Source organism: Mytilus californianus, unplaced genomic scaffold (genome assembly GCF_021869535.1).
Source record: "Mytilus californianus isolate M0D057914Y unplaced genomic scaffold, xbMytCali1.0.p SCAF_8, whole genome shotgun sequence".
In the NCBI taxonomy this organism is placed as follows: Eukaryota; Metazoa; Mollusca; class Bivalvia; order Mytilida; family Mytilidae; genus Mytilus; species Mytilus californianus.
This window is the reverse complement of record NW_026262734.1, coordinates 87,381,103-87,525,281: the sequence shown is the minus strand read 5'-3', so window position 1 is coordinate 87,525,281 and position 144,179 is coordinate 87,381,103. Positions and strand designations below refer to the sequence as shown.

At 32.6% G+C, this 144,179-nt stretch overlaps 7 protein-coding genes and 1 long non-coding RNA gene across 9 annotated transcripts; 5 read left to right on the top strand and 3 right to left on the bottom strand.

Annotated features, from left to right (window-relative positions):
* The first annotated feature begins 5,428 nt into the window (after nucleotides 1-5,428).
* LOC127711288 (glycine-rich protein 3-like) lies at nucleotides 5,429-13,884 on the top strand. Its single transcript, XM_052217283.1, has 6 exons — nucleotides 5,429-5,438; nucleotides 9,322-9,385; nucleotides 11,456-11,481; nucleotides 12,513-12,765; nucleotides 12,856-13,086; nucleotides 13,825-13,884. Exons 2-6 carry the CDS (start codon nucleotides 9,328-9,330, stop codon nucleotides 13,827-13,829), a joined length of 573 nt encoding a protein of 190 aa, XP_052073243.1. The 5' UTR covers nucleotides 5,429-5,438; nucleotides 9,322-9,327; the 3' UTR covers nucleotides 13,830-13,884.
* Nucleotides 13,885-21,776: 7,892 nt separating this feature from the next.
* LOC127711291 (uncharacterized) lies at nucleotides 21,777-22,972 on the bottom strand. Its single transcript, XR_007986634.1, has 3 exons — nucleotides 22,945-22,972; nucleotides 22,243-22,480; nucleotides 21,777-21,826 (listed from the first exon to the last, which is right to left on the bottom strand). It is a non-coding gene; the product is annotated as an uncharacterized LOC127711291 (long non-coding RNA).
* A 6,472-nt stretch (nucleotides 22,973-29,444) lies between these two features.
* On the top strand, nucleotides 29,445-30,958 carry LOC127712884 (uncharacterized). Its single transcript, XM_052219486.1, has 2 exons — nucleotides 29,445-29,712; nucleotides 30,924-30,958. Exons 1-2 carry the CDS (start codon nucleotides 29,445-29,447, stop codon nucleotides 30,956-30,958), a joined length of 303 nt encoding a protein of 100 aa, XP_052075446.1.
* A 17,437-nt stretch (nucleotides 30,959-48,395) lies between these two features.
* Nucleotides 48,396-51,273, bottom strand: LOC127711290 (uncharacterized). Its single transcript, XM_052217285.1, has 4 exons — nucleotides 51,214-51,273; nucleotides 49,577-49,602; nucleotides 48,924-49,140; nucleotides 48,396-48,444 (listed from the first exon to the last, which is right to left on the bottom strand). Exons 1-4 carry the CDS (start codon nucleotides 51,269-51,271, stop codon nucleotides 48,440-48,442), a joined length of 306 nt encoding a protein of 101 aa, XP_052073245.1. The 5' UTR covers nucleotides 51,272-51,273; the 3' UTR covers nucleotides 48,396-48,439.
* A 3,390-nt stretch (nucleotides 51,274-54,663) lies between these two features.
* Nucleotides 54,664-58,639, top strand: LOC127712883 (acanthoscurrin-2-like). Its single transcript, XM_052219485.1, has 4 exons — nucleotides 54,664-54,721; nucleotides 55,921-55,946; nucleotides 56,962-57,394; nucleotides 58,635-58,639. Exons 1-4 carry the CDS (start codon nucleotides 54,664-54,666, stop codon nucleotides 58,637-58,639), a joined length of 522 nt encoding a protein of 173 aa, XP_052075445.1.
* Nucleotides 58,640-61,663: 3,024 nt separating this feature from the next.
* LOC127710513 (arylacetamide deacetylase-like) lies at nucleotides 61,664-77,900 on the bottom strand. Of its 2 annotated transcripts, XM_052216440.1 has the most exons (7): nucleotides 77,831-77,900; nucleotides 75,277-75,364; nucleotides 72,463-72,627; nucleotides 67,986-68,114; nucleotides 65,366-65,486; nucleotides 63,405-63,468; nucleotides 61,664-62,537 (listed from the first exon to the last, which is right to left on the bottom strand). In XM_052216440.1, the coding sequence occupies exons 2-7, from the start codon at nucleotides 75,355-75,357 to the stop codon at nucleotides 61,757-61,759; spliced, it is 1,341 nt and encodes a 446-aa protein (XP_052072400.1). In that variant the 5' UTR covers nucleotides 75,358-75,364; nucleotides 77,831-77,900; the 3' UTR covers nucleotides 61,664-61,756. The 2 variants fall into 2 exon arrangements, with proteins under 2 accessions (XP_052072400.1, XP_052072399.1); XM_052216439.1 differs by lacking the exon at nucleotides 77,831-77,900 and having other exon boundaries at nucleotides 75,277-75,461.
* Nucleotides 77,901-82,151: 4,251 nt separating this feature from the next.
* On the top strand, nucleotides 82,152-104,221 carry LOC127710520 (uncharacterized). Its single transcript, XM_052216447.1, has 2 exons — nucleotides 82,152-82,563; nucleotides 97,197-104,221. The coding sequence occupies exons 1-2, from the start codon at nucleotides 82,280-82,282 to the stop codon at nucleotides 97,480-97,482; spliced, it is 570 nt and encodes a 189-aa protein (XP_052072407.1). The 5' UTR covers nucleotides 82,152-82,279; the 3' UTR covers nucleotides 97,483-104,221.
* Nucleotides 104,222-124,547: 20,326 nt separating this feature from the next.
* Nucleotides 124,548-131,988, top strand: LOC127710516 (retinol dehydrogenase 12-like). Its single transcript, XM_052216442.1, has 6 exons — nucleotides 124,548-124,703; nucleotides 126,551-126,667; nucleotides 127,377-127,502; nucleotides 128,674-128,976; nucleotides 130,413-130,530; nucleotides 131,650-131,988. The coding sequence occupies exons 1-6, from the start codon at nucleotides 124,577-124,579 to the stop codon at nucleotides 131,837-131,839; spliced, it is 981 nt and encodes a 326-aa protein (XP_052072402.1). The 5' UTR covers nucleotides 124,548-124,576; the 3' UTR covers nucleotides 131,840-131,988.
* Nucleotides 131,989-144,179: the final 12,191 nt, after the last annotated feature.

The window sequence follows — 144,179 nt, the reverse complement described above, 5'->3', positions numbered from 1 at the left end:
TAAAAGGCAAAAACAGGTACCTGTCAGTTTTGGCAAAAGAAATGAAGTCACGAAACTTAAATGTCAAACCTATTCAACTGAATTTAATGGATGACTAATGCATGGTTCCATGTTTATCCCTAAAACTCCGACTCTTTAATAGCTTAGTTCCATTTATCTTTCTAGATAGAATATCAATAGCGTTAAACATGTAATAACTTCTGTAATGCATTAAATAAGAATAAATAACAAACCTGAAATCAAAATATTTGAAATATTGGTTAATACTTTTTTCAACATGCTAAAAAGTGGAACTTGAGAATGTAAAATGAAAGGGAAGAGAATGTAAAATGAAAGGGAAAAGGTTTTAATTAAGAATATCAATTGCATGTTCTGTGATAAAAACACATGATATGGTGTTAGTTTTGAATGTTTTGAAACTATTAGCAGAGTATAAACGACCATGAATTTTTTTGGTAAACAAGCGCACTTTGATGAGTTTTTTTTTTTTGACATTGAATATCTATATGGAGCTATTTACTTTCAGTACGACAGGTCTTGTTTTTTGCTTTTTTTTTGAAGAATCAAACCGGACGATACCAAGTTATAATAATATGTGCTTCAAGGAATAAAAACAAATGACCTGTGTGAGGTCATTATTCTCCCTGATTAAAATGCAAATTTTACTAAAACATTTAATTCATTTGATAGTTACCGTGCGTTGCTGCCAAGTGGGTTTTTTTTTTTTTTTTTTTTTTTTTTTTTTTTTTTACATTTTTCATCTGTAATAAGTTTTAGCAGAAAAACTTCTATCCTCCGTTTATTAGACTGAAATACAAAAATACCAGAAAACGACCAATGCATATCGGTTTTTCGTGTTACATGTACATTACAATGTTGGTCCAGTTCTTAATTGTTTTAATCTATACATAACTTTTATTGTATCAAATGACCAAACATTCTCCTTTTCCACAGGGGAACAGCCACATACTGAATAATAGAGAAAAGAGGTGTTCTAATATTTCATACCGATTCTCAAGTATTAAAGAAAAAAATTGTACTGCCAGATAAAAGAGAAACCCCGTTTTTTTTAATGGTTCGTTAAAATATTTTGAAAAAATAATCTGATTTTACGCCGAAAAAATGTCATGTCACAAGATGGAGAAAAATATAACATCTCCTTTATATAGTAAATATAATAAATTACTTACAACATGCACAAAGTGATTTGTATTTTTCATACACCGTAACAATTCATTTGCCTCTTGCTTCATGGAATTACAAATATATTTTCATTGTAACTGGACAGTGAATTTGAACGTTTATATCTAGATTAATTGGTGAGTTTTATTTCACATTAAAAATATTAATGAGCCGTAGGGCGTATTAAAACCTAAACGCATAAGAAAAGAACTTCCCATTCTAACATGTCTAATGTGATCGGTAAAAAAGGAGACAACTCCTGCATATCTTTGCAGAAAATTATGATTTGTTTGACAGTATATAAGTGAGATAATGCATATTTTAAAGTTTTTCTTGTCGTATATCTCGTGGTGTCAGGGTTGACCACAGAAAGACTTCCCTATGGTCGGTATTTTATTTAATCAATCCTGACACTCGGTGTGTTGTTATACGACAAGAAAAATCTTAAAATATGCATTATCTATAACTTAACTATTGCAAAGACTTTACTTACAGCACAATCCAAAACTAGACCGTACAGCTTACAGTTTGCAGTCATACATGTGGATGACGAACTGATAAATTGAGTTGTCTGAAATAATTCTTTGTTATACTGTTTAGTTCATATACATGCATATACATCAGTTATCAGCTGATTTACATAACATAATAGTCTAGTTTGCTTATCTAACAGAAATGTACTCACGAAACATGTTGTGTGACGCAATCATGTATTTATTAAGGCAATTATTCAAACCTGCACACGTAACAATAATCAACCTTATATTATATCATTTACTATTATAATGCAAGCTTCGTGGTAGAGTACAAAGGAAGGAAAAGGCAAACAATCAAAAACATTAAATGACTATTTCGTAAACTGAATTTCCATTACTGTAAACCAACTAACTTTCGCGAGCGATTTATTTTCGCGAATTTCGCGAGTAGAAAAATAACGCGAATATGAATCATCGCGAATAAGTAAAACTTTGATTTCTCCTAATTCAACTACATCAAATAAATTTGAAAATCGCGAAATTAAATCGTCGCGTAGTGGGCTAGAAAAGGCAAAATACGAAATAAAGTATCCATGGAAATAAGTTGGTTTACAGTAATTTAAATGAGGTATAGGTAAGACAGTTATCTCATAAGCAATAATTTACATTCCCACATTATTTTCTAAGTACAACTCTAACAGAAAATTTAACCCGATTTAAAACAATTGATCCGAAAACAAACTATAGATATGATTCTGTCGGTCTTTTTTTTAAATATAAAAGAAACTTTATAACTGTCGTGCGTCCGAACCTCTTTTCTATATTTACATTTGTGAAGGGTGTCTTCAAAACACAAATTCCCTAAAGTTTAAAACATTTCGGATAGAAGTTCCCCAGGTAACGTTTTCTACACCCAACAAACCAGATTTGTGGTTATATGAGTATGAACCCGTCCGTCCGTCCGTCTGGCTGTCTATCTGTCTGTCTGTCTGAAGATATCTATCTATGTGTCCTGTAAGAGAATCACATCGTAATGCTGATATGTTACAGTTGCAGAACGCACATTAAGGATGGATATAGAGGAAAATAATTTCGGTTCTACATATTAAAGGAGGATACTAATTATTACTTACTTGAATATTGCGATTTGTGTAAATAGTCTCTTATCAGCAAAATTCCTTCTATACGACCTTGTGGATATTTATTAAAACTTTAAACTACCTGATGATGTGTACCATGGAGAATTGTCATAGAACTACATGTTAAAGAGGGATAATCAATACACAGTTCTTCTTTAAAACACGCCAATCAGAATCAAGGATTTATCTGGCGGCCATATATGTCATTAAACCACATAAATAGAAGTTCTTTAAAACATCAGTTAGTTTTGTAAATCTGGTTTGGATTCAATATTAAGTAGTTTAGATCAACAAATGAGGGTATAGTTCACAAGGATCAGAGGGTCGTATATTCTTCCTATTGTCGTAAGTGTCTCCTGCTATGAATGCATTACTCGATCTTCCAATCAAAGTTCAATCTGAATCACGATATGGAATACATGTGAGACACAATTGTTTAGAAAATTTAACACATAACGGTTGAAAATAATTATTAAATACAAATCAATCTGGCTTTGCATACCGTTGAGATTTGCTAAACAATATGAATAAAAGGCAACAAAAGTAAACCGTTGTTCGAAATTAGTAAAGGCAATACAAATAAACCGTTTTTCGAAATTAGTGAAGACAACACAAGTAAACCGTTGTTCGAAATAAGTGAAGGCAACAAAAATAAACCCTTGTTCGAAATTGGTGAATGCAACAAAAGTAAACCGTTGTTCGAAATTAGTAAAGGCAACAAAGTAAACCCTTGTACGAAATTAGTGAAGGCAACAAAAATAAACCATTGTTCGAAATTAGTGAATCCATTTGTTAATACTGATAACAATAACAAAATCAAAGGGAGCCGTATTAACTCTAAACGGAAGGAATCCGGGTTCGTTTACAAGGTTAGCATTTCCATCGATCTATACATGTATCACCAGTCATGTTTATCCAAATTCAAAACTTTGGTGATGATAGAGAATAGAAAACAATGAATACATTTGCAATATTTTAAGACCGAATATAAAACAAAATGAAGATGTGGTATGATTTCCAATAAGACACGAATCCAACAGAGAACACATGATATAAATGTAGTCAAATAATGGTCACCATACGGTCTTCAGCAAATTAACAAAACCTATATCGTATAGTAAGTTCAAAAGGGCCTCACGAAAGCATTATCATCTTGAATTTTGAAACAAAGACATCGTTTCTGTCAACCAGTTGATGATGACCGTACAACGTATGTTGTGTCGATTTAGTAGTATATCTAATTACTTCAGTTGGAAATGTTTGATTTTTATGAACATGCACGTGCGTCACTTATCAACTGAGATATTAAACTAACGATGTGAGAGAGGATATGTTAAATGATTTTAGATCCTTAATTGAAGTCGTTCATCTCTGTCATTTGAAACAAAATCGTAAACATTAAGTAGACCGTTTAGTTTCGCAAATATCCTTAATGTTAATTTTACTGTAATAAGTTAGTTCAAGCGCTCGCTGGATAAGTAAGAAGATACGAGACGGGGAATACAAAACATTTGTCCCACAAAACATCTGAAAAAAAAAACGACGGACAGACGAACAAAATAATTAAACTTTACATTGATTATTGAGCAACACGTAATGAGTACCACATAAGGGGAAAATTTAATTATATCTGCTAGGGATTAGAATTTGTATAAGGATTAAGAACTCTTTTTGTATTTATATCTTTCCTGACTTATGTAACCAAATTTGTATAAGGATTAGTAACCCTTTCTGTGGTATCTTCCCTCAGTTATAAAACCAGAACTTGATTAAATTAAGGAACTCTTTTGTGGTATCTTCTTTGACTGAGATTATCAGAAATTGAAAGGGATTAAGAACCATTTCGTTTTGCTATCCTTCTGATTAAAATAATAAGAACTTCTATGGCGATTAGCAACCCGCTTATTATGGCATATTTTCTGATTAATATAACGTGAGTTGTATAGGGGTTAATTTCCCTTTTGTTTTGGTTTCTTTTCTAATTAATTTAACCAGAACTTGTATGTGGATTAGAAAACCCTTATGTTTTGGTATTTTTTCTAATTAGTATACCAGATCTTGTATGAGATGAGAAACCCTTTTTTTAATATCTTTTCTTACTAATATTACATATCTTTTCTGACTAATATTTCAAGAACTTATGTGGGGATTACAAATCCGTTTGTTTTGTGTTTTTTCTTTAACCAATATATAACCATTACTTGCATGTGGTTTAGACACCATTTTGTCTTAGTATCTTTTCTGACCGATGTAACCGCAACTTTTATGTTTGGTTTTATTATGAATGGGATGATCGTTTCCACTTCAAGGAAATTATGACAAGACATTGATTATTGATTGATCTCTTTAAGGAGTGTACTTCGTTTTTGTTTGTTAGATTAGTAATTTTGTTGTTTACTTTTGACAAGCTGCTGTGTTTTTGTTCCTTACATGTTTAATGATGATAGTGATAATGAGTTAACCACACAACTTTTTTTTCAATACACGTTAGTGTTTGGTTGTAACAAGACATAAACAATTTTAAATGCATAACATATGAGATTGAAAACAACACCGATACACTTTTTTTTAAACTTCTTGCAGTACTATAAATACAAAGTCCAAGTTTTCATATGAACATTCCCTAACCAAGGTTCTAAAGGTAAGAAACAATAAATTAAAATTATATAGAATAATATATTCAAAACGTAATATTTTTTTTAACACAAATTCTAAAAACATTTAAATATGCTCATTTAATAAAAAAATAACGAAGCTTATCAATTAATTAAGGATGTTCACTCCTCTGTTTATGAATAATAAGCTTTTCAAAAGACTTTTATAAATTTATAGTATATAAATAAAGGAACCTAAAATGCATAGAACAATGAAAGGTCCGTGTCCTTGTTTTTGAGATAAAATAAATTGAAAATTTGTTTTTTTTTCAAAACCTATAAAAAAAAAATAACAAGGATTTCATAAGATTTTCATAAATGATTTAATAAACTTTACGTAACGGGTTAGCGGGAAAAATTTTTATTGGCACTACATGGAGAAAAAGTAAAATAATAAAAATACCAAACTTCAAGGAAAATTCAAAACGCAGAGTACCTTATCAAATGGCAAAAACATAAGCTCAAACACATGAAACGAATGGATAATAACTTTCATATTCCTGACTTAAAACTAGAGGATTCCGAATTTTGGACAAAAAAGTCAAAAAAAAGAGTTAGATGAAACATATCGCCCACTTTGAGCTCCTTGTAATAACAAGAGTGACTGTATAATTACTTCGATATTATCCAACTTGATTTTTGCGAAGTATATGAATACGGGTTTGAAAAGTTTCTATGAAAAGATCCAATTGAAATATCATGTGTGTAGACACATATAATACATTGCTATCTTCTCTTCAACTTGACAACAGCAAGAACAAACATTACCTTTAACCTTTTTGTGAATTTTAAATGCAGAATTAGTTATTACGTCCGACTTTACAGGAACAGGAACTGACAATTGTCTCATTCATAAACAAATAAGATAGATTAGTCCAGTGTCCGTTTTAACGGTTAAAAAAACCTATAAAAACTGTATTTAATTTCAACTGGTTGAGATATCAGGTTTTGCATTTGTTTGGATGGGATACATTAATATCAATGCAACAAACAGTACAGATAATACCATTTATTATGTTAAAAATAATGCATATAGGGGGTCTTTCTTTGGGCACTCCTAAGTGTGTTAAACGACAAGAAAGTATTATCTGACTGACATACCGTCCAAAAACTATTATTTTTTGCAAAGTTTTGCTAGAAATTGTTTCAAATTTAAGTGGAATATTCTTTTCTATTGCGATTAGTTATAACCATGCCATTGGCTCAATTATAAGGTTAAATAGAGCTAACTAATCTGGATCTGGCACGGAGAAAGTACAAAATCGTAATTACATGTAACACGAAAAACGGATAGGTCGTAGTGCGATTTCAAATACGGTACTAATCATCAAGATTGTATTCTTCTGTTTTATTTATAAATCCTACACATGTAAAGTTAAAATATAAGCTTTATTGTTTGTTTTGGCTGTTGCACAGGGTTTCCCCTGGGTCATATCAATTATTTTTTTGGCTACTTTCAATTTTTTTTTTCGCCAACTTACACAAACATATTTTTCGTCTAAATTTTTTTTACTTACTAACAAAAAAAAACATTTTGCAGCATTATTGTCTAATATATGATAATTATACCTATCTATTTTTTAATCTTCAATGTATTTTTTAATAAATAAACACTCATTATAAACATTTACTTTAAAATAGATACTTTAAAATTGCAATGTAAATCATGAAATCATCATATTTGAATTTTGAAAACACAGGATTAATCTTCAATAAGAATAACGGATACTTCCCGTCTAATTGAATAATAAAGGCTACAGTTGGAGATTTTCTTACGTTTGAGTATTTTTCTTCATAACAACAGTTTTCTTTTCTGCATCATTGTTAAAAAAAGTTTGAGACGTAAAACTATGCTCCGAACGCGTGCGTTGTTTAAACAATTATTTCTATTAAAGAGGTAAAATATTCTTTAGGTGACATGTGAAGCCATTTAACCACTCAATTTCATACTTATATAAAATTGTATTTCGTTATGAAATTTAACATTCATTACAGCACTCATGCTTCTCATGACAACAGCATAGCAATGCATTAGACATCAAACAAAAACGTTGCTATAACTCGTCATTTCATTTTGTATAGCATGAAATACAGCCCCAATAATATTACAGAATCATTCAAGTTTTCAAATAAAACTATAGAGAATAATTTCTTAAAACATTGCAAAACACCTCCGCAATATGTACAGTGGTATTGTGATAAAGTCTGCCTGACTTAACTGTGGTGTGGAAATATGGAAGTATATCACCAAAAAAATTGATACGTGTCATTGATATCTCACAGACATGATTCTCTAATAAGAGGTTTCCCGATTTGCTACGTATCAGTTACGGTTGGTACGTAACCCAACCATTAGTGGTGTTTTGGAGGTACCATTTAACATGTTTAAAGCACGAGCTTATTTATTCATTATGATAAAATTAAAGGAATCGAATTGCATATCAGCAAAATCTACCGTAACTTTTTAGTTGATAGCGATTTCACCGTTTCTAGTACACTTTCTTTTTGATTTTATATAAGATTATTTAGCTAGTGCAAAAGTACATGAATCAAACAGACCTTACACGAACTGAGTTAAGACGCCTTTAAATTCTAAATATAAATTTGAGTTTCTGTTTAATTGAAAAAAAGAATATTTCCTTATGTATAATAAACAGAATTTCGAATGATTAAAATTCTATTTATAAACGACTTTTTTAAACATGTGCTACTGATGTTGGTTATATACGTTAACGTTTAGAAAATAGGTTGATTCTTAATATAGCTCTTGCATGATTTTGAAATTAGTTATTATTATTTATGTAATACATTTCGATTATAACAGAATGTTTTTCCGGAAAAGATGAGAAAACTGGGGTTTATTTTTGAGTTAGAAAAGGTTACTCTTCTAATTTCTAGAAATGCATTCAAAAAGGATAACTGAAAAATATTGAAAAATAAATATTTACGACTTTATTTCCAATGAAGAAACCACCAAAGTCTAGCTATAATTATTGAAATAAAAAAAATGCATATAATCATAGTAAACTGTGGACTGTCACTCTTTTTGAAAAAGTTTACGAGCGTATCTTATCATTTGACCCTTTTTTCGTACTTTTATCATTGGTAAAATCTCTCATACAAGTGTAAGCCGATTTTTGTATACATGACGAACACTATAAGCATGGTGAAGATGATACGTATTTTTTCAATGTGAACATATGATCTGTAAAATTTGTTGACGATATGGTTTATGTCACTTTGACAATATATTGATCCTACCACAGCGGATTATGGTTTTAGTATTATTTCATTATCATTACACTATAATGAGGTAAGTTTTGTATGTTATATAAAATGGTTCTTATTTTTTCATATTTTCTAAAAGCCTGCACCAAAAGTTCCAACCAGTTAATTCTATATTGTGTTATTTCGTCCATTCTGCCATTTTTGCAATTTCAGGGGAAATAAATCTTAATTACAATCGTTCATGCAACGGTTACTTGCAACGTTTGCTTGAAAGCATAATCGAGTACACACAATATTGTTTAATACGAAAACTATCTACGTGAAATTACTACCAAGTTGTAGCTAAAAATCCTCCAAATAGCGTTAATTATGATTCATAAAACATACGTTGACATTAAGTGTATACATAAATTATTTTCAAAATTTCAATGAAGGCTCCCAGTTCGTACTACGGTTGGTACGGTAGAAATTCGGCAAACCTCTTTAATTCGAAAATAATATTAAACTAAAAATACGAAAATGATACTATACTAATAATACGAAAATAAGAAAAACGTATGTCATACACATATGCATGCAATAGTATGTTTATCAATTGAATCCATACTTCTAATCTTTATGATAATTTCTTTTTTTTTTCAGCTAACCATGCAGCCCATAACTTGTCTCTTCTTCGCAATTTTCCTTTTTGGAATAGCAATTCAAGGTAAGATTTCAACGGGAGCTGTACAAATTTTAAAGATGGCATTACATTTTATCGCACAGGTCAGAGTAAAATGAAAATGGTAGCAGCTAGTTTCATTAAGTTATGACGGGTGACTTTAGTATCCCAATTGTTTATGCCAACATATATTTAATGAAAGGTCGCGATAGTCTGTTTAAGCTTGATCGCTTGACGTTAGTGTTGTACTTGCGACTTTAATCGGTTCCGACAAAGTTGAACTATAGTCTTTAAATTCTGTATTGGATACTTCTCTGCTTACCCGTCTTTCAATAGAGGCCTCATATTAAAGCAACTGTAAACCACGTTTGTTGCTACACTTTTAGACTACGTACATTCGTTGAATAAACACACCTTAGTTTACTTTTTGTAAAACTAATATGTTGACTAACAAATTGTGTTGTTAGAATTGATATAAAGTCTATAGAATTAAATATGAAACTGCACGAATATGGATGCAAATCAAATTCCTTACAGAAAAGAGATAAATGGCAATGCTACTTTCCTAAGAAGTATTGTGTATATTGAATAAGTAATTAAATTAAAAAAAAGCGCTTAAATGATGTTCTTCATGATGACATTTATGTGTCTGTTTGTAAGGGGACGACTATTTGATTTTCTAAGGTAGTGGTGAGGAAGGGTCAGAATGGTTTTGATAGTAAATATGTATACCTCGTATGAACTGATAATGATTAATACTGCCTTAGACATGATATAATTGGATATTTTACTCCTAGAAACCTAGAAATGCAGGAAATAATACAATAGCATTATTCCTTTGCACGGATTTTTATTGTTCAAGTGCATGAGTAATGTATGCCATCAATCAATGCAGTATATCCTTTTTTCTTAAAATCTGTCTTTCTGAATCCTGCTATTGGGATTGTGCTAGTCATTATCAAGTAACGCTAAAATGTTGATAACTACAGACTAAAACCATTTGGAGTAGAAGAGTAGTGTCGTGAGTTTAGGCGATATAGCAATGTACAAAGGGCAAGTCTTATTCAATAGATATAAGAAGATGTGGTATGAGTGCCAATGAGACAACTATCCATCCAAGTCACAATTTGTAAAAGAAAACTATGCTCTTAAACTTTGTACTTGTTTGGCTTTATAACTATTTTTATCTGAGCGTCACTGATGAGTCTTATGTAGACGAAACGCGCGTCTGGCGTATTAAATTATAATCCTGGTACCTTTGATAACTATAGGTCAAAGTACGGCTTTCAACACGGAGCCTTGGCTCACACCGAACAGCAAGCTATAAAGGGCCAAGAAAATGACTAGCGTAAAACCTTTCAAACAGGAAAATCAACGGTCTAATCTTTATACAAAACGAGAAACGAGAAAAACTTATGAACCACATTAACAAACGACTACCACTGAACATCAGGTCCCTGATTTATGACAGGTGCACGTCACTTTTATCAGCATCCATGGAAAGGGGTGTTAGGATAGACTGAGTTTGTAGACTACCGGAGGGATTAGATAAAGGCAACAATAGTATACCGGTGTTCAAAAGTCATAAATCGATTGAGAGGAAACAAATCCGGGTTACAAACTAAAACCGAGGGAAACACATCAACTATAAGAGGGAAACAAAGGAACACTGAAGTGCAACAAAAACAAACGCCAACATACGTAGAAACGAACTATTTGATAACAACTGCCATATTTCTGACTTGGTACAGGACATTTTAAGAAAAAATTGTGGGTTGAACCTATTTTAATGGCTAGCCAAACCTCCGGCTTTATGACAATGTTAAAAAAATATCGCTAAAATAACAACACTATGTGACACATGTTTTGTACATTTGTCTAAGGACTTCGGACGCATGAAATTATATAACGTGTTGTTTTCCTTTTTGTCTAATATTGAAGACTGTAGGGCCTGTCTATTAATGTTTGTTTTTATGTCGTTCAATTAACGCATAACGTCTGTCAAACAAAAATATTTAGAGAGTGCTTAAATGCAATGTCTTAATTTTTTCATTTGTAAACAATCGTTTTTGCCGCTAACATTGTAAGAATTTAATTATTGAAGTTTTTTTTCAGGAACAACCGCTAGATGCTATTCATGGGTAAGATACAAACGAAACATGTTTATCTATTTACGATACATTTTGCCGTTTAAAATTACTTTTTTTTTTTTATTTCTTTTATAAATTTTAGTAGGATAAAAGACATTTCAGTATTTAAAAACATGAATTAGGAATAAATTATAAATTGTATAATAATAAAAATATAATTAATCAGATAAACCACGGGAGAAATCAGACAAAACATGCAAAAGTCGCCGAAAAACAACCAAAACCAAGGCAACGGGTTGGCACTTCCTGCTACAATAGTTCATCCGTCAACTCTCTTTATGATCTAAATATGATCGAGAAAAAAAATATAGAAAATGAAGGTGAATTGTATGAATGCCAATGAGACAACTATCTACAAACGAGGATGGGAATGACTGCATATCTTCGTACGGTCTTCAACAATAAGCAAAACCCATACCGTATCGTAAGCTAAAATAGATCCATCCGTTAGCAAGTTTAAAATGAGTGAATATAGAATACCAACGGCCTAACTTATGAAAGATAAAAACAATAACATAAACAGTTGTGGAAGATAGAAACCAACGAAAAGCACTGAGTTGCAGTTCCCTGATAGACATGTGAAGAATTTGGCTTGGTTAAACATGTTCGTGAGCGCTCAACACTTTACTTTTACCTGAGATACTGATGAAACAGAGCTACAAAGTAGTAGACTGTAAAAATCAGTTGGAAAGGGTTTGAATAATTAGATAGGTACTTGGCACATCCTCAAATAGCAACGAAAGACAAGATACACAACATATCGTTCAAAGACTACACATATACATTCCATTTAAGCCCTTCAGCAATGACCACATTATTCTTAATCCTAATTATAGAATATGGTTCATCAAATGTTTTAGCCTAGAGTTTGTCCCCCATGGAAGAAATGTATATCAATACGTTGGTACCCATATTATAGATGTGCTTCCTTAGTGGACTTTGGAAATATAGGTCCTTATAGAATAGGAAATAGTATATAACGTTTTGTTTTAATCTATATAAAATATGATTCATCATTTCAGCCTAGAGTATGTCCCCCATGGAAGCGATGCATATCAATTCCATGGTACCCATATTATAGATGTGTCCAGAGATATAGCATTGGGAAAATAGGTCCTTATAGAATGGGAAATTATGGTAGTTGGAGTAATTATGCAAGTGGAGGAGGGAGTTATGGCGGTAGCGGTATAGGTGCTTATGGAGGAAGCGGTATGGGTGGTTATGGCGGTAGCGGTATGGGTGGTTATGGAGGTAGTGGTATGGGTGGTTATGGAGGTATCGGTATGGGTGGTGGTAGCGGTATGGGTGGTTATGGAGGTAGCGGTATAGGTGGTTATGGAGGTAGCGGTATGGGTGGCTATGGAGGTAGTGGTATGGGCTACGGATATGGCAGTTCTGGTGGTTATGGTGGTTATGGAAATGATGGGTACGGGTCTGGTAGCTATGGTTACGGAGGTATCGGTGGTTATGGTAGTAGCGGAGGTTACAGAGGTATGGGTGGTTATGGCGGTATTGGTGGTTATGGTGGCTTTGGCAGAAGAAGTAGTTATGGCAGATATGGCAAACACGGTGGTCATGGAAGGAAGAAAAGCGTGTGTGAGTATCATACTAAACTGACTTGTTGTATACCTTATTTTTAATAGGTCGTGCATGGAACAAAAAGCAAGATGATTATTATTAGTAAAAAGTGCGCTTTGTATAATTAATTTTTGTATCGTTGCAGAAACAAACTGACAAATTGAAACCTCTTACTTTTATACTTTATGATTATGTTATTGCATTGATTAAAGAATAAATCAAACCTTTCATATCATTTAATCTATGATTTGTTGTATATTTTTTCAGGTAATTAGAACCAATGCCCTGATGCATTTACTTTCAAAATGAATGTTTTAATTTTAGTTCATTTATATGTTTCGGAGTTTAGTGTGACGTCCATTTTCACTGAACTAGTACACATTTTTGTTTACGGGGCAGCTGAAGCCCGCCTCCGGGTGCGGGATTTTCTCGCTGTATTGAAGACCCATTGGTGGCCTTGGGCTATTTTATTGTTTTTGGTCGGGTTGTTGTCTCGTTGACGCATTCCCCATTTCCATTCTCAAATTTATTAATTGTTTTTATAAAAAGTAGTGAATATTCTTCCCTTAGACATTAGGGTATAATTTTAACAAACTATCACGGAAAATGTTTAATTACGTTTTATATGTTTTCTTTTCATTCTTTTCACAAATGGAGTGATTTTTATTTTAAGTGCAATGATAATATTTTTTGTGAGATCCATAAGACTTTAATAGTACAGTATTTGATTTGCACCAAATGATTTATCTTTTACAGATTAAATGCAAAGGATTGGACAATACAGAAACAGACCTGTCAATTGATACATTTTTTAAATAAATTAATGTGCATCTTTTGTTTAGTTTTGGTATTTATTTAAATAGTTAATATTTCAACCCGTTAAGCAAATTATGCCTTCCACTGCATGTATCGAAAAAGATTCTCGTCACATTACATTAGGTTTTTGATTTTGTTTTTCGTGCCAAAGGTATCGATATTAAATTAAGATATCGTTATATTTAATGGAATTAACAATCTGCTAAAATTGGATTACAAGACGATGGAATCGAACTGTTTTATCCCAACTTACGATTACACATTAGGTAATAGTGCAATCATGGTTAAAGTACCACACGAGGGTCTAGCGTAAAAGGATTTTAATTTGCCATTTTATAATGATAAGTTATCCATTATCATACTATCATTAACATAATTTAGTTACTTAGAAGTGTCAGCGTTGCGATATCAATGTTGATATGAAAAGCTATGACGATGTTTCGTTATTATATTGACTCGATAGGTTTACTTAAAACTACTCGATGGAAAGTCGATATTACATGATGTTCACATGCAACTGTCAGATTTTATTCAGTGAGAAATCATGGTATATGATTGCAACCAATTTATAAACGAATCTAAATTTTCGAAATTCTAGTACAAATGTTGTATCTTTTTCCAGACTATCTGTAATTTTTGAAATGAGATTAACCAATTATACTTAAACGTTTTTTCTTTTTTTTTTAGGTTGAATTTTGTTATAAGAATGCATTTCTATCATTTCAATTATAATATCCCATCCGAGTAGTTCATAGTTTTATAATTAAGAACAAATAATTATTGAGTTATTATAAACAAATCTGAGCAAATCGTATGCATTTAAAAACTAGATAGACCGGGTTCGTCGACTGAATATCTTTTCTAATACTAGTATGCAACAATCAACAAAAAATTGATATGGAGCTTAAAATCTGGTTTCTCTAGCAGACTTGATGTCCAGTTCACTTGGATGTATGACATGAAATCAATCGATGGATTGTTAGGTATTGATATTGGCAAGGTGCAAACGCTTTTGTCAAGTCAGGAATATGACGTTCGTGTTCCTTTCGTTCCGTTGATTAATATAGTCCAGCATGTGAATTGTAAGGTTGTATGGACATCCTCCTTTTTAATTAGATTTGGATTTTCGTATTTTTGTTAATACTTTTCTTTGTCTCTATAGAGTCGAATTCGGTAGTATACAAAACCGATACACAGTTAGTATCCATTGAAATACCTATTATTTGTAAAACTTCGCTTATCAACGACGGTGAATATGGAAAAACAGAAAAAAGGGACGCGTTACCGCAGGTTTAAGAATTCAATCGTGTGTTTGATTCGCACTTTGTTCGTAGTGATCGTTTTTTTTTTTTTTCAGAAACCGGTGTACTCTCTCGAAATAAGATAAACGTATGTGCCAGATTTAATCGTATGTTTGTTAATAAAACAAGTTTTAGATAGTTTGTAATTGTGTTATAAAAATTTGAACATAAAACCCTTTCATGCATTAGACTGAATGAAAAGGGGGGGGGGGGGTATTAATAAGAGTATTTTTACTACATATAACATACATCAAAGTACGAATTACATTTGTTTCTTTCCAATGTATTTATGAACAGTTTCAAATACTTCACTTTAGTTAAGGTCTCAATGGTAAAATTGATTGAATACAATAGTTATACATTATGCACAGAAACAAAGATAAGTACACTTACGTTGCTTAGTAAAAAAGAAAGCGTTATTGCCAAGGGATATTGAGCGACAAAATAATATTTCTGTAACAAGAATAAAACAATAGGGACAGCAATACGCAAATAAACTTACAAAAAGAGCAACACGAACATTGCAGAAAAAAACACAAAAAGAGGTAGGTTATATTCATGTTACGCTCTTAGTTAACGGTAACCGTCTCTTGCAAGACAATCGCCGAGTTAAAGTCAATTTCAGTGAAAAAGGAAGGAAAGAGGGGACTTACGTCATACGGGAAAATTGTGAATAATTCATTTTTGTGTGTATAGTACATGTAGGTGAATAGGTCTGATCGATTTTTGTAATCTCCGGACATTTCATTGTTATGAATCTAAATATTATAACTATATTAATTTATTTTTACAAATATAAGATATAAGATTTGGATCAAAATTCATGGAAATGATATAAGATGGGGAACATGCGATGAACAACAAAATAATTTAAATTGATTGCACGCTTGTTATCTCTTCATGTGTGCTCATTCATTATATTTCATAGGGTTCAGTCTATGGAAAGTGCGAATCGAGAAAACCATTTCTGATGTGGAGTCGCGATATTTTCTAATATGAAATTGTAAATATGCAGATACTCCATGAGAAAAAAGATGTTTTTTGCAATTAAAAAAAAATATTATTAAATTATATAAAAACGTTCAATACGTTTTTGTCTCGCCCCTACGAAGTAATGGAGGGATGCTGTTTCCAGTGGCGTCGGTGGCGTCAACATTTTATTTTAACTTGTGAAAATAAAAGTTTTTAAACAGGGGAACTACTTACGAAAAGTCGATGGATATTTGGTATGCATTTGTATAAGCATTGACATATTGTTATGGAAATTATACGGTGTCGCTCCCCAAAAGATGGTTCATTGACTGCGAAATTATTAACAACATCATCATATCTCATTTCCAGGGTGATTATTTGGCCCTGCAACTTCAGTCATGTTTCATTGACTTTGAATGTTTAGCGTAATAAATGTATGATAAAGTGTCTTCTTTTTAATTTCAACAATTGCATTTAACTATTAAAGTTACATATAGACATGACAGATGATACATATATTTGTGTCAACACTTTATTATTCTAGAGTGACACTTCTCAGACATTTTTTCTGCGGAATTCAGAAGGTGGTTACATATAGACATGACAGATGATACATATATCTGTGTCAACAATTGATAATTTTAGAGTGACACTACCCAGACATTTGTTTTTTTCAGTGGAAGTTGGAAAGTGGTTAATACTGTGCAATATTGATTTGAAAAACCAAAATTGCTCGACGGGCAGGGGATATTGAACATCGTATCTACTTCTTTATAAGCGTATAATTGGTTTATTATGTACGTACATCATCTGTACGAAATTTCAGTGATACTTTGCCTGTACCATTGAACCTGTCATGAATAATTGTCAATGTTTTTACTTTGATTTTGGTATATTGTATCATATAATCGTATTTTTTCATATAAAAAATGTATCACATTTCTATTAGAAAATATCACTTTGGAAAAGTTTTTTATAATAAAAGCATATCTTTATTCTATACGAAAAATGTTGCACTCGTATAATAAAAAATAGCATTATTATCCTATAACAAGCGACGGCGTAGAACGCAATCAAATTGGTTCAATTGCCTTTCCACTGTCTTTGGTACATCATTGTCAAAGTATTTGGACACCTCAAATTATAGATCGTGAAAATAGGTTTATTTGATGCAAATGCATATTTACTCGTATAAATACAACATACATGTACTTGGGATAAACAATTCATGGCAAGTTGTATATACGATTGCCCTGTCAAATACTCTATGTTTTTAAAAAGAATAAACAAGTACTTTCCAAAGAATTTTCTTTCATTCCTTCTAATGTCAACAGTCGTCTGAGATTTTCCTACAGTGCATCTGATTTACTAAAGAAAATATCACTACTCCATGATTTCTCGATTCGCACTTTCCATAGACTGGGGTTGTATATGAAATGAAATCGACTGCGGCTCACTCGATATGGTTGAACCATTTTCTTCAACGTGAACCTGTCTTCAAGCAAGTGGTTTTCTTCTCTTTTTTTCTCATTCACCTTATAAGAAAAAAAAACACAGAAGGAATAATGAAGTAATAGGAGAGGACTACATTTTCAGATATATATAAAACTTGCCGTTATGAGCTGCTATAACTATATCCTCTTCGTTGTCCGCACTGAAATCGGATTTATCTGAATACACATTTGATTTTTAACAAAGTTTGAAACAACCCAATCATTATATACGACATCACCTTCTTTTCTATTTCTTTTTTTTTTTTTTTTTTTGCATTAAGAATATACTTTCATCTTATACGTCCATTTTGAGACAACAAGGTATTCACGGAAAATATATAATGTCAAACTTTCATAAATATTTGTAAAAACATTTATTTAATCACGGCAACAATCAGATATTGTTCAGGAAGCGTCCAAATTCAGCCGTTTCCAGCCAAATTTGTCCCGATTATCCCGTTCTCCATCCGATTCTAATCCGAATTGTATCTTTCGCATGGCAAAAAACGACCGAATCTGTCCGGATTGCATCCCGATTCTGCCAAATGCCATCCGACAAGACAGTGAACGTAGAAAACGTGATAGTCCCGTCCTTAAAAACACGGGATGATCAGGTACTGTCGGAACGCAATCCTATCGTAGTCTGCTGTACCGCATCGCAAACGGCGTTGTCTAGACTCAGTCGTATCGTGTTCTGTAATTGTCAGGACTCTGACATGGGTATTATTGCCGAATTTCGTATTTATAACGGGACTGTTCAGGAACGAAGACGGTTCGCATTCGGCAAGATCTGGATCAAATCTGGACTCAATCGGCAAAAAACCAGCAATGACAAATTATTCCACATCATGCCCGTTCCACAGGGCACCGTCAGGAAATCACAGAACATTGTTACGATTTTGATCCGATACAGCAGAATCTGTCGCGACATACTCACGATTGTAATCCGACTAGACAAAAACGGTTTCTCCGAATGTTACGAGACGCACCTTATTGTTGGGGGTGCTTGGCTGACCTCTTCGGACCATTCCGGATCTGTAGGAATCTGTTACGAACGTATACAACTGCGTTCAGACAATGATAGGACATTCCAGATCATTGAAGATAGTAATCTAATTTTTTTCACTTTTCGTGTCTAAGCGCTGTCTGATCTCAAACGGGAGCCATAATTGGCACTGTGTGAACGCCACAGTACCGAATAAACGATTTTTTTGTCTGTATGTCTGTTTGTATTTTTCTATTATTTTATTTAGTTGTGGTTTAGATCTATTGTTTGTTGACACAATTTTTTGGCTGCCTGTTTCCAATTCTTGTCGCTTTAATCAATTATATGCATATGTTTTGCCCAAAATTATTTAGTCAAAATAACGGAATGATTGTCAACTGTCAAACAAGTTTGAGCTTTAGCTACCTGCAAAACCAGGTTTAACTCACTATTTTATCAATAAAATGCCTGTTCCAAGTCAGCACTATGACAGTTGTTTTGCAGTCGTTCATTTGTTAGATATACTAGTAGTTCAAAGCTTTGTTAGTCATGTTTAATGAATTTCTTCCTTTTGACTTTAACTTTTTTTAGCTCGGTATTTTTGTTAAAAAAAATTTCAAAGAATACATAAAATAAATGATAATTTAATCTCCGGTAAGTATAGCGTTCATATGACAATGGTTTTTCTTCGATTATATAGTTTTCTATAAAGTTAATGCTCTCTTTTATTATTATTATTATTATTATGTATTTTTAGGGGTATGCGAGGGAAGCGCAGGCTATTATTGTCCAATCAGGAATGATCTAGGGGTATACATATAATACACAATTTCACCAACAATATTATAAAATTGACGACCTCTTTTCACCAGCGAACATCCTTTTATTTTGTTTCTCCTTCCAACTGTTTTGTTTCGAGCGCCAGCAATGAGACTTCTGTAGATGTAACACGTATTTGGTATACCAAATTAAAAGCCCGAAATTGTCTATAAGTTTTTATAGTCTATTACGTTTCTTAAGGATGTTCGCTACTCTGTTTCAAAATAACAAGCCTTTTAAAAGACTGTTATAAATTGATAGTATATAAATAACTGAACTTAAAAAGCAGAAAAAAATGATGGGTCAGTGTCCTTGTTTTTGAGATGTAAGCATTGAAAATTTGGCGGGAAATAATTCTTTCTAGATTTTTCATACATTTAACACTAGCACCATTTTTCTTTTAAAAACTATGAAAAAATAACAAGGATTTAATAAAATTTTCAAAAATGGCTTTTAAAACTAGTAATAAAATTATGAAAAAAACTAAGGGTTAGGGGAAAAATATGTAATGGCACCACATGACAAAACGTCAAAAACAACAGAAGCAAACATCCTTAATTGTTGACCTTAGCAAAAAATAAAAAAGTTGTTCTGCCCTGCTATGTGGGTCACTCTACGACGAATTTATTTTTGTTTCATTTACTTTTTGGGAGTCTCAAATTCTCATTTTCGTTTGAAAATATATTTTTATACATTCAACAGCCAGGAACAATTATTTGTATACACCTCTTAAACAAAGGATGTTATCGAATATAAAAATCCCCCTGTCCGTTCGTATTTCTGTATGTCTGTCTCTCTGTCGATTCATGTGCCCTGTAAGATCATCTGTATTTAATTATGTAAAAAGCAACTGTGACCTTAAAGATAATGTATGTTTTTATAAAACCGACAAGGTATGTACCTGACATAACCTTGATTTGTGAGATATGAGAAAAAATGTCAAACCTTGGATATGGTTTGTTTGGATAAAGCAGTCAATTCGCCGTTTCAGAATCTTATGCGTTCTGGGTAATATTTCCAAAAGCGTACACCAAAACATTGTGACGGTTTAAAACGTTCTTAACAATGGAAATTGAACCAAGTATGCAACGTTATTTTCATTTTGGTGTACGAACAATGAGATTACTCATAGTCCTTTAGATTCTGAAAAGGCGAATTAGTCAATACAAATTAAACATATAAATGACTGAGATGTGAACTATAATACAGCAAAAAGCGCTTTGTTAGTCATGTTTAATGAATTTCTTCCTTCACAACTGATTTTCTTTCTTAAAAATCTCGCATTTTGGTTACATATAGGCAGTAATATAATGATGTTTAAGAGAGACGAAGGATACAAAAGGGGTATTCAAACTCATAAGACGAAACTAAACTGATAACTCCATGGATAAATAAGAAAAAGACAAACAAACAAACAAACAATAGTACACAAAATACAACACAGAAAACCAAAGACTGAGCAACACGAACCCCACCAAAAACTGGGGTGATCTCAGATGCTCCGGAAGGGTAAGCAGATCCTGCTCCACATATGACGAATTTCAAAAAACCATTAACAAAACAAATCAAGGTAACAAATACAAACTGAGGCCTAGGGATTAACTCTAAATGAGACATATTGATATAAGCACGTGTTGCTTCTTTCTAAATCGTATTTGTGAATGTGAATTCAATTTGTAATTTGTATAATTCATAATGAAATAGTGTTTACATTAACTCTAAATGAAGCGAGACCGAGTTGGTCGACACGGTAAGTATCTCCTGATCATGCATCATTCGCAACAGGTTACAGAGAGATTGTTATATCTTTTCTAAACTTATGTGGCTGTTTCCATTGTTGAATGCATTGACGTTGCTTGTCAATATGAAGACAACCATTTTCACTTATTATTCTAATTCAATATAGTAGTTGCATGGCCAAAGGATGCATCCTATAACACATGACCTCTTTAAAAAAATGAAACAAAATGAAACAGGAAACACAATAGCTTTAACATCAGCAACTGATTTAGGCCGTGTCTTTTTTTTAATTTGTGTTGCGTTAAGTTACATTTTCATCCAGTATGACGAATAGGTAACAAAATTAAAACACATCAGTAGCAAACTAAATACAGTTATATTTGAACATTTAAATAATTATAGTTCAATAATTAAATCTAGTGATCTTCAATTCAGTACAAAATGTATCTATATTGAACTTAATGACGATTTAGGACATCCATGACTCAAATTCAAATGGTTCCTTGCGCAAAAAAAAAAATAAACACGGTGGCATTAATTAGAAAATTCATGTACTGTTCAATACAAATTTATTTCATAAAATCTCTCAGTTATCTGATCATTCTTCGCAGTTTTCATCATTTGTGATTAATCTGCAAAAGATAAACCATGAAGTTGAAATCAAATCCATACAATGAGTGTTTATGTATTATTTCACAAAATTGCCATTGATCATGCTGAAAAAAGGACGTTATGTTATACAACAGTTAATTCTTTTAAAGAAAGAAAGAAAAGAGAAAAAAATAATGTTTGATCCAGTTAAAAACTCTCGAAACTAATGTATTTCCGTCAGCGCAATATTATAATCTGAAGAAATCTGATTTTGAAACGTAGGAGATGCTCTTTGTGTCATTTTTTCACATTAAAAAACGTCTTGTGACACCGAAGACTATACGAAACTTTCAATTTACAATTAAAATGTAGTTATATTGATGGAAAAATTTATAATATATCTAACCAATTCTAAATTCAAAAAAATAAAAGTTATCTAACCATATTATATACTTACAACCACCTTTCTTCCTTCCGAATCCTCTATCATAATTGATACCTCGGTTACCCCATCCTCCACCTCGGTTACCCCATCCTCCACCTCGGTTACCCCAACCTCCGCTGTTGTATCTACCCCAGATACCATAGTTTCCGCCTTTCCAAGGACCTCCTGAATGTCCCCACCTTTGAGCACAATAGTAATAAGGGTACCATTGAGTTGGTATACATCGCTTCCATGGTGGACATACTCTAGGCTAAATAAGGAAATAAGACAGATCCGATGAATGAAATTCTTAATTATCTAAATGAAATCAGAAAGTGTTTATATTAAGTAACTTTTCAAACACATCCCAATAAACTTTTCAAGGGATACTTCTACTGTTGTATTTCGGAAAGGTTAATAGTGACAACAGATTTTTAAATCGTGGATTGCTTTATTGTATTTGATGATATGAAAAAGTTTAGAATATAACTATTGTCTTTTATTAACATAATTACATTCAATAATTACGAAATTATTTTTTTTATGTAATTCCTAAATTAAGAAGTATTGGTTTTGTTTTTATCATTCCTTTAAAAAGTTCCATAAATTAAAAGAAGCAAAGAAAAATAATAATACTAGAAGAATAAAACAAACAAAAATATGAAAATACAAAAACTTGAAATTAAAACCCAAACATAAAAGTACTTATTTAGAATTGTATAAGTTCTGCCTTACCCACGAATAGCATCTAGCAGTTGTTCCTAAAATAATAAGTAATTAAATGAATAGCAGCAATGTCACATATAAGACAATGGGTAACAAATAACAAGTTTCTGGCAATGACGATGTAAACATTATCGCAACATTAAAAAAAAAAGTGGTACACGTCAATGAGACAGCCACAAAACGTCACACATAATCAAACGAAATGACATGTACATCTCGTTTGGTCATATAGCTCCTCGGGTATTCAATAGAAAAACAAAGGATATGTGGTATCCATCCATGACACACAAAAAATTCATGCACAGCAAAAAAAAAAGAAAAAAAAAACATAAAAAGCAAAGGAACTGCGGCTTTTATTGCTGTTCTTCATCTCAAATTCACAGTGAGACCTTCAACTCGGAGCAAAAAAAACTCTCACCTCGCTGAAAGTCTAAGACGGCCCCTAGCACCGGCTTAAGCGGAATTTTTTGCAAAAATAATTTGGATAGACTTTGTAAGATGTAACACCACCTAATCGGGCCCGGTCAAAACAGAACACACTGGAAAGTAGTACATATCTAAAACAAAAAAAAAATATACACATTGGCATCCAGTCTTTTGGGCTTCAGCATTCCTGAGAAAGGGGAATTCAGAAAAGAGCTTCTTATGTACCAAAGTTATATAGTGTGGTTTTTTCTCTCTCTCATTTTCTGGCATATGGTCGATACTGCATCTAGTGGAGTGCTAGTCCCCGGAAGCCAATGTTTCGGTTATGATATGATTCATAACATATATATATCTTTAATTCTTCATTGATGAATTTGGAAGTTATAAAATGAATTCAGAAACTAAGGTTTGTACAAATTTGACCTTTATATGATTGAGCTATTCCTTTTATGTCTCCTTTTGGTCATATAGCTCCTCGTATACATGTATTCAAGATTTTATACGTCCTTAGCCTTGCAATACGTTGGTATGAGTGTTCCTGATGAAGGTAAAATCAGAAAAAGCGTGTTAGACGTACGGAATTTAGATATTAGATTAATTTTGTGTTTTTACATACCTGTTAGGTAATAAGTAATATGTCATAGGAGTGTTTATATGAAGAACAGCAGTAATTACAATGTGTCTTTAGTCAATGTTCCCTGTAAAACTATCCTTTTCATTTATTCATGTATTTGGTGAACGTACCAACAATATCGTATTGTACCTTTACTGTGAGTATCCTTTAAACTCAGAAAATGAAGAAAAACAAACAATATCAAATTCAAGTTTTTGATTCGACTTTTTCTACTAAAGGCGAATTCAAAAAGAAGATGTGTAATTAATTTGGGTGGTAAGCCTCTCCTGTCAGGAATAAATGAAAATGCTATCTATCATCTTCATTTTTCCATTATCAGATTTTTACGATAAAATTTTAGGATATCTTAACATTTTCTTAGACATGGTTGAAATACCTTGTATTGCTATTCCAAACAGGAAAATGGCGACGAGGAGACAAGTGATGGGTTTCATGGTTAGCTAAAACGAAAGATACAAATTATTTATATACATGTACTGATTATTTTTTTTTAAATATGACCGATATACATTTGAAACTATTTCCCTTAATTTTATTTGACCAGTGAATAGGAATATGGTACATGGTCATGTGAGATACCAAACATAATGAAATGAATGTGAAGCAATCATGAAAGTCTGGATGTGATTACAAATAGTAAGTAGTTGTCATAAAGGTATATCAAAGATAGCAATCTCATTTAGCGTTATACTATGCTATGCTAGTTCCTTGGAGTTATATGATAACTGTCTTCCAAGATCACGTCTGTAATCAGTTGTCCTATGAATGTTACTAATGATGCAAGATCTGCCTAACTTTCTAAAGCACTTTGACTCCGAAATTTAGTTGAATTTTAGAAACCTTGGTTATCTAGTTAGAATAATCATTTAACTTCGAATGAACATTTCAAGTTGAACTTCGAGTTGTTACTTCAAGTTGAATTTCGTAATAAAATCATAAAATAGTGTCAAATTTGGTATATTGGAAGATGTGAAGGCAGCAGTTCGAGATAAAATTATGTACATACAACACGCTTCTTAAAGTATCAATACAGTGACTTAATTTTTGGTCAATATACAAAAACTGTTGGTAAAACTGTTACATTATATTGATTAATAATGATTTGAACCATTGATGTAAAGAAATATACCTTAAGAATAGAAAGATGCATATGTTACTAGTCAATTGCGATTATGATATATAAAGTTGTCACATCAATCGACAAAATTACGAAGAGAACTTTATACAGGGAGTTAATCAGTGTTTTATGTTTGTCCTAGTAGTTTACACCTTTAGAATATTTTCTGACGTACTTTATTTGATTTTTTGGATTTTATAAATCACTGTTACTTCTCGTACAACTAACTTTTTGCAATCAATTCCAAGGAAAAATTAAAAGGATATTTCGGAACATCATTGAATAAGTGTTGCCTTAATTAATCTTAGTATTACATAGAGCTTAAAATTTGTAATAATTAAAAAGCCATGCTTTTATTACCTTTTCCTTCGTGCAGAGAATATATTTCTCTTTTTCTTGACCCTCTTATAAAATCTTTTGCTAAAATCGCTGGTTTACAACGATATAGTTTATATATTTTTAAACCTATTGTGTCTTACCTGTGTGGAAACCTTGATTATGGAATGTAGATATTGAATATTCAACTCGTATTTATAGTATTTCAACGACTTCTGAAGCGTAGCTGACCATTATAACCGCAATTTGTGAATGTGGTTTTGTCACTAAAATGATGAGCAGTTTGACATCCAGGAAAATATGGTTTTTATTTATTGATAGATCACTCTATGGTTTATAAGTCGATTTTTGTTTTAAACATTTGTAATTTTGTTGTTTATTACTGACAGGACGTAGAATTTTTGTACTTCACATATGTTTTGAATAATAGGAAAAATGATTTAACAACAAAGAATTCATTTTTCTCTACTTTATAGCATTGTATATTTAATGTACTTTGATTGTTGAACAAGACAAACACAAATAAAGTCAAAAAGTATGAAATTAAAAACAATTCTGATTCATGTTTCAAAACACGCTGCAGAATTATAAATACGGGTGCAAGATTTGATATTTACATTTCCGTATCAAGGTTGCATTAAAGGTAAGAAGTAAAAGTTTTTAGAAATAAATATAACGTTAAAGATAAAAACTACAAAAGGTTTGCACTAGCTTTTATTAGCGGGGTAGCAGAACATTTTGATTGGAAGAAACAGAAATAAAAGCATTGTTAAACGATAAGCAAGAATTATATGCTCTATATACATGAGCCAATAATTTCTTGAAAATACCGTTTATCTTTCTTGGAAAGTTATTATGAAACAGTTTCCATGTGAAGATAATTTAGTTCATACTAATGACTACGCATAAAACACTGATTGACTACCTCAATAAATTTCGCTTTGTAATTTGGATAATAGTGTCGATTAATGAGGGACTTGTATATCATATTTCCGTCGACAACATATACTGATTTAACATTAACATATGTCAATTTATTAATATCTCGCTGATGGAGAATAGTCTCATTGGCAATCATACCAAATCTTCTTATTTTTATATTGCATTTTATCTTAAACTTGAATTTTAACTTGTATTTTCAATTCGAAATTCAACTTGAAATTTTAAATTGACGTTTAGCTGTACTTTAAAGCACCAAGTTAATTTTAATCTGATTTACTTTTGAGGTCAAGCTCTAACTCGACTTAGAGCTGCTGTTGGACGTCTGGTTCCCGATGAAATCATTACCTCAGTGGTTAGTGAGTGTTTTGGTGCTGACATGACTAATAACAAACTTTTCTGAAATTCCACATTAATAAATTTCAAAATTATTAAAAATCCCGTATTCAATTATTTAAGGAATGACTGTGAAGAAATAACCTTGAAAATGTGGTGCTCAATGAATAAGTTTTAATAAGTATGCACCACATTTTTGAGGATATTTCAAATAGACAGAAAAAAACGTCATTAGTTATAATTTAATTCTAAATTCCATTTTTAAGGAGTAAATCATGAAAAACCGTTGATGACATCACGGTCACATGACATAATTATGAGCTGATAGACAAAAAAAACTTTCAGCCAATTAAAAGACATGTTAAATTCAAAATTAAATTGTATACATGGCTTTCATATGTTAGTGTTTGAGTCTTTTTGATAAAAATCCTTAATAAGCGTTTCTAATATAAAAAAAAAGAACAACAGACTATAACATTGCTAAAAACAAAGAAGGCGAAAAGATAAAGAACAGTCTACAAAACACAGGACACTTAAAACTGATAAACTGAGCAACACGAACCCCACTAAAACACTGAGGTTACTACTGATTGTTTTATATCATTTCAAAATAAGAAAAATATTTTCGTACGCACAGAGGTCATTATTTTATAAAGTTTACCCATTTTACCAATCAGCATATGAATAATTTAATTCTTTGTTTCAGATAACAATGAAGCCTATGATTTGCCTCTTCGTCTGCATTTTCTTGTTTGGAATAGCAATACAAGGTATGATTTCAACCATGTTTAAGCAAAGTATCAAATGCTTTTAAACTTATTGCACAATTCTGGCTGAGGTAAAAAATGATAGCATTATTGTCATGTATTTTTGACAGGAGGTGCTTAGTATCCAAATAGATCTTCATCTTCTTTACAGAATCGCTTCGAGTCACGGGTAAGGTCTAAGACAAAGTCGAACCCCATGATTTAAAACAAATGGTAATGGATGTTTCTCTTGTTTGCCCGATCTCATGAGTTTCAAAGATAATTACGTTTAAGCTACAAATAGAAAGTGTTGCCTATTAAACAAATTACATAAATACAGAAATGTGATAATTCTGACGAAAAAAAAAAGTTTCCTATAAGAAGTGGGTTTCATTGGGGTCTAAGCGTGACGCGGTTTTGGCCGATTTTTTGTAAGCGTGACACATGAAAGTCAAATTATTATGCGTGAAAACGGGAAACGAAGTCGGGGGACACGTGCAATTACAAGCGTTATTATTACAACGAAAAGCGGGATACGGAAATCGGACAAAACAATAAGCGGGATTTTACATATTTTTATATTGTAATATATCAGGTTCGACTTACAATAGGAAGGGTCTTGCCTAGCTAGCTGAGTCAGACAACGAATTTGCTATGTATATCGCTCTTATTAAAGCATGATATCATTTTGGAAGTTTGGAGAAAAAAACTGTCATTTTAGGAAAACTGTCCCATAAAATATAAACATGATACAAAAATTTGTATCTACTTTGTCCCTTCAAGTAGGCAATGAACTATTATTAAGGGGCTCAAATAAGCTCACAAATGAGCAAACACAATATTTCACATATGTTGTTTTTAATAATGAAACCCACCTTGCAAGAGAGCATATATTTCTGTGTTAGTAAAAGTCTTTCATTTGTTGAGACAGTAAGTGCAACATACAGTCTTCAACAGTAGACACTTATATAAAAACTATGTCAAGCTCTCGATAATTTCATTAACGTGTAACCAAGCATTTATTGATTCAACAATGTTTACAGCGTATACGTACTCCTAGTGTCAGACACTTGTAACTTAGTATGTTTTACCCATTGCCTTATATATGATATCACTTATTCTTAATATTTCAAAAACAACTGCTAGATGCTATTCATGGGTAAGATAGATGTTATACATGGTTATCTAAGGGAGCAAACATTTAACTTCAAGGGGGGTTATGGTTTTTTGTCTGAGTCAGAAATATTTTTTCTTCAAAATTTAACACTATATAGTATGGGGAAAATCTGGATTCGGAATATTTTTTTTTATCATCTGCTTGACCACAATATTTTTTTCTTCATCAAACTGGGGATCAGAATATTTTTTTAGGAAAAAACCATAACCCCTTTTCCTTGTTTTGTCAACATTTCTTTTTATGATCATGTTAATGTATAATATTAGTCTTATCTTTTTTATTTTTAATTGTTTTTGTTATAATGGGATGATAAAAACAAAAATCATTTATTCTTTGGTAACCTCATTTGGGACTTTTATCTCATACAACTAAACAAACGATGTTTTGAAAATTTGTTGTCATTCGGAACACTACACTATTCCCCATTTCCATTCTTAATTTTACTACTGGTCGTTCAGAATTAACACACACTTAGTATTCCTTGAAATTTAATTGGAATTTATTGGATTAAATAAATAAGCTTTCTCTAATTTCTTTAAGCTGATTAAGACTACGATTAATCAAACATTTATCATTTCTGTTTAGCCTAGAGTATGTCCACCTTGGAAGTAATGCATTCCTCTTCCATGGTACCCATATTACAAATGTGTTCAAAGATGGCGATATGGAAATTCAGGAAGTCCTTGGGAGATGGTAATCTATGGTAGTTGGAGTAGCTACGGCAGTGGAGGAGGGGGTTATGGGGGTGGCGGTATGGGTTATGGAGGCGGCGGTATGGGTGGTTATTGAGGCGGTGGTATGGGTGGCTATGGAGGTGGCGGTATGGGTGGTTATGGAGGCGGTATGGGTGGTTACGAAGGCAGTATTGGTGGTTACGGAGGCGGTATGGGTGGTTACGGAGGTGGTGGTATGGGAGGTTACGGAGGTGGCAGTATGGGTTGTTACGGAGGTGGCGGTAAGGGTGGTTACGGTTGTGGCGGTATGGGTGGTTATGGCGGATGTGGATCTGGCGGTTATGGATCTGGTGGTTATGGATCTGGCAGTTATGGCAGAAAGAAACGAGTTTGTAAGTATGAAATACGGCTCGATTATGAATATTTTTTTTAATTGCTTAATATATGTATAAATTACACAATTAGTATAAATAATAATGTTGTTAATGCTATTGCATTTTGATATATGTATTGGTGTCACTAAACTTTCACCATTATCATAAGAAAATGGAACATCGAGTGTCTCTCAATTGTATCAAACAGTTTTTATCTGATACTATACATTTTTTCCCGTGCTTGAGGGAGATATGAAGATTTGTTCACCCAAGAAGATTCATATCTCATGAGGGCTTTGCCCGAGGGAAATAAAAATGTTCGAGGGTGAACAAAACTTCATATCTCCCGAAGCCAAGGGAAATGAATGTTTTATTCCACTGCCTATAAGTTGTTTACGACCTGAACATAAAATATAAATATACATACATTTGTTATCTTATTCCCTTTTTTTATAACTGAACACGACAAAAACCTTGATAAACAGTACGGATCAAAAGTTAATTATTAGTCTTTTTGTTTTGACGTCTGGAATAAATTTGAACACGATAATGCCTATTTAAAAAAAAAAAAACAAAAAAAACACCAAAACGTTATGTATATTAACCGCGCGTAACGTCGCACGATGAAGTCCCGATCTTCAGAGGGATATATGATGCTCAGAGCGGAATATTAGGTTTTGTTCAATGACACGTGGGATAGTCTTAACCAATCAAATATTGATTAAGCTATCAATATATACAAACAGTGGAACACTACTACTTGTATTGCACTGACGGAAGAACGTTTTAAAATACTTTCATTTCACATTAATTTAATGATTTCATAATTTTAAAATTTTTTTTTATCATTTTCGAAGTGATTATAAGCAATGAATAGATATATACACATTTTTCAAATAAAACTGCAAATATACAGAAGAGTTATACTATCCCCTTGGTCAAAAGTTGTGTATAGATTAGAGAGATTACTACCTAAGGCTTTTCATCTTTCTAAGTTATATAAATGAAATTTAGCAAAATTATACACGAATGTGCACGGACTGAAAAAAATAACATGAGTTAAGAGACTTGAATCGCAAAAACATTTCATCTTCTGTTCCCTCTTTCTAAACGAATGAACAGTTCTATCACGTAAAGTCTTATTTCAAATATCTTACAAATACATAGTACACCAAATATCATTAAAATGTAAAGAACCGATTTCAACAGCATGTGTTTATTCCTTGCAGATGAGGGACAAAAAGATGGAAATTACAACGACTGACCAAATATTTGCATATGTTATTGAATAAATTTGTATATAGAGCAGAACATGTATTTTCTAACTTAAGCCATCGTTTTTCTCCGTTTGTGTGTTTGTTTGGGAGGGGGGCGGTGGGGTGTATATGATATATGATGTGATTGGCAGTGTAACAACTATCCACCATGAACCAAAGGACGAGGATTCTTGGTGATAAACCCCCCTTTTTAGTCCCTACCACTTCCAAAAGGAATCACAATTCCAAATACACTTAAAACATTGTTGTGACGTCATTCTATTGTTGTACCCGTTCTTTATTTCAGTGATTGGACTACAATTTACCTGTAAGAAACCATTATGTTACCTTTTACTGTCCAATATTTTTAAGAATAACCCTCTTCTTTCTTAAAAATATTGGACAGATGGAGGTAGCATAATCGATTCTTACAGATAAATGATAGTTCAAGGACTGAAAAAAATCATTCAATTCACACAATGTGTTTCTTCATATGAAAAAAAAAAATCACAACGAAAAAACAAATGACAATTACACAAAATCATTTTATTAAGTTCACCTTCCAATACAATAACTTCTTTAATTATCAAGACGGTTTCGTGAAAAAAAAAACTTTCAAATTGTTTTTTACACAGCCTGTGTAAATACTTGTTTCACGGCCATTTTTTCTCATTTTTGGAATTGTCTCCTTTGGCATCAATTTGGTTGATAATGTTCGTTGTAAGTACGTTTGTTTTGGTGCTTTTAGATATTTCTTTTTGATAAAGATTTATCCTCGTCCGTCTTGGATATAAAAACGACCTCTGGTGTTGCCCTCTTTCTTCCAAACATCAATTTCAGCTACAATTAAAATAAAAAATAAAATAATGCTTCTAACGCTTGATAGATCATGCCGCAATACAAGGACCACAAGTAAAATAATTTTATCATCATAATTAGGAGAAATTCAAAAATTTGATTTACAACCTAAAAAATCTTATATTATTGCATGTATAGGAATATAATGCAAAACTTCGCTTATCAACGACAGTGAATATGGGAAACAGAAAAACGGAACACGTTACCACAGGTTAAAGAAATCAGTCGTGTGTCCGATTCGCACTTTGTTCGTAGTGATTGATTTTTTTCAAAAACCGGTGTACTCTCTCGAAATTAGATAAACGGCGGTGCTAGATTTAATCGTATGTTTGTTAAATAAGTTTTAGACAGTTTGTAATTGTTTTATATAAATTTTAACATAAAACCCTTTCCTCCATTGGATTGATTGAAAAAGGGGGGGGGGGGGTATTAATAAAAGCATTTTAATCTATATAACATCAAAGTACGAATAACATTTGTTTCTTTCCAATGTATTTATGAACAGTTTCAAATACTTCACTTTAGATTAGGTCTCAATGGTAAATTGATTGAATGCAATATTTATATATTAAGCACAGAAACAAAGATATTTGCACTTACAAAGCTTTGTTTTGATAGAAAAAAAGAAAGCGTTATAATTGCCGAGGGAAATCGAGAGATACTATTATATTTCGGTAACAAGTTAAAAAAAATAGGAACAGCAATACGCAAATAAACCTAAAAAAAGAGAAACACGAACATTGCAAAAAAAAACACAAAAAAGGGGGAAGTATATTCAGATTACGCTTTTAGTTAACAGAAACCGTCTCTTGCAAAGGAACCGCCAAGTTGAGATCAATTTCAGTGAACGAGGAAGGAAAGATGAGGCCTACGTCATACGGGAAAATTGTGAATAATTCTTTTTTTTTTTGTGTATAGTAGGTGAATAGGTCCGATCTATTTCTTGATCTCCGGACATTTCATGGCTATGAATTTAGATATTATAACTATATTAATTTATTCTTACAAATAAAAGATATAAAATTTTCTTCAAAATTCATGAATATGATATAAGATAGGGAAAATCCGATGAACAATAAAAGAAATTAAATTGATTGCACGCTTGTTATCTTTTCATTTGTACTCATTCATTATATTTTATAGGGTTCAGTCTATGGAAAGTGCGAATCGAGAAAACCGTTTCTTATGTGGAGTCGCGATATTTTCTAATATGAAATTGTAAATATGCAGATACTCCATGAGGAAAAAGATGTTTTTTGCAATTAAAATAATTTTTAGTATTTAATTATATAAATACGTTTAGTCCGAAATTAGTTCACGCGAAACACAGAAGAGTTTTATGTATTACTATTAATCGATAGGGTGTGAAATCGATTATTATCAGTCTTTTAAGGTCGTTTTAAAGGAAAAAGGGAAAAATCGACCAGTTAAACGTGCAACAAGGTAACATTTATTTAAGGACAGATAAACTGTTAACCTATCATTTAAATATAAACGAAAATTAACTCTTGAAATATGATTAATATCAAAGTAATAGCAATAGTTAATGTTCTTGTAAAAATTGATATGTATTACCATTAATCGATAGGGTGTGAAATCGATTATTATCAGTCTTTTAACGTCGTTTTAAAGGAAAAAGGGAAAAATCGACCAGTTAAACGTGCAACAAGGTAACATTTATTTAAGGACAGATAAACTGTTAACCTATCATTTAAATATAAACGAAAATTAACGCTTGAAATATGATTAATATCAAAGTAATAGCAATAGTTAATGTTCTTGTAAAAATTGATATGTATTACCATTAATCGATAGGGTGTGAAATCGATTATTATCAGTCTTTTAACGTCGTTTTAAAGGAAAAAGGGAAAAATCGACCAGTTAAACGTGCAACAAGGTAACATTTATTTAAGGACAGATAAACTGTTAACCTATCATTTAAATATAAACGAAAATTAACGCTTGAAATATGATTAATATCAAAGTAATAGCAATAGTTAATGTTCTTGTAAAAATTGAACTGCTACGCTTTTCCTTTGTCAATAAATAATTAAGGTGGTACCAAACACCTTGACTAAAATTAATTTGGCTCGTTTAATTTTCACAAAATTTTGACAAAACATTTTCTTTGACACTTTGACAAAAATATGAAAATTTCAAAAAACTTAAACCACACACTTTATCGGAAAAATTTCATTGGATATATAGCAGTTTGACAATCACTAATTTTGATCATTGAGAAGTTTAATACTTCCTTAACAATAAAACGTGATTAAAACGTTCAGCTGATTTTTACAGAGTTATCTCCCTGTAGTGTTATGTACCACCTTAAATAATATTTATTTTATTATAGATGCGATATTTTTTTAATGTAGTTGTGGTATGTTTTTATTGTAATTATACGTTTTATGCTTTACGAGGTATCAGTTTTACCCCACTGCTTGATGTCAAAATTAATTTTTGCGACATCTTTAGAAATTCTCAATTATTCTTCAAACATATTTGTATTAGATTAAAGTTACATGACAGATGTTTTCCACTTGTTTTATTGATTGACAGCGTTTGATATTGTCAGTTTTTATGGACTAGCCCTTTTGGAATTTGCCTTGGAGTTCGGTTTTTTGTTACACTCATTAATATGTGAAGAATTGAATCAAGTCATGTTGTATAGACCTACACGAGTTTTCGTTCAAATTGGTGGCATCGACTTAACATCTATTAAATTTCTACACGTCCAAAAATTGCATTTTCGATATACTTACTACATGCAAACTGTATAAATGGTGTTTAAATCCTAAACACAATTGTAAATACATTGTACATTATTTGCACACTTTTTTTCAACATGTTTAAATTCTTAACATGTTTAGATTGAAGAAAGTGTTTAGGGTTGTGTTTAGGATCATGTTAGCTTAGAAATTAGTATAAAATTCATGTATAGACCACCCCGAATTTTCGTTCAAATTGGTGGCATCGACATAACATCTATAAAATTTATATATGAGTACGTCAAAAAATGCATTTCCGATATCCTTACTACATGTAAACTGAAGAAATTATTTATGATTGTGTTTAGGATCATGTTTAGATTAGAAATTAGTGTTTAAGTCCTAATATCTTTTAATTCTAAAACACATTAAAATTCAAGACATGTGTACATTTAATGTGTTTACTTAGAAATACATAATTCGATAAAATTGCAATAATATTACAACAAATATAGATTTTCCAGATATATGAGGGCGAACAAAGATTAGTATATAGATATTTTTTGTCTCGCCTCTACCAAGTAATGGAGGCGTGCTGTTTCCGGTGGCGTCGGCGGCGTCAACATTTTTTTTTTATATTTGTGAAAATGTAAGTTTTTGATGGGGACTACTAACGATAAGTCAATGGATATTTGGTACGCATTTGTATTAGCATTGGCATATTGTTATGGAGATTATACGGCCTCGCCTCCCGAACGATGGTTCATTGACTGCGAAAGTTTTAACAGCATTATCATATCTCATTTCCATGGGGAATATTTGGCCCTGCAACTTCAGTCATGTTTAATTGACTTTGAATGTTTAGCGTGATAAATGCATGATAAAGTGTCTTCATTTTAATTTCAACAATTGCATTTAACTATTAAAGTTACATACATACATGACAGATGATACATATTTCTATGTCAACACTTTATTATTCTAGAGTGACACTACCCAGACATTTTTTTTTCAGCGGAGTTTGGAAGGTGGTTACAAATAGACATGAAAGATGATACATATATCTGTGTTAACACTTTATTATTCTAGAAGTTGGAAGGTGGTTAATACTGCATGTGCAATATTAATTTCAAAATTGATCGACGGGCAAGGGATATTGAATATCGTGTCTACTTCTTTATAAGCGTATAATTGGTTTATTATGTACGTACATCATCTATACGAAATTTCAGTGATACTTTGCCTTTATCATCGAACCTGTGATGAATAATTGTCGATGTTTCTACTTTGTTTTGATGTATAGTGTCATTTTATCGTATGAAAAATGTATCGCATTTCTATTAGAAAATATCACATTGGAAAAGTTTTTCATAATAAAAGTATATCGCTATTCTATTAGGAAAACGTTGCACTAGTATAAGAAAAAATAGCATTATTATCCTTACAAGTGATTATGGCGTGGAATGCAATCAAATAAGTTCAATGCCCATTACATTGTCTTTGGTACATCATTATCAAAGTATTTGGACACCTCAAAATTATATATCGTGCAAATAGGTTTTATTTAATGCAAATGCATATTTACCCGTATAAATACAACATACTTCGGATAAAATGTTCAAAATACATGACAAGTTGTATATACGTTTGTCTTGTTAAAGACGTCTATGCTTTAAAAAGGATAAACAACTACTTTCCGATGAATTTTCTTGTATTCCTACAAATGTCAACAGTCGTCTGAGATTTCCCAACAATGCATCTCATTTACAAAACTAAATATCACTACTCCACATAAGAAATGGATTTTTCGATTCGCACTTTCCCTAGACTGGGGTTGTATTTGAAATAAAATCGACTGCGGTGCACTTGATATGATTGAACAACTTTCTACAACGTGAACCGGTCTTCAAGCTTCATGTGCTTTTTTTTTTTTTTTTCTCATGTACCTTATAAGAAATAAAACCACAGAAGGAATATTGAAGTAATAGGAGAGGACTACAGTTTGAGATATATAAACTTGCTATTATTAGCTGCTATAACTATATTCTTCTCGTTGTCCGCACTGAAATCGGATATATCTGAATGCACATTTGATTTTAATCTAACGTTGGAAACAACACAATCATCATATACGACATCACTTTCTTTTCTTTTTTAAGGTCTTTCCTTTTCCAAAAGGGAAAGACCTTACTGTATTTCTTCTGATTATGATTATTATTATTAAGGTCTTTCCTTTTTCAAAAGGGAAAGACCTTACTGTATTTCTTCTGTTTATTATTATTATAATTCTTTTTCCGCCAAACTTTGACGAAGTTAGCAGCCTTAACCGTAAGACGTGTCGCTTTCATGTTCACACTTTGTATCGGTGTCATGAATACTTATCCGGAACTCATCCTTTGAGTCAAAAAATTTTGTCGGTTCAGAGTAATCCCTCCGAAACCAAAAAACCTTGTTATCGTTCCAACACCGTAACCGTAATAGGTAGAAAAAAACCCAATGGTGAAATTTGTTCAGGACCAGACCCCTGTTCTTCGTTACATTTGGATCGAAAAGATTCAACGACTCATTGGTAGGGTTATGCCCCTATGAAAATTAACCGGTGTCGGTTGGCCACCAAAACTCAGAAACCGTAAGTCGTAGACACCTAGGATCTTCACCAATCATCATCAATTCATGTGACTTTGAAAAATTCCTCAAGGTCAAATGTGTATGTTGACCTTGACCTTTGACCTTACACCTTGTTATGGGATAATCTCAGAAACCTTAATACTTACAGTAGTGATGAATAGTGGAAAATGTTTGGGTCATGAATGCGCAATTTCGTTACATTTTGACCGAAGAGATTTGACCTTTCTGTAAGGGGCATAACCCCTGTTTTAGGTTTCTGAAAAGACAAAATCAGCTTTTACTATATAACCAAAGGTCCTAGACCCATGGGGTCTTCAGCAATGACATTGTTGACTAATGACCTTGACAAAGGTCACAAGGTCAAAGGTCAAGGTCATGTCCCAGATAGCGAATTATGTGTTTCTGAGATTATTTAAAGGATTTTGAACGTGTTTTAAAGGTTTTTAGGGTTGACCTTGACCTTTGACCTTTCAACTTTTTAGTCGATATCTCAAAAACGGTTAATCTTACAGAAATAGTAAACAGTGAAAAATGTTAAGGTGACTGAGGCACAACTTTTTTTATATTTTGACCGAAGAGATTTGACATATTTTTAAGGGGCATAACCCCCATTAACGGTTTCTGAAAAGGTAAAATTAGTTTTAATTCTTGAACCAAAGTTCCTAGACCCATGGGGTCTTTTACAATGACATTGTGGACCGATGACCTTCACAAAGGTCACAAGGTCAAAAGTCAAGGTCATCTCCTAAAAAGCGAATTTGTTGATTTTTATCATATTTTAACAGTTTTTTGTGTGTTTTAGAACTTTTCAATACATTCTACGTCTATTGGAACATGTATTTTACATTACAAAAGGAAAGACCTCTCAATTGTTCAAGAACAATTGACATTTTAAATATTAAGGTGTTTCCTTTTTCAAAAGGGAAAGACCTTACTGTATTTCTACTGTTTATTAAGGTCTTTCCTTTTTCAAAAGGGAAAGACCTTACTGTATTTCTTCTGTTTATTATTATTATAATTCTTTTTCCGCCAAACTTTGACGAAGTTAGCAGCCTTAACCGTAAGACGTGTCGCTTTCATGTTCACACTTTGTATCGGTGTCATGAATACCTATCCGGAACTCACCCTGTGAGTTGAAAAATTTTGTCGGTTCGGAGTAATCCCTCCGAAACCTAAAAACCTTGTTATCAATTAAACACCGTAACCGTAATAGGTAGAAAAAAACCGAAGGGTGAAATTTGTTCAGGACCAGACCCCGGTTCTTCGTTACATTTGGATTGAAAAGATTCAACGACTCATTGGTAGGGTTATGCCCCTTTGAAAATTAACCGCAGTCGGTTGGCCCCCAAAACTCAGAAACCATAAGTCGTAGACACCTAGGATCTTCACCAATCATCATCAATTGATGTGACTCTGAAAAATATCTCAAGGTCAAATTTGTATGTTGACCTTGACCTTTGACCTAACACCTTGTTATGGGATAATCTCAGAAACCATTATACTTACAGAAGTTTTGAATAGTGGGAAATGTGTGGGTCATTAAGTCGCAACTTCGTTACTTTTTGACCGAAAAGATTTGACCTTTCTATAAGGGGCATAATCCCTAGTTTATGTTTCAGAAAAGACAAAATCAGCTTTTACTGTTAAACCAAAGGTCCTAGACCCATGGGGTCTTCAACAATGACATTTGGGACAAATGACCTTGACAAAGGTCACAAGGTCAAAGGTCAAGATCATGTCCCAGATAGCGAATTATGTGTTTTTGACCTTATTTAAAGGATTTTTAGTGTGTTTTCAAGCTTTTTAAGGTTGACCTTGACCTTTGACCATACAACATTTTATTGGATATCTCAAAAACGATTATACTTACAGAAATAGTAAATAGTGAAAAATGTTTAGGTGACTAAGGCACAACTTTTTGTACATTATGACCGAATAGATTTGACATATAATTAAGGGGCATAACCCCCGTTAACGCTTTCTGAAAAGACAAAATTAGCTTTAACTATTGAACCAAAGGTCCTAGACCCCTAGGGTCTTCAGCAATGACATAAGATACCAATGACCTTGACAAAGGTCACAAGGTCAAAGTTCAAGGACATGTCCCAGATAGCGAATAAGTGTTTTTAACCTTATATAAAGGATTTTTAGTGTGTTTTCAAGCTTTTTAAGGTTGACCTTGACCTTTGACCTTACAACTTTATATTCGATATCTCAAAAACGATTATACTTACAAAAATAGTAAATAGTGAAAAATGTTTAGGTGACTAAGGCGCAACTTTTTTATATTTGGACCAAGAGATTCGACCTATCCGTAAGGGGCATAACCCCCGTTAACTGTTTCTGAAAAGACAAAATTAGCTTTAACTCTTGAACCAAAGGTCCTAGACCCATGGGGTCTTTTACAATGACATCGTGGACCAATGACCTTCACAAAGGTCACAAGGTCAAAAGTCAAGGTCATGTCCCAAATAGCCACTTTTGTCATATTTTAACGGCTTTATGTGTGTTTAAGAGCTTTTCAATGCATTCTACCCCTATTGGAACATGTATTTTACATTACGAAAAGGAAAGACCTCTCAATTGTTCAAGAATAATTGACATTTTAATTAAGGTCTTTCCTTTTCCAAAAGGGAAAGACCTTACTGTATTTCTTCTTCTGATTATTATTATTATTATTATTATTATTATTCTTTTTGTTCCGCCAAACTTTTACAAAATTTCCCTCCGTAACCGTAAGCCATGTCGCTTTCAGGTTCACACTTTGTATCGGTGTCACAAATACCTATCCGGAACTCACCCTGTGAGTCGTAAAATTTTGTCGGTCCGGAGATATCCCTCCGAAACCTAAAAACCTTGTTATCATTCGAACACCGTAACCGTAATAGTTAGAAAAAAAGCAAAGGGTGAAATTTGTTCAGGACCAGACCCCGGTTCTTCGTTACATTTGGATCGAAAAGATTCAACGACTCATTGGTAGGGTTATGCCCCTTTGAAAATTAACCGGTGTCGGTTGGCCATGAAAAATCAGAAACCGTAAGTCGTAGCCACCTAGGATCTTCACCAATGATCATCAATTCATGTGACTTTCAAAATACCTCAAGGTCAAATTTGTATGTTGACCTTGACCTTTGACCTTACACCTTGTTATGGGATAATCTCAGAAACCATTATACTTACAGAAGTTTTGAATAGTGGAAAATGTTTGGGTCATTAAGGCACAACTTTGTTACATTTTGACCGAAGAGATTTGACCTTTCTGTAAGGGGCATAACCCCTGTTTTAGGTTTCTGAAAAGACAAAATCAGCTTTTACTATATAACCAAAGGTCCTAGATCCATGGGGTCTTCAACAATGACATTTGGGACCAACGACCTTGACAAAGGTCACAAGGTCAAAGGTCAAGGTCATGTCCCAGATAGCGAATTATGTGTTTTTGACCTTATTTAAAGGTCTTAAAGTGTGTTTTAAAGGTTTTTAGGGTTGACCTTGTCCTTTGACCTTACAACTTTTTATTCGATATCTCAAAAACGATTATACTTACAGAAATAGTAAATAGTGAAAAATGTTTGGGACAATAAGGCGCAACTTTTTTACATAATGACCGAAGAGATTTGACCTATCTGTAAGGGGCATAACCCCCGTTAACTGTTTCTGAAAAGACAAAATCAGCTTTAACTATTGAACCAAAGGTTCTAGACCCCTAGGGTCTTCAGCAATGACATTAGAGACCAATGACCTTGACAAAGGTCACAAGGTCAAAGGTCAAGGTCATGTCCCAGATAGCGAATTAAGTGTTTTTGACCTTATCTAAAGGATTTTTAGTGTTTTTAAGCTTTTTGAGGTTGACCTTGACCTTTGACCTTAAAACTTATTTATTGGATATCTCAAAAACGATAATACTTAAAGAAACAGTAAATAGTGAAAAATAGTTGGGACATAAAGGCGCAACTTTTTTTACTTTTGACCGAAGAGATTTGACCTATCTGTAAGGGGCATAACCCCTGTTAGCTGTTTTAGAAAAGACAAAATAAGCTTTAACTCATGAACCAAAGGTCCTAGACCCATGGGGTCTTTTGTTATGACATCGTGGACCAATGACCTTGACAAAGGTCATAAGGTCAAAAGTCAAGGTCATGTCCCAAATTCCGAACTATGTGTTTTTGACCATATTTTAAGGGTTTTGTGTGTGTTTTAGAGCTTTTCAATGCATTCTACGCCTATTGAAACATATATTTTATATAACGAAAAGGAAAGACCTCTCAATTGTTCAAGAACAATTGACATTTTAATTTTTTTCTTTTTTTCTTTTTTGCATTAAGAATATACTCTCATCGTGTTTATCCATTTTGAGACTACAAACGCATGTGAAGGTATTCACGGAAAATATATAATGTAGTCTTAGCGCGCACAAAAAGCATGATGAAAACGTTCTGTGTCTTCATGCACATGTACCTATACATGTACATATGTTTAACTTCAACTGTACTTTTTTTGTCTATTGCGTAAGTTGAGCTACTGATTAAAGGGGCTAACATGTAGGATAATGTTAATAAAAGTATATCCACAAAACAATTTACACACTTGATGAAAATAAATCTAATGCCTAGGTCACACATTCACGGATTTGTTGCCGGATTAGCTACGGATACGATCCGGCATCATTCGTGGCGATCTGTATTTGTCCGTAGATTTCCGTATTGTAGCCGTAGTCATACGTAGTAGTACTTGTATATCCTTGACACTTTTTGAACATGCGCAAAATTTGACCACGGATCAAACAACCGTAGTAAACCTTACTAAACCGTATTAGAACGTACAAATCCGTATTAGTCCCTATCAAAACCGTATTAACACGTACTTAGTTGTAGGCCCGAATTATTTCTACGTTTAATTCCGGATAATTACGTACTAGTACGGTAGCACTACGTATATGTTAAGGATACAATACGATTTGTAACGAGTTTGTCACGGAACGGCACGATTTCATTACGTTGCAATACGGATAGCTAGGGATCAGCCAGGGTTCTGACAGTCTGTTACTGTTTACTACGTTACAACACGACAAGATACAGAATATTACGGTTCACGACAAGATGACATAATTATTCTGTATAAATACTCCCTACTTATAGGGTCCAACGTATTCTGTGTCTTGCCGTTGAGGTAAAATAACATTATCCAACATGAATGATCAACAACTGCTGCTTACAATTAATTGGCAGCCGCTGGAATAGGATATTGATATGGCATAAAAATGCAAGGGCAGTGGTCGAGCTACTTGATGACAGACGAAGAGGTGACGGGAGGCAGAGTAGATGGTGGACTAGGGACTGATTGCCTATCCATGGCCAGTACGAGCCCCTCATGACTGAATTTTGTCCGGAAAATCCAGTTACATTTAAGAACTTTGTAAGAATAGTCCCAAATATGTTTCAAGAATTGTTACATGTCGTTGGTCCGAGGATTACGAAGAACCGTGACCACCCACATGGTACAGACAAACAGATAAATAATTTATTTAACAAAACAAAACAAAAATCTAAGATTACTGCCATAAAGAAATGATAAATCACAAGCTTAATTATAGAAATGATGAACGGCTTTTAGAAAATGTGGCGGTTTGTACTATTCCGTTTCAGACCGCAGTACATACGCCCCGACACGTTTCGTTGCGTACTAAACCGTGTCATTTCCGTATTGAACCGTGTCTCACCGTAAGAACCCGTATCACTCATGTCGCCAAATGACCCATGTCTTTCATTTTTCGTGGTAGTAACGTCAAAACCCGTAGTCATACCGTTGTGCATCCGTATCGGATCCGTATCGGACTACGGAAACTGCATTTCCGTGATCATCCGTGAGATTTAATCCGTAGTGGATCCGGCTAGGTGATCCGTGAATGTATAACCTAGACATTAACAAAAGTTTGTTTTTTTTCACCTTTTTTGACATGTTAAACAATGTTTTAAGTAAAATATAAACCTCTAACAGTTCATTCTGTAAAATATTTTGACAGAATGGACTGTTATCGGCTTATATCTTTTACCGAATAAACGATTATTTTGTCTGTATGTCTGTTTTGTTTTATATTATTATTTTATTTTGTTGTGTTATAGAACTATTGTTTGTTGACACAATTTTTTAGCTGCTTGTTTCCAATTCTTGTCGCTTTAACCAATTACATTCATATGTGTTGCCCAAACTTATTTAGTCAAAATAACGGAATGATTGTCAATTGTCATACAAGTTTAAGCTTCAGCTACCTGCAAAACCAAGTTTAACCCACTATTTTCGCCATAAAATGCCTGTCCCAAGTCAGCACTATGACAGATGTTTTGTAGTCGTTCATTTGTTAGTTATACTGTAAATTCAGAAATCATGGCGAGGTTTTTATTGATGCGAATAATCCGATTACTTGAGTATCGCAATAACATGAATAATAAGAACTCGCATTCTGATATCAAATATATATATCTGTATGTAGCTTTTCCTTAAACCGCAATAATCTAACTCTCATTTTTGATAATTCTTCAAAAACCGCGATAATAAATGCACGCAATAATTTCTGAGAAAACATTTTCACCAATAATATGACGAAAAATTGACGACCTCTTTTCACCACCGAACATCCTTTTATTTTGTTTGTCCTTCCAACTGTTTTGTTTCGAGCGCCAGCAATGAGACTTAAGTACACGAAACGCGCATTTGGTGTACCAAATGACAGGCTTGAAAATTTTGAGAAGTTTTTATAGTGTATAACGTTTCTTAATTGTTGACGTCAAACGCAGCAAAGTTGTTTTCAAATGAAGCAAAAAAAATTAAACAGTTGTTAGGCATTACAATGTGGGTCACTCTACGACGAATTGATGTTTGTTTTCATCTATTTCTTGGAGTCTCAAATTCTCATTTTCGTTTGAAAATATATTTTTATACATTCAACAGCCAGAAACAATTATTTGTATACACCTCTTAAACAAAGGATGTTACTGAATATAAAAATCTCCCTGTCCGTTCGTATTTCTGTGTGTCTGTCTGTCTGTCGATCCATGTACCATGTAAGATAATCTCATTCTTAGCAGCTAGCTGGGTATATCATACAATTACGGCCCAAAGAAAAGATACCTCGTTCCAGAGACCTTTGAAACCACTGATGGATATGCATCGCTTTTAAAGGGCAATACTTGTTTTATTTTATCAAACTAATAGTGGAAGGGCCCTTTGAACCATTGAAGAAGCACTTAAGGTGGTACCTAACACTACAGGGAGATAACTCTGTAAAAATCAATTAAACGTTTTAATCACGTTGTATTGTTAAGGAAATATTAAGCTTCTCAATGATCAAAATTAGTGTTTGTCAAACTGCTATATAACCAGTGAAATTTTTCTGATAAAGTGGTTGGTTCAAATTATTTGAAATTTTTATATTTTTGTCAAAGGGTCAAAGTAAACATTTTGTCAAAATTTTAGGAAAATTAAACGAGCCAAATTAATATTAGTCAAGGTGTTGGGTACCACCTTAACGTACTGTAGTAACAGAGTTTCAAAGTAAGCAAATTATTGTGTGTCTTAGAATTTCATGTATATGTACAACAAATATGGACGGCCTTGGAAAGGACAGATCTTTGAGTTATCCCTGACACTAGATGAATTTGAAAGCCTTCTTTCATCGTCACTTGATGGGCATCTGTAAACGTGCCCATTACCATTTTGTTTACAATCGTCTCTGACGTCTTTTTGATTTGAGATAACTCATATACAAATCAAGAAGCCCAAAAGGTTATTCACTAGTGAAAAATAAGGTTTCTGTCGCTGAGTGTAATTGTGAGGGATATTCATCCTTCTTGGCATTTAAATGAAAACTAACTGAATTATTCTATGTCACGTAATAACGTGTTACCCAGTAGAATTGTTTATCATATATAATAGGTATAATACCATGAATACCTATCAGCATATACATAGAGAATATGATATGGCTTTTTCAATATCACATATGTATCAACCCGAGACACCAATATAATCCCAAGAGCTCTGCTCGCGGGATTATATTGGTTGAGGGTTGATACGGTGTGTGATATTGAAAAAGCCATATCATATACACTTTATTATATACCTCAAATAGATGTTTTTTATGTGACATGACGTTATACAGATTAGGGGTTTGATAAAGCCTTTGCAACAGTGACTGATATCGATGACGTGGCGTCATACAGATTAAAGGTATGATAAAGACTTTGCAACCGTGACTGATATTGATATCATCACGGATGGCTGATACAGCACGATTACCGTTGACCGTATTACACATACAATTTATCTGTATTTACTACTGAGTCTATAATAAATATAAATATCCCACACTTCACAGTTGAAGAACATGACTTGGGGATTTGGAAAACGAAAATAATATCGGTACAACATGTTACAGATGAGATAATAAATTCACTGATAATATTTCAACATAGTGTAACCCTTTGTTCACAACTTTGTTCACTCACTATTTAACTTTGAAATTCGAGTCAGAATCAAAGATTGAATCTGGCCGACATACATGTATTTGCTATTTGACCATAATCACATTACTAAAAGACTTCATTACATCATACAGTTCTGCAATGTTAGGTTTAAGTTACATACTAAAATTTTTAGCAATAGAGATTGTTTTAATTGGTAGGTATAGAACCTCTAAATAAGGCCCGATCAAAAAGAATAACATTAACGTTACTAATGTTTCTGCACCAGATGCGTCTCTTTGGTGATACTTGAGTCCGACATTTCTTTAAATCCAAAGCTTATTTTAAAAATGAAGAGCTAGAAACCAAAAAGGATAAAATGTATAGCCAAATCTGGGCAAGGAATTAGAGCTTTGTATAAGGGAGATGTATTTTTAATTTAAAATGATTTCCAAACGTTGTAACAGCAAATCTAATTACACAATATCGTATTTCCATGCCAGTACCGAAGCACTGGCTACTGAGCTAGTTGTACCCTCGTGAACTAACAATCCGTCAGAACATACAAGAAAGTACCAGTAGTACATCTTATAAACAAAATAGTTCCTACGCATGGCTGTAATTTTTCAATAAGTAAAACATTTGGGTAATTTTGGTACCGGATTACTCTAATAAGAGTCTTCGGAATAGTTAGGAAAATGTAATTCATAAGTCATTTGACAAAGAAGTCTCAAATATAAAATTCAAATAAGAAAAGATTCCTAAAGTTATGAGAAATATTTGGGTCATGTAAGCTACTATCTCTACTCGAAGTTCTAACTACGGCATACATCGTCCGTATTTTTTTCACATGGTCTTATTCTACTGGGGGAAAATAAATATTCTGAAACAAACTTTACAAGAATTTAAATCACAGTCTTTTTCGTTATAAAACAATTGCAATAGTAAATGCACGTAGAACTGTAAACGGCTCCTGTTGACTGTAGAGCTGAAAATTTAAACTCAAACGCCGAAGATGTAAAATCATCTGATAGGCATATAGAGTCCCTCGCTGGGTGTATAAACTCTATATAAGCGCTAGAGTTACATCTTCAGCACTAGAGTTTACATCCTGAGCGCTTAGTGTTAATTTGCAGATCTAGACATTAATGACCTTAACTGTTGAGACCACACGGCTCTGCAGAAACATGACAGTTCTCCAATTGTTTATTCTTTGTATCTGTAAAATGTTCATTTAAAACTAGTTCTGGATTTCGAAAATTCTTTTATACACAAATATTGTTACTTTTATAACCTGTACGAAGTACAGAGTGAATCTCATTTAAAAAAATGTGTTTAAAAAATCTTATGTGTTAACTGGCATAAAAAGCAGCTGTGACCTTAATGATAATGTATGATTTGATAAAACTCACCAGGTGTGTACCCGACATAACACTGATTTCATAGATATGAGCAAAAATGTCAAACCCTGGATATGTTTTGATTGAATATAGAAATCAATTCGCCGTTTCAGAATATAATGCATTCTGGGTTATATTTTCAAAAGCGTACACCAAAACGTTTTGATTTGTTTAAAACGTTCTAAACAATGGAAATTGAACCAATGACGCAACGTTATTTTCATTTTGGTGTACGAACAATGAGATTACCCATAGTCCTTTAGATTCTGAAAAGGCGAATTAGTCAATACAAATTAAAACATATAAATGACTGAGATGTGAAATATAATACAGCAACAAGATCTAGAACTCCCACAAATATTTATTTACCAGAAGCTTTCGTTATCTTTCTGAAATGATTTTTAACTTGGAAATCACAACTGATTTTCTTTCTTAAATATCTCGCATTTGGTTACATATAGGCAGTAATATAATGTTGTTCAAATTGCATAAAGCCATAAACAAATCACGGTAACAAACAAAAACTGAGGGATTAACTCTAAATCAGAAAGATTAATTCCACCACTGCATCAAGTGTGGTACAATTTTTCTTAACTCGAGACAGCTAAATCTTAAAATTTAAAACGCGAGGTTTGTCGAGCTTTTTGAATATTAAAAATTTAAACGTTGAGAGTGGAGAAATAACGTAATACACGAGCTACAACGTATAGTGTAGGAATCTGTTTCCTTAATTATTGTAAGACGATATCGAAAAAAGTTTATCCTTCCTCTTCAAAGATTTGTAGAAAGTTGTGTTCTTTATAAGTGACGTCATCAGGCATGGTCGCCTTTTTTCATGACCTTACAATAGGAAATTCAGTAGAAATCAAGAAAATTGACGTCATAATTGAAATTTCGACCAATCATTTGCCGAGAACAGAGATAAGAATTTTTTTTCTTACACCGATCGAGACATATGAAAATAGCATGAAAATTAGAGAAAGATTGATATAAGCACTTGTTGCTTGTTTCTAAATAATATTTGTGAATGTGAATTTATATTAATTCGTAATTTGTAATTAGCTTTGACATCAGCAACTGATTTGAGGCCGTGACTTTTTTTAATTTGTGTTGCGTCAAGTCACATTTTCATCCGGTATGACGAATTAGTCACAAAATTAAAAAAACATCAGTAGCAAACTAAACACAGTTATATTTGAAGATTTAAATAATTATAGTTCAACAATTAAATCTAGTGATCTTCATTTCAGTGTAAAATGTATCTATATTGAAGCAAATAACGATTTAGGACATTCAAGCTTCAAATTCAAATTGTCCCTTGCGCAAATAAAATAAATACGGTGGCATTTATTAGAAAATACATGTACTGTTCAATACAAATTTATTTCATAAAATCTCTCAATTATCTGGTCAATCTTCGCAGTTTTCATCTTTTATAATTAATCTGCAAATGATAAAGCATGAAGTTGAAATCAAATCCATACCATGAGTGTTTATGTGTTATTTCACAAAATTGCCATTGAACATGCTGAAAAAAGGACTTTATGTTATACAACTGTTAATTCTTTTAAAGAAAGATAAAAAGAAAGAAAGAAAGAAAGAAAGAAAGAAAGAAAGAAAGAAAACAAAGAAAGAAAGAAAAGAAAGAAAGAAAAAAAGTGTTTGATCAGTTAAAATCTCTCGAAACTACTGTATTTCCGTCAGCTCAATATCGTAATCTGAAGAAACATGTTTTTAAAACGTGAGAAATGCTCTTTGTGCCATATTTTTCCATACCAAAAAAACGTCTTGTGACACCGAAGACTATAAGAAACTTACAACTTACAATTAAAATGTAGTTATATTGATTGAGAAATTTATAATATATCTAAGCAATTATAAATTCAAAGAAATATAAATGTTCTAACCATATTATATACTTACAACCACCTTTCTTCCTTCCGAATCCTCTATCATAATTGATACCTCGGCTACCCCATCCTCCACCTCGGTTACCCCAACCTCCGCTGTTGTATCTACCCCAGATACCATAGTTTCCGCCTTTCCAAGGACCTCCTGAATGTCCCCACCTTTGAGCACAATAGTAATATGGGTACCATTGAGTTGGTATACATCGCTTCCATGGTGGACATACTCTAGGCTAAACAAAGAAATAAGACAGATCCGATGAATGAAATTTTTAATTGTCTAAATGAAATCAAAAAGTGTTTATGTTTAGTAACTTTTCAAATACATCTCAATAAACTTTTCAAGGGATACTACTAGTGACAACAGATTTTCAAATCGTGGATTGCTTTTTTGTATAAGTTGATATGAACAAGTTTAAATATAACTATTGTGCTTTAATAACATAATTACATTCAATAATTACGATTTTTTTTAATGAAATTCCTAAATGAAGAAGTATTGGTTTTGTTTTTATCATTCCTTTAAAAAAAATCCATAAATTTAAGATAGCAAAGGAAAATAATAATACTAGAAGAATAAAACAAAAACAAAATATGAAAATAAAAAAGCTTGAAATTAAACCCCAAACATAAAAGTACTTATTTAGAATTGTAAAAGTTCAGTCTTACCCATGAATAGCATCTAGCAGTTGTTCCTAAAATAGTCAGTAATTAAATGAAGAGCAGCAATGTCACATATAAGATAATGGATAACAAATAATAAGTTTCAGGCAATGACTATGTAAACATTATCGCAACAATAAAAAAAGGTGTGAAAGACGTCAATGAGACAGCCACAAAACGTCACACATAATCAAACCAAATGACATGTACATCCTTTTTGGTTATATAGCTCCTCGGGTATTCAAGTATTTATCCTGCAATCGACCTGTCTACTATACTAATACAGGTGTACAGATAACACGAGGCGATAAACGTATACTAGACGTTTATAGTCTCCTGATATCCTGTTTCTGTTGCGAGCGAACGGTTATGTCAAATTATTGTTTACATCACAGTTCAATTTGGGGTCATCATTGCAGTCCGCGTTTAAGTCATGTCGATTTCATTCAAAAACAAATTCAGCGATTGGGATGGGAAAAAAGGTACAAAATTAATTTCAGGATAAAGACAATAACTGTTTAGTGTCTTTAATTACAGTTATTGTACGTTGAAGCTCGCATTACACCTGTTTCTTAGCCTCGTACAAATACAGCTGATATTTAAAGACACTAAACAATTATTGCTTATATATACAGGATTATACACATTGGCATTCAAAATTTTGTGGATCAGCATGCCCTAGTAAGGGGAATCCTTAAAAGAGCTTCTGACGTACCAAAGTTATATAGTGTGGTTTTTTCTCTCTCTCATTTTCTAGCATATGGTCGATACTGCATCTAGTGGAGTGCTAGACCGTTGGTTTTCCTGTTTGAATTGTTTAACACTAGTCATTTTGGGGCCCGTTATAGCTTGCTGTTCGGTTTGAGCCAAGGCTCAGTGTTAAAGGCCGTACTTTGACCTATAATTGTTTATTTTTTACTCATTGTTACTTGGATGGATAGTTGTCTCATTGGTACTCATACCACATCTTCTTATTTATATATAGTCCCCGATAGTCAATGTGTCGGTTCTAACATTACAAAATGAATTCAGAAACTAGTATTCATACAAATTTGACCTGTATATGATTGAGTTATTCCTTTTATGTCTCCTTTTGATCATATAGGTCCTCATGTACATGTATTCAAGATTGTATACGTCTTTAGCCTTTCAATACGTTGGTATGAGTGTTCCTGATGAAGGTAAATTCAGAAAAAGCGTGTTAGACGCACGAAATTTAGCTATAAGATTTGTGTTTTTACATACTTGTGAGGTAACAGGTGATATGTCATAGGAGTGTAAATATGAAGAACAGCAGTAATTACAATGTGAATATAGTCAATGTTCCCTGTAAACCTATCCTTTTCATTTATTCATGTATTTGGTGAACGTACCAACAATATCGTTTTGTACCTTCACTGTGAGTATCCTTTAAAGTCAGAAAATAAGGAAAAACAAACAATATCAATTTAAAGTTTTTGGTTCGACTTTTTCTACTAAAGGCGATTTCAAAAAGAAGATGTGAAATTAATTTAGGTGGTAAGCCTCTCCTGTCAGGAATAAATGAAAATGCTATCTATCATCTTCATTTTTCAATTAGTCAGATTTTTACGATAAAATTTTAGGATATTTTAACATTTTCTTAGACATGGCTGAAATCATACCTTGTATTGCTATTCCAAACAGGAAAATGGCGAAGAGGAGACAAGTGATGGGTTTCATGGTTAGCTAAAACGAAAGATACAAATTATGTATATACATGATTTGCTCGTATATGTAACAACGTATTAGATTTTAGCGAAAGAAATATATGTATTACTGAAATATTATTACACCAGGGTTTTCGATATCACAAACAAGTCAAAACATTTACTAAATTTTATCATCGGTACAAGGACATCATTCGTAAATATAAATCAACATGCAGACATCTGATACGTTCAGGTATTTCACATCCAATCTTTTGTGGTAATATTCTTTACAAAGCACAAAAATGTCGGCATTCACCTCTAAAGCTAACAAAACCTTTAAACAGACTTATTAAGAAGGGATATAGTTACGATACTGTTGTCAGGTCATTAAAGATGGCATATGTTGGCTTTAATATTGATTCACTTATAGGGTCTTTGCATCGGAAATAAACACATTTATTCTAAAACCAGTTGTTGGCATAATACGGGTTATGTTCTTCTCATATATTTTATGATGGTATGATACTAAACCCCTAACGGGAGGGATAGTGCTTGATATATATAAATATCAAATTACTCTTTCACTTCGAAATTTAGTTGAATTTAAGAAACCTTGGTTATCTAGTTAGAATAATCATTTAACTTCGAATTAAATTTCAAGTTGAACTTCGAGTTGTTACTTCAAGTTAAACTTCGTAATAAAAACATAAAATAGTGTCAAATTTGGTATATTGGAAGATGTGAAGGCAGCAGTTCGATATAAAATTATGTACATACAATACGCTTCTTTAAGTATCAACACAGTGACTTAATTTTTGGTCAATATACATGGTAAAACTTTTACATTAAATTGATTAATAATGATTTGAACCATTGATGTAAAGCAAAATACCTTAAGAATAGAAAGATGCATATGCTACTTGTCAATTGCGATTATGATATAATAATTGCCACATCAATCGCCAAATTACAAAGAGAACTTTATAAAGGGAGTAAATCAGTGTTTTATGTTTGTCCTTAGTTTACACCTTTAGAATATTTTCCGACGTACTTTATTTGATTTTATGGATTTTATTAATAACTGTTACTTCTCGTACAACTAACTTTTTACAATCCATTCCAAGGAAACATTAAAAGGATATTTCGGAACATCGTTGAATAACTGTTGCCTTAATTAATCTTAGTATTACATAAAAAATCCATGCTTTTATTACCTTTCCCTTCGTGCAGAGAATGTATGCCTCTTTTTCTTGACCATCTTATAAAAGCTTTTGCTAAAATCGCTGGTTTACAACGATATATTTTTTTATATTTTTAAACCTATTGTGTCTTACCTGTTTAGCAACCTTGATTATGGAATGTAAATATTGAATATTCAACTCGTATTTATAGTATTGCAACGAGTTCTGAAGCGTTGCTGACCAATATAACCGCAATTTGTTAATGTGGTTTTGTCACTGAAATGATGAGCAGTTTGACATCCAGGAAAATATGGTTTTTATATATTGATAGATCACTCTATGGTTTATAAGTCGATTTTTGTTTTGAACATTTGTAATTTTGTTGTTTATTACTGACAGGACGTAGAATTTTTGTACTTTACATATGTTTTGAATAATAGTAAAAATGAGTTAACAACAAAGCATTTCATTTTTCTCTACTTTATAGCATTGTATGTTTAATGTACTTTGATTGTTGAACAAGACAAACACAAATAAAGTCAAAAAGTATGAAATTAAAAACAATTCTGATTCACGTTTCAAAACACGCTGCTGTATTATAAATACGAGTGCAAGATTAGATAATTACATTCCCGTATCAAGGTTGCATCAAAGGTAAGAAATAATAGTTTTTAGAAATAAATATAACGTTAAAGATGAAAACTACAAAGGGTTTGCACTAGCTTTTATTAGCGGGGTGGCAGAACATTTTGATTGGAAGAAACAGAAATAAAAGCATTGTTAAACGATAAGCAAGAATTATATATATGCTCTATATACATGAGCTAATAATATCTTGAAAATACCTTTTATCTTTCTTGGAAATTTCTTATGAAACAGTTTCTATGTGAAGACAATTTAGTTCAAACTAATGATTACGCATAAAACACTGATTGACTACCTCAATAAATTTCGCTTTGTAATTTGGATAATAGTGTCGATTAATGAGGGACTTGTATATCATATTTCCGTCGACAACATATGAGCCGCATCGGATAGAAATCGACCTTACGCAAGTGAACGTATTCATGTACATGTGTAAGACTTTGCTTGATTTTCGAACCTTCAAATATGAAATAAGAGATGAATGGTGGTCTGTTTTGTAGGGTTCTGATATTAACTGAATTTTCAAGCAGTTATAGACTTTGCATGGAGGTTTTTTCAACCCGAAATAGGTTAACAGATATATTGATATTTATTTGCATAAGGTCGATTTTTATTTGACGCAGATTATACTGATTTAACATTAACATATGTCAGTTTATTAATATCTTGCTGGTGGAGAATAGTCTCATTGGCAATCATACCAAATCTTCTTATTTTGATATTGTATTTTATCTTAAACTTGAATTTTACCTTGTATTTTCAATTCGAAATTCAACTTAAAATTTTAAATCGACTTTAAAGTCGAACACCAAGTTAATTTTAATTTAATTTACTTTCGATGCCAAGCTCTAACTCGACTTAGAGCTGATGTTAGACGTCTGGTTCCCGATGAAATCATTACCTCAGTAGTAAGTGAGTGTTTCGGTGTTCACATGAATAATAACAAACTTTTCTGAAATTCCACATTGATAAATTTCGAAATTATTAAAAATCGCTTATTCAATTATTTAAGGAATGACTGTGAAGAAATAACCTTAAAATGCGGTGCTCACTGAATAAGTTTTAACAAGTATGCACCACATTTTTGAGGATATTTCAAATAGACAGAAAAAAAAAGTCACTAGTTATAATTTAATTCTAAATTCCATTTTTAAGGAGTAAATCATGAAAAACCGTTGATGACGTCACGGTCACATGACAAAATTATGAACTGATAGACAAACAACTTTCAGCCAATTAGGAGACGTGTTACATCCACAATTAAATTTTCATACTTGGCTTTCAAATGTTAGTGTTTGAGTCTTTCTGATAAAAATCCTTAATAAGTGTTTCTAATAAAAAAAAACAGACTATAACATTGCTAAAAACAAAGAAGGCGAAACGATAATGAACAGTCTACAAAATTAAACACAGAACACTTACAACTGATAAACTGAGCAACACGAACCCCACTAAAACACTGAGGTAACTAGTGATTGTTTTATATCATTAAAAAATAAGAAAAATATTTTCGTACGCACAGAGGTCATTATTTTATTAATTTTACCCATTTTACCAATCAGCATATGAATAATTTAAATCTTTGTTTTAGACAACCATGAAGCCTATGACTTGCCTCTTAGTCTGCATTTTCTTGTTTGGAATAGCAATACAAGGTATGATTTCAACCATGTCTAAGCAAAGTATCAAATGCTTTTGAATCCTATTGCACAACTCTGGATGAAGTGAAAAATGATAGCATTATTTTCATGTATTTTTGACAAGAGGGGCTTAGTATCCAAATAAATCTACATCTCCCTTACAGAATCGCTTCGAGTCACGGGTAAGGTCTTAGACAAAGTCGAACCCCAAGCTTTAAAACAAATGGTTATGGATGCTTCTTGTGTGTGTCCGATCTCATGAGTTTCAAAGATAATTACGTTTAAGCTACAAATAGAAAATGTTGGCCTATTAAACAAATTACATAAATACAGAAATGTGATAATTCTGAAAAAAACGTTCCCTATAAGAAGTGGGTCTCTTTTTGTTTAAGTGTGAAACGGGCTTGGTCGATTTTTTGTAAGCGTGACACGTGAAAGTCAAATTAGTATACGTGAAAACGGGAAACGAGGTCGGGGGACAGTGGAATTACAAGCGTTATTATTACAATGAAAAGCGGGATACGGGAATAGGACGAAACAATAAGCGGGATTTTACATATATTTATATTGTAATATATCAGGTTCGACTTACAATAGGAAGGGTCTTGCCTAGCTGAGTCAGACAACGAACTTGCTATGTATATCGCTTTTATTAAAGCATGATATCATTATGGAAGTTTGGAGAAAAAACTGTCATTTCAGGAAAACTGTCCCATAAAATATAAACATGATACAAAATTTGTATCCACTTTGTCCCTTCAAGTAGGCAATGAACTATTATTAAGGGGCTCAAATCAGCTCACAAATGAGCAAACACAATATGTCACATATGTTGTTTTTAATAATGAAACCCACCTTGCAAGAGAGCATGTATTTCTGTGTTAGTAAAAGTCTTTCATTTGTTGATAGTTTATCGACAGTAAGTGCAGCATACAGTCTTCAACAGTAGACACTAATATAAAAACTATGTTAAGCTCTCGATAATTTCATTTGTTGATAGTTTATCGACAGTAAGTGCAACATACAGTCTTCAACAGTAGACACTTATATAAAAACTATGTTAAGCTCTCGATAATTTCATTAACGTGTACCCCAAGCATTTATTGATTCAATAATGTTTACAGCGTATACGTACTCCTAGTGTCAGAAACTTGTAACTTAGTATGTGTTACCCATTGCCTTATATGTGATATCACTTATTCTTATTATTTCAGAAACAACTGCTAGATGCTATTCATGGGTAAGATAGATGTTATACATGGTTATCTAAGGGAGCAACCATTTAACTTCAAGGGGGGTTATGATTTTTGTCTGAGTCAGATTTTTTTTTCTCAAAATTTAACACTATAAGGTACGGGGAAAATCTAGATTCAGAATATTTTTTTTTTGTCATCTGCTTGACCACAACATTTTTTTCATCGAATTGGGGATCAGAATATTTTTTTTAGGGAAAAACCATAACCCCTCCTCCCTCCCCCTTTTGAAGTTAAATGGTCGTTCCCTAAGTACTATCATTTGACCTATTGGATTATACTTAGTACCGGGTTTTTACTTACATTAGCAACACGACGGGTGACACATTTGGAGCAGGATCTGCTTACCCTTCTGGAACACTTTAGATCACCCCTGTTTTTGGTGGGGTTCGTGTTGCTCAGTCTTTAGTTTTGTATGTTGTGATTTGTGAACTGTTGTTTGTCTTTTCGTCGTTTTTCGCTTTTGCCATGACATTGTCAGATTGTTTTCGACTTATGAGTTTGAATATCCGTTTAATATCTTGCGGCTCTCTTTTACGCGTTTAAATTGTTGTTCTTGTTTTGTCAAAAAAAAATTTTATGATCATGTTAATTTATAATAATAGTCTTATCTTTTTTATTTTTAATTGTTTTTGTTATAATGGGAAGATAAATTGTTATAATGGGAAGATAAAAACAAAATCATTTATTCTTTGGTAACCTCATTTGGGACTTTTATCTCATACAACAAAACAAACGATGTATTGAAAATTTGTTGTCATTCGGAACACTACTGGTCGTTCAGAATTAACACACAATTAATAATCCTTGAAAATTTAATTGGAATATATTTGAAAAATATGTTGTCATTCGGAACACTACTGGTCGTTCAGAATTAACGTACAATTTCTACTCCTTGAAAATTTAATTGGAATGTATTGGATTAAAATCAAATAAGCTTTCTCTAATTTCTTTAAGCTTATTAAGACTACAATTCATCAAATATTTATTATTTCTGTTTAGCCTAGAGTATGTCCACCTTGGAAGAAATGCATTCCTCTCCCATGGTACCCATATTACAAATGTGTTCAAAGATGGAGATATGGAAATTCAGGAAGTCCTTGGAATATGGGAATCTATGGTAGTTGGAGTAGCTACGGCAGGGGAGGAGGGGGTTATGGAGGTGGCGGTATTGGTGGTTATGGAGGCTATGGTATGAGTGGTTATGGAGGTGGCGGTATAGGTGGTTACGGAGGCGGTATGGGTGGTTACGGAGGCGGTATGGGTGGTTACGGCGGTGGCGGTATGGGAGGTTACGGAGGTTACGGAGGTTACGGAGGCGGCAGTATGGGTGGTTACGGAGGTGGCAGTATGGGTGGTTATAGCGGTTATGGGTCTGGCGGTTTTGGATCTGGTGGTTATGGATCTAGAAGTTATGGCAGAAAGAAACGAGTTTGTAAGTATGAAATACGGCTCGATTATAATTATTTTTTTAATTGCTTAATATATGTATAAATTATACTATAAGTATAAATAATAATGTCATTAATGCTATTGCATTTTGATATATGTATTGGTGTCACTAAACTTTCACCATTATCTTAAGAAAATGGCACATCGAGCATCTCTCAATTGTACTGTATCAAACAGTTTTTATCTAATACTATATATTTATTTCCCGTGCCTGAGGGAGATATGAATATTTGTTCACCCAAGAAGATTCATATCACATGAGGGCTTTGCCCGAGTGAAATATGATTTTTCGAGGGTAGACAAATCTTCATATCTCCCGAAGTCAAGGGAAATGAAAGTTGTATTCCACAGCCTATGATTTGTTTACAACCTGAATATAAAATATTAATTTACATACATTTGTTATCTTATCCCCTTTTATCTATAACTGAACACGACATAAACATTGATAAACAGTACGGATCAAAATATACATATTGGTCTTCTGGAATAAATTTGAAGACGATAATGACTTTACTATCGCTATTTTAAACGAAAAAAAAACCTTCAAAACGTTGTGTACGTTAATCGCACGTAACGTCGCACGATGAAGTCCCGACCTTCAGAGGGGAATATGATGCTCAGAGGAGAATATGATGCTCAGAGGGGACTATGAAGTTTTGTTCATTGACTCGTGGGATAGTCTCAACCAATCAAATATTGATTAAGCTATCAATATGTACAAACAGTGGAATACTACTACTAGTATTGTACTGACGGAAGAACGTTTTGAACTACTTTCATATCACATTAATGATTTCATTAGTTGTTTTTTTTTTTTTTTTTTTTTTCATTTTCGAAGTGATTATAAGCAATGACTAGATATAAACACAGTTTCAAATAAAACTGCGAGTATATAGAAGAGTTATTATTCCCTAAATTAAAAGTTATGTAAAGATATGAGAGATTACTTCCTAAGGCTTTTCATCTTTCTAATTTACATAAATGAAATTTAGCAAAATTATACACGAATGTTCACGGACTGAAAAGAAATAACATTAGTTAAGAGACTTAAATCGCAAAAACATTTCATCTCCTGTTTCCTCTTTCCTAAACGAATGAGCAGTTGTATCACGTAAAGTCTTATTTCAAATGATATTTTACAAATATATATATAGTACACAAAATATCATTGAATTGTAAAGAATAGATTTCCTTGAACAGCATGTGTTTATTCCTTGCAGATTAGTGACAAAAAGATGGAAATTACAACGATTGACCAAATATTTGAATATTTCATTGAATAAATTTGTATATTGAGCAGTACATGTATTTTCTAACTTAAGCCAACGTTTTTCTCCGAGTGTTTTTTTGTTGTTGTTTTTTGTGTTGGTTTTTTTTGTTGTTTTTTTTTTGTGGGGGGGGGGGGGGGGAGTTAATTGATAACACTAAGGATATATGATGTGATTGGCAGTGTGACAACTGTCCACCACAGGTCAAAGGACGAGGATTCTTGATTATCAACCCTTTTTTTAGTCCTTACCACTTCAAATGGAATCACAATACCAAATATATTTTATAGATACAATGTATATGTCAAACAAGTACAATACATATTAATTATAAAAATAAGAAGATGTGGTATGCTTGCCAATGAGACAACTCTCCACAAGAGACTAAATGACATAGAAATGAACAACTATAGGTCACAGTACGGCCTCCAACAATGCGCAAAAGCCATACGGCATATTCAGCTTTAAAAGGCCCCGAAATCAAACGAGAAAATTAACGGTCTGATTTATGTACAAAACAATGAATGAAAGACAAGTATGATATACAGCAAACAGCGACAAACACTGAATTACAGGCTCCTGACTTGGGATAGACACATACACAAATGTGACGGAGTTGAACTAGTTTGTTGGCATGCTACACAATTTTCTAGCAGTCCCTATAGAGTGCAACGGCCAAAAATCAATTGAAATACATTTGGCGCAACTATAACATATGTCTGGAATGCATTATAAGTTTCTCTTTAGGTTTTGTTATGGGTAGAGAGTTTGAAATATAGCGAGAGAGTCATCTATATATTATTTTTGTTTAAAAGGAAACTTTCCCTTTTGTGTCCCTACCGCCCGTATCGACCCTTAATACGCCAACCAAAGACACATTGAACAACTTTATATCTTTAGCACTGGAGTGTCCATCTCTATCGCTCGACTAACAATATTCAACGCGGGACTTTACTTTTGAAAAAAAAAAACATTTTTAGAAAAACCTTTATTTGGACAAATAATAAACATACGCACAAAAAAAAAACTAACAAAAATGCTTGTGGTGTGTTGCTATCGATACCCTTCAGTTGTCTTCAACGTATCAGAAAACACGAAGTAGGTGTGTCACAGACCAGAAAAGTCCATTGTACACGTTTCGACATATCCGTCTTGAACTGCTGCTAAATATTAGGACAGTCATCATATCCAGTATATGTTATGTCCAGCATATTCTGAGAAATGCGTGTATTTGTTGTACAAACAGATGTACTGACGAACAGACGGAAGGACAAGGCGATTGCAATTAAATATAAGCAAAGACAACCTTTGACTTTGGACAGCTTCCATAAATAAATGGCGGGTTGGAATTATTTTTAAAAATTTTAAGAAAGCAAAAAGAGGGACATGCAATACAAATCTTTAGGGATTTTTTCTTTTGATCCGGTGTTGGTCTGTCCTCTCTTGGTTGCCATTTTTTCTTGGTTTCTACACTCGTGGCTGCTTAGGTGAAATTGTCCACTATAGCTGGCATAGCTAATTTTGTTAGAATTGTTGCAACAGCTACTGGAAAGCCACAATACTGTCATTTGTTTTCACTAAAGTTGTGAGTACGAACCCTGCACGTGGCAGGAACGTTCGTCTGCAACTAAATTGACTAGTTTATATATCACAACTCGTTCGCTATGCCCATGTCTGTAGTGACATTTTGGATTTCAATGAACGTAATCTATGTATTCTGGTAAATTATTAAGTCAGGGATTTCGTTGCAAAAAATAACTTAAATCCTGTACATGATTCTTTCATATATAGATACACAGATTTGGTTTGTAAGTTTGGCTGTACCTGTAGAAACTGGATAGCACATCCTAATTTTTACGGAGATGTTGTTTACCGAGTCCAAAAACTTAGATACGATCCAGATAAACTTATCGATCTTTTCAATAAACTTATTCTAAAAGGTTACCTATTCAACACTAATGAGATCTTTGAATATTGTTTTTAATGGTATATATATTGATTTTGTGATCTGCAAATTAAAACCAAACTAAATAATATTGTTACTTGTATAATGCATAAGCATATTCACGGTTCTCCTGTAATTTGGTATTGCACAAGGTCGTGTTTTTCTCTGACTGTTAATGACGTCTGTAAACAAGATTCATTGGATGTTGGATGTGTACTGATTGATATTTTAGTCTAAGATAAATGTTTTTTTAATTAGTTGTTATTGCCTTTGAACTATAGCTGTCGGTAACTGCGAGTACGCTCAGATCTGTATTTAGTGTGTTTTTTGTTGTGGTTTGCAATGTCCGGTCTGTGCTTTGTATCGATCTGATGAGTTCGGTTCTTTTTAACTTATTTTGATATTTTGTTCATATATTGTGCTTTAACACCACTGTCCCAGGTAAGGGGAGGGTTTACAGCCCGCAAACATGTTTAACCCCGCCACATTCGCTATGCGCCTGTCCCAAGTCAGGAGCCTGTAATTCAGTGGTTGTCGTTGGTTCATCTCTGTCATATTTATTTTTGGTAAATTGTTTTGTTATAAATCACGCCGTTAGTTTTCACAATTGAATTGTTTTATATTTTTTATGCCGGGGCCTTTGTAGCCGATTATACGGTTTGGGTTTTTCTCATTACTAAAGGCCGTATGGTTGTCTTTAATTGCTTACATCCACTTCATTTGAACTTTGGTGAATAGTTATCTAATTGGCAATTATACCACATCTTATTGTTTTAGGATTGCCAGTTTTCCTGCCGCATGTCGGTGGTTCTCTCCAGGCACTCTGGCTTCCTCCATCAACAACTGGCCGCTACGATGTATAGCCAAAAGTGCTGAAAGTGGCGTTTAACACAAACAATCAACCAATCGAAACATAAATTATACAAGATCGATCCACTATGAATGTATTTACCTTCTTCAGAAACAATTAATAATTCACTAATCAGTAAAACACAAAATGAACTTCATTTCATGCAGATAATATAAAACCATTGCATATTTTAGATATTTTTATTTCTTCGCTACAATTCCCTTGCATATAAATCTATAATCTAGACAATAACAGATCTTTAAAATATTGAGCACCTTATCATAAATTTTTCTTCAAAAATTGCACAAGGTCATTCATTGCACGAATTCCTACTTGAAATGGCATGGGACCGTCAAAAAAGAAAATCATACCATGGAAACCATCTGCATAATGTGCCAAATGCACTTTAGCACCAGCCTTTTTTAGGCGCTGATAATAGATTAGTCCGTCATCACGTAAAACGTCATATCCGGCTGTTAACACATATGTAAGCGGCAAGTCTTTGTATTTTGCGTCCGGCACCATCAGAGGTGAAAAATCAGGGTTTAAAATTGTCTCTTGTATTTTATCTGATAATTCAGTTTTTCCAAAATTTGTTTTTTTCTTCATATTTCGTAAACTTGGTGTTCTTATATGTTCCGTCATGTACCAATCTGGACTAACATATTTAGCATACAATGATTCTTTCAGTTTTTGAGACGTGTGTCTGTTAGCTAAGATATCATCAATATAGTTGTAACTGATATTTCCATAATTTAGCCAATAGGTCAACATGGACACATCGGTAAGCATTCCTGGAATGTAATCTTTATTTTCAATATATGACGGTGTTTGTAGATCAAATAATTGTAAACAAGGGTAAATTGGGACGGAAATTTTGATTTCTTTCTTCATTGCCATAGCAACGGCTGCTGATAAGTGGCCTCCTGCACTGTCACCGGAAATAGCTACACGTGACGGATCTACATGTAAAGATTTTGCGTTATTGACGACGTACTTAGTTGCAGTTAAACAGTCTTCGAAGGGTATTGGATGAGGATGCTCTGGCGACTGTCTGTAACTGTAAAACAAGACAAAACAAAAAACTTATATTATAACATCATTTTCATATTGCAATAAACAATTTTTTAATGTCATGAAAGGAAATGTTTTTTAGTACTTTTTTTTCCAAGCCAATATGAAACAAGGATATGTGTCCAAAAGACAACAGGCCCTGCTTACACCTTTATATTTCTATATATATATATATATATATGCAAAGAACCGCAAATGTGGATCAAAACCATGATTTGTCATAATCATTGAAAGTTCCTATCAGAGTGAACATGGATGTGTGCTATGTTTCATGTTGACTTGACCACAACTTCATCTACTACAAATTTCACTATCTTATACCGGTCATAAAAAAGAAACATTATCAAAAGCGCCATTTCTTGATTAAAGGAAAGAGTCTAAGCAGACACAATATCAAAAGCTAGTGACCTATATAATATACTGTATTTGATTGAAGACTTCAAACAGAAAATGCTATTTCACATTATATCTTTGTCATTTTGCATAGTATGTAACAGTGTAAACTGAAGCCATTTGTTTATCACACTTGCAGATTACAAATAAAGCGGATAGTTTCTCATCATACATGTGTAAATAAAATAGGATAACCATAGCATTTCTCATCATACATGTGTAAATAAAATAGGATAACCATAGCATTTCTCATCATACATGTGTAAATAAAATAGGATAACCATAGCATTTCTCATCATACATGTGTAAATAAAATAGGATAACCATAGCATTTCTCATCATACATGTGTAAATAAAATAGGATAACCATAGCATTTCTCATCATACATGTGTAAATATAATAGGATAACCATAGCAGTCTATTCAATTGAAAATTAAATGATAAATTGTGTACACTCACCTCACAGAAACTACAACCATACCAACTCGCTTAGCTAATGCCCTTGTTGCTCCGTCATACACATCTGAAAAAAATTGTTAATATAAACATAAGAAGATGTGGTATAATTGCCAATGAGACAACTCTCCACCAGAGACCAAATGACATACAAGTTAACAACTATAGGTCACCATTACGGCCTTCAACAATGAACAAAACATATAACGCATAGTCGGCTAGAAAAGACCCCGAAATGACTAAATTAATGTAAAACAATTCAAACGAGAAAGCTAACGGCCTGATTTATGTACAAAATAATCAACGAAAAACAAATATGATAGACAGCAACAAACGACAACCACTGAATTACAGGCTCCTGACTAAGCATTGATATTTATAACCATTCATACAACAATAAAAATAGTAACGACAGCTGCACGGTACTCTTAAATAACACAGATGTTTATACTGTAGACGTGGAAATTTTCGAGCGGGTGTTATTTTCAATTATTTCGCAATCACATTAATTGCGCGTAAATGCCCCTTTCGCGATTCGTTTGTATACAAATCAGCATTATATATGTGAAGGGACAACTTCCGTTCGATTCGCAAATTTGACCCCCGAATGAAAGTTTTGTGTATTGAAAAATAACAAACCGCTCAAATTTTCGACATTTCCAGTAAAATATACAAATCATATATTTCGTTTACCGACGTTATACCTCTAAGCTAAGCATACCCAGTAAATGTTATTAGTAGCAATGGACCAATTGAGATATCTTTTTTGCTATCAAAAATAACCTTGAAAACACAGGCACTTGTCTTATTGAAAATAAAACCTATTTACTTTAATATTAAAGTATATATACTAGGTATTTTGTTCAGAGACAAGTGCATGTGCTTGAAAAGCTAAAACGTAATATGACGTACGGACTAATCATCACGCACAAAACAGTCGCGTTTCTAAAATAAAAATGCAGCTTTTTGTAAATCCATTAGAGTCAAACGCAGTTTTTTCTTCTTAACCTTGATAAAGATCGATAATTTCGATATATTTGATTGTTTGTTTCCTAAAACATGACAGTTATTGAATACTGCTAATGATATACAGTGTACTAACAATTGTACCTATATACGTACAGATAAGTAAATCATGACCAACCAAAAAATGATACACTAATGTTGGTCTATAAGTGTAACTAACTACAAATAACCTGGTCCAAACACCGCCATTATAATACACTAATATTGGTCTATACGTGTAACTAACTACAAATAACCAGGACCAACCACCTCCATATAATACATTAATGTAGGTTTATATGTGCACCTACAGATAACCAGGACAAAGTAATGACATGATAATACACAAATATTGGTATAAACTTCTCCCTACCTATACATAACCACCAACAACTACCATAATAATACATAAAGGCTTGTCTATACATGTACCTAACAATGGCCAACCACCGCAGTATAATAAAATACTTAAATGCCGATTTATATATGTACCTACCTACAGAAAACCATGACCAACCACCGCCATGATAATACACTAATACTGATCTATCCGTATACCTACCAACAAATAACCAGGACCAAACACCGCCATGATAATACACTAATGCTGGGCTATACGTATACATACATTCAAATAACCAGGACCAACCACCTCCATGATAATACACTAACATAGTGTTATATGGTCACCTACTTACAAATGACCAGGACCAACCACCTCCATGATAATACACTAATATAGTGTTATATGTGCACCTACTTACAAATGACCAGGACCAAACACTGCCATGATAATACACTAATATAGTGTTATATGTGCACCTACTTACAAATGACCAGGACCAAACACTGCCATGATAATACACAAATAGTGATATAAACGTCGCCCTACCTATACATATATAACCACCAACAACTACCATAATAATACATTAATCATAGTCTATACTTGAACCTACCTACAGATAACCAGGACCAACCACCGCCATGATAATACACTAATGCTGGTCTTTTGTTTGATTTAAGATTGACAGGTTCATAAACTCTCACACCAACTCCATCAAACTCTGTATCATATATCTACAGTAGATACACAAATGTATGCAGTAATAACTGTTTTATTTGAGTAAATCACGGTTATTTTTTTACTATTAAATTTTCTTATCTAAGATTTGTCTATATATATATGGGCTTGTATTATATTTGCCTTCGGGTTTATATGATCCGTTCATCCTATTTTGACTCCTCAAAATTCCAGAGTCTATACTAAATTGAGGTAAATTATGTGGCCTTCCAATAACCGTTTCGATTCCTAACATCACTGAAGAGACATTAATTGTCGAAATCCGGATATGGTGTACAAAAAATCTTTGCACCTTTGTTTGCGGTATACCATCTTTGCCGCAAGTTTATTCTTTTCTGTTTGGTATTAATTTATAAATAAGATCCATTTATTACACCTTGTGATCCGTTTATTTGGCAATCGCCAATGGCAGTCAGCAGGATTTAAGAACATTTGTTGTTCGACCTGTTAGTCAAATGCGTTTTGTTAAAATATACTTTTTCACTTTTTTGGTCTTTTGGAAAATGTTGTTTGTGCTGTATTTAGACCCCTCTAACAAGAAATTTGTTTTGCATGCACACGTATAAAAATTGCGGTTTTTATCCAACGCAATCATAGGTTTGAACGTTGTTTTCAATTTAGACTTGTATATATATATATATATATATATTCATTCTTTCATTGATTAGTTCATTTTCTATCCGTGGAAACAAATCATTTGTGGAGTTCATAAAACTGATAAATTAATACTGAGTACACTTGAAGAAAATACGAAGGCACGTTCCAATATTCGACAAAATGGTTTGTCACAAGGGCGGATTAAAAGGGTAGGAGGATGCCCCCCCCCCCCCAAAAAAAAATCGTGGGTTAAGAAATATGAATAATAGCAATAAAAACGTTTAACGGTAAATGATGTCATACGTCATTTTTGGTTTTTTTTTTTGTTCAAAGGTTATAAAACATTAAAACTGAGATAACTCTTCAAAAGTCAGCAGGCTTGAATAGTATTAGAAAACATATAAGGCATCTACTAAAATATGCATTGCAGGCAACATCTTAATCTTTATAAAACTTGGGATAGGTTGATATCTTATGTATCTGTGTAGAGAATATCCGTGCAGTCAAAGAAAAAACAATATTTTTAAAATAATTATTGTGTTTTAATATCATATTAAAAACAGGTTCAGAAATAAGAACAATACTTATTCTAATATGCAATACCACTTGGAAGCATTTTATCTTAAAGAAAGCATTATAAATTAAACATGTTAAATAGTATTATAATTTAATTTAATTTATATCCGTGAGGGAAAAAAGAAAAGAGCATATAAGCTAATTGAAATGCATGTAAAATATATAGTTGAAGCATTCATATTGCTATGTGCAATTTTACTTTTCAACATGTAATCCTGTGCCATAACGTAGAAAGCACTTTTGTCTCCACCAATTGCAAAAATCAAAATATTGGCATAAATAGTCTTTAGGAAATCTGCAAGAGAATTCACAAGCTCTTTGTGTTTATTATGTGAATACGAATTTGGCACGTGAGTAAAATGGTTTGTTGCTTCCATAGCCCTTCGTCAACAATTAGGATTTTTTTATGTTTTACAAGCATACTTGTGTTGTAGTCAGGGAAACACAAAGAGACAATGGTAAGTTACAAGTACTGTATGTAAGAGTTGCCCGCCGTCAGACCCTCAATCGGTTAATTTGTTTGTACTTTTACATTTTAATATTTCATTTCATTCAAATACAGAAAAAAAAAACAATCTAACGTTATTAATAAGATTATCTATTATTGGAGATTTTGCCACACACACATTAAAAATACAAAGTTACAGTTTTTAGCATCGTATTGAATTTTTCACAAATCGCAATCATAAATACACGCTCTTAGTACTGAATTTACTGTACTTTCATTTAGTAAACACTGGTACTAATGTTGGTTGTATTTTTACTTATAAGATATCACAAACGCTTATATTAAAAAGAAAATAAAATCAATCGATTGCTTGACGTCCAGCAGCAGAGATTATAATGATATTTGGGACGATCGCATTGCAAGTTTATGTGGTATGAAGATACCATGCGTTGTACTAGACATATATGATAAGTCTATTATTTAACGACAAGATTACATGCATCGCAGTCCATTAAACGACGTATCATCTTAGCCTGATACTTTACAAGCCGATCAGTATTTGCCCTTACTTCATTTTGATGTGCACTAAATAAAGCAGTAAATATCAATTTTACTTAGTCTGAATTTGACCCCCTCTACCCCCTTTTAGTCTATGCGAGTGCTAGGTACACGAAACCATGAATACTCCGTAATAAAGAAGTAGCAGAAACAGTACATTGGACATTGAATGTAATAAAATATTAACTGAATTATTTAATCTTACTGGCATTTAAATTATTTACCACTTCGGATTTTGATTTCTTGTAAAAATGTACACTCTTTAAATAATTTGTCACGTATGCTTATATATGAATACAATAACATATATCTATACCTTTAGTTCTGGATCTGAACCCAAACCAAATGGACTTCCGGTGATCAGTGTTGTTAGCATCATATCAACCCCTTTTCTTGTAAATCTGCACACACCTCCGTGTACGCCAAAATTATTCAAGTAGAGGATCTAAAAAAAATGTGTATATGTACAACGATGAAATACCAAAATCATTCAAGTAGAGGATCTATGTGTTTAAACCATTGTGGTGACGTCAGCCTATTCATTTACCGTGGATTCTTTTTCTAGAATCAACGCTTCCTAAATCTGCCGCTGAAATTGACTCACCAAATTATATTCAATTGTTTCCTTTGTGTGCCTAATTTCATTAAGTTTGAATTGGCTAATTTACTGATTTCTGTTCACTAATGGAAATAATTTAAAAACTTACCTTTAATTTTTGTAATTTTTATATGCCTTCACTGGGAATCGAACCCTTCCTTGAAATCTCTTATGTGTCACTGACATCAACACATCGACGAAACCTCTCGGCTACCAATGGGTTACACTATAGATGTCTATTTTATATATTTAAATGAACATCTGATTTACATCGGTTCATCGGACACACAGGGCTTGTACCTTTATATAGACACAATAGGCAGTCGTATAGTATGAGTTGGTAGCCGCGAGGTTAGCATGGTTAACATCAATGAGTTAAAGATAGGGTTTTGTCGGTTTAGGTTCGAATCCCTGTATTCTCTCTGTTGTTCCAATTCTTAAGTTATCCTGTTTTTTTCTAATTTTGCATGTTATAGTGTATATTTTTGTAATAATGGCGAGTTTTATTGTGTTTTTTTATTATTATTGGCTATTTCACATGTTTGAAACAAAAATGATTACATTCTATTTGTCAATTTTTGTTTTATAAATATAATATGATTTCATCTGTTTTACTACATAATTTTACAAAGGTTTGTTCGCAAATTCCTATGCGAGAAAATCGTGATGTGCCTAGAGTGCTAGAAAAATTTCGATAACATACTTATTATATATACTTTATATATGCTTTTTGGTCGGGTTGTTGTCTCTTTGACACGTTCCCCATTTCCATTTTCAATTTTATTTGAAATAATTTCGAATATGTCTTATTTTTAATAAACAGATAATATTCATATGCCTGGTAATATAAAGATCTTTAAAGGTAGAAGTGTTATATTTGTATTTTGTTAACGAATTAATTGTGATCTGAGATTTATCAATGCATCGTTGGACACGATGACATGGTTATTTAAACTCACTTACAATACCTTCTAATTAAGTAAAGGCTTTAATTTTGAAAAGAAATTAACACAATAGTTTAAGTTATAGATACAATGGATAAGCGTAGATTCATGAAAAACAAACCATTCGCCCTCCGGGCTCATGGTTTCTTTTTCAAGAATCCACGCTTATCCATTGTATCTATATAACGTATATGTACAACGATGAAATACTAGCATTTGATTAAATAATTCCGTTTCATTCATTCATTAATTCGTTCAATTTGTTTGTAGACACACAGAAACTTTAATGAACCAACATACTTTAGTCTGGGAGACCATGATTAATGTATTAGTTGTAATAGGCTTTGGACTAGTTTTTCAAGTAAAGTCGTGGCACAATGATTTGGTTTTGCAGAGTGAGTGTACCGGGTTTAGTGAATGGAGAGGAAGTGCACTGACTGTCATCTGAAAGAGAGAACTATGGATAGAGGCAAAAAGTAATGTCTTACAGATTATTTTGAGAAATAAAAAAATAGCTGTTTCACATGATTTGTATGTGCAGTCACACCTGTTAAAGATGGTACATAATAATGGTTGTCAATAAATATTGTTCAAAGAATGAGGGTAAACTCCCTATAAATTGTATGGTCAAGACTAAGGTATCATTCTAGCTTTAGAATAGTTACAGGAATCACTATGTTGCAACATACATGCCAAATTCCTATTTAACTCTCTACTGAAATATATTGAGCACTTAGTTTATCAAAAAAGAACAACAGGGATTAGCAAAAATAGTAGACAGTAAAACAGACGTTGCGACCACACCAAAGAAAAAGAGAGACAGAGAGAGAATGGAATTTCATTAATTTTAATTTCACAAAGCTTGTTACAAAATTCGAATAAAATAAAGAATTAAAATAATCATATCAGAGTTACTGTACCATGTTAAGAAAATGAAGACGAGGGGTATTGGTGGATCCAGGATAGAACTTAGAGGGTGAACGCCCCACCACCTTTTTGATCGCCAAACATAAATTTTAAAATCAAGTTTTTCACGATTTATATGAATTTTTAAAATCGTCCAAAAAAATCCGTTTTCCGGGGAAAATAGCTGCTACTCATGATTTTTATTTGCAGTCACACCTGTCATAGATTGTACATATATTTTCTATAAATATTTTTTTAACACTGAGGATAAACTATTATAAACTGTATTGTCAAAAATAAGGTAACTTGCTAGTTTTCATACAATTGCAGGAATCACCTTTTGGCGACATACACCAGTGGCGGACCCAGAATAGGGCGATCCACCCCCCCCCCCCTTTTGATTGCAAAAAAAAATAATAAACTACCACGATTTAAATGATTTTGAAGCATAAAGTTGTTCTAATTTTTTTAGTCTCTCCCCGCTCGAGCTCGAAGTATCTAATAAATTTTATGGAATCACGCCCCCCACCCCCCTTTTCAAAATAATTTACATTCTAAATTATTATTTTACTCTCCACTGAAATATTGAACACTATATAAAAAGGATTATAGGGAGTAGCGTGAATAGTAGTAAGTACTGCAGACGGTGAAACCACATCAAAGAGAGAGAAAATGGCATTTCATTAATTTTGACAAAGCTTGTTACAAAATTCGAAAAAGCAAGAAAGCATAAAAATTTATGGATAAGGCAGGTAAAACAAAAATTAAAAATCAATTTTCCTAGTACCAAAAATCTTAATTCAGGCTTTAACAACCCATTAACAACCATATTAAATTGTTACTGTTAAGAATCAGTCGGAGGATGGTTATTGGTTTGGAAGAACACACCAAATTGACCACGTATTACACATGTATTTAAAAAGCTGGTTTGATAAGTGCCAAAAAGCCAAAAAGTATAGTGTTCCATATATATATGCAAACATATGCATGATTGATTGTTGCGTCCAGTGGCAAATATTTTATGCATGTTCAGGACGATATGCAAACAGGTCTATATAATGCAGAGAAAAACAGTAATTCCTGAGGAGATAACTCACTAATAGAAAAACAATTTTTAACTTAAATCTTTTTTTTAATTCTTTATTAAAATTTACACGCTCAGGACTGCAGAATAAATTATGCATCATTTCTTGTCATGCATTTTTACAACAAAACTATATGCATTTTACTTTCACACAACTTAATTGTGGGCTATGTTGGAAGGGGTTGGTCTTTTCACCACCGAACACCACCGCACACCCAAAAAGACCACTAACCCTTAAGAAAAACAGTAATGTTACACAATAAAACAATTAATTCGATTAAATTACGTAAAATTTAATCCTATTCTCATGTTTTCACATTTTTATGTGCATTACTGATGTTAAAGTTGAGAATCAAAATTTTAAAAAACGCTTCCGGATCCAGCAATATTTTTTCCGGATTTACATTTTCTGTATTTCATTATATATTATCTTATGGTCTTTACTTTTCAATTATTAGAAATAAATTCATGAAATCGTTCAAATAAGTTGAAACATTTTATTTAATGTGAAATTATCACAATAAATTATATTTAAAAAAATGTTAGACTTGACTGAAGTGTACTGTTCTGACAACAGCCCTGCAAGACTGTCCTTTTTGGTTCTCTTGTTATCATTTCTTATTAATTTATGTAACTATGTATAAACATATTCATCCTCGTTCAGAAGGTAAGTAAAATATATAAATAAAGATGAAAACAATATATTTAGGTGTGTTAGATGGTATTTTAATGTGTTCGGCGGTGTGCGGTGGTGAAAAGACCTACCGTGCATGGTTGATATACTGCCTTGATATATATATATATAATAATGTAATTAGGTAATAAAAAAGAAAGAGCTTTGGTAAATAAGTAGTTGAAAACGAGAAAACCCTATGACGAACCTCAATGTATATATAAAGGTAGACTTAAGATCATTGTGTGTCCGTTTTGGATTGTCAGGGGCGTAGGAGCCGCGAGGGGCGGTGAGTGGTGGGTTAGGGGTCAAATATAAAATGAAAATGATAGAGGACTCTGACTATCTATTAGACTATAAAAGTTTTTTTCTTTTTTCTTCTTTCTTTTTTGCTTGTCACTTTCAGAAGTTTGCGCACCCCCCCCCCCCCCCCTTTTTTTCTCTCCACTACTCCTACGCCATTCATTGTGTTCACAATTGAACATGCGCCATCGACATGATCGAGGTCTCATTAAAACATAAAGGTGTAATAGTGTAGAGGACAGTGTCGGATGATTATGTATCATGTAAACATAAAGATTATTTTACCACTTTGCCCATTGTTCTGAGTGATGTATCTAGTATTCTGGCGCTCCATACTTCCGTAACTCCTTCTGGTACCTGTGTATCCATATAGTTAAACAAACACAGTGCCAATATACCCACTATAATTGCAAAAACAGATTGCTTCAAAATATTCCATAGCAATGAGCCCTACAAAAATAAACGATAATGTATGTTTATCGAGACTCGCTTCAAAATATTACATATCACTGAGCCCTACAAAAAACGATAATGTACGTTTATCGAGACTCGCTTCAAAATATTAAATATTAAATATCAATTAGCCCTACAAAAAAAACGATAATGTGTTTTATCGAGACTCGCTTCAAAATATTCCATATCACTGAGCCCTAGAAAAACGATAATGTACGTTTATCGAGACTCGCTTCAAAATATTCCATATCAATGAGCCCTACAAAAAAACGATAATGTACGTTTATCGAGACTCGCTTCAAAATATTCCATCTCACTGAGCCCTACAAAAAACGATAATGTATGTTTATCGAGACTCGTTTCAAAATATTCCATATCAATGAGACCTACAAAAAAAAACGATAATGTACGTTTATCGAGACTCGCTTCAAAATATTCCATATCAATGAGCTCTACAAAAAAACCATAATGTATGTTTATCGAGACTCGCTTCAAAATATTCCATATCATTATCACTCAGTCTTACAAAACGATAATGTATGTCTACAGAGACTCCGGTTCGTCTATTTCATTGTTGGTGTGGCTACATGGAAGATCTGTCAGTTGGAAAGAGTTTAGTTGTTTATTGAAGGCCGAAATCTTTTTCAGAAATTTTTTTTTTTACAAATATCTATCAATTTAGTCTATTACCAAAATATGTGTCACGAAAATTCAAACCTTGGCATCAAAATAAATTCAATTTTCATTTAATAATATGTGGTTTTCTTTGTAAAACAAGTCAATTAATGCATTCTGAATTTACTTTTTTCTTCCTCCCTTTTTTGCCTGTCAATTGCTTCTAAAAACTTCTGGTATACCCCAAGTGTGTGTAATGCATTAATTAGATTGGTAACTTGTTCTTGTTTTGCTTAACTGGTCATTTATGAGGGTCTAGATGGGGTTTACAGAATATAAAATACTGAGCAATAAAATAAAGAATAGAGAATAATGGGAAAAAGATACAAAGAACAGAGAAAAATGACCTAAAAAATTATAGAATACAGAATTAAAGGACCTCCTATCCAGACCCTTATTTATAACAAATTTCGAATTTTCAGTAATGTACCAAATGAAGCTCAAATGAAGATTTGTAGAATCTATGAGTTTTTCCGCCAATAAAATATATGATTTACATCTATTTTGGCTATTTCAAAATATATACAATTTCGTGTTTAGCGTAATTTCGACATATCCAACGCTCTTTTTCAGCGGAATATGCCGATGTTTGCCGATTATTCATACAGAATCAGTGTTCTATAAACATTTCAAATTATTTTGTTTATGTTTTTGGAATTAATAAATGTATTAATGGTAGTAAAAAAAAAGTATCTTTGTAAAAAGTGCAATTACGTTTTTGAAACTCACGTCAATAAAAGATAAAGTTATCACTTCACAAAAAGGAGTAGTTATAACACAACAGCATTCAATATAGAAATTTGTCTATCCTGTTACATGTACTATATGCAGAAAGTAACAGAATAGACTACAACTTCAAAATTGAGAGTGTATAAATATACACTTTTTTACAATAGTTACCAAACACTTTTTTTTAATTCAGGGAGACTCAGTACTTGATATTGCGTTTATTAGAAATTTAAGAAGAAGAAGAAGAAGAAGAAGAAGAAAAATAATGGAATAGAAAAAAAATTGGTATAATCCATTGCGGGTTGTTAGTTTCACAACCTTAAAAAACAAATTATTACAGACCTGTATTTCGGTATAACATGGAAAAAAGTATAACAAAAATACCAAAATCCAAGGCAAATTCAAAATGGGGAAGTCTATAAAAACTGACAAAATGAAATGCTATCAACGCCGGCTATCAATTAACGGAACAAGTGAAAAATAACTGCCATATTCCTGACTTGGTACAGGCATTCAGTTCCAAAGAAATGGAAATTTGACAACAAATCTCATATAGTGTAGGCTTTACCTTGAAAACTTTTTCTTGGTTTAAGAAAAACGTACAGAAAACCTTTTCTTAATAGACACAAATGCTCAGTCTGAAAACAGTTTGACAAAATATTGCACTACCTATCAAACATGTTTCTATATAATCGTGTATGACATCGTTAATTTAAGATTGCAATCTTTCAATCATATTATCAGATTATGGCGAGATACTAGTATATAAGATCAATATGAAACCTGCATTGCTGTCATTGTTATTGTTTAAATATTTTTATTTATTTTTTTTTCTGGCTTTCCATACATTTGGTGTGCTATATCTACTTTTTGATCTGAAGTTTATAATTTCCTCCTTGAACATGCCATTGTCATTTATTCGCACTCGATGTAAGTAGTATCGTCCGTGCACAGATGCTAGACGTGCAGAACTGGATTCTAACCACGTGTCAGCCCACATGCAGGCCAGCTGCTACAACTTCAAGGCCAGGAAGACACGTTTAAATTGGACATATTATTCCGACTTCCGAGTTTACCCGTCTTTGATCCGACTCCTAAATGCTCGGTGCTTAGTTGAGATTCTACACATTATAGTTTTGATGTCTTTGACGCGTCCAACAATCGAAGCATTCGGGGTTAAGATTCTAGCACCATGGCAAAGAAACAATTAAGCTGCAAAGCACCAATTAATGCCATAATTACCTTCAACTTGGCATCATGTTCGTGTATCAGTTTGCCCAGATCTTTTCCTCCTTCCTTCTTTTTGTGCCCTTTTTGTACCATTGTTCAGCTGAAAATTACAGCTAAATTTAAAACATATGGTATTCCACGTTACGTTTTTATTATCAAAAATAGGAAATACGATTCGGTAGTTTTTTTCTAAATTTATTGTAGTTATCTCCCTTTGGCCGATCATTGGTCTATTTTTACACTTACAACTTTTCAACTTCGTACTTTATTTGGCCTTTTTAACTGTTTTGATTTTGAGTGTCACTGATGAGTCTTTCCTAGACGAAAGCCGAGTCTGGCGTTCAAAAATTCTGATCATGACATATATGATTTCAAAATTTGTTCATGTAATTTCTTTTCGTCAACGTTTATACGTTAGAATTCCAAACTGCACAAAAGTTTTACATAGTATATGTTTCAAAATTAAGTATTCCCGTATCAATATTATTGATCTAAGTGAATCTGATAAACTGGTTCATGTATACAAAGTGGTTACTAGTTAATTATGAGTGGCAGTATTCAACCATCTGTGGCTTCGTACCTTCCTTTGGTAGCGATCAAATTTTGCGAATTTTCTAGATTGAGCACAAGGTGGACTATATTGGTTTCTAGATATCTTTTGATTGTTTGTGTCCTTGGGTTGCTGTCTCATTTACGTATACACTCAACGTTTCTTATTATTCATATTTAGTTATATCACTGTCCTCCTTCCTGTATTTTAAATTATGAACTATACACGTATTATTAGGTAGCACCCGTCCTATAATCACGCAGAAGGTGATTTATATACTCAAATAGTGAGTTTTGATATGTTGTTCAGAAAGCAAAGTTATATCAAAAGCTACACATATGATTTCTACTCTAAACTGTTTTCAGATTATGTTCTGTAAATGGAGAAAACTCCCTGATCTCCAGCCTATTATTTTTTTTTACTTTCGAGTAGATTTTCTTCCATGAATAAGCAGTCATGGGACGAACCATTATCCATTTCATGAAAGTTAGTAAAATAACAAAGTTTCAAAGTATGTTTAGGCTTGTTTATTTATGTTAACTACTTTTGTTTAACATTGCATGACATTTATATTGACTGATTCATATTAAGAACTACTGATAAAACACAAGTTTGCTGTTCTATATATAATTTGACCACTGGCTAGACTCGAGGCATCACTAAGTGCCTTTTACAGCTTATAAATATAAGAAGATGTAGTATGAGTGCCAATGAGACAACTTTCCATCCAAGTCACAGTTTCTAAAAGTAAACCAGTATAGGTCAAAGTACGGCCTTCAACACAGAGCCTTGGCTCACACCGAACAGCAAGCTATAAAGGGCCCCAAAAATGACTATAAGTGTAAAACCATTCAAACAGGAAAACCAACGGTCTAATCTATATAAAAACGAGAAACGAGAAACACTTATGAACCACATCAACAAACGACAACCACTGAACATCAGGTTCCTGACAGGTGCAAACAAATGCAGCGGGTTTGAATTAGTTTTTTGGCGCTAAACCCTCCCCCTAATCTAGTCAACCTTGCTTATAGTTCTAGTATGTAATGCATAATGCTATACCACTTGTCTCAACTCGATCCATTTTCCAAGTCTTAGAGAAATTCGCGTTTTGTAAATTTATCCATATACATGTATGAGAGATTGTGTCAAATTAAGGCTCTTGAAATAGCACCAAAAGTGCAGAAGAGGTTTTTTTTCCAGGCGCTTGATAAATTGATATTTACGAATGCAATACGAAGATATTATCCAATGTGATATAGCCTTTATAAATCCAGTTTGAATTAGCATACCATATTCCATTCTTTTTATCATAACTACTTTCTGCTGTACTGTTATGTTTTGTAACTAATGGGCCCTCAATTTGTTCAATGCAAATATTCTATTTTTTTGTAAAGAACATGTGTAAATTACAAAACTATTATACTTATAAGGTTATTTCATATTGATTTTTTCAAATAAATAATGTTTCGCTAAGATACGAATACGAACACTTTATTAAAACCAATTATGATAGTATGCTACATGTATATATAGCTAGTCAGCCTACAGGTACCATTATGTATGTATATATATATATATATATATATGGAGGGCAGTTATATTTATGCCAGCATACATGTATTTAGCCACCAGTAGTTTAGAGCATAAATCAAATGCATAAAAAGTAACCAGACGAAAAAACGCTTGTGGTATAGATTTTTCACCGGTAATGCAAGATTCAATATAAAAAAAAAAAAAATGATTAACAAACGATTGAAGAATTAAATTTACTAAATACGGAAGTGAATGGAAACAATGAGGAAAGCAATGTGTGCATTGTCTTGTGTAACAAATGTCACTTTACTTTCTCGCTATCTTTACTGATAGTTTTTACTAAATATATATATTATGAATAGTAAAGAAGTTGTCACAATGAATATTGCAACTACGCACTTTTAAAATTGTTTCAAGTAAAGAATGCAATTAAATCTAAATTGAGTAATGTAAAATTAAGAAAGAAACAGACTGCGTTACCTGTTCTACTATAGTTCCACGTGGTTGTAGACCGGTTATGGGAAAATGCAAGGACGGGTCAAGATAAAGCTCGTTACTATCTTCTCATTATCTTAGTAGTGTGGTATTATAAATTAGAAGTACATTTCTTATCTACTTATGAATTAATAAAGTGTAGCTTTATAACAACATGTTTACTGTATAGTAAGGGAGGCCATTTGATATTGGGGAGAGCGGAGGGACAACCACCTAGCTTTTTCTATGCTGGCTTATTCATTTATAACTTTTTTTACACAATAATGTATTGCATTTTGCAGGGCAAACTATTTATTATCATCCTGCCTTTGGTTGATATTTTTTTCAGATGTTACCAGGCCAACATATGCATTTCCAAAATAAACATTCATAAAAGATGAAAACAACACGTTATAAATTGCATGCATCCGAAGCGCTTTATTGGACTTATCTTCATCAGGAACTCTCAAAGCCGAATAGCTGAAAGCCCAGGATGTATAAGAACCAAAACCGTTGAAGAAACCGATTAATAAAGGATTAATTAGGTATTGTCCATTCGTTCCCATGATACTTACCAAAGAGAAAATAATGCACAATCATATGTATTTTTATTTGAAAAATCAATGAAAACTTGATCTTCCTTCACTGTATTGGATACCCAAATGATATAAGTGTCCTGATAATCACGTTATATTACTGGATTTGTCGAATGCTTTATGTAACCTCTTTCCAAATACACATCTATCTTTTCAACAATTAAAACCGGGCTTTAGAGTTACTATAAAAGAGAGACGAAACGTACCAAAGGGACATTCAGACTCACATGTCAAAATCAAACTGACAACGCCATGGCTAAAACAGAAAAAGACCCACAGACAAACAATAGTATTCAAAACACAACATAGAAAACTGAAGACTGAGCAACACGAAATACTACATACTAAAGAGGCGGTTTGAATCAAGTGTGGATACTAAAAATTCCAAAGATCTGTTCGAGAACATATATATATATATATAAAATCTAAGTCACTTCCCTAGTTCAATTGTATAAAACATTTGGCCTCTCTATCCATTACACTAGAATTCCTCATTTCTGAACTTAAAGACAGATTGAAATAATTAGCCTGATTTTGTTCCTTAAAAAGAAATGTCAACGCAGATACAATGGGGATATTTCATACTTTGCCCCCCCCCCCCCCCCCCCCCCCCCCCCGCTCTGATTCAATCAATTTAGGGGACGTGTTTTTCAACAAACAATCGGCATTCCAATGAAAACAAACTGTGCTCCTCAACTTAGCCCTTAACTCCAATGAGGTTGAATTCATACGGGAGCCTATTAGAAAAAATGAAAAGATTCTAACATTATTCTTTAACGTCACCAAGTTCACCTTTTGCTATATAAATACTGTCCTCTCATTTAACAGTTCAAAGTTTGGCAAATTTCATATCGCCATGTCACCGCTATAGCTGGCGCTAAATTGAAAAGCAAACAATAACAGAAAACATTCAAAGTACTGACGCACAGTTTACTGGGACGATCCCAAGATATAATGGCTGATGAATTAATGATACAGATAACAATCTCTCCGTAGGCTCTCTTCATATGCAGGATAATGCATGTATTCAATGTTCCCCTTCCGATTGGACGTGACTGTGTATAAAATAACCCAACAGACACCCGCTCACGAATTTGTCTTCCTACAATCCTTGAGAAATCAAAATGGCCATAAATCTAGAATCTTGCAGCCCTTGCTTTGGATACAGAATGTTCGGTTGTCTAAATATCCTTGCTAACTATATAATATTAAAAGATGTGGTACGCTTGGCAATAAGATAACTATCCAACATAGACCAAATGAAATACGTGTAAGCAACCCTGGTTCTCCGAACAATCTTCAACCATGAGCAAATCCAATCATGTGACCGTGACATGAAAACATGTAAAACAATTCAAACGCAAATAAAACGGCCTGATTTATGAACAAAACAATAAACGAAAACAAATCTAATAGGGAGCGAGCAACGGTAATGGTTGACTTATAGGCTCCTGATTGCGGACAGGCATTTACAGAATGTGGCGGGGTTTTCGAGCCAACTGAACAACTAACTTAATAAATCATGTTTCTAACGTGAAGGAAAATAGCAATCGGTACACATCCAATGGATTTAGTGTAAAGGCTTCATTAATAGTCCAAGAAAACATGACTTTGTGCAGTCCCAAAAAAGAAGTATCTACATGATATAGTACCTTTAATAAGTATGCATAACTGTATATAGGAATACATATTTAGTTATGGCTTAATTTATTGACAACTACTTAAACAAATGTTAAGACTTGTAAAACAATATTACAAGATCTTAAATTATTACAGTGCTAAATTGATAATCTTTTCGAATGGATTTTTACAAACGATCGATAAGTTTACGCCGATGGCCGATACAATAAAACAGCCTTAGAAAATAGAATATGTCCCTTATGCCATAACGAGGTGGAAAAGGAATTCCATTTTCGTAACATGTGCAGAACTTAATAAACCTAGGATCAAAATGTTTAATGAAATTGCTAATATTGTTCCCCGTTTTAATTCAATGAGTTATAAAAACAAATTTGATTTTATATTTTCTTGTGAAGAATGTGATATATTAATTATCTTTGTTAACAGTATATGAGAGAAACAACTATAATGTCGACGTCAATACATGAACTGTGTATGATTCATGACTAATATTATAATATGTATAATCAAGATATTTGAAATGATAACTTTATAGAGGAGGCATGTTGTGATAAAAAGTATTGTAATAAATATTAACATTTTTTTCAATGCTACATGTTTGTATTGTTTTCTGTCTATCGTTTTGTTATTTATATGTTTTTCTTTCGTAACAATCCTTTTGTTTGGATTTTAAACCGTAATAAAATTCTTATTCTTATTCTTATCCACGCCTAATCAGCAGGGGATCCAGGAACTATTAACAAAAGAGAGGCGTGGTTCCATGTCAGTAAAGGGACGGGTGATGGACCAAACCTTATACCGTACTTACTTTTATGCGATTTCATAGCGATGTGAAGAATAAGAAGTAGGGAACCCATAGTCAACCTCAACTTTAACATTTATATATCCGTGACTAGGAAACAATAATGTTTAATAAATTTGACACAACTGTTTAGATTTTTCCTTTATATCTCCAGTAAAAATTGGCAATGGTTATTTTTTAGAAGTTTGTCATTTTTATCGCTATTTTGTATATGTCTTGCGAGTATAAATTAAAACATTGTTGATAATATATTAGGTAAAAGGTTAGTGGGTCAGCAACATAACACAAGACTTGTTGACTCACTAGGGTACACATTATTGCAATATTGCCCGGAAAATTCATAGGGTCTACCGGCCAATATAACGGCTCCACTTAAAACTGGAAAAAAGTACATACATGCCTGATCTCAAACATTGGACTGAAAGAAAATATAGCTTGAATTTTTCTTCACGTAGAATTATATTGTTTTTTTTCTAATTTAAAATTGCAGCATGTCATTCCCGGTAAGCTACTTCATAAAAACCCACTGATCAAACTGGATCAGAATAAAGCTGAAATATATTTTAATATTTCTTCTATTAAATCTTGATAAAGTAGTGTACAAATGTTAAATACAACTTTATCTATGCTTTAATCTTTTATATACATATACTTTTATCGCGACAAATCATTGATAATATAACATCCGGGCAATGCAAGCATTTGTATAGTAAGACTATACAAATCCTTGATCAATGCAAATTATATTATTTATCTAATTTTGAAGAAAAAAGAAGTCCCGCAATTTTAGGGCAGATTCTATTTGAGCCAATTACTAGATTTTTGAGAATGAGTGCATAGCAAAATGTAACTAACGTACGTTAGTAAATAGTAACACCATTTTTTCTTTCTTCGGATATAATTAGCGTTTTTTTGAATGGCAAAAGATGTGGCTGATAAAAATCACTTGAATCATTTAATAGATATATATAAGTAAAAATAAATAAATTGATAAAATTTGCGATATTGATTGATTGTTTTATTCAGTGACGCAAATGAAACCTATAGTTTTCAAAATCGCAGTAGTATTATTGCCCCGCAAATAAGTTGTGGCGCAAATGATTCATTTTTGGCGCTCTTTCACAGGTAACGCCTGTCTCATATTTATTATTCATAGCAAGGATTTGTAATTCCTTGTTTAGAATAATTTAAAACCACAAGTTTGATCGATTAGTCTTCAAGTGTCCGGAAAATGTCTCGTGTTAGTTTCGTTTCCGATTTACATTTACTTTATTTGTTGTTTCCGGTTACGAAAATCCGACTAAAGTTAAAACATGAAAAGCTATAAATATAGCAAAATGTGAAACTGTTAAGCATTGTGTGAATGTTTCAGTAAGACTACAGCTTGAGAAACATTTTAAGGTTATACCGGCGAATATGTCAGCTGACAAAGGAACAGACGTAAGCAAGGTCAAAGCACTGGTCAACGCCATGCACAAACAAGGCATTCGTCTTCTTGCGATGGATTTCGATCAGACATTGATATCTATTCACTCTGGTGGTCGATGGAAAGAAACAATTGAAAATCTAGTCAAAGAGGTCCGTCCCTGCATGAAAGATTTGATTCCTGCTTGCCTTGAAAAGGGGATTTACGTTGCCATTGTTACTTACTCGGCACAGTCTTGGTTGATTAAAGATCTGATGAAAAATTTATATGATAGGTATAGTCTAAGCATACAATTTATATTAACCATATAGCCTCTCTGGTTGTGTGGTAGATTGCTATAATGTGATATGCGAGGTTGTCGGTTTCTTACATGTAGCTGGGTCAAACAAATTACCAACTTGCTGCTTCTTTGCAAATGCACAACATTAGGTGTAAGAGGCTTGTACGCACAATAATTTGCCTTTGGAATTTTTATATATTTAAGATGATGGCCACTGTAGAAATGTTTAGCTCACTCACATGCTTGTTCACAGTGATATTGAGCTCCAGTCTCTGGGTGATTTGACGTGTTAAAATTATTGGATAGACACTTGTCTGTAAGAAAAGGTTTTTCGCAGTTAGGGGTACTACTTAAACAAATGATTATTTTAGTGAAAATATAAAAATAAGAAGATGTGGTATATGGGTATGAGTGCTTATGAGCATGATGTACAGTCAGAAGTGCTACTTATATAAGTGATTTCAGAATCACTTCTTCTGTGGTGTTCTGTGGTAAAAAGGCGCTCCCAGTGATTTTGGCTGTGAAATATTAAAAATTTTAACAAACATGACAAAAATAGACACAGACTTTTTAAAATCACTAAAACAAGTAATTTGAGAAGTTAAAATGTAATCACTTCAACAAGTGTTAATAACATTTTCTTGATATTTTTCCCACAAGCTTGCCTTTTTTATTGGTAAAAAGACAAGAATTCCATTGAAAAAACAACTATGTACATGCAGAAATTGTCTTTTGCTTGATTAGCCTGTCAGTTTTTACAGTTTATTTAAAATATGCAAAAACTGGAATAATTTGTAGATCAGGACATAACCTTGAAGTAGATCATTATAACTCTAAAGAAAACCAATCAGGTTACCTAATATTGTTGATCTTTGTCTGATAGTAAGAGTACTAGTAGTTAATGAATATTTGATTATAGAAAAATTCCCAAGCGTACTTTTAAAAGCTTTAGCGCACTAACTTACTGTCCAAGCGCACTGATGAAATTGATATACAAAAGAAAGGGATAATTAGTTCTATGTAGGAAAATTATAGAAAAGTTTGTCAAAATATGGAAAATCAATGAAAATTATGTCATTTGAAGATCAAAGGAAACACCAAAATCACTTTAAAAGGTGATAACTGATTTTATCAAATCACTGAAATAGGTGATAATGAAATCACATGTTTAAGTAGTACCCCTGACTGATGTAGACGGTTAGCAAAGTTCTGATTGTCACCATACCTGCCAATCCTCCCGTTTTGAGCCGGAGTCTCCCGCGCAAACTACGAAATTCCAGAATTCTCCCACTTGCCGTTCTGCTCCAGCGAGGGAGTATAAAATCTCCCGTTTTCGTATATATCATGTATTTTAACCCTGAATGACCCGCGTTCGTATTTCACACGAATTTTCTTAACTGTCAGATCAATAAAAAGAGACAAACAATCAGCGAGCATTTGAAAACTTTGGGCAATAGTTTTTATGTTCGATTTATAAGTAAACAAAAATCATTTCTGCTATGTCAACTTCAACAAGATCATAAAGATAGAGTTCTTTGTCTGGACCAAGCGCAGTGTAAAGACACATGAAAGAAGAAGAAATATAACTGCAAATTTCAAGCAGATTGGATGAAAAATTTCAATTTTTACGACCAAGTTAACTCGACACAATGAATCTATATTGTGCACATTATGTTCAATAAACTTTTTGGTTGCTTCTGGTGGTCTGTATGACATTCAAAAGCATGCTTAGTGTGAGATTCACAACAAAATTAAAATATGGAATGTTATGAGTTATGAGACTAGGAGGTATTGAATAAATAAAAAAAAACCCATCTTGTATAGATTACAAAAATGAATTGAAGAAATAAAGTATATTTATTAACTCTTATTGGCATGATTGGTGTTTTGTAGATGAATAAGTGTACAGGTCATATATTTAGCTTGAAAATGTCATTTGTGTGAAATCTCCCCCGCAGCTATCATAGCTGAGAGGAAGATCTCCCTCTTTGAAGGTTTCAGAGGTTTGCAGGTATGTTGTGACTACGACCTTTAACAATGAGCAAAACCCTTACAGCATATAAAAGGCCCCAAAATGACACAAATGTAAAACAATTAAAACTAGAAAACTGACGGCCTGATTAATGTACAAATTGTAAACAACAAACAAAAAGCAAATATGATATACAGCAACAAACACTAACCACTGCATTACAGGCTCCTAACTTGGGACAGGCACATACAGAATGTGGCTGGGTTAAACATATGTGTGGCCGTGCCAACCCTCCCCTAAGTTAACCTGGGACAGTGGTGTAACAACAAACTATAAGAACAAACTATTAAAATCTGTTGAAAAAGCTTGACTCATCAGACAGTGTCAGATCAATACAAAGCACATAAGCCAAGACGACGGAGTGGGCAAATGGTGGGTGTAAATTTACAATGGCTTTCTTACTGTTGTTATCTAAATAAAAATTGAATTAAAGTTGAGAGAATAGCATAAATAGCTTTGATTAGTACATTCCAATAGACAAAAAATACAGAATTAAATGGAAAAAAAAGATGAATACTATATATAGCCTAAAAAGTTTGTACAATTATGAGCCAAGGTAATTCTGGGACATACATGTTATATATTGTATAATAGTCCCAAGGTAATTGCAGCTTTGGTATAAACATTTCATATCCAAAAGTATTTGGCACTTATTCTTTTGTGCAGCTAAAAGCAATGCATATGCTAGCTACTTGTCATGCAAGTCTTGACACTTTCACAACACATTCTTAGCTAAATGTAGACAATCAGTCACAGTGATTCAGTATTAAAAAGTAAAACTGGAGTCATGATTTATGAGGCAGTTACACCATCAAGATTCTATTAGCTGAGTCTACATGGTCTAGAAGTGATAATTTTATTACAAAAAAGAATACATATATATCTTTATTTTCTACCAGGAAATATGAAACAATGGTATATTTGATTAAATCCCCATCCATAATAGTCTTTTTATATCTATGTAAAAGGTGCCCTTAAAGTGTAGTCCTCCATGCAAAGGGTGCATAGCCAATCTTGCTAAGAGTGCCCTCTAAGAAAAAATTACCTGCACTTTTCATGAGCTGCAGGAAACAGTATCCAAAAAAGGAAAATTTACAATATAGGGAACATTAGGGGGAAAAAAAATCATTCCTTTTGTCATAAATTTTTGTGTGGAGTTCCTGTGTAAAAGTAAAACTGGTTCTAAAATTTCTAAATCTCAAAGAAAGGACTGTTATAGCTATTTATATTTGATTTACAAAATGTATTTAAAGTAACATGAGTAAGTTCCTTTGTGTAAATTTTGACACTAGCATATTAAGAGAACTTGATTGTTTAACAAAAAAATTATCGTCAAGTTAAAGATACATGTATATGTGTTGTTGATTTTATCTATTAAATGATATTAAGATGGGTCTTCACTGAGTTGGGCCATAAACTGTGATTCATAACAGTATATTAGGATCAAGTCTGCTATTAAATGGGCACAATGGGTGCCCATAGGAATACCTGTTGATACATGTAAACTGTATTGCCGAAAAGTACATGAATGTTATCAAAAATATAGAAAATTTACAACTTTAATCATCTCACCACACTTCCAGTAAGTATACAATGTACATTTTAAATCTTATGAGTTGCAGCAGATAAATTTGCAATCAGATTTGTCTAGTTTGAAGGACCATTTAAGTAAATGGTCAAACTTTTTTTTATAAGATTGTATAGGACTTAAGCAATGTTAAGTGTAAAGAGTTGAAAAGTCAAACCTGTCTACTGAATTAAAAGGACCATCAAAAGTGTGTTTTTTTTTATCTAAAATATCCAAAGATTTTTTTACACTCCAAAAAAGGTTAATCCACTATTTTCCTATGCTTTATTACAAAAGTTAATTATTAGCATGATTAGATCTTTAAAAATAGTTGAGGAATCGGTTAATAGCACTGAAGGATTAGATTGTTGAACACTTACTATCTAGAGGCTGATATGAAATGTTTTTTTACAGGTTTTTTGTGTAGTTTAGGTTACCAGTATGTACATGTACACATGTAAGAACTTTTGTGTAGTCTTTACCATGTTTACTTGAATACTTCATACCGCATTCACATTGTTTACTCCTGCAATATGTTGGCAGGTATACATGTACACACGAACTACTTTGTGAGTTACTGTACTTTTACTACTTTAAGTTTGTTTCTTATTCTAGAAATAGGCGTAATAACATGGCATAATATATACCCATTTATTTATTTCTAGATTATTTTCAAAACGTGATTATGGTGATATTAAAATATCCACAAATACATGTACATTCATTTATTTTTAAATAACAATCAAGATATTTTTTTAAAAGCTGTTATTATACACGTACATTCATAGAGTTGGCTGAAAAAAAACGAGATTGTTTCACACTCCTTGAAAATATCATGTAATTTACTAATTTGTAATTGACCAATCTTTAAGTTTACATACATAATAATTGATGCCTACAGTTGTTTTTATATATGGATAGGAGATTGTCAGGTTTAGAATTTATAGGATGTTTATTAATTCGTTGATTTCGATTGATAGGTTTGCCACCAGACCAGGGACTTTCTATACTATACATACTAATTTTTTTAGTCTTATGCTTTTGAATTCAAATTACTGTAAAACTAAAAGGCTATATGCATAAAATATTTATTCCATGGGAATTTTTGTTTTTTTTTAATCTTTAAAAAAAAGATAAAACGTGTTAATGAATAAAGGTTATTATCACTTACTTTTTACCAGATTTTTATACGCCCGTCAAATTTTTGACGGGACGTATTATGGTATACAAATGTCCGGCGTCTGTCTGTCCGTCTGTCTGTCTGTCTGTCCGGCATAAACATGTGGCACCGTAACTTGAGAATGACTTATTCAAATTTCATGAAACTTAACATAGTTGAAACGTTTCTTATGATGGTCAAACGATCTGTATACTTTTTGGTGAAAATAAGATTAAAACTTTTTGAGTTACGGGACTCAGTAACTAAAACAGGTGTGTGTTTTTTTTCACATGTCGCGCCGTATCTCAAAAACAATTTATGATTATTGCTTAAAACTTTAGACACTTCTTAGTTATATTAATCTTAAGATCTGTATACTTTTTGGTGATGATTCAAAATTTTATTTTAGAGATATTGAGTATTTTGTTAAAAAAGGGGGAGGGCTTTTTCACATGTCGCGCCGTATCTCAAAAACAGTTTATGATTATTGCTTAAAACTTTACACACTTCTTAATTATATTAACATTAAGATCTGTATACTTTTTGGTGATGATTCAAAATTTTATTTTTGAGTTATTGAGTATTTTGTAAAAAAGGGGGAGAGGTTTTTCACATGTCGCGCCGTATCTCAAAAACGATTTATGATTATTGCTTCAAATTTTACACACTTCTTAGTTATATTAATCTAAAGATCTGTATACTTTTTGGTTTTGATTCAAAATTTTATTTTTGAGATAATGATTTTTTTTTTAAAAGGAGGGGGGGTTTCACATGTCGTGCCGTATCTCAAAAACGATTTATGATTATTGCTTAAAATTTTACACACTTCTTAGTTATATTAATCTAAAGATCTGTATACTTTTTGGTTTTGATTCAACATTTTATTTTAGAGATATTGAGTTTTTTGTTAAAAAAAAAGGGGGGTTTTCGCATGTCACGTCGTATGTCAGAAACTATTTATGCTTATTGCATAAAAATTCACACACAAGACGACGGGCGTATCATGCGCTCATGGCGCAGCTGTTTATTTAAATTTCAGTTCAACCTTTTATCTGGAGAATTGGAACCACAGTGGCGGATCCAGCCATTTTTAAAAGGGGGTTCCCACCATATGTCCCCATTCAAAATCATTGATCTTCAAAAAAGGGGGGTTCCAACCAAAGAACGATTGAGATTTTCGTGTCTGTAAAATTATATTTATATAAATAATAAAGACAACTTTTGAAGACAGGCAATTAAACACTCTAGATCTATTTAGTAAAGACAAATTCTAGAAAAGAATAAAACATAAGGAGCATATAATTCTATATATCTCCAAAATAAATTTAAAATTACCACTTCTAGTAAAAAAAACAGTTGTATACATGTAAGTACTACCCCTGACTTTTTGTCTAGCTCTAAATCCTTCTGTGTCTAAAAAAAGTTGTGAATAATTTTGACTGAGACTATATGAGGGTCTGGATGGGAATTACAGAATAGAGAATAATGGGCCCAAAAAATAAAGATTAGAGAAAAAAAGGACAAAAAAAAGATGGCAGAGAACAATGGAGAATAATGGGGTGCTAAAATATAAAGAATAGAAAATAATGGGCAAAATTTACATAGAATAGAGAAAAATGGCTTAAATATGAAGAATTACAGAATTGAAGGAACCCCCATCCAGACCCTCCTATATTGTATTTATATTAGAGATCTGCAATCGACTTGGAAACCCCAAATTAAAGTAGAAAAACATTTTTTAAAGTAAATAAATGCAAAAAAATAACCTTTTTTTTAAATTTATTTTGTAATAGAAAGAATAAAAGAAGAAGATAGAAATAATGATGCATAGCAGAGAAAGAAATAGGAAATTAAATCTCTATATAAATGTACTTTTATGTAAAAAAAACATTTCAAATATGAAAAGTTGATAGGTAATAAAAGCTTAATAAAGTATTAAAAAGTACAAAGTTGAATTAATTATACAGTCATATTAAATATTTAATCTAAGATTTGAAAATAGTTTTAAGATGAACATGATGAATGTACTATTAAATGAAAAGTAATGAATTAATTGATAGAAAAAGAAATGTGAAATTATATCGTCTGACAAACTTCATTAGACATGAAACCTTAATCTAATTAGATAGCTTTGATGCTGGGATAAATGGTACAAAATTATAAGGTTGATTCAGCCAAGCCAAATTTAAACAACACTACATTACAAATCAAAGTCAGACAGACCAACCACAATACCCAAATACTGCATCACACTAAATTTGTACCAATATATGGGAACAATTCATGTATTAGTTCCAGATCAGACTAACTTTATGTATACTGATTTTGTGATAAATTCTGATATTTTGGAGCCATTAATTATATTTATCAATATATATATATTCAACACTTATGTTATCACATTTAGCTAGTGCATAAGTTCTTGCTTCGTATTGACTGGTTTTATGATAAATCCCCACATTTGAACCTATTTTATTGTCTAATATTAAATTACTTTCATATTTTTTTTCTCTCCGTTTAAAGTAATAACCTTTGTATTGTAGTGCATAAATGTTTTTATCGCTATTTTACGAAATTTTCCTACAGAAATTATCTTTAGCTCGATGAGCCTATCAGTTTTTACAATTTATTTGAAATATGTTTAAACTGGAATAATTTGTAGATCTGGACATAACCTCGAACTTGATCTTTCTAAGTATAAAGATGACCCATTAGGTTACTTAACATTGTTGACCTTTGTCAGATTGTAAGAGTAGTTAAAGAATATTTGATTACAGAGAAATCCCCAAGGGTACGTTTTAAAGCTTTAGCACACTAACTTTATACAGCCCAAGAGCACTGCTGAAATTTAATTACTATACAAGAGAAAGGGATAATTCATCAATGTAGGAAAATTTAATGCAGAAAAACTTGAAAATTAGTGAAATTAGCATTTGAAGATCAAAGGAAACACCAAAATTCCTTAAATATGTGATTACGGAAATTTTCAGATCACTAAAATGGTTTATTCCTTGAATACCTATATATATATATCCTTTGATCTGCCGAAAAAAATATAGGTAAAAATATTTTAATTTGCCATTCAAGGAATAAACCGTGCTATTGATTATGATTATTTTTTTTATCAATTACACAAATGTTCTGCATCAATGATATTTAATTTCTTTCAATCAAAGAGTAATGCACTGCTCATCTGAATACACGCTTGCTCCTTCTTCTTCTTTCATAATGCCCTCCTGTTTAGGAGCACTCGGATGAGACCGATAGATTATATTAAAAGAATCTGTACATATTAAAACACATTTAGTTTTGCAGTATAGTTTTTTTGTTTTACAACACCACCTTATATCCAAGAATATAGAATTTCAGAAAAATACAAGAGCTTGTAGTACTGACAACTTCGTTTTATTTAAAAGTATGAAAAGTATGTTTATAATTGTTGATTTTGAAATTCTTTGAAACTTTTCTATTGGGATGCATATAAGATGTATTTGCTGATGGTTCCTTCAAGTGGAGTCGTCACATGTTTAAACTTCGATTTTTGGTATTTACCTTTAAAAAAAAAAGCAGCCTTTAATTATATAGTGTAAAGAGTAAAAAAAAATTTCTACAAATAAGTGTAATCGAATATTAAATTTTTGGTGAAAATGGTACTAGTTATTCCTAAACCGAGTAGGGCAAACATATTATTGGGGCAAGTGAGTTGTGGTACAACAGGACACATTTTTGGCACAAACAGATTTCTCTCGGAATAATCACGTAAGCGAACACATAGATACATGTACCAAGATAAAGAACAAATTAGCACACATATATTTAAAATTTACAATTTAGTCCCATTTCAAACAGTGTTTACCTTAAAACAAAATAAGTCCATTTCGGGTAATTTTAAAAACATTCTATGGCTTCATTTATTAAACCACAAGTTATGCTATATTTTTGTAGATTTCATAGAATCATACCCATGATATTAATCCTCTGTTAAAAGAAGCCTATGAATTAAATAAGTCACTGCATAATGATGGTTTTCATAGTTGGTATACATTTGCTCTAAATATATTTAAAGAGACCGGATTAAATGCTGAAGATTTTGAAAATTATGATAAACCATGATACAATAAAATTAAATATTCCTTAAAGATGAAGTTAAAACAGACATCACATGAAGTTTATACAAAAAAAGTATTGAATAAACTTCCTTCTATAACAGACAGTTCAAAATTATTACTATATAGTCAAACGTTAAAAAACGTTCAAACCCGCTGCAATTGTTGGCACCTGTCTTAAGTCAGGAATCTGATGGTCAGTAGTTGTCGTTTGTTGATGTTGTTCATAAGTGTTTCTCGTTTCTCGTTTTTTTATATAGATTAGACCGTTGGTTTTCCCGTTTGAATGGTTTTACACTAGTAATTTTTGGGGCCCTTTATAGCTTGCTGTTTGGTGTGAGCCAAGGCTCCGTGTTGAAGACCGTACTTTGACCTATAATGGTTTACTTTTATAAATTTTGTCTTGGATGGAGAGTTGTTTCATTGGCACTCATACCACATCTTCTTATATCTAAAAAAAATCTGAGATAAAAATTGAGAATTATTTATTAAATGAATCAAATTTTAAAACCAGACTATTAATTTCTTAATTAAGGGTTAGTGACCATAACCTAGAAGTTGAAATGGGAAGATATAAAAATGTACCCAGAAATCAAAGGTTATCATGGTTATGTAAACTTTGTAATAAACTTGATGATGAATACCATTTTTTTCTATATTGCAAACTGAACTAAACTTTAAGAGATGGCGTATTTTTAAAGATTAATAATTTAAACCCTGATTATACAAATTATCAACCACTTTTAAAGCTAAAACAACTTTTAAATCCTGAATCTGAGCTTTTGACAGAAGTTGGTGACTTTATAAAGCAATCTTTAGAACTGTGAAAATGAGGTCCATGTTCATCAAGGGTTACATTACCATTTATAACTATGTTTTTTGTCGAGCCTTCGACTTTTGTCGAAAAAGCGAGACATAGCGATCCTACATTCCGTCGGCGTCGTCGTCGTCGTCGTCGGCGGCGTCCACAAATATTCACTCTGTGGTTAAAGTTTTTCAAATTTTAATAACTTTCTTAAACTATCCTGGATTTCTACCAAACTTCGACAGAAGCTTGTTTATGATCATAAGATAATATTCAAAAGTAAATTTTGTAAAAAAAAAATTCCAATTTTTCCGTATTTTACTTATAAATGGACTTAGTTTTTCTGCCAAGAAACATAACATTCACTCTGTGGTTAAAGTTTTTGAAATTTTAATAACTTTCTTAAACTATCCTGGATTTCTACCAAACTTGGAAAGAAGCTTGTTTATGATCAAAAGATAGTATCCAGAAGTAAATTTTGTAAAAAAAAAATTCCATTTTTTCTGTATTTTACTTATAAATGGACTTAGTTTTTCTGCCATGAAACATTACATTCACTCTGTGGTTAAAGTTTTTGAAATTTTAATAACTTTCTTAAACTATCCTGGATTTCTACCAAACTTGGAAAGAACCTTGTTTATGATCAAAAGATAGTATCCAGAAGTAAATTTTGTAAAAAAGTAAAAAATAAATTCCATTTTTTCCGTATTTTACTTGTAAATGGACTTAGTTTTTCTTCCAGTTAACATTACATACAGTCTGCACTTTAAGTTTTTAAAACATTTATTAGATTGATAAACTATCCTGGATTTTTACCAAACTTGGACAGAAGCTACTTACAATCAACAGATAGTATAGAGAGGAATATTTTTATTAATTTTTTTCCTCATTTTTGTTGAGCCTGCGATTAACAGCAAAAGTAGGCGAGACACTGGGTTCCGCGGAACCCTTACGAATTTTTTATGTTTATATTTGTAATTCTTCACTTTCTGTATTATATATGTTTGTATTTGTGTTTGCTTGACCCATATGGGTGTATTTTGCAAATAAAATTATTATTATTTATAAACACAACTTATTTCATTTATTTGTTTCAATTATAAGTCTAGGATTAGATATTTTATAAAATGTACGTATTCCAGGAAGACACCACTAATATACTTCATAATGAAATCCCTTGACGACGGTCTATTAAAGTCATACCCTGTACTGTTTATAGTGATTCTTGTTGTAAACTTTTTTTGGGAGGATTTACAAACAACATGAACAATGTAAATAAGTATAATGAGTTTACCAATTTGATTCGATTTGATTTATTGTATGTTATAATACACTCATTGATAAAGATCTTTCTTTACACAGGGAATTAAGCACAACAGGTTTTAAAAAAACAGAATAAAGATACATTCAGGATAGTTTGAATGAAACAAGAACGTTCAAGAACTTGTATTTGATTTAAAACGAAATAACATTTTCTTCTTTAAGTATTTTTCAAAATTGCACAGTGAAGACGGGTGCATTGCATTTGCACCAATTTTTTAAATATTCAGTATTTCATTTGCGCTGCAAGGTTATTCATTGCGCCAAAAATAAATACCGCAATTGGGCCAAACACAGGTAAAATATACCAGAAACGTTTTAATATCAGGTGTATCAGGATCGTACAAGAAATTTCCTAGAGTATCTACCCTGGATAAGTGAATTCAAACTCATTTCTTATACAAAACTGAGTCATTTAGGGAGCTACCCTTTGATTTTTATGGGGGGCTAGGATGAAATTTGAACAAAAGGCAGGACAGGAGTTTTGAGGGAAAAAAAAGGCAGGATAATCAACTTTGCAAAAAAAAAAACTCAGGATGACAATTTATATAAAAAAAAATCAGGATAAACTAATAAAAAAAAAGGCAGGACTGAATAGAGTGAAAAATAAAAAGGCAGAACAGAGATTACAACTAAAAAAAAATGCAGGACAAAATTTTTCATACTACCCCCCCCCCCCCTAAAAATCAATTGGTAGCTCCCTAATATAGGTATTCAATTGTATAGTGTTCACATGGTCAAGTTGACCAGACATGAAAGATCAAAATAACAAAATTATTGAAAAAGGAGACACGTCATCTATCATGTATATGGATGTACCCCAAAAAGTTGCAAAGTCACAATCACAACGTATATATGTTGACAGCAAAACCATTATGAAAACATTAAACGAACAGTCAACCACAGTTTCAGAGACTCAGAAAGTACAATGTCAGCATTTAAAAAAAAAATTATGATGAATGTGGTTCATAATGGATATATATTTCATTGTGCTATCAAAACTTTGTTGTAACATAATTATCAAAAGTCTTTTTTCAATATATATAGATTCTACCACTGCATCGAGTGTGATACGATATTTATCCACTTGAGACAGTTAAATTTTCAAATTTAAAACGCGAGGCTCGTCGAGAGTGGATAAATTTTGCGCTAATGAAATATGGTTTGTGGCACAAATGAAATGCCAATTGGTGCAAAAGCAAAAGGCCGGTGAAGACAACTAAAGGGGTTTTAATATTATCATGATTATTAGGTTAATGTTTTTACAACCTAATTTGATTTAATCCTTTGTTTTAATCAATTATTTCTCATATCCCTACATGAATTCAGGGACAGTCTATGCGTTAGTATAGAAAGTCCCTGGTGGATTTCTTACAACTGATATTAAAATGTAGGAATAGCAAGAATTAACGCTTCTGTTCTGCATGAATAACACACCACACGGATCATTCAATCAAATCTGATGGTAAAACTTTAAAGTATCTTTCATACAGAAAGGTAAAAAAACATTAGAGGAATCCACAATCTTTTGCAATGCATTAGAATGTGCAATGTGCATGCATGTTTTTAACAGTTGAAATCCATACACGTAATTAATTTAAACAGCATAAGAAAGGTGACAATCATGACTATGTCATTGACAAATGATTAAATGTGATTATTGTAAATTCAGAAATTATTGCAATGTTTTTATTAATTCAATAAATGCAACAGTATCATTGTCGCAATAATAAAAATTGCATTCATAATGTCAGTTGTGATTTTCCTTTTCAATCATTTATAATGTTTCACATTTTTGTCAGAGGTCAAGGATTTGCAATAATAAATGCACGCATTAATTTCTGACTTTACAGTATTTTTATACGACCGCAAAAAAATTTTGCGGTCGTATATTGGTATGACGTTAGCGTCGTCATCGTCATCCGGCGTCGTTGTCGTCCGCAGACACATTGGTTTTCGCACTCTAACTTTAGTTTAAGTGAATGGATCTCTATGAAATTTTACCATAAGGTTCAATACCACAAAAGGAAGGCAGGGAACGATTTTGGGGGTTATGGTACCAACAGTTAAGGAATTAGGGGCCAAAAAGGGGCCAAAAATAAGCATTTTTGTAACTTCCAGACATAACTTGTGTGTTAGTGTATCATGGATCTCTCTGACATTGTACCACAAGGTTCCATATCACAAAGGAAATGCTTGGATTGATTTTGGGGGTAATTGCCTCAAAATTTTAGGAAATATGGGGCCAAAAAAGGGGCAAAAAACAAGCAGTTTTCTAGTTTCATGACAATAACTTGTGTGTAAGTCTATGGATCTTTCTGAAATTGTACTACAAGGTTCCATTTCACAAAGGAAAAGCTGGAATTGAGTTTAGGGGTAATTGCCCAAAAGGTTTAGGAAAAAGGGGCCAAAAAGGGCCCAAAAATAAGCATTTTTCTAGTTTCAAGACAATAACTTGTGTTCAAGTGTATGGATCTCTCTGAAATTGAAATGCAAGGTTCCATATCACAAAGGGAAAGCTTGGATTGATTTTGGGGGTAATTGCCTCAAAATTTTAGGAATAAGGGGCCAAAAAAGGAGCAAAAAACAAGCATTTTTCTAGTTTCAGGACAATAACTTGTGTGTAAGTGTATGGATCTCTCTGACATTGTACCACAAGGTTCCATATCACAAAGGGAAGGCTGGGATTGATTTTGGGGGTAATTGCCTCAAAATGTTAGGAATTAGGGGCCAAAAAGGGGCAAAAAAAGAAGCATTTTTCTAGTTTCCAGACAATAACTTGTGTGTAAGTGTATGGAACTTTATGAAATTGTACTACAAGGTTCCATATCACAAAGGGAAAGCTGGAATTGAGTTTGGGGTAATTGCCCAAAATGTTTAGGAATAAGGGGCCAAAAGGGGGCCAAAAATAAGTATTTTTCTAGTTTCCAGACAATAACGTGTGTTCAAGTGTATGGATCTCTTTGAAATTATTCTGCAAGGTACCATACCACAAAGGGAAGGCTGGGAATAATTTTGGAGGTAATTGCCTCAAAATTTTAGGAATTAGGGGCAAAAAACAAGCATTTTTCTAGTTTCAGGACAATAACTTGTGTGTAAGTGTATGGATCTTTATGAAATTGTACTACAAGGTTCCATATCACAAAGGGAAAGCTGGGTTTGAGTTTGGGGGTGATTGCCCTAAATGTTTAGGAATTTGGGGCCAAAAAGGGGCCAAAAAACAAGCATTTTTCTAGTTTTCAGACAATAACTGGTGTTCAAGTGTATGGATCTCTCTGAAATTGTACTGCAAGGTACCATACCACAAAAGGAAGGCTGGGATTGAGTTTGGGGGTGATGAATCATAAGGGGGTTCAAAAAATGGGGGGGGGGGGGTTTCCTTTTTTTTTCTTTCAAATTTTCCATTTTAAACTGGTTATTTCTGATTTATATATAAAAGCAAATAATAATGATATGGTTTGAATAGGTAAATTAAAAAATTTTAAGTTCTTAGACCACATTCATTCTGTGTCAGAAACCTAAGCTCTGTCAAATATTTAATCACAATCCAAATTCAGTGCTGTATCAAGCTTGTTTAATGGTGTTAAAATATTGTTCAAAATATATTGAAGTGTTTTTTTTTTTGGTTTTTTTTACAGAGATGCATTGAAAATAGTAGTGAGAGGGAACACATCTGACTTTTTGGAGAGGAATAATTACGAAATAAACGGGAAAGAGGCTCATATTGCTGATGTGCTAACTTCTTTGTACAAAAATAGACATGAAATTATTAAGCCAAACGAAGTCATCCTTTTCGACGATGATACAGACAATACTAAAGAAGCCAAAAAATTTGGACATTGGGCCGTTGAAGTGAAAGAAGACATATCTTATGACACCTTCACAGAAATCTCAGCAATGTTTCAGTCTAAAAGCTCAAAGTAATTGATACATGTTGTTTCATACAATTCAATGATTGTGATATGATGTGATATTGTCAAAGCAAATTTTGTTAACCCAGTGACATTTTTTTTCATTTGTAATTGAAATACAGATGCAAGATCCTGTGTCCAGGCTTTGCTTACAAACATTTTTGAGACCCTGTTCTGTTAATTATTACATCAACCAATGAAATTTCTTCCTCTAAATTTTTTAAGGTGAATATTGTTTACACAAGCTCAAGGATCCCTAAGCTCACAACAGATAGAAAACAGAGAATTATAAGATCTAAGTTAATTTTAAGCGAGGACACCAGATCTGTATTTCAGTTAGATCCATTTTTTTCATCATTTAACATTTGTAGTTTAAGTCCAATATTGTTATACCAGAAATCATTCTTGTGTTATCATTTTTTTATGTAAAAAATGTGAAAACTGTATTTTTCCTAATATCATATGCATATTGAGACATGGATTTTTATTAAGGGATTTGAGAAAATATTGAACATGCTGAATGAAAATGTTAGAACTGCAAAAGGCCTTGATTGTCAAACGATCATTTTTTATTATTGGCCTTTTTTTCTGTAGTGCTTTTATTTCTTCAGAAGTCTAATAATTCTTAACTAAAGTGTTGTAATTTGACATGTTTACTTTATCATTAAGGTTGATTTTCCAAGTCATGTAATGAAATAGCAAAATAATGGCAAAATCAATCTACTGGTAGTTCTAGCTTTTTAACTTATTAATAAGTGCCATATTTTACAAGTTTTCAATAAGTAAGCATTATTCATTTACATGCACATACAGTACTACATAAAAATCAATCAAATAATTTAAGGTGGTACCAAACACCTTGACTAAAATTAATTTGGCTCATTTAATTTTCATAAAATTTTAACAAAATATTTGCTTTGACCCTTTGACAAAAATATAAATATTTCAAAAAACTTGAACCACACACTTTATTGTGAAAATTTCATTGGATATATAGCAGTTTGAAAAACACTAATTTTGATCATTGAGAAGCTTAATATTTCCTTAACAATAGAACCTGATTAAAACGTTCAGCTGATTTTCACAGAGTTATCTCCCTGTAGTGTTATGTGCCACCTTAAGATAAATCTGCCATATTTTGGTTATGGTAATATTTGTTTCCATTTATGCAAAACTAGACAGATCCAAAAATGTTAACAATGTTTATGTGTGCTATTTATGTTAAATTGTTTGTCAAACATTTTTAGTCTGAAAAGTTTTTGTATTGTCAGCATTAATAGTGAATATAGGACAAAAACCTAAGAATTTTGTAGATTTTAAACAGTTTTATCTTGAAATGACCTATATCTCTTACTACAAAAACATTGAAAATAAAAGTGCAAGGTCTAAGCTTTAAAGAAATGAAATTCTCTAGAGCCCAGTTATCAGCGAACTGTTATGATTAAAAAAAGATTTGAGAGTATTTCTGAGTTCAGGATCTGCATATTTTTTTCAGAGCACTTGAGATCAACCACTGGTTTTTGGTGGGGCTCATGTTGTTCAGTCTGTACTTTTCTATGTTGTGTTTTGTATACTGTTGTTTGTCTTTTGGTCGTTTTTCATTTTTTTTTTTTTGGCATGGCATTGTCAATTTTTTTTTACTTATGAGTTTGAATGTCCCTTTGGCATCTTTCGCCTATCTCTTGTCCAGCCCAAATACATTACCAAATTTATAAAACATTGGCTTATGTAGATAAATAGATCAGTATATAGGAGAAGACACAATAGGGCATTTTATCATACACAGATATTTATTGAAACATTATTCTTCTTAATACATAAATATGACTCAGTATTAATAACATGTACAATAATAGATCTAGAACAATACAAGGTATCATAGCCATTCAGAATAAAAATCAGGTCATCACATTATGATGTGTGAGGGTCTGGATGGGTAGAATAAAAAAGTAATGTGCAGAATAAAGGGCAAAAAATATAAAGAATGGAGAAAAATAGCCCAAAAAATAAAAATATAGAATAATGGGGTGCTAAAATATAAAGAATAGAGAAAAATTGTCAAAATTTATAAAGAATGGAGAAAAAAAGGCTTAAAAAAATTAAGAATACAGAAATGAAGAACCCCAATTCTGACCCTGATGTGTTATGATTGCCAATGACACAAGAACCCACCAGTGACCAAAGGATGTAGATTTAAGCAAATATAGGTCACCATCAACAATGAGCAAAAATTTAAATCTTGATTACAAACAGTGTTCAGAGTGTACACATATTCCACCACCATATGGATTGGGAGTTTACCTTCAATGTTCCATGTCAAGCTTCCACATAAATTAAGTTGAATGACTATGAGAAAAGATAAGCTTGTTTCCCTTTTTTGTGTTATTCTCTAAGGGAGCTACCATTTGATTTTAATGGGGGGGGGGGGCTAGGATGAAATTTGAAAAAAAGGCAGGACAGAAGTTTTGAGTAAAAAAAGGGCAGGATGAGCAACTTGCCAAAAAAGATAGGCAGGATGACAAATTATGTATAAAAATTCAGGATAAACTAATAAAAAAAAAAGGCAGGACCGAATAAAGTGAAAAATAAAAAGGCACTGGACCGAGATTACAATTGAAAAAAAGGCAGGACACAATTTTTCATCCTACCCCCCCCCCCCCCCCCCCCCCCATAAAAATCAAAAGGTAGCTCCCTAAAGGCTTAAAACAAGCTAACATTTTGTAAAACATTAAGTTCTTGGTCATGATTGAATTCTGTTGTTATGGTTGTGCAGACAAATCTATCATTTGTACCATATTCTTGTACCAGAGTGAGTTTAAAGTTATACTATCAAATTGAAGTTCATTGTTTGATTAAATGTACTTTTTATTGTTCGTAAACATTTATTTAATTTAACTTTAGTTAATACATGTATATGATTATAAATGTTTCCATTGAAAATTGTAGATAAGACATTTTAATCATTTCATCTTTTTGCCCCACTTATAAAATGTATGCTTGCTTTCAGCTTAATGTCCTAGAACTATTAGTTTACTAAGATAAACAACATTAATTTTATGAATTTCAATTTATGTGACATTTTCAATCGTTCTTTATTTCTCTTGTCAAATGTTACTACAATTATGGCACTGTATCTATATATGGTCTAGTCAAATGAGATTTTTTTTTTAAATGTCAAAGATGTTTATACCGTGAGTAAATACAAGGAAAATAAAAAACAGGGAAAATTAATAATATTTGAAGTTATATATATAAAATGAATTTTAATGTTTAATTCTTATTATTCAAAAACAAAATTTCTAAAAGATAAAGCTCAAAAGTATGATTTTTTTTTTTATAATAGACTATTTTCATATTACCGACTTTTGACTCCGGATTATATAATTTGTCGACTGTTTACCTTGGACTTCATGGTACTCGGTCAAGTGAGAGCAACCAAAATAAGTAAAATCAAACATATAATCGGTGTAATTTGAGGGGAAATTTTATTGTTTTCCGATGATTTTGTAGTGAAAAAAAAATGTTAAGCAGGTAATTTTCCCCCAAAATTGTACCGATTGAACGCTTGGTTTTACTTCTTTAGCTTGCTCTTACCTGACTTGGTACCATGATGTCCAAGGGAACCAGTCGACAAATTATATAATCCGGAGTCAAAAGTCGGTAATATGAAAATAGTCTATTGTAAACCAATAAGACATTTGATCATAGCTGTGAGTAGCTAATTTTTCAAAAGAGAAAATTTCATTAATGGAGCAGAGAGTAAAAGCATTTGTATTTAGAGATGAAAATGTCACTAATAAAAAAAAAGGAATTCAGGGGCGGATTTGGCAGTGTCAAAGTATGGATTGAAAGTACAAAGAGAGAGAGAGAAGAAAAGAAAGAAAATGTTAACAACATGTTAATCCTGAAATGTCTGGAACTTTGGGGGGCTTCAGCCATAGACCTTTTGGAGGGCAAGGTTGTCCCTATTTTTCATGCCCCAATATAAGGCAACATCCTTGATGCACCCCTGGTATTATTGGTTTGGGAAATTCATTGTGGTTTGTAATTTATTAAAGCTTTCACAGAAACTCTGTCTAAACAAACTCTCAAAATCAATTTTAAGTTTTTATGGTTGTATACAGTTATAATAGAATTAAATTGAAAAGTGTATGCTAAGAATTAGATATGTTGCCTTATTTGCGAAACTTTTAAACGTTTTTTGTATTAGAATTTATTAGTTAAGATGAAAATTATTACTTAATTAATAACAGAAATATTGATAGTAAAAATAGCAAGAAAAGTGCTCAAAGGTTGTGATATTAAATTTGTGATAAAACTTTTGTAAAAGTGTTTTTTTTTTTTTTATCTTTACAGTATATATAGAAATAATGTTTTTGAAATTGAAATAATTATTATACTCCGTTGTAATTTACTTACAATATTCAAGATATGGCAAAAATCATTTCCTCAAACCGAATGTACATATTTTAATACAATTACTTCATATAATGGGTTCAGTAGTTCAACAATTTACTTATTTGTTTCCGAGTGTGATGTGGGGAGTGGACCCCTGCATATACTATCACTGCATTTACTTTTACAAGTCCAATTCTTAACTTTTCCATGGTGCCCCTCTTCCTCTCTTTTGCAAAATCCTGTTGTTCATATCTTTGGTTTTTGGTGTGTAGATTATTATTCTCATTGGCAATCATAAATGTATATCTATTTTCATTCTATTGTTAGGATGCTGTCTTTTTTACAGTAACCAATGTATTACTTTTTTTTTTATTGTTTTACAAAAAAAGTTCTTCCCATTTTTAGAATGCTCAATAACATTTAAATCATTGAAATTAGTTCTCTTTATTCATTCTTACTAATTCATATATTAAGTATTAACAAAAGTTGATGTTTTTTCAACAATGAATGCTTTGTTTACTTTTTGATAGATCACTATTTTAATTTTGTTTACGCTTTTCCGATACCAAAAACTTAAATGTCCTAAAAATATGATAAAATATGCTGTCATGGTTTAATTACAACATATGTTTAATACATGTTAAAGAGGGGGGGGGGGGGGGGGAGATAAAAAAAAGCCATAAAGTCTTCCAATTTCCAGAAAGTATTTTGTGAAATATCAATCAAATACACAATTTGCCGGATATATACATTTATTACATTGGTACCATTGAATTACATTGATTTGATTTTTTGATTTTTGGTATTTTAACGCCACTTTTAAGCACCGCTTTTGGGCTATTTCGTGGCGGCCAGTTTTTATTGGTGGAGGAAGCCGGAGTGCCCGGAGAAAACCACCGACCTTCGATAGGAAAACTGACAATCCTAGTCAATTAAGATTGGAGTCGAGTGCACCCGCACGAGCGGGGTTCGAACTCACAACCTCAGTGTTGACTGGCTAGTGATTACAGTAGTAACTACTTAGACCACTCGGCCACCGAGGCCCCTGAATTACTTTGATTTCCCAGTCAAATAAAAACCGATAATTTCACATGTGAAATAAACGTGGTTATTTCACTCTCTGACGTCATACAACAATAGGCGTTGTCAAGACGTCGATAACGTCGGATCAAAACAAATTGTGAATGCGTAGAAAAAAGATATAGTTCCTTACATTTTCTACATTAATGTCATTAAAAAAAGCCATTTGCCAATGTAATAAAAAGAATAACTAATCAAAGGATTCAAATATCGAAAAATATTCAACTCGTGACCGAACAACACTGATAATTAACTCATGCGCTACGCGCATTCGTGAATTAATGTGTTGTTCGGTCACTTGTTGAATATTTTTCTCTATTTGAATTCTTCGATTAGTTATTCTATAAGTATTATATATTTTTTGCATAAACACAGAGTCAAATTGCCAACAGTTATTGAAATAACTGCTCACTTTTTATTTTTGGACAAACATAATATACATGTATTTTTAAGATGTTACAATGTCCCCATTTTCATAAATATATAGTCATGATTTACCAGTACATACAAATACAGATTATGCAAGTTTCAAAATTTCAGTGGAATCTTGCCCACTAAGGGAATGAATGAACATTTAAATCTGAGGGTGGGGGTTATGTCTTGTTTTCTAAAACAATTATGATTACCATTTTTCAAGAACAGAAATTTTGTTCAGGAAGAAAAAAAACAAAATTTTGTTGAGAGTTTTAGCCATCACATTGAATGTTTAGTTCTTCAACAAATAATGCCCTTCCTACAACAAAAAATAATAATTTGGTGCTTGCCTAGTAAGAAGGAAAAAAAAACAAAATGTAAGAAAAATTTCACCCACCCCCATCAGAGTTAAATGATAGACCACTCTAATTTAACTCCAGATTATTAGCAAAACATTGAATGCAAAAAAAAACTCATTTTGTCAACTGTATACATTGTTGAGTAGTGCGGAATGATTGACATGACGAAATCTGCTTGAACAATAGTGTAAGCTGATAAAATGCATCTATTGTGAAAATACTTTTCTGCATTTCACATTTGAACTAAACGATGTGAATTTTCATGTGTTGCATAGGAAGTTGTGTGTCTATTAATAAATATTCATGTATAGTGTGGGTGAAGGCATAGCAAAAAATGTTTTAAAATGTATTTTGAGTCTTAACTTTTGTGGAATTGAAATATATATATACCACCAATATTTTCATTTTTTATATGTAATTTATTGTTTATTTTCAAGAACAAATTGTCTACTTAATTACGTTGGTACATGCTCATTCTTCCATTAAAAATGTTCAGTGACATCTGGTATGTTTTTGCGCCTGTCCAAACTCACGAGCCTCTTGCCTTTATTAGTCTGGTATGTTTCTTTAATTTTAGTTCATTTATATGTTTTGGAGTTTAGTGTGATGTCCATTTTCACTGAACTAGTACACATTGTTGTTTAGGGGCCAGCTGATGCCAGCCTCCAGGTGCGGGATTTTCTCACTGTGTTGAAGACCCATTGATGGCCTTGGGCTGTTTTTCTGCTCTTTGGTCAGGTTGTTGTCTCCACGTGGTTGTCTCTTTGACACATTCCCTATTTTTATTCTCAATTTTATTTGAATATAGAAACCCACACATATAAAAAAAAAAGATGTGGTATGATTGCCAATGAGACAACTCTCCACAAGAGACCAAATGACACAGAAATTAACAACTGTAGGTCACCGTACGGCCTTCAACAATGAGCAAAGCCCATATCGCACAGTCATCTATAAAAGGCCCCGAAATGACAATGTAAAACAATTCAAACGAGAAAACTAACAGCCCAATTTATGTACAAAAAATGAACGAATAACAAATATGTAACACTTAAACAAACGACAACCACTGAATTACAGGCTCCTGACTTGGGACAGGCTCATACATACAGAATGTGGCGGGGTTAAACATGTTAGCGGGATCCCAACCCTCCCCGTAACCTGGGATAGTGGTGTAACAGTACAACATAAGAACGAACTATAAAAATCAGTTGAAAGAGTCTCAACTCATCAGATGGATAAAAATACAAATACTACAAGTGGACGTGGCCGGGTACTTGTACATCCAAAAAACAAAAAGACACTAAGTACGTATACAGATCAGAGAGTACTCGCAGTTACTGACAGCTAGTTCAAAGCCACTAACAACTAATAAAAAAAATCATGCATCTAAGACTAAATTATCAATCCGTACACATCCAACATCCAATGGATTTAGTGTAAAGACGTCATAAACAATCGGAGAAAAACATGACCTTGTGCAATGCCAAGATTTAGGTATCGACAGATTGTAGATCCATGAATGTGTAAATGTATATAACAATAATATTTAGTTTGCTTTTAATTTACTGATAACAAAATCAATATTAGTACCAATAAAAACAATATTTAATGATCTAATTACAGTGTTGAATTGGTAACCTTTTAGAATAAGTTTATTTAAAGGATTTACCAGGATCGTTTCTAAATTTCCGGGCACGGTAAACAATATTGCCGTAAAAATGAGGATGTGCAATCCCGTTTGAAATAAGTTTTCTACAGGTACAATCAAACTTCAAAACCAAATCTTTATATCTGTGGAAGAATTTAGTAAAGGTTTTAAGGAATTTGTGGTAACGAAATCCATGGCTTAATAATTTACCAGTAATACATAGATTACGTTCGTTAAAATCAAAAACGTCACAACAGACACGGGCATAGTGAACGAGTTGTGAAATATAAACACCGTAAGATGGTGCCAATGGAACATCACCATCCAAAAAGGTAAAATTAACAATAGGGAACGAAAAATCGTCGCTTTTGTCGTTAATTTTAGTGTGGAGTTTCCCGTGTAAAACCGAAATATCTAAATCTAGGAAAAGACAGTTGTTACCGTTTAAATTTGATTTATTTAAAGTAAGTTCCTTTGGGTAAATTTCGGCAGTATATTGAGAAAATTCTTGATTATTTAACGAAAAAATATCATCAAGATAACGGTAAGTGTTGTTGAATTTATCAATTAAATGCAATTTAGACGGGTCTTTACTGAGTTTGGTCATAAACTGTGATTCATAACAATACAAAAACAAGTCGGCTATTAAAGGGGCGCAATTAGCGCCCATAGGAATACCTTCAACCTGTCGATAAACTTTGCTGCCGAAACGTACAAAAATATTATCAAGGAGAAAATTAACAGCCTCAATCATCTCATCACATCTCCAGTAAGTATATCTAGCATATTTACCTTTCTCATTAGAGAAGAAGGCTTTAAATGAGTTGCAGCAAATATATTTGCATTCAGATTTACCAAACGACCATTTAATTAAATAGTCAAATTTTTGTTTGATAAGATTGTGTGGAAGTGTAGTGTAAAGAGTAGAAAAGTCAAAACTGTCAACAGAATCAAAAGGACCATCAAAAGCACGTAATTTATCTAAAATATCCAAAGAATTTTTTACACTCCAAAAATAGTTAATTCCACTATTTTCATATATTTTATTACAATAGTTTATGATAAGCTCTTTGATAGTAGTTAAAGAACTTGTTAAAAGCACTGAATGATAAGTTGTAGAACACTTACTAGAGGCCGAGATGAAACGATATTTTACTGTTTTTTTGTGTAGTTAATGTAACCAATACATAGTAGGGACCTTCAAATGTTCAGAAGAAGCCTTAAGCTGTGGTGTGGTTATGATATGTTTGTTAACTATATGACTCTCCGTGGGGCGCATGGACTTGAATGTAGATGAATTTAAAATTTCATTCTTAAGAACGTCCGTGTAGTATTTACGGCATACCACCACCACATTGTTGGCTGCTTTGTCGGCCGGTACAAACACAAACCGCTTTGAAAGTTCTTGAAGTTTATTTCTTATTCTGGAAATAGGCGTAGTATGTACTCTACTATTTACTTCTAAATTATTTTCAAAATGTGATATTCTATTATCTAGGTACCACATTCATACATTTTTTAAAATAAGAATCAAGAGATTTTTTATCAGATTTTTCCCGTTTACACCATTTTTTACAAATCGAGGAAAGAGCATCTTTGGTGACCTGACGACACTGTTTTCAATCTATTTTAGATGGAGGACGACATTTTGGTCCTTTTTTTCAAAAAGTGTTTAACCTCTCTGTCCTGGACGATATTGAGGTCCCCCGTAATATGTATATTTAGACTTATTACACAAGTCACTTCTATTTTACTGATCAGCTGATATATGTAGGTGTAATGTATTTAGTAAAACCAGAGGTGGATTTAGAGGGGGACGAATGGGCCTAGTCCCCCCCCCCCCCCTTTGTTGGAATAAATTGGTTGATTTTTTAGGGAATCACTGAAACATGACTGGAGCGGGGCCCAACTTAGGCAGTCAGTGGGCCTCCCTTAGGAAAATTTCTGGATCCGCCACTGAAAACTAAGGAGATGTGGTATTATTACTTATGAGGCAATGATCCACCAGAGACTTAAGAACGAGGATGTAACAAAATAAGTGCTGCGGAACCGTAGCTCTTATGTTGTTCCGTAGCACTTATGTTCCTTATGATATTTTTTGACAATTTGCAGACCATAGATCAGGTCCTTATGATATTTTTTGACAATTTGAAGACCATAGATCAGGTCCTTATGATATTTTTTGACAATTTGCAGACCATAGATCAGGTCCTTATGATATTTGTTGACAATAAGAAGACCATAGATCTGGTCCTAATTATATTTTTTTGACAATATGCGGACCATGGATCTCAATAAAATATCATAAGGACCATAATAGCTACATGTACGGTTCCGTGTAATAGGGAGATGTGGAATGATTACAAATGTGATACGCAGCAAACCAACGACAACCACTGAATTACAGGCTCCTGACTTTGGGACAGACACATACAGAATATGCAGAATGTGGTGGTGTTTAACATGTTTACTGGCGCATATGATGACGACGAACAATGTATGTCCGACACAATTGTCATTCAGAAATTTGCTTCTTGACACTTTGGCTACGTAATATCTTCTTCGGCGTTTGAATGAAAGTATAAAGAATACAGAAATGAAGCCCCCACCCCCAACCAGACCCTCTTTTATGCCTCAGTTCTTGTTTGTTCCTTGGATTTGTATCTTCGTCATCGGTTCATGATATTTGAATATCGGTTAAGTACTGTTGCCAACAAAATATTGTATAATTTTTAACCATCTGCGAATTAATGCATACAGTTACAATTTTTATACCAATTTTGATAGATATTGTGTATAATAATCCTAATTTATTTAGCTTAGGAGTATGAGCGGTTGTCCTGATTTGGCTGATAACCAAATGCCTATTTAACAACGTTCAACTATATATTGGGAAAATTTTAACGATTTCGGAAGCAGTGCATCTTATTGACATCATCATTTCATTCACCTGAAGCAGGTGAGCGCTGAAAATTAAACATGTAAGTTGGCTTCGCGCGGGAGACATAGAAGTCCGTTTTTACGTTCGTTCGTCCGGTCTTGTAAAGCTCTCACGTGTACTTTTCTTGTCTTATTTTTATGAAATTCACATCAAAGGTTTATACCGCTAATGTCTCGATCAAGTTCGAAAATCAGTGCTAATTAGTTTTTTGTTATTGCCTTTGGACAGATAAAATATTTGCAACTCGGGGACATTAGAACTCTGTTCTTTTGTCATTTTAGAATCCGCAGAAAAAGTGCATGCATTTCCAGGTCCGCGATTAAGTTGATGTCTGATGGACTGTTTTGAAAACCTTTTGGAGCTCGGTGCATATCTATTCAAACCATGATACTATTAGCTAAATTAATACCCCTCTTAGCATGGATAGAGGAAGTCCCGTTAGCTGTATTGAATATCACAGTCGAACCTTGGTCTATATCTGGAACACTTTTTTTACGCACGGTTGTTTTACTTTCACGGCGTACAGTATATAACAGCCGGGCCTTCTATAAGCGATAAACAACAAGTTGAGAGGAGTCGCTTTTTGATATTTGAATTATGCTGAGGTATTTGAACAATTAGTATTAAAAATGAATTGTACACGTTTAGCATGCTACATGTAAGTCAATATGAAATTTAGAAATAGCAATTTTATCTCGACCTGGAGCTACTGTTTAAAAAAGCTTGTATTTTTACAACTTAAGTCACAAAACCTCCCTTGAAATGCCTCAAAAATGAAAACAAATAATTTTATGGAAACCTTTAAAATAAAAATTAATTGCATTGGATTAAGAAAAAGTGGAACTGGCGGAATAAGAAAAATGTGACGGGCCCACTCTAGCGACGAAAAGGCAAGAGAAACACATTCTTATAGTAAAGAGGTATCATCATGGCAAGGAAGGTTATTAATACATGGTTATTTGATGGAAATCTAAATGGTTTCAATATATTAAAGGGGCATTAGCTACGAGACATAAAAAAAAATAAAATATGATTTTTCTTCTTCAATCATTAATGAAAGTGAAATAGTGAAATAATAAATCAAACAGACCTAGAAAAATCCAATTGCACGAGTTCGATGTCTATTTTATTTTATTTTATATCTATATTTATGTTTATATCGGGTTATATGACCGTCGACAGTCTTCGGAGGTCACCTCGATGGTTAATTAGATGGCGTCAAGGCTAAAATACACACGAAATAGTGATACATATTATTGAGCCCATTCATTGTAAATTGTTTATTTTAGACTTTTTATAATTTGGATATACGTTTTAGTATATTATAAATCAAATATGAGGATTTGAGTCAAATCGGTGAACATGAATTTGACAGCTAATGCCCCTTTAACAATTTATGATATTATAACAGGGGGTTCGAAATGACCCCTTGGGACAGAACTTATAGTGTCTTATCAAGGCATGAACATAATCTATGGTTTTAGGGTAGAATTTGAACAATTTTGGCGATATTTAACTATTTGTTTTATGAAGGAGCGGGGCATGACCTCCAGGGGCAACACTTAAATGAATTGAAAACGTTTTGTCATGGCAAGCTAGAATATATATGGATTTAGGATAAATATACAAAATAATTATTTGACTTTTAAGGTCAGATGTGAAATCAGTATTCTTCAATGGTAAATGACACATCGTCTTAGGATGGTGTCCTTACGTGTATGTGGCGTATATAAAAAAAAAAGCAAATACCCTTTCCCCCCAAAACAATCTAGTAATTTATTTGTCAGAGCAACGACCAAGCTCACATAAAGTCATGATGATATTACAACAGGTCGAGCAACAAGACTGATCTTCCGAATTTCATAAATTAAAACATTTTAAAAATGAACTTAACGTTAAGGTTATTTTCTGTATAATACAGAAGTACAAAGAAAGAAAAATAAATTAAATTAACAGGAATAATACACTTCTGGTCTATGCGACCTTGTGATATCTTCTCTACAATACATCCGATACTTCTTACTAAAAAAAATTTTTTTTACATTTTCATGTTTTCTTACGGTTGCTGCCATGTCGAGAAATCTGATTTTTACCTCATAAAACAAATAGTCAAATATCGCCAGAATTGGTTAAATTCTACCCTAAAACCATATATTATTTTTACATATATGAAAGAATTTCTAGGATATAATTTGAAGTAATTCTACATTTCTTCTTTGTACTAAATTAATTTTTGATCAGAAATTGACCATGGCAACAGCTTTGACTGATAAAAAGTTCACAGTTATGTAAACATTTGGTCTACATTCATTTTAAACAAGTCGGAGTGATTAAGCTTTTGTGATAGCATAGATACATGGTAATCTGCCTGTGGATTGCAAGAGTTGATATATCTACCAACTTTCACGAATGCATATTACTTTCATAAAAAAGAATTGTTATATGTAAAGTCTTGTTTTCGCTTGATTTGTTGGCTGCTAAACCTTGTTTGTATTCCAACTTTAAATGTATGACAATGGCACAACCAAGCCTAATTCTTTATGTGTCTGTCCCAATTCAGGAACCTGTAGTTCAGTGGTTGTCGTTGGTTCATGTCGGTCATATTTGTCTCCGTAAATTGTTTTATTATAAATTAGGCCGTTAGTTTTCTCTATTATATTGTTTCATATTTTTCATGCCGATGTCTTTTATAGCCGACTATACGGTATGGAGTTTTCTCATTGTCGAAGGTCGTACAGTTGCCTATTACTACTTACATCCACTTCGTTTAAATTTTGGTAGATAGTTGTTTTATTGGAAATCATACCAAATCTCCTCATTTTTATTATGTCCAATGTTACAGAGTTATCGTCGCACGACGTGTTTGCCTTTGATGTTCATTCTATGCATTAAATTGGCAAGATATATTTTTTGTACACCCTACTTAAGGTTTATCTTCGCATTTTTTTTCCTTGATTACAATAAATATGAAAAATCAAATGATGATGCTATATTTAACATTCTACTATAAACAGTAAAAATTAAATTTGTATGATATCCATATTTAGTGACATTTTGATGAACCACATTATTTGAAGCTTATTTTAAAAATGTATCTAATTATTTAAATTTAACAGTAAAACTAATCTAAACAAACAAAGGTAATTATAAAATCCGAAATGTCCAAATTTGCCGGTAATTACAGCACTGTTTATACTTTTATATTTTTAAACAGCTAAAACAAAGACTATACACCACATATATGAGGGTGTGGATGGGGTTTACAGAAAAGAGAATAATGGGTAAAAGATATAAAGAATAGAGAAAAATGGGGGGAAAAAAATGAAAAAAAAAGGAGAAGAATGGGTGTTTAATATAACTGAATAACTGCAAAAATTAAAGAATTGGGTAAAGATGTAAATAAATGACTACAAAAAAGAACAATGTCCAGAATACAGTTATCAAGTAATTACAGAAGAGCCATTATTTTTGAAGATAAAGAATAATGAGCGAAAAAATAAAGAATACAGAAATGAAGGACCCGCAATCCATACCCTCATATATACATGTATATTGCACAAAATACGTCCTGACAAATTATGTATCTAATTTTACAACGTTATAAATTATCAAAATTGCAACCGTTTAAATTTATTTACATGTCAAGTTGTTGAATTTTCAAATGTCATTATCATTATATATATAATAACTGATGGTCTGAATGGGGTTTACAGAATAGAGAATGATGAGTCAATGCTACAGAAAATTGTAAAAAATAAAGGATAGGGAAAATAGACACACAAATAAATAAAGGATAGAGAATAATTGGGTGCTAATATGTGAACAAATTAATTTAGAATAATGGGACAAAACTATAAAGAAAAGAGAAAAATGACCTAGAAAATTATCGAATACCGAAATAAAGGACCCCCTTCTCCAGATCTTCATATGATAGGATTAGCTGAGTAACCGTAATTGTCAATTCAACATGATCATGAGCTATAGAACATTCCATCCGTAGGTGTTAAATCATAAAAAATACGGTTTTTCTGTGAAATAAAGAAATCGTTGCCGGAAAAACAGTTTTAAAAATCGTTCTGCCTCATGCCACATCACGATTTGTTATAAGTATTCGTAGCGTGCAATGTTATGTCGATTATTGATGTACCTATATATAGCTTTCAAGAAAAACGGAAAGCGCTGAAGGCCTCTAACTATTTAAGTTATCAATATGATTTTATGACATGAACGTATGAAATTAAATCAAAAATGAATTACTTTACAATGTTAAAATATGAAGGATAGTAATCAATGAACATATGCGATAATTCTTAATATATTCAAGGGAATAGTGTTGTGGAAATAGGATGTCGTTAAATAGGATTTTTATGATCAAATCGACCTAGAACAACAATAATAACAGCAGTTTATTAACCTGTCTACAAGGTTGAGTACGGAATAGGAACCCGGAACAAACATTCTACAAAAATAAGCCACTCTTCGGCATCACTATGTCGGATTTTGAAGAAATTGATGATGATACCATTTTCCTGGGTAATGAAACTGGAGATCATAATTTAACTTGTGGACCTACTGGATATATGTTCCGCATGCGCTCTTACAAACCATGGGTGTTTCACACTGGATCAATTAATACAATTATCATCATAATATTCAATAGTATGGTTGTAAGAGCCTTTCGACAGAAAGGGTTGTTATCTCCGGCAACAGCGCCACTCATTATTTTAGCTATTTGTGATATATTGGCTTCCGTATTCATGTTTTATCCGAATGAAGTTAGTTTTGTCTTTAACATGTTCCACTTTGACGAAAGCCGAGAAACTGAAGTTTTCTTACAAATAAACAGAGTGAAATATCCGTTCTGCATATTTTCAGAAGTATCGTACTTTCTAGCTCACGCGTTTCATAGTTCTTCTCTGTTTGTGACGTCATTAGTTGCTGTGCAGAAGGCAATTGTAATTCATTTTCCAATATGGAGTAAAATCTACATCATGAAAATTAAGAGATCCTTTATTAGCTGTGTGGTGTTAATTTTTATATCATTTATTCTAAATATTTCCCTTGTTTTATATACCGTATACCCATCGCAAGATGAACAATGGTGCTGTCGTGAAAATAATTTTGTAAAAGTTTGGAATTCGAATGGGCACAAACAGATCCTCTTAGTTTTCTACATGGTATGTTTTACATTGCTAGTTACATCATCAGTATATATAGCAATCAGTTTAACATGCAAGCGTTGGAAAAAACACGACAACAGAGTAATAAGAAAACGACATCATAGATCAGCCATGATTGTTATGATGGTAGCAGGTTTTTGCTTGATAATAGAACTTATTCCATTTTCCTGTCGGTCTAGTGCTAGATTGAAACAACTTTGCTCCGCCGGAATCCACCAATTTGAGCTTTTGATTCTACAGTTTGGTTTTGCTTCAAACTTCTTGATTTATATAATAATGAGTAAAAACCTTCGTTCTAGGATTATATTTTGCCTAAAACGCAATGAAGAACAGGAAACACAGCCACGTGTCGAATTTACAAGTATGACAAGTATTAATCATACAACTACACTTGCTGTTGGAAATGGCAGCAATAAATGATTCCTTTACCTGTACTAAATAAGTCTATAAGCGTATATGTTCAATTATTTCAAATGCGTAATAATTATGAATTTTATGATTTTTTTGTATTAAATGCATTTAAATATTTTGAATATTTTTTGGAAAACTTGGTTAGTTTAATGTCCATCATGTCCATGGAAGTGTTAATATTTGTTTCGCTTCAATGAATTTAAAAAAAGCGAGACTTAAGCGTCAACAATATAAAATCAAGAAGGTGTGGTATGATTACACTACACCAGAGACGAAATTTAATGACATGAAATATATATGATATGCAACAACCAAACGACAACCACTGCATTACAGGTTCCTGATGTGGGAAGGGCACGTATACAGAATGTGGCAAGACTAAACATGTTAAGTCAATGATATTTGGTATGCTGTTGTTTAATCAAATCAAATCAAATAATTTTATTGGTGTAAAATCCAAATATTGGATTGTCACCAAGACAAACATGATAATATTTACAAACATGCAATATCTAGATTTAAGCAACATTCATATCATATAAGTATCTCATATATTTAGATGTTTTGTATAAGCATTTTTGCAAGTCTCGTTGGAGATTATATGGTCTCGTCCCCTTATCGATCATGTTTCATTGACTTTGAAATTGTTGCATGGTTTACAATTTAAAGTTATGTTATGATTATTCAATGGCACTTGGTATTCAGTTAAACAAGCATTGGCATTTCCATTGAAGTTATTTGGCCCTGCATCTTCAGGCATGGTTCATTGACCTCAGTTGCATGTTTTGCATTGTTTACATGTTTAACTATTGCTATTTTGATTTCAATATTTGCATTATACCATCAGAATTACAAAACACGAGACATACCTCTGTGTTAACAGTTTATAGTTTCAACATGTTTGCATTATATTAATAAAACTCTAAAAAAGCGAGACACACATATATATATATATATATATATATATATCTGTGTCAACAGTTCATTTCATTCATGTCAAGGTCGAAATAAGATATAATGTCTGCAATGTAGGGTTTGTCATCTGCTTCCATCGTGGCGCATTGTCGCAAACGTGATGTTAGGCGACGGAAATGGAGAGCAGGACTTTTGGCATTTTATGACAGTTCAAAACGAGGCCCTATACATGCAACTCGTCTACAACGAACCAGGGGCCGGTAACAAGAAGCATTATTATGTCTTACGAACGTTTAAAGAGCGTCTTAAGATTTAAGAGTGTAACAAGACCCAACCTCAGACCTATCTTAGAATGATTGACAACCCTTAATGTTTTGAAAAAGTGCATGATTTAAGAACGATTCTCAAGTCTACCTTAAAGCGATCTTACTAATTCCGGTAAATCTAAATCATTCTTAAATTTTGGTCAGTTATTAAGTGTTCTTAAAACAAACTTAGCGACTTAGGGGTGTACCAAGAACAACTCGCAATAGCTTCTCTTGATATTTTTTGTAAGAGTGGTCCCGACTACTCTTAGCTGCACATTCACTTGTTTAAAATAATATAATAAAATGGCGTTGCTACTGTATGTATGTCAAAAAGGCTAAACTAACTTTACTGAAACTTTCTGCGAAAAAATTCACGCGCAATTTTGTGAATGAAAGCGGAAAGAAGATCCTTACGCGGTGCACCCGCGCATGTAAATTGCTTACTGACCCAATAATTTTTTATCACGACCAGTCAACTGATATTGACATTATCAGAAAGTACACATCAAAGGAAAAATGCACAAATTACCGATAAATTGTTATATATGATATTATAGAATTAAATATGTTTTATTACAAAAAATGTGTTCTCAATCTTGTAGACAGATATAACAGGATGTCATATCAGTACCAAAGATAACTCTCCATCCAAGTCACAATTTGTAAAAGTAAACCATTATAGGTCGAAGTACGGTCTTCAACACGAAGCCTTGGCTCCCACCAAGCAGCAAGCTATATAGTCTATATCAATCATGACAATAAACATAAACAAATAAAACTATAACAACTATCGCTTACTAATAATCCTGCCTATATGTATAACATGAACTGGTTGCCATCAGAAATGGAAATATAAATATTCCAACTAACAAAAGCATATGCTTACACATGCAACCAAATATAAAGCACTAAATGCTAATACCAATATGAAGCTCTCATCTATAGAACTTACAAAAAAATTGTCAAGATTACAAACCACAACGTAATATATCAAAAGATATAAGAAGCCAGCTGACAACATGTTCTAGAAAATTATTTGCAATTAATATTTCATTCTAAATCAATTACAACAAAACATCTTCTTACAGTATTACTACATCTGGAAATTAGTAAGAACAACACTTAACCTGTACCGTCAAAACTAATTGCTTCTTCTAAGACAAAAACCAGATAAGATATTCATCACTTCTATACATATAAGATGTAATATTCTTATATTTGAACGGCCTTCTGTAGTAGTCCATTTTGTCAAGCAGTAATCCTCAAAAGTAAATAATACGTTTTTCTTATCAATTTGATTATATTAACCTCACAAATTATTACATAACTGTCCAGACACAGTATGCATTTTAAAACTACTTGCATTGTCATAAACAGTAAACAATCACATTCCTCAAAACAAAGATAAAAGTGTTTGTATTGCTACTCTAGCTATTATATATATATATACTGTCTGAAATGCTGAGAAACTGGGAGAAGTGCTTCAAATGTTGCCTACAGATGCATCACTCATCAACTTTTCACAGTAAGGCAACCGAAAATAACTATAGGATATTTTACAATGTTACCTGCAAAAGTATGAATGTTATTTACATTCTAGAATGTTTGTGGCCTCCAATATGTTGGTGAGTCAAATCAGCCTTTCCACAAACGCCTCAATGGCCATAGTAGCGATATCTCTAAGAAGCCACTTCTCACAGTTTCTCAGCATTTCAGACAGTTGGGTCACAAACATGATGACTTTAACCGCATGAAAATCCTAGTGATTGAACAGAACATTCACTGGAGTGATGCCCAGCGACAGGTTCGGGAAAGCTTTTGGATAAAGGAACTTAATGTACATCATCCAAACGGCATCAATAAGAAATACTAACAGTTTTATTTTTCACTCATTTTGGGATGTAAATATACTCAGATACGTATATCTGAGTATTGAGTTTTGTTTTATATTATGATGTTCAAGATTTTGGATTAAATCAATAGACCAAAAGTTACCTGTATTACTGGGCTATTTTACAAATACAATCAGTATTGTTAGAATTATTGACACTGACGAAGGCTATTTTTCTTTAGCCAATATATTTATCAACACGATTTAATAACAACATCTTTGTGTAATACCATCTTATATTAGTACCGTTGTGCAAATTTTTAGACTTATATACATATAAGTACAATAGTATGAAATTTTATCTGGATATAAATATAAATTATATCATTTATGACTATAATTCCTCCTTCCATCATTACCCTGATCCACCAATACTACAACTAAAAACAAGAACCAGGAGAGATAAACAAAACACTATATATTCATATTGCTTGGAGTGCAAGATTCCAATAAAAAACCTATACCCACAAACCACCGATCTCGACATAATCTGCTTAAATACGGCAAGCTTTTTAGAAAAGCTATTACTTGTTAGACTGAACCGTTAGAATTCCTTAGCACTACAAACCAGTAAAAGTCTGAAATGGCCTATATTTGTACTCGACTGAACTGATTTTTACTCGACCAGTCTGAATTGGTCTGAAATTTACTTGATATTACTCGACTGTAGTCTGAACCATACTAAACAGTCTGAACTTGTACTCGACCTTTACTCGACCAGTACTTAACCATTTTATACGAGTCTGAACCATACTCGACATAGTCTTAACCATTCTCGATCAAGTGTGAACCATGCTCGACCTAGTCTGAACCATACTCGACCTAGTCTGAACCATACTCGACCAAGTCTTAACCAACCTAGACCTATTTTTTGTATCTATCTATATTATTTTTTCATTAATTTAGGAACTGTTATTCATATATATATATATATATATATATAAAATGTATATCACATTTAAAATTAAAATAAAACAAGGTGATCAAATTTCTGGTTGGATTAAAAAAATATCATGTAATAAATTAAGTTCGTTAAATGAATTTTCATATACATGATATCATGTTCACATTGATTTATGCATCAGAAATACTATAACTTTCAACCATTATTCAAATATCTTAAATGTTATTCAATTTTTTTTTTATCAAAATATATATAAAATAGTATATAAAGCAACTTAATAAATGTTAGAATTGACACCTTTGTTTTGTAAAATCAAAAATTTAATATAATAATAATAATAAAACTTTCATCTTTTTTATCCTTGATAACCTTTTAAAAAAGGAAATGTATTCCAAAGTAGCAGTAGAAATTTATTTTAATTAAATTTAAATACGTTTTGTCAAAATTATAGACATGGCATACAAGAAGCAGTTTAATAAGGTTTAATGGTTTAATTACCTCAGTACAGGTGTTTTACAGGTAAAAAGAAAACCATATTTTTCTTAAACTCGTGTATTACTTATCTAGTGAATTCAAAGGCCTTGTTATTTAAGTTTTACAGGATGTTGTAATTTTCAATGGATGTTATTTAAAATTTATTACTCTCTGACCAGGTGTGATCTTTTGTAATCAGTGTGCGTCAAGCAGGATGTATTACTTTATAGTTTACCCCTAATCAGAAGAAAAATTTTATTCATTTCTTAAATTTTTTATCCCTTTTAAAATATATATATATATCCCAAATTATGAATAGGAATAGATATATTTCTGATATAAGGTTAAACAATGTCAGTGATTTTGTTGGCTGTTGTTACCTCATTAAAAAGATAGTTATATAACTATTGTATATAACCATGAAACCTAAGTACAGAAAGTCACAGGACAGAAAGTCACAAATTTGATAGGACAAAAAGTCACAAATAATTTGTATACAATTGATTGAATATTTATGAGAAAGATCTTGAAATGTTTACTTTTTATGACACATATTCATTTTACAGTTTAGGAAATTGTTCATAAGACTTAATTTGATAAATAAAGATTTATAAAATTTTAATCATGCAAAGGATATATTTCTTGGCACCATGAAGCCATTTAAGTACCAAGACATTGTAACATTTTGTTTTCTTAACAATTATTTGATCATTATTGATATTGTTTCAAGAAAAATACAAAAATGTTTTTTTAAAAATAAGTGTTCTATTGTTCAAAGAAAAATAACCTCAAAACTGAATTGTGACTTTTTGTCCTGTGACTTTCTGTCCTACATTCGTTTTTATTTAGGAATTTAGGAAAATCAAGTTTTGTTTAAAAAAAAAACACATGCCAAACAAAAAACACCTTATTTTTAATAAGGTTTTATTACCCTCAGTATAGGTGTGGTTTTCAGGTAAAACAAGTCTTTTATTTAACAAGACTCAGACTTTAAAATTAGATAATTTAACTATCTCGATTTGCCAAATCTAAGAGAATCATGTATTATTAAAGAATGTAAAAAATGTTTTTATATATATCTTTTTTTAATTGTGGCTGTTGTCATGTAAGTTAAAGAGAAAGTTATTTAAACAATCAAAATTATAAAGCAGAGGTTATTTGGTAAAGTATGGTTCAGACTGGTCGAGTATTGTTCAGACCTTTGGTCGAGTATGGTTCAGACTGAAAAAATAGGTCGAGAGCTGGTCGAGTACTGGTCCAGACTGGGTTAAGACTGTTTCAGACTGGTCGAGTAATAGTTTAGACTATTTTCAATAGCAAAGATAAGGGTCAAGTACAAATCAGTACAGTCGAGTATGGTTAAGACTGGGTCGAGTAATATTAAGTAAAATTCAGACCAATTCAGACTGGTCGAGTAAAAATCAGTACAGTCGAGTACAGATATAGGCCATTTCAGACTTTTACTGGTTTGTAGTGTAGGTTAAATGGGTAGTTGATTATTGTGCGCATTTTATCGTTCATTAAAACGTTTGTATGATTCATTTGAGGCGATTCTAATTTCTTTGCGAGGAGCCTAACACGGAGACGCCGGAAAATTATTAAGAACTCGTAACATGAAAACTATTACGATGCAAATTAAGGGGGAAATAAGACCGATCTACGAACAACCTGAGGGAGCTTTGATTTACACTCTTTGAATGATCTTAGGATTATCTTATCTTCCCCTTAATTCAATACTAACGACCTCTCTTTATAAAATTTCTTGTTACCGGCCCCAGGGGCCAGTAACAAGAAGCTCTCTTAACACTTATGATCATCTTAAGACTGGTTTAGTGACTAAGAGTGTAACAAGAAGCAATCTTATATCAATCTTAGAATGATTGACAGCCCTAAAGACTTTCGAATTTCGTACGGATTTAAGGGAAATTCAATTCTTTGCCTTCCCTTTTCATAAACTTATCAATTCGGGTAACTCGAAAAGATATTAATTTTCTTGTCCTTTAGTAAGAACTCTTTGCATCAACTTAAGCATTTACGAGCGTAACACTATTCTTACTTAACTCGTTTTAATGTAAGTGTGGTTCTACTCACCCCTAAACTACTCTTTGAATGAAAATGGCGCTTGTTTAAATATGATCAAATATGATGAATAATTAACAGGTGAAGAAATCAAGATCGCTTTACTGGCATGAACATACTGGGATTTTGTGTTATTAAAATTTAATGTTACAAACTTTTGGATATTATTTTAAATTAAGGAATATATCTCCCTCACGCAAAGCTCTGATTCCTTGCCCGACTTTGGCTATACTCTTTTGTCATTTTTGGTTTATAAGCTCTTAATATTAATAAGATGGGATTTTCAAATATTTTGGCCTCGATCATCACTGAAGAGACATTTATTGTCCAAATGCGCATCTGGTGCAGAAAACTTGGTACCTTTAATGTTATCAAAAAACGTTTATTCCATGACCACTGAAATCCTCTTGATTTTGTGACAGATGGACAAATTATCAAGAAACAACAAATTATCAAGAAACATCGGTTAGACAGAGCGATCATATATGACTTATGGTTATATCCTTTAACCCCCCCCCCCCCCCCCAAAAAAAAAAAAAAAAAACGATTTCAATTCAGGGGATATTTGAATCTGTAATCGTTTAATTTGAACTATTTGTTTGTTTTGAAGAAAAGAAAAATTTCATTTAGAAAAGAAAAGTTTTTCCTTTTTTTAACTCCATTTTAATATCGAGTCCAATTTTTTTCCTGATACTCCCCAACAGAGACCCATTTAGAAACTAAAATATTAAAGAAATGTTTAATGTACACTTCTAACAACTGTCTTATATATACTGATCCTTAAATCCCCCCACCCTACCCCCACCCAAACTATAAAATAGAATCTTATATATATACTGATCCTCAAATTTCCCCATAAGACTTTAAAATACTGCCTTATATATACTGATCCTCAACTTTCCCCCATAACTTTTAAAACAGTGTCTTATATATATATATATATACTGGTTCTCAAATTTCCCCTAAAATTATAAAATAGTATCTCATAAATACCGATCCTCAAATTTCCACCAAAACTAACAAAATTACTATAAAAATAACTATATATCGATCTATCAGTACAGTTTATTCCGTTCATGAAAAAGATGAACTGCGTTTTAACGGAATAAACGGTATGAATAATCCGATATTTCTTATTTAAATATTTCAATTTAAATAAAATACTGTCTTATATCTACTGATCCTCAAATCTGCTGAAGGCCGTACGGAGACATGTAGTTGTTAAATTCACGTCATGTCGTCTCTGGTAGAGAAATGTCCCATTGGCAATCATACCCCCCAATGATCCTCAAATTTCCCCCAAAAACCATAAAAATTCGTCGTATGGGGTTTCGAAAATGAATGAAATCTTTCTTTTATTCATAGATAGATAACCAATGAAAATGCAAATTCCACCGTTGGCTTGTGGGGGGACGAGGATATTTCTTCATGTTGAATATTCGGTTTTCGTGGTTTATTGCACTAAGTCATCATATTCTTTTTTCTCTAAAATTTTTTATTGTTTATTTCCGATGCAAAGACCCTATGGATTTTCCACAGGATTTTCCATTCTTTAAAGATTTAATAGCTTTTAGTAGTTCAGACTCTGTGATCGTATAGTCTATTTCATTAAAAGTATTAGTTTTTCGAAATTTTTAAGCTCCCGTAGAATAGTTTCCTTTTCAGCAATCGTATTTTTATTTAGGGATTTAAAATGATTTTCCCAATCTTCCAAACTAATATTTGTTTCTTTTTTATCCTTGTTATCTCCTTTTATTTCCAATAGACTTTAGGATTTTCATTTTGAAGATTATCTAGCTTATTAATCAAATCACTTTTGAACTTTCTCATTTTATCTTTTCTTATTTTTGTATAATGTTTTGGGCATTTAAAATATGATTCACCCTTTTTTCCAAAATCCGTTATTTTTTTCTATGAATTTCAATTATTTTCGCGTTTTTTTCTGTATTAAACGAATATAAATATACTGCAAATAACTTGTAATTGCTATTTACTATCAATTCCAAGTTAAGTTAAACTATCCACAACGGTCACTGATATAGCTCATCAGTGACCTGTCTTGTCCTGTCCACATGTACCAATGGTCTTGTCGGTTGAACGACCAATATAAAATTATTAATAATTCATTGAATTATATCCCCAAGCTTCTATAATAAATATAAAGTACTAGTTATTGTACTCGTGTGTATTTAAAGTTGGAATGAATGAAGAAATTTTTGATTTATCTCTGATTAGCAGCAGCATCAATGAAATTCGAAAGTACAGTGGAACCGGTGTAAAGATACCACTTTAGGGAGGTCTTTAAATACAGATTCGATCTTTATGAAATGCATAACAGAATGACCTCAATTTAATGATCTTGTAACACAGGTTTTTGCTTAATACAGGTGGTCTTTTTTTTAGCAGGCTTGACTGTACGTTCGAATTCCAATAAATAGGAGAGGATAAATATATTTATTAAAGGTATTGGTCACATGACGTAGTTACGGTCAAGTGATTGTTTACTATAAACACGTGTGTGTGTTTACATCAAGCACATGGTGTGTGTTTATGTTCTATTTGATTGGATGGCATATACCCGCAATGCGGTTTTTACGGGTATATGCGCTCATGAGATTCGTGAAAAGCATGATTAAGTATTACTTAAGGGGTTCGTTTTAGAAAATAAAGTTATTTGAAGTTTGCCTATAGTTAACGTAGCAGCAGTTCGTTATATGTTTACCCACCCACCCACCCCTTTTATGAGTTGGTTATTGTTAACGTGGGCATATACATATATTACACTATATTAATATGAATTTTTCCTCTTTTGTAGATAGTTTTTGATTGTGTTACTGTATATTCTATTATATGATTGGATTGGTAGTGTGCTTGTCTGAATTATAGTGAAGGACTTTAGTTTGAAGAATTGTGAATGTAAATAATATTAAAGGCTGCTACACCTGTAGGCACACTTATCCTATTTATGTGTTGTTTTATTTATTAAATAATTTATATTCGTTTGAGCTGGCGAATTAGAATATAATATATTATATGTAATTAGATCTAATTACGATGAAACATTTATCATAGTTTAAATAAAAGTGATTTAGTCTTAAAGAATCATTACCTCATGCGATGCCTGAATAGGCATAATCATCTTTATTTCTTATGCAGCATAAATACTGCAATCTGATTGGTTAATTACCCCGGTGTAAATAACACCCCACCCTTGTTCACCCCGGGATAAATAAAATTTTGCCAAAAAATTTAAAAAAATAAAATTTTACCAAAATAAAGAAAAAAAATAAAATGTCAAAAATAAAAAATGAATAAATTTGAGGACAAAAATTTGTAAAAAAAGATTTAAAATTTTTTTTATTTTTTTTCTTGAAAATTTGAAAGAACACAAAAAATTCTGAATTTCCCAAAAATAAAGAAAAAAAATATTGAACAATGCGCAGCAACAACGACGTTGAAAAAATGTTACACTGGAAATTCTTTATTAGCATTTTTCAATTTTACATCCCAGTTTAAAAATGGGTAAAGGAATTGTTCATAAGAAATACATTCGTTATCTTGGTGTAATCAGGGGTGTACGGAATTTTACACCGTTGTTGAAAATTCTGTACACCCCTGATTACACCAAGATAACTAATATTATGTTAAACATGAATTTAGTGAACGACCATTTGATATTCTGGGGGAGTCCAGGAAGATTATTGATAGAACATGTTGAAATTTTTTTGTCACTTTTGTACACATATCAAAATTAAAGTATTTAATATCAGAAAATATTTATTATTTTTTGGTATCAAGAAATCGATTTTCTGATATAAAAAAATGTTTCTTGATATCAGAAAATAAGGAATAAATAGTGAAACGGCGCCTCATGATTTTAGGTCCGTTTAGAATGTTTTAAATTGAACATAAAAATTAAAAAAAAGACATTTTTGTGTTTGTTTTACCCTGTAAACGACAAATACGATCAATGTGTTTTAATCTTTTCTTTGCCAGTTGTAGTCGCTATCCTATTTTAAGAATGGTTATTGATTGTAAACATGTTTTCACCGGAACTGTTTTTATACTATAAACTTTAAAATAAATAGTTGGTTTGGCAAATATGGTGTTTTTTCTCTGGATTGTTTTAACTATCGTTTTATTAATTTTGACTTTTAAGTATTATTTTGGAACGACAAGATGGTGTAAAAGTAAAGTAAAGTTAAATGGAAAAACTGTTCTAATCACAGGTGATTATTTATAACATAACAGGATTTTTGTTTACTACTTGTGGTAAGGTGTGCCGTAAGGATCATAAATTATATTTATATTTTCAGTCATGTCAGTGACGTCTTGGAAGGATACATACTAGATTGTTATTAAATAAAATGAAATAATACCGCTATTAGTAATAATAATAAGACGAATACAGATTATCATAGTAATTGCATTTAGCAGTAAATAAATACAAATAGAAATAGTAAATAGTAGATTAAATTTAATAAATAAAAATTTATGGTAGTTCGAAAACAGAGCTGGGAAGACAGACTTTGAATGAACAAAACAGCAGCTCATTGATTAGTTTTTGTTTTTTAACGTCCAGTGGCAAATATTTCATGCCTTTTCATGACAAAAACAAATAATCAATTCAATAAATGGGTTTTGCAAATAGGGCGATCATGGTGAAAGGCGATAATTTAGAGTGTCACTAGAAAATAAGGGTATGCTCGATGGGGACAGAAATGATACCTTTTAAACAGGTCACTGTTGCTGCAATTGTTCCTAAATGTGCACGTAGAGAACGTGTATTTCTCCGTTCACGAGGTCCTGAATACATCCCGCCTAGACAATTGGACTACCCCCCGAATTAGCACGAGATTTGCTGTCCAGGTCAGGCATGACCATGCATACTTCAGTCTATTCTGTGTGCCTGAAACGGTAAATTTAATATGTCAATTTATACATGTTATAATCATGGACTCGTACATTAGCATGATTAGTATCAGTAGATTATCGGATTTATCAAATCGATAATAAAGTTAAATTCCGAGCTTTGGCGAGGATTTTGAAATTATGCGATAATTTGACTATCGAGATTATTGATCCGATGATGTGAGAGACTGATTCTGTAATGATTATCATCTAATTTTCATTTTTGATAAACCAAAATCCCTTCCGAGTGCCACTTTTTTCTTGGTTTCTACGTCATACAGTTATGGAATAGATTCATTTTTGCATCTCTGCAGGGAGTCAAAGGGAAGCAAACATTTATTAAAGACTAGTTTTATCAAGAAAATAGCGTAAATGAAATAAATGTTCATATGTTATAGTGAACAACTTGAACATCAATTTTGAGTTCGAACTATTTCCGCGTACTAAAAGATTATATAAAGTTGTCAACTTCTCGAACACATGTTAACACATTTCGATTCACCCTGAGAGCTGATAAAAACTTTTAACTTGGCCAACTATCTACTGAGATCGTCGGCAACTACGCGTTGATTAAATTATTTTTAAATAATGGGTTCAGGAAGGGTTAAATTGCCACTTATAATAAGAGAAATATGAATATAATGCCCCGACCTTCAGCAGAAAACAATCGAAACATTTAACTTACATTAATCTGTTAATCAGACGTGTAGTCATTAACTAAATGCTTGACAATTTTATTGTGTTAAGTTGCAAACTCGAAATAAGTCATCCGGGTATATATCTGGTGTTAGAATATGTATAGCGGGGTCCTGACGACGCGGTCCTGACACAATATTCTCAATAATGTAAGTGGACTTCCGGTTCGAATATAGAATATATATGACGTGAAGCTTTTGAAATCGAAAATATTTTACCAGGATTCCAGGTTAGTTAGCAACAGCTACATGCTAAATTAAACAGAAATCACTTGATGAGAAAGTCATTCAGAGATGATATACGTAACAACCTGACTTGAGACGTGCACATAAAAAAGGCAGATTTAAACCAGTTTCCTAATCTAAACCTTCTCTTTCGTCAGCCACTATGCATGCTATGGGAGAGTCTTCAATCCCTAAAAGTGTTATTTTTTTATTTATTTTTTTGGTTTTTTTTTGTGTTTTATTAGGTGGTAATATTGGTATAGGGAAAGCTACTGCCATTGATTTAGCAAACCGAGGAGCAAGAGTGATTATAGCCAGCAGAAATAAGGAAAATGCAATCCAAACTATTAAAGAGATATACGGTAAGGGGTCTGTTTGTTTCTCATCGCTTCTGATATCGTTAATTCGATAATAATCATGATATTGGAGCACCTACCCTTTTCAATGTGTCTTTGAAACCAAGCACAGAGAACTATCTATATTTTTCAAGAATACTGTAAATTGGTTTATCTATTTTATCCCATTTAAAGACGGGTTCTATTTATGCCAACGTTTCCATTCTGTGTTTCAACAAACTTTCTCAACGTTCTGAGTAGAAAAAGAATTAACGACTTTTATCACACTACGAATAAAATGAGATGTGAGGTAAATGTGTTAACGAGACAACAATTGAACTATATAAATTACCAATGAAATATGTATGGTATTGCGCTAGTACACCTTCATTTTGTTGAATAATACATTTTAAAGAATTTTTTAAATAATTCGAATTTGGAAATGTATTTTAATTGAATTTCAGATAAATATTAAGCCATTGATAATTAGTTCGAAAAAGTAGATCTCTTGAAATAGGGAAACGATTCCATTTTTTAACTCTTGATATAAACTCATCATAGATACCTGGATACCAGGATTAAAATTATGTACGCTCGACGCGTATTTTGTATACAAAAGATTCATCAGTGACGCTCGAATCAAAAATGTTAAAAAGGCCAAATAAAGTGCGAGCATTGAATATGACATTGTTTTGATTTTCATCCTATTCTTGTTTACTTATTTATCTTTTTACAGAAAAAAACGGAAATGATAATGTACGTTTCATGTACTTAGATCTAATGGATCTGGAGGTTGTCAGACAATTCGCAGAACAATTTTTAAAAGAAGAAAAAAGACTTGACATCCTCATTAATAATTCAGGTAATGATTGATTGGGTATACATAGCTGACGTAGTTCAATCGTTCAACAGACTATTACAAGTATATGCATCATTAGAAAGGATATGGAGTAAATGTACATGGGACAAAATCGCACACAATACATAGAAAACATAGAAATTTATCAATGAACAGGGTTTTTATTACTGTTCTTCATCTTGACAGTTGATGTAGGGTCTTCAACAATGAACGAATCATTCATACCCTACAACAAGGTCAAGACGGCCCCTAGCGTCGACATAAGCGGTACTATTGATAAGAATAAACCACAGTTTTCCTTCTTGCTCCCCACCCCATACATGTATTTAGGACGATAACATGCTCATTAAAAAATAACAAGAGTATTAATTAAGAACACTGCAAGGGTTTAATTTTTAATAGCCTAACAAGATTTGTATTAGCTTTGTTCTAAATGTTACCAGTTGGAACCGGAATTTAAGATTTATGTCACTTAGACAAGTAAATCTGACTCAGAGCCAACAAGTTTTTGATCCTACTTGTAAATGCTGCATGCTTAGCACGTAAGTAGCACAAACCGAAGCCCTCCTACATATTTAATGTTTAACGTCGTCATTCGTTCTGTGGTGGATATTTGTTTCATAACAATCATACCACATCTCCTTATTATTATATCAACCCTGACACGTATTTAAGTTTTCAAGCCAGGAGCATATAATCCTATGGTTGTTGTTGGTTGATGTCTGCTGTAATTATTTTGGTTGATTTTTTGAATAGTATAAATACGGGTGTTACATGTAACTAGATTAAAACAGCATTATTATTAATATGGTGTTCTCAAATACATAGATTATTCGCATACATAAAAATGAACTGAACAAATTGATTTACAAAAGACAGTAGGTCACCCTTAAAACAGAAGCTGAATAATGACACTGATTTTGTTTTATTGTATGAACTGAGGTATTAAGATGCAACTAGGATACTGTGAATTCATCAATATTCATTGGATACCAATTTTCGTGATTTTTGTGGATACAGGTGAACCACGAATTCACATATCCGCGAAAAGGCAATTTTTCCGCGATCCACGAAAATTGGTACCCACGAAAATAAATGAATCCACAGTAACTAGCCAAGAGAACAGGAACAACTACTGTGTGTACCCTATATAATTCGTGTTTATTTGTTGTAGGTATTGCAGGATGGGCCTATAAAACAATAGGTCCGAAGACAAAGCAGAATTATGATTTAATTTTTGGGGTTAATCATCTAGGACACTTCCTGTTAACGTATCTTTTACTTGACCTTTTAAAAAAGACCCGAAATTCACGTGTAATAAATGTCAGCTCACTTCGGCATTTATGGCGGAAATCACCGCTTACGTATGACAAAGGTCCAAATAATGATGGTATGATTTATCCGGACCTGGCTGGTTACGACACAAGCAAACTAGCTAATGTTATGCATTCAAAGATGTTGTCGAAAATCCTTCAAGGTATGTATATTAACGTTAAACATGTTTAAATATAAATGTCAATCAAACAACATTCACTTATGGAGAAACGAAAGATTTGGGGTATCCATCCATGACACAAAATCAGTACATGCACAGCAAAAAAAAACAACACAATAAGCAAAGGCAAACCGCTTTCATTGCAATTCTTCGTCTCAAAGTCACAGTGTGGCCTTATACACACGGAACATAACAACTCTCTCCTCACTGCAAGTTTAAAACGGCCCCTAGCACCGACATATATAAAACAAAATAGTTCCCATGCATAGGTATAAAAGAGGCGCGAAAGATACCAGAGGGACATTCAAACTCACAAATCGAAAATAAACTGACAACACCATGTCTAAAAAAGAAAAAGACAAACAGACAAACAATAGTACACAAAACACAACGTAGACAAATAAATGCTATAAAGCAACACGAACGTATACATATCTAAATATGTAGATTATATTTTGGTAATTTGGGTATCAAATGAAAAGAACTAATCAACTTTCGAAAGATGTCTTAATCACTCGATATGACTCGACCATGAGAGTATTTGAAAACAGAAGTAAGACGGCGTTGCCTCGTTGTCAGTATGAACTGCTGACCCTTCTGGAACACCCGAGTTCAATTCCTGTTTTAGTGGATTTTGAAAAACGTAAACTGTTGCTTCTACCATGGAAGCAAAAAAGAAATGCAGTGTTTCCTTATTTTAAAGTTGTTTGAATATTTTGTGGTTGTAGTTACGAGTTAGTTTGTTTGAAAGTAGACAGTTATTTGTTTAAAATTCAGTGGCAAGTATTTCATGCCTATTCAGGACGAGAACACGTTAAGTTTAGACTGCCACAGTGACTTTAAACCATGGCATGTGTAAGATATGGTAGCAGTTTTACTTGAAACACTGTCTTAACGTATGGATCCCTTAAAAAGTTGGTTTAAGTTTTCTGTCCCGTGCATAAAGCATGTCACTTTCCTTACACTAGGCATCAGGTGCAATGTCCTCATTTAACTGGTCGTGTCAGCATTTGCGGTTGAGTCCTACTCCTTTTGCGGATATGTCTGCCGAAGGTGACGCTTATGTGCCGTCCTAACAAGATTGACAATCAATTCACCGTTTCAGAATCTAATGCATTCTGAGTAATATTTTCAATATACCAATTGGTATGATTGGTTAAAAACGTCATAAACAATTTAAATTCAACCAATGACGTAACGTTATTTTCATTTTGGGGTACGTATAATTGGATGACCCATAGTCTGTTAGTTTTTAAAAAGGCAAATTGTATCATAAGGGTATTAACTACGGGTACAAAGTCACAGCTGCGCTACGATATATAACAAATTAGCTGTATACCACCTATTCTATTCTTAGCTCCGTTTTGTTTTCAAGCTGAGTCTCTTCCTATGCCAAACAAACCCGTTATATTTTTCAGGTGCTCCTGTAACGGCAAATTCCGTTCATCCAGGTTTGGCTGCAACCGATATTTTAATGGCACCTTTAAAATCAGTTTTACCAGAGAAGTTGTATTCGATTGTTGATCCAATCTTCAGGTAATCATATTAGTGAAATTTGGATTGTACATAAAACAGGAACAGTTTTAAGGGACGTGATTTGTATGCCCCACTTAGGGGCATTATGTTTTTCGGTCTGTGCGTCCGTTCGTTCGTCCTTTCGCCCGTGCGTTCGTCCGTCCGTCCCACTTCAGGTTAAAATTTTTGGTTAAGGTAGTTTTTGATAAAGATCTTGAACCTTAGTACACATGTTCCCTATAACATGGTCTTTCTAATTTTAATGCAAAGTAGAGTTTTGACCCCAAATTTCACAGTCCACTGAACATAGAAAATGAAAGCGCGAGAGGAACTTCCGTGTAGTATGAACACATTCTTGTTTTCTGTATTAATATTGACCACACTAACAACTTACATATTGTAAAATATCAATATTCAGGATGTTTTATTTCATAATGTTGTATAACAGATTGAGTCACCGTTCGTCTTCATACATTATGTAAACAAAAGTTAATGTTAATTAAAAATCCATAATGTTAATTTTTAAAATAAGACTGTCTGCCATCTCCATGCATGTCGTATATTATATGCAGCTATGACGAGATTGCGTCCCTAAGTATATGTATCAGATACCTTAAATAACCAGCCATAAGCCAGTTACAAAACAAAGGACTAAAATTTACAAATTATTAAATGCAGAAGGCTAACTATTAATAAGCTCATGATAATATATGATAACAAAATCATTATTTGCTGCGTAGGTGTAAAAATGAATGCTGGACATATAACTTGTAGACTCAGGGTTAACAATTATTGATTAGAAAGTTGAAGAAACGCGCATATCTTTCATATATTTCAATAACAGCGCTTCGTCAACTTATTGTCAAAATTTAACTAGAATTATTGGTGAATACCATTCATTGGGGATATTGATAATACTCACTTTTTGCTAGTAATTAAAAATAAGAACTCGTGTGTTTTCTACACAAGGAAATGCCTGTACCATGTCAGGAATATGACATTTGATTTTCATTAGTTAAATGTGTTACCGGTATAACGTTTGATTTTGCCATTTGATATTCCGTTTGAAATTTTCCTTGGAGGTCGGTATTTTTGTTGTTTTATTCAATGTAAAGTTGATCATTCTGTGTTGTTTTCCAGATTTATTAGTTTAGATAGTACAGGTGGTGCACAGACAACAATTTTTGCAGCTGTTGACGAATCTCTGACCACTGTGACAGGAAAGCATTTCGGCCATTGTAGACTTGCCTGGGAAAATAAATTAGCGCAGGATGATAAAGCTTGTCAACAATTATGGGACTATTCTATGAAGATGTGTGGTCTTACTTGATATTAACTGGATATGTACATGTGTGTTCTTAATTTGAATGTCTTGAAGTAAACAAAACGAATTAAAGTTCATTTCGACAAAATATATAGCAAAATTCAAACATTTTTGTATATTCCCAATTTATCCAAATTAAAGTTGTAGTTTTTTTAGTGTTTGTTTTAAATGTAGTTCATATTATATAAAAACATAGGCCAACACCTCTGTAATCAAGCTTAAAGCTTTCTCAATTCTATTTTGTACCTATTATGTCTGTTTATTGTGGTCAATATAATGGAATGCATTGCGACTATCATAGAAGTGATAGGTTTAGCTAACTGTAAAACCAGGTTTAATCCACCATTTTATACATAAGAAAATGCCTGTGCCAAGTCAGTTGTTATCCATTCGTTTGATGTATTTGAGCTTTTGATTTTGCCATTTAACTACAGACTCTTCTCGAAGTTCGGTATTTTTGTTATTTTACTTTTTAATAAGGATTATACATAGAAAAGTATGGTCACAATACTCGTTTTTTTTTTTGCAACAGATTGCAAATAGATGATTTCACTTAATAACTGTATATACTGTTGGCACATAATATTATTTTCTATATTTGTGGATTTTTCCGGTGAAAGATTTATGAACTTTTATTAAAAACCTGTTTCCGAAATTCTTTATGTAAAATTCATAGAAAATCATACAATATCATGAGTGTTGTTTCATCAACACTGATTGATTGTTAGTGTCTTAACATTCAGATGACGAGACAAAGAGTGGTCATGGCAAAATCCATAATGACTGTAATGTGCATGAAATTATGTCTGTAAATGTAATTAAATATAAAAATTTCCTATACAACATTTGTTATCTGTTCCCAGTAATTATAAATGACATCCTAATCTTGATTTTATCTGAGTGTATTGTTTTGTATTTTGATTCAAAATTGGCACTTAATTATGGTTCTAATGACATAGATACATGTACCATGAAACCGATTACTTTTTGGAATTTTTTGTTTTTAATTGTCTTTCACTTCATATTTGAATTAGGATTCAAATAGTTTGATTAGAGTGTTACTGATGAATCTTATGTAAACGGAATTGCCACTTTTCGATGATTTCACATGTGTTTATAGAACCAAAAAAAATCAATTTAGGATAACAAAACTTTCAGCCAGTCTAACCCCATCCACCCAACTATGTGAATTAAGTTGGTTTTTTTTCAACATCAATCTTTGTTGTAAATAAATAATACTCAATGGGATTGTTTTCCATTCACAGTTGTGGCGCAAACGTCAGTTCATAAAGTTCACCACACAAACCGTCATAAACTTATAGTGAGGTGGCAATTCATGCTTTGTGTTGAATGCCCCACTGTAACGTTGAGATAAAGAATATAATCGATGTTCCTTTGCTTTTTGTGTTTTTACTGTGTTATAGCACATATTTTACGAGTTTTTATACTGAATGGTTATTTTCAGTTTTTTTTTTTATCGTGCTCCAATCACTGAAGCGGATATTTATTTCCTTACATCCCAACAGCTATTGAAATCAAACTTTTATTTCTTGTTACTTTGTGCATATGTATTCCCTCGTGTTCTTCTTAAGCACAATCTTCCTTGAGATATTAATGAGGCTATCGGAAATGATAAGTCTAGAAATAAAAGACAACATTTTGGCATAACAATATAAAATAAGAAACTAGATATGGACAATACCATCCCCCCTTTCTGCTCTACCATACGCATGAGTAGAGCTCGACATACTTTAGATTTGACAAACAATGATGTTGGCATACAACTTGAAATTTCCTTTTCTGAATATTTAAACGAAATAAAAATCCTGTGCCCATGCACGCCTCCATTATGTGTATGAACATGTTACAAAATATTAAAGCTCTACCTCCAAAACTATAGGCGGAGATAGCGAACAAACCATTATATCTTTATACAGCTAGTACCAAAACATTACTAAGTCCAACTTCATGTCAATTTCAGAATATTTGAAAAAATCAAAATCATGTGGCCATGCACACGTTCGTTATGTGTATGAACATCCTACAAAATATTAAAGTTGTACCTCCAAAACTGTAGAAGAAGATAGCCGGACAAACAATGTATCCTAATCCGGAATGACGGACGGACGGACGAACGGACAGACGGATTGATAGAGGTAAAATAATACAATGTGTGCGAACCAACATTTTGTCGCGGGGGCATAAAAAAGACGAAAAGAAGAACAACATAAATAAAACACTACACAGATAAGTAAAACATTGAATAACCAATCAAAACACCGTGATTGAACCACAAGGCTGCTGAAGTGTCAGCAGTTCCTGTTCCACATGTGACGGGTGACATTCATCGTGGTACTACAATGTATCAATAACATACAAATGAAATTTACCAGTGCTTTTTTTTAGTTCGTATGGTTACTGAAGATGTGTTCTCACAGCCTGCTGCAGCAAATTCGGTACCATTCTTATTATAACTACCACTTGGTCAATACCTCAGGCTCTGCTGGTGGACTATAAGTCCCAAAATGGTATCACCATCCCTGTAGCAAGTACTTCGATACTGGCATGGAAATAAGGATATTATGTAATTATAATATACTATTACAAAATTTTTGAATTTTAAATTAAGGAATATCAAATCATGTGTTTAAGATTTGACTCATCATTAATGCTAAGAGTTTTCAACTATTTTGGCCTCAGGCATCACTGAAGTGACTTGTATTGCCGAAATGTCTATCTGGTCCAATACAATTGGAACCGTTCATTTTATTGTACATTATTCTAGTTTATACTATGTCAAATAGAGAATGGAAATGGGGAATGTGTCAAAGTGACAACAACCCGACCAAAGTGTAAAAAACAACCGAAGGCAACCAATGGGTCTTCAACAAATCGGGAAAATCCCGCACCAGGACGCGGACTTAAGTTGGCCCCTAAGATAGCCTCTTTGTCTCTTATGACTCGTATTATTTATTAGATATTGACTCATGATGTCAACAATACATCTTGTGTCATTTGAATAGAAATATTCACAAGTCAAAAGTGTATAACCTCAATACTCATGATGGCTTGACACTAAACCCATAACGGGAGGGATTGTGCTTGATATTCATATGATGAAGACATAATCTTTCAATCAGTTTAATTGATGTATGGAGCGGGCATGTCAGTAACTGCTTGTAGTCCTTTGTTAATGTATGTATCATTGTCATTTTGTTTAGTTTCTTTTGTTACCTATTCTGACATCGGACTCGGACTTCTGTTAAACTAAGTTTTACTGTGTGAATTGATGTGTGATTGTTTTTTCTACATTGGCTAGAGGTATAGGGGGAGGGTTGAGATCTCATTAAACATGTTCAACACCGCCGCATTTTTGCGCCTGTCCCAAGTCAGGAGCCTCTGGCCTTTGTTAGTCTTGTATGATTTTTAATTTTAGTTCATTTATGTATTTCGGAGTTAAGTATGACGTCCATTATCACTGAACTAGTACACATTTTTGTGTAGGGGCCAGCTGAAGCACGACTCCGGTTGCGGGATTTTCTCGCTGTGTTGAAGACCTATTGGTGGCCTTCGGCTGTTTTATGCTTTTTGGTCGGGTTGTTGTCTCTTTGAAACATTCCCTATTTCCATTCTTAATTTTATCAATTGTTATATGTAAGGATAAAATGAATGTTTAATACAACAAAGGAATGTACTGAAATTGTTTCCACATCTATTTAAAATTTTGGAAGTAATCTTCAAACTTCGTATTTAAATGAGCAATATGACAGGTGCATCATGAGGATCAGGGTCTGATAACAATACCAGAGCACTCAAGATACTCCCAAGATGATCCAAGATGTAGTTGGGCTCGTGTTGATCCTAATTTAGTTTTCTTTGTTGTAGTGTGCATTATGTTGTTTGTTTTTTTTTCTTATGCAATAGACATAATAAAAGAAGAAAAAAGACTTGACATCCTCATTAATAATTCAGGTAATGATTGATTGGGTATACATAGCTGACGTAATTCAATCGTTCAACAGAAAATATTACAAGTATATGCATCATACATGTATTCCGGAAGATAGCATGCTCATTCAAAAATAACAAAAATAACAGGAGTATTAGGAATACTGTCAATTAGCTTTAATTGTTGATAGCCTATCAAGTTTCAATGTATTAGCTTTGCTTTAAATGTTACCATTTGGAACCGGAATTTAAGATATGTCACTTAGACACGTGAATCTGACTCTTTGTTCCTACTTGTAAATGCTGCATGTTTAGCACGTAAGTAGCACAAACCAAATCCCTCCTACATATTTTCGTCATTCGGTCTGTGGGGGATATTTGTTTCATGACAATCATACCATATCTTATTATTATTATATCAACCCTGACACATTCTTTTAAGTCATATAATCCTGTGGTTGTCGTTGGTTGCTGTCTGCCGTTATTAATTTAGGTTTATTTTTTTTAAAGTATAAATACGGCGTTGGGTTATTCTCTTGAAATGCTCGAAATGCTCCATTCCGGGGCCGTTTATAGCCTACATGTATAAAAGGGATTCATTGTTGTAGAGCGTTCATTTTTAAGAGACCGGTGTTACATGTAACTAGATTAAAACAGCATTATCGTGAATAGTATTCTCAAATACATAGCTTATTGGCATACATAAAAAAGAACTGAACAAATTGATTTACAAGAGACAGTAGAAAGCTGAAGCTGAATAATGGCACTAATTTTTTTTATTGTATGAACTGAGGAATAAAGATGCAGGAAATACTAGTAGTGTGTACCCTACATAATTCTTGTATATTTTTTGTAGGTATTGCAGGATGGGCCTATAAAACAATAGGTCCGAAGACAAAGCAGAATTGTGATTTAATTTTTGGGGTTAATCATCTAGGACACTTCCTGTTGACTTATCTTTTACTTGACCTTTTTAGAAAGACCCGAAATTCTCGTGTAATAAATGTCAGCTTACTTCGGAATTTATGACGGATATCACCGCTTAAGTATGACAAAGGTCCAAATATTGATGGTATGCTTTATCCGGACCTGTCAGGCTACTACGCAAGCAAATAAGCCAATATTATGCATTCAAAGATGTTGTCGAAAATCCCTCAAGGTATATATATTTACATTAAAATATAAATGTTAAACAACATTCACTAATAGAAAAACAAAAGATTTGGGGTATCCATCGATGACACAAAATCAGTACATGCACAGCAAAAACCCACAAAAAGCAAAGGCACAACGCCTTCATTGCTGTTCATCTCAAAGTCACAGTGAGGCCTTAAACACGGAGCATAAAAACTCTCCCCTCACTGGAGGTTTAGGATGACTAATAACACCGGCTTTAGCGAAATTCTTTGCAAAAAAATTTTAAGCGTGGCACTTTCTCCACTAAAGGGACCCTCGAAAGACAAGTTCGTAGATTGATTGGGAATATTTGTGCCGAAGGTGACGTTAATGTGATGTCCTAACAAGAGGAGCAACCAATTATATCAAATGGGTATTTACTACGGGTACAAAGTTACAGCTATGCTTCGATATATAAACAATCAGCTGGATACCACCTTTTCTATTCTAAGACTTCCTTTGTACTCAAGCTCTTTCTCTTCCAATATAAAACAAACCCGTCATTTTTTTCAGGGACTCATGTAACGGCAAATTCCGTTCATCCAGGTTTGGTTGCTACAGACATTTTAATAGCACCTTTAAAATCAGTTTTACCAGAGAAGTTGTATTTGATTTTTGATCCCTGGTTCAGGTAATCATATAAGTGAAATTTGAATTGTACATAAAACAGGAACCGGAAGAGGTTTAAGGGAGGTGATTGTAATTTAAGGTCAACAATTAGGATGTTTTATTCCAAAATTTTGCATGTGAGATTGAGTCACTGTCATCATTCAATATGTATATAAAGGTTACTTTTAATTTAAAAGCCATAATGTAAATCTCTAAAACAAGACTGCCCGCCATCTCCATGCTTGTCGCATATAATGATATATGCAACAAAGGACTAAAAGTTACTAATTCATTTATGCAGAGGCTAACAGTAAATAAACACATAATTCAGATGATTACAAAATCAGAATTTGCTGCACAGGGGTAAAGTGAAAGCTGGACATAGGACTAGTAGAGATAGGGTTAACGATTATAATATTGATTAGAAAGTTGAAGAAACACACATATCTTGCATCAATTTCAATAACAGCGCTTTGTCAACTTTTTGACAAATTAAACTAAAATCCATGGGGTATATTGACTAAAGCTATACTAACAACACCAACAACAATACCATATTTTCAGAAGGGTTACACAGTTAGCTAGTATACAGCTAATATTCCTTGAGGCGCTCATCATAGAAAAGAAAAAACAAAAATGCAAACATATACGTGGCATACATTAGTATAAAAGTCTTATAATGATAATGTTAAAACAACTGCATCAAATGTTTAAAAAATAAACATGATGAAATAATTGATATTCTATATGTTTTCAATTGGTTGATTTCAATAAATGATCTGTTAGCTTGTATTTGAAATAATTAACATTTGTAATATTTCGTAACGATATAGGCAAATTGTTCCACAAGAATGGTCCAGAATACATGATTTCTCGAACAATTCGATATTTGGTTTATAGTGTATGAGGTTTCTTTGAACAGCATTTCTCAAGGGGTATGAATTTCTGTCTGAAACATAATGAAACTTGCTAGTTAGATATGATTGGACATGATATTTTTGATGCACTTAAATGTCATCACAAACTTGTGTTATTTTATCCTCTATTCAACTGTCAGCCAGTTTAAGTAGATGCAAGATGTGGTATGAGTGCCAATGAGACAACTCTCCATCCAAGTCACAATTTGTAAAAGTAAACCATTATAGGTCACAGTACAGCCTTCAACACGGAGCCTTGCTCACACCGAAGAGCAAGCTATAAAGGGCCCCAAAAATGACTAGTGTAAAACCATTCAAACAGGAAAACCAACGGTCTAATCTATATAAAAAACGAGAAACGAGAAACACTTATGAACCACATCAACAAACGACAACCACTGAACATCAGGTTCCTGACTAAGGACAGGTGCAAACAAATGCAGCGGGTTTAAACGTTTTAATAGGCGCCAACCTTCACCCTAACCTGAAACAAAAGTGTAACATCACAACATAGAAAGACACACTATAAAATATCAATTGAAATGGCTTAACTCAATCAAAAGACATATTAACAAAAACAAGTGAACATACACTGAACGAATAAATTTGATCTATGACACAATGTAAATACAAAATTTATATAAAAAAAGGGGGGGGGGGAGATGTATAACAATATCAGAAAGACAACTATAACCTTGGACAAAATGCTGCCAAATAAAATAACGTAATCAGGTAGATAAAAATAATTTTGTTTTAAGGTATACATGGAGTACGGAAATATTTATTACAAAATAAATAATTTTGTTGTTCATAGTAAGAGAACAGAAGTGAAAATTTATAGTAATACCAAACACTTATCAAAGGTGGTATATATTAAAAATAGTGAGACGAGATATAACACTAAATAAGTAAACATTAACTAACAAAAATGCATTACAAATTGTATCAACAGGTCAAATTAACACGAAAGTACGATTTGAGAGTACTCGCAGTTACTGAAAGCTAGTTAGTGTTTGAAGAAGGGTTCATAAGGAGCGAACGGGTTTGTTTCTAGTATTATTCTAGCAGCTCTCTTTAAAAAAAGTTGCTAACTAATGATTACGAACAAAACTCGTGATTTTTTGCAAAGTTTAACATTGTGATGTTTTCCAGGTTTGTTAGTTTTGATTGTACAGCTGGTGCACAAACAACAATTTTTGCAGCAGTTGATGAATCTCTAACCACTGTGACAGGAAAGTGTTTCGGTCATTGTAGACTTGCCTGGGAAAATAAATTAGCACAAGATGATGAAGCATGTCAACAATTATGGGATTATTCTATGAAGATGTGTGGTCTTACTTGATATTATCTGTATATGTGTGTTTGTTTTATTTGAATCGATTGAAGTAAAAGAGACGAAATAAAGTCCATTTTGGCAAAATATGTAGCAAAATTAAAACATTTTTGTATACTCCCACATTATCTAAATTAAAATTATAGTTCTTTTAATTTTTGTCGAGCCTGCGACTTTTGTCGCAGAAAGCTCGACATAGGGATAGTGATCCGGCGGCGGTGGCGGCGGCGGCGGCGGGGTTAGCTAACTTCTTAAAAGCTTTATATTTTAAAAGGTGGAAGACCTGGATGCTTCATACTTTGTATATAGATGCCTTATGTTACGAAGTTTTCATCTGTCACATGTCCATTGTCCTTGACCTCATTTTCATGGTTCAGTGACTACTTGAAAAAAAAGTTAAGATTTCTTGTAATGTTAATTTCTCTCTTATTATGAGTAATAGGATAACTATATTTTGTATGTGCGTACCTTGCAAGGTTCTCATGCCCGTCAGACAGTTTTCACTTGACCTCGACCTCATTTCATGGATCAGTGAACAAGGTTAAGTTTTGGTGGTCAAGTCCATATCTCAGATACTAGAAGCAATAGGTCTAGCATATTCGGTGTATGGAAGGACTGTAAGGTGTACATGTCCAACTGGCAGGTGTCATCTGACCTTGACCTCATTTTCATGGTTCAGTGGTTGTAGTTAGGTTTTTGTGTTTTGGTCTGTTTTTCTTATACTGTATGCAATAGGTCTACTATATATTTGGTGTATGGAATGATTGTAAGGTGTACATGTCTAGCTGCAGGTGTCTTCTGACCTTGACCTCATTTTCAAGGTTCAGTGGTCAAAGTTAAGTTTTTGAGTTTTGGTCTTTTTTTCTAATACTATATGAAATAGGTCAACTATATTTGGTGTATGAAAATATTTTATGATGTACATGCCAGTCTTGCAGGTTTTATTTGACCTTAACCTCATTTTCACGGTTCATTGCTCAGTGTTAAGATTTTGTGTTTTGGTTTGTTTTTCTAATACTATAAGCAACAGGTCAACTATATTTGTTGTATGGAAGGATTGCAAGCTGTACATGTCTGCCTGGCATGGTTCATCTGACCTTGACCTCATTGTCATGGTTCATTGATCAAGTTTAGTTTTCTTGGTTAAGTCTGTATCTTAGAAACTATAAGTAATAGGTCAACTATATTTAGTGTATTGAATGATTGTAAGGTGTACATGTATTTTCTTGTTTTGTTTATATGACCTTGACCTCATTTTCTTGGATCATGTTAAGTTTATGTGATAGTTGTAGTAAAGCTTTATATTTAGGACTATCAACATAATATCAAATTGAATGATTAGTAAAGAAGGCGAGACATTTCAGCGTGTGCACTCTTGTTTATCCAAAATGTAGTTTATATCGTGCTATTTTCAAAACAAATTATATAACATAGGCCATGAGTCCTGTTATCAAGCTTATAGCTTTCTCAATTCTATTTTGTAAGAATTATACATGGAAAAGTGTGTATATAGTCACAATATTCGGGTTTTTTTCAATGCATAGCAATAGATAATAATTTAATAACTGTATATGCTGTTGGCACGTCATATTGTTTGCTATATTTGTGGAGACGGATTTATAAAAGTTTTTCAAAATTTATTTTTGAATCCCATATTTGACTGCTATGTAAAATTGTAAAATTCCTTTGTTATAATTTTAAATAAAAAATACAGTTCAAATTATCAAGATTAAGTTACAGTAAAATGAAAAAAAAAAAACCCGGATGACGACTGAAAAAAAAAAGTTCACAGATACTAAATAGACATCTAAAGACTGATCAAAACGAACTCCACCAAAAACTATCAATGGGTGAACTCAGGTGTTCAGAAAGGGTAAACAGATCCTGCTATACTAGTTTTAGCGTCACCAATCGTTTTACTTGTATAGCACTAAGTTATTTTAGTTATCTCCACTTATACAGTTTTGGCCACGATGAAAAAATTCCAGAAACACATGAAGTTCGCATAGAAACCATATCATTTGTTTTTTTAAGCGACCACTGTATCGGTGCTGCGCCTGGAACTATCAGTTCCGGAACATGGTCCCACCTGCGCATTAGCCAGTGCTCCGGATTTATATTTTGTTTGTAATTCTTTTAGGGTATATTGTCATATTCTAACATGGAACATATATGTTCCTAGATCAGTGAAATGGAAATAAAATACACGAAGCTTTCCGTCCTTCCGAAAGTTGTGAAAGTGAAGATAAATGTAACATACGGATCATTTAAACAGCCGACCATACTGAATGGGTTTTTCGCATTGTTGAAGGCCGTACGGTTGCCTATAATTGCTTACATCCACTTCATTTGAACTTTGGTGGATAGTTGTCTCATTGGCAATCATACCCTCACGTTTTATACAGAACAACCGCTTCCCGGCAATGATACCAGGGATCACCAGGCTTTATACGACGTTGGATTCCTGCAAGTCGTCAATAGCTGTATCATCCCAAGAAACTATCTGGGTAGATAAGGCCCTATGGACAATCTTTATAAAAAACAAGGACCATTTTATTTTAAACATCGATTATATACTGCGTCGATACCGCTGCTGCTGGACTATCAGTCCCCGAGGTTATCATCAGCTCAGTAGGCAGTAATTTGGTACTGACATGATTGGTAACAAACCTTTATTAGATTGTCCATTTATGAATTTATAAATTATAAAAAAACTAAGTTTTCAACTCCATTAGGCAAAATTGACCGTAGATGGATTTGGCTTTTATTATTCGATAATCTTTGGTCATATAGCTCTTTAACTGTCTCGGTTTTTACACATTCTTGGCTTTCAAATATTCGGCTTTGAGCGTTCCATATGAAGGTTAATCCAGTAAAACGCTTCGGACTCGTGTTTATAAAGTACTGTTTTCATTTTTCATACAAATCGAATGATGTATGACTCGCATGCATATACTATCAAGGAGAAGAAATTACTCATACCCAGGATTATGACATTACAGAATGCGACTTATAACCGGATTAGTACTTGGCTTGAGGCAGCACTCCACAGTTAGAAAATAAAATTAAAATTGAACCACAAAATGTTTAATCATCTTCTATTCCTGGCTTTCTAATACATTAAGCCAATTGGTTGGGTCATACATGTGCATATGTATGTAATCAGTATCTTCCATAGATTTAATTTTCAAAAGTTAAAATGGTGAAAGATAATTCCTTTTTTGGGTATCCATGGCAACATTAAAAATTACAAAAAGGGGCATGAAAATGTCACATATTCCCCCAAAATTTGGTTTAAACTAGAATTTCAATGCCTATGAGTGATACCTTTTTTGAAACTGTTAACATTAATCTACTAAATGATCAAATAAAAATTGGGTTTCTTTCGCCTCATTTTTTTGTAAAATGTAATCACAAAGTTCGTGCGACAAAAAGTTAGAAAAAAACAATGCAAAAATTGCCGGACTGATGTCTGGTATGGATATGAAAATACGGACTGTCATATAGAAAACAGCCCATAATACATGCATTACACAATCTAGATGTTCCTATAAACCCACTGTGAAGGCTATATTAATCTTCAGCTATCCAAAAATGAATTTTATTGCACATTAGCTCTCATATTTGAAAAATCCACAGGGGCCAAAATGCGAAACTACACACCTTACTGTAGAGTGCTACCTGAGCAACACCACGGATTCCAATAGCAGAGAACAGACTGCGTATCTTTCCGGAAATCATAAGATCATTCACGGTTTTTGGACGGGTTTATTCTGTTCAATATTGATTGACTGTTTTGGGGATTTATGTTATTAAACCATGGCTTTTACTTCGACTTATTAATTGCGGTTGTTCCTTGTATCTTCATCCTTATTGTACTCATTTAAAATAATACAAAATTGGCCGTTTCAGAATCTGAAGGACTATGGGTAATTTCATTGTTCATACCCAAAAATGAAAATAACGTCAAGTCATTGGTTGAATTTCCATTGTTTAGGACGTTTTAACCAATCACGACGTTTTGGTATACACTTTTAAAAATATTACCCAGAATGCATTAGATTAGATTTTGAAACGGCGAATTAACCATCCTGTGTATCTATTTCCCCAAAAGCGTTTTTATCAATTAAAAAAATTTGATTGTATATTCGAAAAATGTAATTATTAATATCCCTTTTTCACAATTACTCAGACACATATGAAAGAAAAATATAGGGATCTAATATTTTTGAAATTATATTTCATATTTATTGAAAAAGAAGACCCGAAAACGAGCATGGTGTTTCCTCATTTGTCAAGAAGTTTTGATATTTTGTGGTTGTAGTTACTAGGTAGTTGGTTTAACATGTTAATTGTTATCTGT

Coding starts and splice junctions, on each gene's coding strand:
- LOC127711288 (XM_052217283.1), top strand. CDS start 9,328: ATGCAGCCCATAACTTGTCTCTTCTTCGCAATTTTCCTTTTTGGAATA. Junction 9,386..11,455: donor TTTTGGAATAGCAATTCAAG/GTAAGATTTCAA, acceptor GTTTTTTTTCAG/GAACAACCGCTAGATGCTAT. Junction 12,766..12,855: donor TGGTATGGGTGGTTATGGAG/GTATCGGTATGG, acceptor GTGGCTATGGAG/GTAGTGGTATGGGCTACGGA.
- LOC127710520 (XM_052216447.1), top strand. CDS start 82,280: ATGTCAGCTGACAAAGGAACAGACGTAAGCAAGGTCAAAGCACTGGTC. Junction 82,564..97,196: donor ATGAAAAATTTATATGATAG/GTATAGTCTAAG, acceptor TTTTTTTTACAG/AGATGCATTGAAAATAGTAG.
- LOC127710516 (XM_052216442.1), top strand. CDS start 124,577: ATGGTGTTTTTTCTCTGGATTGTTTTAACTATCGTTTTATTAATTTTG. Junction 127,503..128,673: donor CATCCTCATTAATAATTCAG/GTAATGATTGAT, acceptor TATTTGTTGTAG/GTATTGCAGGATGGGCCTAT. Junction 130,531..131,649: donor ATTGTTGATCCAATCTTCAG/GTAATCATATTA, acceptor GTTGTTTTCCAG/ATTTATTAGTTTAGATAGTA.
- LOC127712884 (XM_052219486.1), top strand. CDS start 29,445: ATGGGTGGCTATGGAGGTGGCGGTATGGGTGGTTATGGAGGCGGTATG. Junction 29,713..30,923: donor TGGCAGAAAGAAACGAGTTT/GTAAGTATGAAA, acceptor TATTCCTTGCAG/ATGAGGGACAAAAAGATGGA.
- LOC127710513 (XM_052216440.1), bottom strand. CDS start 75,357: ATGGTACAAAAAGGGCACAAAAAGAAGGAAGGAGGAAAAGATCTGGGC. Junction 65,487..67,985: donor GTTCAGATCCAGAACTAAAG/GTATAGATATAT, acceptor TATCTACTGTAG/ATATATGATACAGAGTTTGA. Junction 62,538..63,404: donor ATGGTTGTAGTTTCTGTGAG/GTGAGTGTACAC, acceptor CTTGTTTTACAG/TTACAGACAGTCGCCAGAGC.
- LOC127712883 (XM_052219485.1), top strand. CDS start 54,664: ATGAAGCCTATGACTTGCCTCTTAGTCTGCATTTTCTTGTTTGGAATA. Junction 54,722..55,920: donor GTTTGGAATAGCAATACAAG/GTATGATTTCAA, acceptor TTATTATTTCAG/AAACAACTGCTAGATGCTAT. Junction 55,947..56,961: donor CTGCTAGATGCTATTCATGG/GTAAGATAGATG, acceptor ATTTCTGTTTAG/CCTAGAGTATGTCCACCTTG.
- LOC127711290 (XM_052217285.1), bottom strand. CDS start 51,271: ATGAAACCCATCACTTGTCTCCTCTTCGCCATTTTCCTGTTTGGAATA. Junction 49,603..51,213: donor GTTTGGAATAGCAATACAAG/GTATGATTTCAG, acceptor TGACTATTTTAG/GAACAACTGCTAGATGCTAT. Junction 49,141..49,576: donor CTGCTAGATGCTATTCATGG/GTAAGACTGAAC, acceptor TTCTTTGTTTAG/CCTAGAGTATGTCCACCATG.